The sequence below is a fragment of the Oncorhynchus masou genome, chromosome 22 (genome assembly GCF_036934945.1).
Source record: "Oncorhynchus masou masou isolate Uvic2021 chromosome 22, UVic_Omas_1.1, whole genome shotgun sequence".
In the NCBI taxonomy this organism is placed as follows: domain Eukaryota; kingdom Metazoa; phylum Chordata; class Actinopteri; order Salmoniformes; family Salmonidae; genus Oncorhynchus; species Oncorhynchus masou.
In genome coordinates this window covers 57,954,668-58,098,846 of record NC_088233.1, presented here as the reverse complement: position 1 = coordinate 58,098,846, position 144,179 = coordinate 57,954,668, and the positions used below count along the sequence as shown (strand labels likewise).

Here is a 144,179-nt window from a genome sequence, read left to right as displayed (position 1 = left end):
TTTGGGCATGCAAGAATTTGCTTTTAGAGTATACGACGAGATGGAAAGTTTTTCCGACAAGGGCAACTACAAGGAGCTTGCAGAGGTAATTGCACGTTACGATGCTTTACTGAACATATCAAACTTTCGACTGTCTTTTCTTGGATGTCGAAAACAATTCCGAATGATTTGATAGCTTCCATCCATTTAAAAGATTAAAGAGAGAGTTTGACACAGAGCATTTATTCACATGCACTTAAGTAGGCTTTCCTCTTTCCTCAGATATTTATTTAGCAAAGATGATAACACATAATCCCTCCAGACAGACACAAGCAGAAATGTATGATAGAAATGTTGCAGCAGCTTAGGCTACACCTAAACATTAGAAATCTGACGTGATGTATGGGATGAAAACGAGACGATTTTTTCAGTCTGATCAACTGTCGGCTACTAATAAGAACAGCTGCATACAGCCTATATGCCCTGTCCATCTGATTCAGCAAACTTAACATGTGTAAATATTTGTATGAACATAAGATTCAACAACTCAGATATAGACTGAACAATGTTTCTGACTCATATTATTTTAGAGGGGGCATGAAGTACGTAAGGATGGAGGGGGGTGGTTAGTTGGAGAATTTAGTATTTTTCAAACACCGGAAACAGCTTTTTCCTGCAATCTAGAGTCATAATAATTACACCTAATTACGCCAAAACATAGAAATAGAAAATCATAGAAACACAAAACATAGAATGCCCACCCCAACTCACACCCTGACCAAACCAAAATAGAGACATAAAAAGGATCTCTAAGGTCAGGGCGTGACAGTTCCCCTATAAATGTTTATCTAATTCCTGTATGTAGAGTCAATCACATACACAATCACATTGTTAAACATCAGTGATTTTACTCCTTGCTTGGACTAACTCATTCTTAGCACTTATATCTAACTGTGTAGTGTATTGTGTTATTGTTTTTTGTCTTCCCAGTCAAATTCTGTACTACACTGGTCAAGCCTCTAAACACCTCAACTCATGCCTCATACCCTCATTCAATCACTGCTGTGATCCCTTTCCCACACGGTGTAAGTAGCCCTCATTCCCATTCCCCATAATATTGTACTATAAATGTCTTTTAAACGCTTTAGGTTGAAATAACACACTTTGTTGTCTCCATGCTTTACGGGCCTATACCATGGGTCTCACATCCTCCTCAATTGTTTAAGTCACGAGCCTCCACTGGTCTCCACCAATCTAGGTAAACGTGCTTTTAGTTTTAATGCACAGTATTGCTGGAACAGAATTGTAAATATATATCATCTTAATGTTTAGAGTATTGATTGGGGAATTATTTGTTTTTCTGGGTGATTTGTGGTATTCTACTTGTTCTTCCCATGACTGTGTTTTCATCATTCAATGAGTGTATATATAGAGTACCAGTCAAAAGTTTGGACACGCCTACTCATTCAAGGGTTTTTCTTTATTTTGACTATTTTCTACATTGTAGAATAATAGTGAAGACATCAAAACTATGAAATAACACATATGGAATCATGTAGTAACCAAAAACGTGTTAAACAAATCAAAATATATGGTATATTTTAGATTCTTCAAAGTAGCCACCCTTTGCCTTGATGACAGCTTTGCACACTCTTGGCATTCTCTCAACCAGCTTGATGAAGAATGCTTTTCAAACAGTCTGGAAGGAGTTCCCACATACAGTGCCTTGCGAAAGTATTCACCCCCCTTGAACTTTGCGACCTTTTGCCACATTTCAGGCTTCAAACATAAAGATATAAAACTGTATTTTTTTGTGAAGAATCAACAACAAGTGGGACACAATCATGAAGTGGAACGACATTTATTGGATATTTCAAACTTTTTTAACAAATCAAAAACTGAAAAATTGGGCGTGCAAAACGCAACGTCATTTTTTTAAATTAAAAAAGTTGACGATAAACTTTCACAAAACACTTCAAAATACTTTTGTAATCCAACTTTAGGCATTAGTAAACGTTAATAATCTATCAAATTGATCATGGGGCGATGTGTATTCAATAGCTCCACGTCTTGAACTCATGGTCGAAAATTTCTCCTCCAAAACATCCTGTCGGAGACCGGAAGGAATGGGCTCTCTCTTACTCGTTTGACCAAGAAACAAAGCCCAGGCAATTGACAAGACTGGCGACATTGTGTGGAAGCTGTAGGACTTGCAATCTCAGCCCTATGTAATTTGGTTTCCCATTAACAATACATGCAAGTGGCGCATTGATACTTTTTCGAGTTTTCAGTGATCAGTTTTTCTTGCGCTTTTCGATGAAACACAGGCTCTGTTATAGTCACAGCCGTGATTTAACCAGTTTTAGAAACGTCAGAGTGTTTTCTATGCACACAAACTAATCATATGCATATACTATATTCCTGGCATGAGTAGCAGGACGCTGAAATGTTGCGCGATTTTTAACAGAATGTTCGAAAAAGTAGGGGGTAGGCTTAACAGGTTTAATTCAATTTCACATATTTAATTGTCTCCTATATCATTTTGTATTTGTTACATGTAATCTTTTGGTTCAACCTTAATGCTTAATAAATCCTTTTGTGATTTGGGGGCAGTATTTTCATTTTTGTAAAAATAACGTCCCCTTAGTAAACGGGATATTTTGTCAGGACAAGATGCTAGAATATGCATATAATTGACAGCTTAGGATAGAAAACACTCTAAAGTTTCCAAAACTGTGAAAATATTCTCTGTGAGTATAACACAACTGATGTTGCAGGCGAAAGCCTGAGAAAAATCCAATCCGGAAGTGCCTCATGTTTTGAAAGAGCTGCGTTCCAATGTGTCCCTATTGAGCAGTGAATGGGCTATCAACCAGATTACTTTTTCTCCGTATTCCCCAAGGGGTCTACAGCATTGTGACGTAGTTATACACATTTATGTTGAAGAATACCCGGAAGTGGCTACATTGTGCAAGTGGTCACCTGATGCTCCCAGAGAGATTCTCGCGTAAAATACAGAGGTAGCCATTATTCCAATCGGTCCTACTGAAAAACTAATTGTCCCGGTGGATATATTATCGAATAGATATTTGAAAAACACCTTGAGGATTAATTATAAACAACGTTTGCCATGTTTCTGTCGATATTATGGAGCTAATTTGGAATATTTTTCTGCATTTTCGTGACTGCAATTTCCGGGGGATTTCTCAGCCAAACGTGAAGAACAAATGAAGCTATTTCGCCTACAAAAATAATATTTTTGGAAAAAAGGAACATTGGCTATCTAACTCGGAGTCTCGTGAGTGAAAACATCCGAAGCTCATCAAAGGTAAATGATTTCATTTGATTGCTTTTCTAATTTCCGTGACCAAGTTACCTGCTGCTCGCTGGACAAAATGCTATGCTAGGCTATCGATAAACTTACACAAATGCTTGTCTAGCTTTGGCTGTAAAGCATATTTTGAAAATCTGAGATGACAGGGTGATTAACAAAAGGCTAAGCTGTGTCTCAATATATTTCACTTGTGATTTTCATGAATAGGAATATTTTCTTGGAATATATATGTCCGTTGCGTTATGCTAATTAGTGTCAGTCGATGATTATGCTCCCTCATGCGGGATGGGGAGTCACTAGAGGTTTTAATAAGCATCATCAACAGGGGGAATAGGTGTACGCTAAAAAGATGTAGAAAGAACATGTCGATTTATGAGACTTGTTCATAAAAGAGAGAATTGTTCATAAGGGCCTGAGACCAAAGTTAATATTCAGACCACTAGGGGTCAATGTTTTGAGATAGGATATCCAGTAAGCCTCACTTTGTAGTAGTAGGATCTCGATGTCACCTCCTCTCCTTGGTAGAGCAACATGCTCATTGCCTGTTTATTTGAGGGAGGAGATTGGAGGGTTAGCTTCAACAAAGTGAGCTGCTACTGGATAGTCAATGTTCTTACACCTGATTGAGCTGTGATGTTCAGCTATGCATTGTTTTAATTGGCTTTTCGTTTGTCCTCTGTAGGCTTTTCCACATGAACAGGTGATGAGATAAATGACTCCCTTGGTCATGCATGAGATGATAACCCCTAACAGGGATTTTTCGACCTGTATGTGGGTGCCTGAAGAAGGATGTTTTTATAGTGCTATTGCACTGTGCGCATGAGCCACATTTGTAGTTCCCATGGAATGGGTGTCAAGAGTGTCTGGGTGGACTCAGGGGGCATGTCAGATCTCACCAAGCTATCTCCAATATTGCGACCACACTTATAGACCACCAATGGGGGTTCTTTCAAGAGGTGTGCGATTGTTTTGGTCTGATTGCAGAATATGCCAGTGCTTTATCAGGGTTGTGTTCATTTTCTCCGAACACTTGGTGCAAAAGACTGTTCCGTTGTTTTCTTCTTTGGTTGAGCTTTTAGTAATTCCTCTGTTGGTTTTTGAAGTATTTTCATCATTGCAATATCAAGAGTTTTGTCCTTGTTTTTATTTTACCGTTATTTAACTAGGCAAGTCAGTTAAGAACAAATTCTAATTTTCAATGATGGCCTAGGAACAGTGGGTTAAAACAACAGATTTGTACCTTGTCAGCTCAGGGATTCAATCTTGCAACCTTTCTGTTACTAGTCCAACGCTCTAAACACTAGGCTACTCTGCTGCTGCCGCCCTTGAAGCCTCTCATTTTGAATTTATCTGTCATTCTTTTAGCATTGCTGTCAAAATCTGTCCACAGATTCATTTAACCCTGCATAACTGGTTATATGGTAGACCATTCTTGAGGCGAAGGGGACGCAGTCACGCAGTCACTTAACAAACTGCGTTTTGGACAAGACTGACTTTATGACCCAAATTATCCTATTTACACTTTGAAGTCAATATTGACACTAGAATAAATGCTTCTGATTCATATTATTTTAGAGGAGGCATGAAGTACGTAATGATGGAGGGGGGTGGTTAGTTGGAGAATTTAGTATTTTTCAAACACCTGAAACAGATTTCTTCTACCATCTAGAGCTATAATAATTACACGTAATTCTATTCTAAACCCAGCAAAAAAAAGAAATGTCCTCTCATTGTCAACTGCGTTTATTTTCAGCAAAATTAACATGTGTAAATATTTGTATGAACATAACAATATTCAACAACGGATACATAAACTGAACAAGTTCCACAGACATGTGACTAACAGAAATGGAATAATGTGTCCCTGAACAAAGGGGGGGTCAAAAATCAAAAGTAACAGTCAGTATCTGGTGTGGTCACCAGCTTCATTAAGTATTGCAGTGCATCTCCTCCTCATGGTCTGCACCAGATATGCCAGTTCTTGCTGTGAGATGTTACCCCACTCTTCCACCAAGGCACCTGCAAGCTCCCGGACATTTCTGGGGGGAATGGCCCTAGCCCTCACCCTCTGATCCAAAAGGTCCCAGACGTCCTCAATGGGATTGAGATCCGGGCTCTTCGCTGGCCATGGCAGAACACTGACATTCCTGTCTTGCAGGAAATCACGCACAGAACGAGCGGTATGGCTGGTGGCATTGTCATGCTGGAGGGTCATGTCAGGATGAGTCTGCAGGAAGGGTACCACATGAGGGAGGAGGACGTCTTCCCTGTAATGCACAGTGTTGAGATTTCCTACAATGACAACAAGCTCAGTCCGATGATGCTGTGACAAACCACCCCAGACCATGACGGACCCCCCACCTCCAAATCGATCCCGCTCCAGAGTACAGGCCACAGTGTAACGCTCATTCCTTCAACGATAAATGCGAATCCGACCAAAACCCCTGGTGAGACAAGGAAAGACCTCTTCACTGCCCTAAGTTTTCATAACTGTGACCTTAATTGCCTACCGTCTGTAAGCTGTCAGTGTCTTAATAACCGTTCCACAGGTGCATGTTCATTCATTGTTTATGGTTCATTGAACAAGCATGGGAAACAGTGTTTAAACCCTTTATGATGAAGATCTGTGAAGTTATTTGGATTTTTATGTATTATCTTTGAAAGGCAGCGTCCTGAAAAAGGGAAGGTTATTTTTTTGCTGAATTTATGTCTATTTTTCCGCATAGATTATCTAAGCATACCTCTTTCCCTGTTCATTTGTAATTTTAATGAGGATGTCATCCTGACCATTCTAAATCATACATCTGAATATACTGCACTTACAGTGGGGCAAAAAAGCATTTAGTCAGCCACCAATTGTGCAAGTTCTCCCACTTAAAAAGATGAGAGAGGCCTGTAATTTTCATCATAGGTGTTTTTCTGCAAAGGGACCAGGTCGACTGATCCGTGTAAAGGAAAGAATGAATGGGGCCATGTATCATGAGATTTTGAGTGAAAACCTCCTTCCATCAGCAAGGGCATTGAAGATGAAACATGGCTGGGTCTTTCAGCATGACAATGATCCCAAACACACCGTCCGGGCAACGAAGGAGTGGTTTCGTAAGAAGCATTTCAAGGTCCTGGAGTGGCCTAGCCAGTCTCCAGATCTCAACCCCATAGAAAATCTTTAGAGGGAGTTGAAAGTCCGTGTTGCCCAGCAACAGCCCCAAAACATCACTGCTCTAGAGGAGATCTGCATGGAGGAATGGTCCAAAATACCAGCAACAGTGTGTAAAAACCTTGTGAAGACTTACAGAAAACATTTGACCTCTGTCATTGCCAACAAAGGGTATATAACAAAGTATTGAGATAAACTTTTGTTATTGACCAAATACTTATTTTCCACCATATTTTGCTAATAAATTCATTAAAAACCCTACAATGTGATTTTCTGGGTTTTTTTCTCTCATTTTGTCTGTCATAGATTAAGTGTACCTATGATGAAAATTACAGGCCTCTCTCATCTTTTTAAGTGGGAGAACTTACACAATTGGTGGCTGACTAAATAATTTTTTGCCCCACTGTACATGCCTAGGATATTACATCCAAATTACAACACAGTACATAACACACATCATCAATACAGGCAAATGTCATAGCATTATAATTGAAGCACAAATATCATGATATTATCATAAGGTGCCAGATAACATTTAAGTATTTGTCTGCATATGTAAGCTTACCTCTTGAGCTGTCTGTATGCTCCTTTTTTCTTCTTTCAGAAATGAAATATGCTTCTCTGCATCTCTACTAAAATCTAGGTAAGAGATCAAAAGGAATGTGAGTCTTATTCAGTACATTTCGTAAGGCATGCCAGCTAAGATAGTTAGACAAGCTACTCTAAGTTGATTGATAGCCTGAAATGGCTTGGAACCTATCTAGCTGTCTAGCTAAAGCCAACCTCATAAAATTGCTAGGTGGCTAGTAACAAAACATGTTTGTGCTATTTATTCATCAAGAAGAAATCATAGCTTGATCAAATTAATTTACAAACATACCTCCGGCGAGTCCTGCCCATCACCGGCAGTTAATATCTAACTGAACGTTGTATGTCACTCTACACCAGGGGTGTCAAACTCATTCCATGGAGGGCCTAATGTCTGCAGGTTTTTTTGTTTTTTTGTTTTCAATTAACACCTTGACAACCAGGGAGGAGTGAAAACCCTCAGACACTCGGGCCCTCCATTGAATTAGTTTGACACGTGCTGTACACTCTCTTTCTTCCTTCACAAACGACACTGATTGCATGCACGAGAGCAGGGTATCACAAATTCAGTCCTTTGTCCCCCCCTGGAGGCACATTTTAGTTTTTGGCCTAGCACTACACAACTGATTCAAATAACCAACTCATCAACTAGCTTTGATTGTTTGAATCAGCTGTAAGGCCAAAAACTAAAATACAGAAAAAAAACAAATTATGCACCCGCGGGAGTGAGGCCCAGTACTCTCTGCCCGGTCCAGTCAGTGTGCCCCCTCTGCAAAATATCACTGGCATATATTTTTATAAATAAATATGATAAAATGTCGGCTTAAAAATGAAGTTTAGTCATTCATTTAACATCTGCCCTGTTCTAAACGGGGCATGACGACTCTGATATGCTTAAGATCAAATAAAATTGCAAGTTTAAGATTTATAAATCACACTGTTGTCATGGATTTCGTTATATGCACAATTTACAATCACATTTGTACATACAAATATTTTATAAACGAGGACCCTTGAATCAGAGCTGAATGAGCTACATGGAAGAAGCTTTACCGTAGTAAATAACAAAATAATCATAGAAGAACACTTATGCCTAGACAGACGTCAATGTGTGCATAAATACTTTTGGGACAAAACATCTTCTAAACAAAGGAATTGCATAGCACATTAGACTGCCAAAAAGAAAGTTATAAAAGTTCAAATCAATTTGAGTTATAAGCTAACTGTATTAACCATAAAACAGTCATTAGTGTCACTTGCAATCATTAAAAGATGACAGCCAGTGGTGTTGACTGCTTCTCCTTCCAGCAGAGCACTGTGATCATGGCATAGAGAACCTCTTTATCATGTTGGTCAAAGTTAGCGCTACCTTGGTTCAAAGACCATCGAGGAACCTAGAGTTTCACTTCTCTATTTAGCCCTTCAACTATTGATTGTAATTTGTCTCTGGACCCTGTGTATTACAATTTTTCTGGACAGAATCCAAGTATCTCTTTAACATCAAAAATGGTGTTCCACTGGGATCATGATGATCCTCTATGTCTTGTGATTTAATATGTAAGTTTGCAATGCTATGGGTTACTTTATTAGCTATATAGATGAGATAGATGTAGATTTTACTGGGTGACATTCACTTTTACTTGAGTCATTTTCTATTAAGTTATCTTTACTTTTACTCAAGTATGACAATTGAGTACTTTTCCCACCAAATCAAATTAAATGTATTTATATAGCCCTTCTTACATCAGCTGTTATCTCAATGTGCTGTACAGAAACCCAGCCTAAAACCCCAAACAGCAAGCAATGCAGGTGTAGAAGCACGGTGGCTAGGAAAAACTCCCTAGAAAGGCCAAAACCTAGGAAGAAACCACGCTATGAGGGGTGGCCAGTCCTCTGCTGGCTGTACCGGGTGGAAATTATAACAGAACATGGCCAAGATGTTCAAATACTCATAAATGACCAGCATGGTCAAATAATAATACTCAGTAGTTGTCGAGGTGCAACAGGTCAGCACCTCAGGAGTAAATGTCAGTTGGCTTTTCATAGCCGATCATTGAGAGTATCTCACGACTCCTGCTGTCTCTAGAGATTTGGAAACAGCAGGTCTGGGACAGGTAGTATGTCCAGTGAACAGGTCAGGGTTCCATAGCTGAAGGCAGAACAGTTCAAACTGGAGCAGCAGCACGGCCAGGTGGACTGGGGACAGCAAGGAGTCATCATGCCAGGAAGTCCTGAGGCAAGGTCCTAGGGCTCAGGTCCTCCGAGAGAGAGAAAGAAAGAAAGAATTAGAGAGAGAGCATACTTAAATTCACACAGGACACCGGAGAAGAGGAGAAATACACCAGATATAACAGACTGACCCGAGCCCCCGACACATAAACTACTGCAGCATAAATACTGGAGGCTGAGACAGGAGGGGTCAGGAGACACTGTGGCCCCATCCGATGATACCCCCAGACAGGGCCAAACAGGCAGGATATAACCCCACCCACTTTGCCAAAGCACAGCCCCCACACCACTTATTGATAACTACATAAGGAAATAATTGTATCACATAAGGTAATGGTAAATAGACTAGACAGCTCTCTCTCTGTGTTCTTCTCGTGGTCCGAATCAAACATAGGACTATTGATAAATTATAAACTTCTTCTTAATTATTTGTTTTTACATAGCCCATAAAAAAACTGCTATCTGCTGTCTTCCTCATGAGGGTGATCAGGTCTCACCAGGAAGTCAGAACAGAGGTCAAAGGTCAGTCAGCCCTGTTAAGTGAGTGTTGTACCTCAGACATTATTTAAAGATATTTCAAACATTTTATGTATCAGGTTTACATTAGGTTTTTCAGTACATTTCTTCTAATTTTGATAAGTCCTAAAAATTCTTAATTATTAGTCGAGTTTACTGTATCTTGGGCAGGAAGTATCAATAAACCCATGCATAGACAGAATTATACTTCTGACACATTTATACTTAAAATATACCAGACGATACGGTATCCCGTAAAGCTGAATTGGGCACCTTCTAAAGTAAACATCTCTGTTGTAATCTTAATATCCAAAATTTCCCCACTGTGTCTCTCAAGGCTTGTTTGAGTTCCGTGTGTACTGGTGACTATCTATTGTTCCAGGAGGTTATCTCTAACTCAAACAACAGATGACTTAAACATGTGTGCAGTGGACCAGGCCTTAAAGAGTGAGCAGCCTCTAATTTAATATCAGTCCCAATACTCAATCCCAATCTTATTCCTTCAAATGACTAAAATATAGCATTGTTAGATTGCTATCTGAAAGTCAATTACCATTCAGTTTGTTGCTTTCACTAGTCTCCATAATCTAAAACCCTTCTATTCTTTCGAGTAGGAAAAAACATTCTCAATCACTTCTCCTCATATACACGGATCACTCTCAAACAATGTTCTGCTTTACCCCTATTGCAAAGTTTAAAACAAAACAAACAAACATTATAACTTTCTCCATATTGGAAAGCATTATTTTCATCTTAGTATACCTTCAAAAGGGAATCTATATTTTCATTACCAATCTCTGTTGGATATTCACTTTCTGCTTCAATATTCTATTAAAGGTCTATTGTTTTAAGATTCATACGTAATGCTTTGGAGGGATCAATATGTATTAACTGGGTTGGCACTGCCTCAGTCCCCAGTAGATTTCACTCCCCATTTTACTCACGAATTGTTTTAGAACGTTATCATTTGGGATATCAATGAAAACTCCATGGGGAGTACAATAAATTGTAGCCTTTTAAGTTTAGTTAACAGAAAATCATGTTCAACATTCATTGATTCTATTGGTGGGGAAATCTTCTAAGCTTTCATTAGTTCTATTGGTTGGGGTAAGTCAAGTCTCGTACAATGCTTTAACCTCAAATTATCCATAAAGAGACAACTCTGAACATCTCTCAGAATACTTTTTCACCACTTAAGTACGTCTACGTGTGGGTGAGCTGGTTGTATATTATTATTATTATCAGATAATCATAAGAACACATTATACAAATATTATGTTACTTTATCTCTAGTAACGCATTATGCATTTGTGTTACATCACAAATTCCTCATCTACACTGGTGTTCTATTCATACAGGGGTTTAGATATTTACACTAGCTCTATTTAACAGCATATTCTTCTTTCTTAACTCCGTACATAATAACATTGTACATCAAACTCCACTGATGAGACATGTTATCCTCATATAATCTAAAGTCATGTTAACCTCAGAGACATGTTATCCTCGTTATTAATGAGACATGTTATCCTTGTTACTAACAAGACATGCTATCCTGAGAAATGTTCATATCTGATTTCTGAGACATGTTATCCTCTACCTGTAGATCCAACGGTGGTGATGGACAGACCCCTAGATAACGGTACAGATCAGCTCGCACAGAACTAGAAAACTCAGCTCACACAGAACTGGAATACTCAGCTCACACAGAACTGGAATACTCAGCTCACACAGAACTGGAATAGTCAGCTCACACAGAACTGGAATACTCAGCTCACACATAGCTGGAATACTCAGCTCACACATAGCTGGAATACTTAGCTCACACAGAACTGGAATACTCAGCTCACACAGAACTGGAATAGCCAGCTCACACAGAACTGGAATAGTCAGCTCACACAGAACGGGAATACTTAGCTCACACAGAACTGGAATACTCAGCTCACACAGAACTGGAATAGTCAGCTCACACAGAACTGGAATACTCAGCTCACACAGAACTGGAATACTCAGCTCACACAGAACTGGAATACTCAGCTCACACAGAACTGGAATACTCAGCTCACACAGAACTGGAATACTCAATACACAGATTCATTTAAATTGACTTACTGAAATCAGTTGCCATTCCTCCATTGTTTTGTGGATGATGTGTCTCCTCCTGGGCAGCTCACAATAAGGGTCTGTTCTGGGTGGACCTCCGTCCTCTTTTGTATTGCAGGAATTTCCCTTGTGCTTCATGAATGCGCCACTGGTTTTCCTCACAGAAAGCTCTGCAGGCAGAATCAATCATCCTCTTTTTGACGCCAATTGTTATGGAAATTCTTACACGGGACACTCAAAGTCAATATTAAATTAATCTGGAGCACAGTCAAACTTAAATGCATAAGTACCGGTCTGAAGTGAACTCTCCTTGGGCAGTCCCAGCAGTTGACTTATATACGGCGATACACAGACAAGTTATATTTGCATGATTTAGCATAATTAATTCATCATTACCGTGTTGTTTCATTCACGTGACTGACCAACACCTCATGAGGCTTCTTCGCTCTAAGCTGAGAACTTCCAACTGAGATATATTTTGTTCATTCTCAAAAGAAGGTCTGAGCGTACTGCCAAATTGCAGATACTAATAAATGAGGACTCGTTAAATCAGTCACTTGCATGAACACAGAAATTGGTTATTAGAACAGCACATGAATAGAACACAGAAATTAGTTATAAGAAAAGCACAAACATTAAAATTCCCATTACAAGTTGGTGTACAAAACCGAAAGTAAAAGACGCAAAAACAAAACAAGAAAGGCAAGCATAGATAGGGCACACATACTGTATAACAGATCTACCGCTTCTTAGACTTGCTTTCAATGAGAATGACAGCTCTATAACTCACATGTTTTGTGAATTTGGTCAGTGTCCAAAAGGTTACATAATTGTTTTGCAGATTTAAGATAACAAAGTATATAAAACTTCAGCTACCTAAGCACCAAATTTATCACATGATTTACCTAACAAAAGGTGCATTTCAATAGGTGGAGCAGGTTTCCACATGTTCCAAAATTGCTGGGTCTTGGGTGATCAACTTCACATTACTCCTGCTTAAATAAAAGTTAAATACTACTATTTGTATTGCAAAGGCAAACTTCAATACACACACAATATTATTATTATTTTTCCAATTCAACTCACAGTAGAAGTTGTTGGGTCAATTGAGAATTCAATGTCAGTTCAACAATTTCTCAATTTTTTTGTCACATTTTTTACAGGTTAGGTCTACCTCCTCGATCATCCTCAGTTTTCCTTTACTTAATCTCTCTTCCTTTCTCCATTTTCAATTGTATCGCTCTCCTTTTCTCTCTTTTTCACTGTCTCCCCCTTCCTCGCTCTCCCCATACCTCTCACTCCTCCCCCTCCCTGATTCCTATCTGACTCATCTCTTTCCTCTCTTAGCAACACCATTCTCTTTTTAAAAAGTCTCATTTGTTCTACACATCAGCCTCCTTCCGCTTACCAGACACCCTACCAGAAATGTAGAGTTCCTTCCCTAACAGAGGACTGCCAGTCTCTCTCTGTGCCGACGTCATTGGGCTGCTGGCTCCAACACGCTGGCCAACCTCTACCGAATTGAACTCCAACTACCCGGTCAACATTCCGCGTCGTTCCACAGGTAGTATCACATTTTCATTTCACTTCATTACAGTACAACGGTTTGATTTGTTTGATCGTAGCTAGCCAGCTACATAGCCGTCTTTGTATCTAAGACAATTGTGTAGTCTAGAGCGATTTTCTAGGTTAGCTTTCTAGGTTAGCTGGCCAGCTATTGTCGTTCTTCTACTGTTTGAATAGCAGCACCGTAGTAACTATTACAGTACAACGGTTTGTTTTGTTTGATCGTAGCTAGCTAGATACATAGCCGTCTTTGTATCTAAGACAATTGTGTAGCCTAGAGCGATTTTCTAGGTTAGCCAGCCAGCTATTGTCGTTCTTTTAAGTAACGGAACGCAATCAACCTTGCTAGCTAGCCAGCTAGCCCCGAATAGCACCACTGTAGAAACTATTACACTCGACGGAACGACTTGATTAGTGTAGTGTCAACATCGCAGCCACTACCAGCCAGCCTACTCCAGCAGTACTGTTTCATTTCAATCATTTTAGTCAATAAGATTCTTGCTACGTAAGCTTAACTTTCTGAACATTCGAGACGTGTAGTCCACTTGTCATTCTAATCTCCTTTGCATTAGCGTAGCCTCTTCTGTACCCTGTTAACTATGTGTCTATCTATCCCTGTTCTCTCCTCTCTGCACAGACCATACAAACGCTCCACACCGCGTGGCCGCGCCACCCTAATCTGGTGGTCCCAGCGCGCACGACCCACGTGGAGTTCCTGGTCTCCGGTAGCCTCTGGAACTGCCGATCTGCGGCCAACAAGGCAGAGTTCATCTCAGCCTATGCCTCCCTCCAGTCCCTCGACTTCCTGGCACTGACGGAAACATGGATCACCACAGATAACACTGCTACTCCTACTGCTCTCTCTTCGTCCACCCACGTGTCTCGCACACCCCGAGAGCTTCTGGTCAGCGGGGTGGTGGCACCGGGATCCTCATCTCTCCCAAGTGGTCATTCTCTCTCTCCCCCTTACCCATCTATCTATCGCCTCCTTTGAATTCCATGCTGTCACAGTTACCAGCCCTTTCAAGCTTAACATTCTTATCATTTATCGCCCTCCAGGTTCCTCGGAGAGTTCATCAATGAGCTTGATGCCTTGATAAGCTCCTTTCCTGAGGACGGCTCACCTCTCACAGTCCTGGGCGACTTTAACCTCCCCACGTCTACCTTTGACTCATTCCTCTCTGCCTCCTTCTTTCCACTCCTCTCCTCTTTTGACCTCACCCTCTCACCTTCCCCCTACTCACAAGGCAGGCAATACGCTCGACCTCATCTTTACTAGATGCTGTTCTTCCACTAACCTCACTGCAACTCCCTCCAAGTCTCCGACCACTACCTTGTATCCTTTTCCCTCTCGCTCTCATCCAACACTTCCCACACTGCCCCTACTCGGATGGTATCGCGCCGTCCCAACCTTCGCTCTCTCCCCCGCTACTCTTTCCTCTTCCATCCTTTCATCTCTTCCCTCTGCTCATACCTTCTCCAACCTTTCTCCTGACTCTGCCTCCTCAACCCTCCTCTCTTCCCTTTCTGCATCCTTTGACTCTCTATGTCCCCTATCCTCCAGGCCGGCTCGGTCCTCCCCTCCCGCTCCGTGGCTCGATGACTCATTGCGAGCTCACAGAACAGAGCTCCGGGCAGCCGAGCGGAAATGGAGGAAAACCCGCCTCCCTGCGGACCTGGCATCCTTTCACTCCCTCCTCTCTACATTTTCCTCCTCTGTCTCTGCTGCTAAAGCCACCTTCTACCACTCTAAATTCCAAGCATCTGCCTCTAACCCTAGGAAGCTCTTTGCCACCTTCTCCTCCCTTCTGAATCCTCCTCCCCCTCCCCCCCTCCTCCCTCTCTGCAGATGACTTCGTCAACCATTTTGAAAAGAAGGTCGACGACATCCGATCCTCGTTTTGCTAAGTCAAACGACACCGCTGGTTCTGCTCACACTGCCCTACCCTGTGCTCTGACCTCTTTCTCCCCTCTCTCTCCAGATGAAATCTCGCTTCTTGTGACGGCCGGCCGCCCAACAACCTGCCCGCCGACCCTATCCCCTCCTCTCTCCTCCAGACCATTTCCGGGGACCTTCTCCCTTACCTCACCTCGCTCATCAACTCATCCCTGACCGCTGGCTACGTCCCTTCCATCTTCAAGAGAGCGAGAGTTGCACCCCTTCTGAAGAAACCTACACTCGATCCCTCCGATGTCAACAACTACAGACCAGTATCCCTTCTTTCTTTTCTCTCCAAAACTCTTGAACGTGCCGTCCTTGGCCAGCTCTCCCTCTATCTCTCTCAGAATGACCTTCTTGATCCAAATCAGTCAGGTTTCAAGACTAGTCATTCAACTGAGACTGCTCTTCTCTGCATCACGGAGGCGCTCCGCACTGCTAAAGCTAACTCTCTCTCCTCTGCTCTCATCCTTCTAGACCTATCGGCTGCCTTCGACACTGTGAACCATCAGATCCTCCTCTCCACCCTCTCCGAGTTGGGCATCTCCGGCGCGGCCCACGCTTGATTGCGTCCTACCTGACAGGTCGCTCCTACCAGGTGGCGTGGCGAGAATCTGTCTCCTCGCCACGCGCTCTCACCACTGGTGTCCCCAGGGCTCTGTTCTAGGCCCTCTCCTATTCTCGCTATACACCAAGTCACTTGGCTCTGTCATAACCTCACATGGTCTCTCCTATCATTGCTATGCAGACGACACACAATTAATCTTCTCCTTTCCCCCTTCTGATGACCAGGTGGCGAATCGCATCTCTGCATGTCTGGCAGACATATCAGTGTGGATGACGGATCACCACCTCAAGCTGAACCTCGGCAAGACGGAGCTGCTCTTCCTCCCGGGGAAGGACTGCCCGTTCCATGATCTCGCCATCACGGTTGACAACTCCACTGTGTCCTCCTCCCAGAGCGCTAAGAACCTTGGCGTGATCCTGGACAACACCCTGTCGTTCTCAACCAACATCATGGCGGTGGCCCGTTCCTGTAGGTTCATGCTCTACAACATCCGCAGAGTACGACCCTGCCTCACCCAGGAAGCGGCGCAGGTCCTAATCCAGGCACTTGTCATCTCCCGTCTGGATTACTGCAACTCGCTGTTGGCTGGGCTCCCTGCCTGTGCCATTAAACCCTACAACTCATCCAGAACGCCGCAGCCCGTCTGGTGTTCAACCTTCCCAAGTTTCTCTCACGTCACCCCGCTCCTCCGCTCTCTCCACTGGCTTCCAGTTGAAGCTCGCATCCGCTACAAGACCATGGTGCTTGCCTACGGAGCTGTGAGGGGAACGGCACCGCAGTACCTCCAGGCTCTGATCAGGCCCTACACCCAAGCAAGGGCACTGCGTTCATCCTCCTCTGGCCTGCTCGCCTCTCCCTGCCATTGAGGAAGTACAGTTCCCGCTCAGCCCAGTCAAAACTGTTCGCTGCTCTGGCCCCCAATGGTGGAACAAACTCCCTCACGACGCCAGGACAGCGGAGTCAATCACCACCTTCCGGAGACACCTGAAACCCCACCTCTTCAAGGAATACCTAGGATAGGATAAGTAATCCTTCTCACCCCCCCCTTAATGACTTAGATGCACTATTGTAAAGTGGCTGTTCCACTGGATGTCAGAAGGTGAATTCACCAATTTGTAAGTCGCTCTGGATAAGAGCGTCTGCTAAATGACTTAAATGTAAATGTAATGTATGTCCTAATGGCACCCTATTCCCTAAATAGTGCAGTACCTTTGACCTGGACCCATAGGGCTCTAGACAAAAGTAGTGCACTACATAGGAATTAGGTGTCATTTGGGATGCAGCCAGTCTTTATTTCTATACAGCCACCTCTTGACCAAGCAACAAACTCTTTAGCACAACACATGGACTGCCAGGGTAAAACTAATTAAGGAGCATTGGACTAAACCCCCACGTCATTTACTTTCTCTTCTCTTCTCCTCTGTGCTCCTTTCCTTTCCCCCTTTCTTCTCTCCTCCATCCCTCCTCTCCTTCGTTCTCCTCTCTACTTCTCTCTCACTCCTACTTACTGTCAGGTCACTTCACCTGTTGCTTATCATTGAATTGAGGATTTTTAAGCAATGGGCTATAGGATTTTCCCCCTCTCTTTCATCCTCTCTTTCTTCTTTATTTCTTCTCTCTCGCATTCCACCAAATCTCTGGAAGTCTCATCATGCAGTGATGGACATAAAGATCTACTGAAGCGACCTCAATAACATCCAATACAATACAATATAATCTATATAGTCATCTATTTGATTCATGCATTCACAGACACTTTATTGAAGGGGAAGAGTGGGATCCGTTGATGTGAAATCTTGGCTGTGTTTGAATGAGCTTCTTGCCAGAGGACTGGTCGAGTTCCAACAGGAGTAAACCCCCTGTGTGTGTGCGTGCGTGTTTACCACAGCAATAAGCCCCTTTTCAAGGAGATTTTCCACCACAGCCTGAGAGTGTAATAGACCAGCCACTAGAACAAAACTCATCATTGTTCTCTGCTAGTGGCTGCAGTTATGGCCTTCCAGCACTTTAAGGTTTGAACTTTACGAATGAAGAATTGCAATTAGTCAGGATCATTATGAGATGATAATTAGACATTACAAGGGGGTCATGCATGCACATTACACCCGCAGGCTTTAAGGAAGTGTTACCAAAATGCTCCCCTTTACCAAAACATTATATGGTTATGAACCATTGTCTTTGGAAAGGTGGTGTAAGATAATGGTGTTGAAGATGAAAAAAGATGTAATCCTGTGTGAGATGCATGCTGTGTTTAATCAGCTAGAGTTCAGTCAGTAAACTACAGGTGCATGGAGCGCTGTGGAATTATTTAAGATACTCTTTGCAGAGGTAGGGTTTCAGATGTTTTCAGAAGATGGACAGGTACTCTGCTGTCCTAGCTTCAGGGGGAAGTTGGTTCTACCATTGGGGTGCCAGGACAGAGAAGAGCTTGGACTGGGCTGAGCGGGAGCTGCACTCAAGTAGGAGTGGGAGAGCCAAGAGACCAGAGGTGGCTAGAACAGAGTCTTTGGGTTGGGATGTTGGGTTTGAGCCTGAAGGTAGGGAGGGGCAGTTCCTCTAACTGCTCCGTAGTCAAGTACCATGGTCTTGTGGTGGATGCGAGCTTCGACTGGAAGCAAGTGGAGTGTGCAGAGGAGCGGGGTAATATAGGAGAACATAGGAAGGTTGAACACCAGGCAGGCTGCAACGTTCTATATCATTTGCAGGGGTTTGATAGCACAAGCGGTGAGAGCAGCCAACAGGGAGTTGCAGTAGTCCAGAAAAGGAGATGACAAGTGCCTGGGTTAGGACCTGTGCCACTTCCTGTGTGAGGTAGGGTCGTTCTCTATGGATGTTGTTGAGCATGAACCTGCAAGAGAAAGTGCCTGCTTTGATGTTTTGCAGAGAACGACAGGTTGTTGTCCAGGGTCATGCCAAGATTCTTTGCACTCTGGGAGGGGGATACCGTGGAGTTGTCAATCTTGATCGAGAGGTCTTGGAGCGGGCAGGCCTTCCCTGGGAGGAAAAGCATCTCTGTCTTGTCGGGGTTGAGCTTAAAGTGGTGGGCCGACCATCCCATGCCACAGAGTAGTCATTTGAGCATCTAGGTGGTAAAATGCTTTATAAATCAAAACAATTATTTATTTGTATCATTTATTATAAAAGTCACCACAAAGAAGAAGAGACTGTTATGAGGTTGCATTGTACTTGCATTTATTTCTCATTTAGATATAGTCACAGTTCAACTACAGGAAGGAACAATATAGTCCTTTATCTCTACATATCATTAAAATAAATCAATACTCATTATACACAAAATGAGTATAAAATTAGTACAAAATATTGCAAATAGAATCAAAACCCCTTTCATCGAAGGTAAAAAGACAACAACAAACCAACTCTGCATTCATTCACAGCAAAACGTCAGCTTAAAGGAGAAGTTTACTTTTTACAACCAAATCTGTATTTTCGATGTAAATGGCATGTTATAAAAGTGTCCAGACAGTTTTTTAAATTTAAGCCCCTATACCGTCACACCCTGATCTGTTTCACCTGTCTTGTGCTGGTCTCCACCACCACCAGGTGTCTCCCATTATCCCCTCTGCATTTATACCTGTGTTTTCTGTGTGTCTGTTGCCAGTTTGTCTTGTCTCGTCAAGCCTACCAGCATGTTTGTTTCCGCCGTACTCCTGTTTGCTTTCGTGCCTGTTCTTCTGGTTTTTACCTTTCCTCCTGCCCTGACCCTGAGCCTGCCTGCCGTTCTGTACTGTACTTACTCTGCCCTGGATGACTGACCTCTGCCTGCCCTGGACCTGCCTTTGACCTACCCATGTGTACTCAATAAATCTCTGAGACTTGAACCATCTGCCTCACTTGTCTGCATCTGGGTCTCACCCTGAGTCATGATAGATACTGCAGAACAAGGATGAGGAGGTTTATCACTGGTTGAAGTTAGTTTCTCAAAAACACCAAACAAAAAATAAGTGTCTGGACACTTCTATAATGTGCCATTAACATCCAAAATACAGATTTAGTTGTAAAAAAAGTAAACTTCTCCTTTAACTCTTGAAACTCCCCATCCCGGATCCGGGATTGTGACTAAGCCTCAGGCTCATTAGCATAACGCAACGTTAACGATTTCTGAAAATCGCAAATAAAATTAAAATAATGCGTTTGCTCTCAAGCTTAGCCTTTTCTTAACAACACTGTCATATCAGATTTTCAAAATATGCTTTTGAACCATAGAAATTGACTAATTTGTGTAAGAGTATGCAAAGCTAGCATAGCATTTTGTGTAGCATGTAGCACGCAACATTTTCACAAAAGCCAGATAACCAAATAAATAAAATCATTTACCTTTGAAGAGCTTCTGATGTTTTCAATGAGGAGACTCCCAGCCACATACCAGATGCGCAGTGTTTCCTGAAAGTGTCTGTGTGTAGGAGAAATCGTTCCGTTTTCTACATTGCGCCTGGCTACCGAAACGAACCGAAATGCAGTCACCTACAACGTGAAACTTTTTCCGGATTAACTACATAATATCGACCGAAACATGGCAAACGTTGTTTGGAATCAATCCTCAAGGTGTTTTTTCACATATCTCTTCATTGACATGCAGTTCGTGGAAGCTTGCTTCTCTCTCTGTGCCCCATGGAAAAATACTGGCAGGTGACTTTTGCGCACCAATTTCGGCGCAGGACACCGGGCGGACACGTGGTAAATGTGGTCTATTATGGTCAATCTTCCAACGATCTGCCTACAAATACGTCACAATGCTGCAGACACCTTGGGGAAACGACAGAAAGGGCAGACTCATTCCTCTTGCGTTCACAGCCATATAAGGAGATCATGAAAGACAGAGCCTCAAAAATCCTTGTCATTTCCTGGATGCCAAGTCATCTTGGTTTTGCCTGAAGCTCACGTTAAAGGGCACGCACAGAGAAGATATTTGTATTTCTGGACACGTCAGAGTGTTTTCTTTCGAACAGTAGCAATTATATGCATAGTCGAGCATCTTTTTGTGACAAAATATCTTGTTTAAAACGGGAACGTTTTTCTTCCAAAAATGAAATAGCGCCACCATAAGTGTAAGAGGTTAAAGAATATACAGCCTATCTTTAAAATGAAAAAAGTGAATTCTCAAAATTTAACATATCTCAATAAAAGCCTGAATTTACGCATGCCAGCCAATTTTCTCTTGATAGAAGGACAACACTTCCGGCACCGACAGAGATGGCTGCCTCGCTTCGCATTCTTAGGAAACTATGCAGTATTTAGTTTTTTGTATGTATTATTTCTTACACTGTTACCCCAGGAAATCTTAAGTCTTATTACATACAGCCGGGAAGAACGATTGGATATAAGAGCAACTTCAACTTACCAATATTATGACCAGGAATACAACTTTCCCGAAGCGGATGCTATGTTTGTTCCACCACCAAGGACAATGGATCGGATCCCAGCAGGCGACCCAAAACAACGGCGCCGCAGAAGGGGCTCCGTAGACGGGCACATCGCCCACCACTCCCGAGTATACTACTCGCCAATGTCCAGTCTCTTGACAAGAAGGTAGACGAAATCTGAACAAGGGTTGCCTTCCAGAGAGACATCAGAGATTGTAACATTCTCTGTTTCACGGAAACATGGCTCACTTGGGATACGTTATCAGAGTCGGTACAGCAACCTGGTTTCTTCACGCATCGTGCCGAACAGAAACAAACATCTCTCTGGTAAGAAGAAGGGCGGGGTTGTATGCCTCACGATTAATGAGTCATGGTGTAATCATAACAACATACAGGAACTCAAGTCCTTTTGTACACCGGACCTAGAATCCCCGCCCCCCAGACCCCTCGACGGCCCTGAAAGAACTTCATTGGACCCTATGTAAACTGGAAACCACATATCCCATATCCTGAGGCTGCATTTATTGTAGCTGGGGATTTTAACAAGGCTAATCTGAAAACAAGGCTCCCTAAATTTTATCAGCATATCAAATGTGCGACCCGGGCTGGCAAAATCCTGGATCATTGTTACTCTAACTTCAGCGACATACAAAGCCCTCCCTCACCCCCATTCGGCAAATTTGACCACAACTTCATTTTGTTGCTCCCAGCCTATAGACAGAAACTAAAACAGGAAACGCCTCAGGTCTGTTCAACGCTGGTCCGACCAATCTGATTCCACGCTTCAATATTGCGTCGATCACGTGGACTGGGATATGTTCCGGATGGCATCGAATAACAACATTGATGTATACACTGATTCAGTGAGTGAATTTATTAGCAAGTGCATCAGTGATGTTGTACCCACGGCGACTATTAAAACCTTCCCTAACCAGAAACCGTGGATTGATGGCAGCATTCGCGCAAAACTGAAAGTGCCAACCACTGCTTTTAATCAGGGCAAGGCGACCGGAAACATGACTGAATACAAACAGTGTAGCTATTCCCTTCACAAGGCAATCAAACAAGTTAAGAGTCGCAATTCAACGGCTCAGACATGGGAGGTATGTGGCAGGGTCTACAGTCAATCACGGACTACAAAAAGAAAACCAGCCCCGTCGCGCACCCCGATGTCTTGCTCCCAGACAAACTAAACAGCTTATTTGCTCGCTTTGAGAACAACACAGTGCCACCGACACGGCCCGCTACCAAAACCTGCTGTCTCTCCTTTACCGCAGCCAACGTCAGTAAAATATTTAAAAGTGTTAACCCTCGCAAGTCTGCCAACCCAGACGGCATCCCTAGCCGCATCCTCAGAGCATGCGCAAACCAGCTGGCTTCTGTGTTTACGGACATATTCAATCAATCCCTATCCCAGTCTGCTATTCCCACATGCCTCAAGAGGGCCACCACTGTTCCTCTTCCCAAGAAAGCTACTCACTTCCATCATCATGAAGTGCTTTGAGAGACTAGTCAAGGATCATATCACCTCCACCCTACCTGACACCCTAGACCCACTCCAATTTGCTTACCTCCCCAATAGGTCCACAGACAACGCAATCACAATCACACTGCCCTAACCCATCTGGACAAGAGGAATACCTATGTAAGAATGCTGTTCATCGACTACAGCTCAGCATATAACGCCATAGTACACGCCGAACTTGTCTCGACCCCGCCCTGTGCAACTGAGTCCTGGACTTTCTGACGGACGACTCCGGGTGCTGAGGGTAGGAAACAATATCTCCACCCCGCTGATCCTCAACACTGGGGCCCCACAAGGGTGTGTTCTCAGCCCTCTCCTGTACTCCCTGTTCACCCATGACTGCATGGCCCTGCACGCCTCCAACTCAATCATCAAGCAGACAACACTACAGTGGTAGGCTTGATTACCAACAACGACGAGATGGCCTACAGGGAGAAGGTGAGGGCCCTCGGAGTGTGGTGTCAGGAAAATAACCTCACACTCAATGTCAACAAAACAAAGGAGATGATTGTGGACTTCAGGAAACAGCAGAGGGAGCACCCCCCCTATCCCCAACAATGGGACAGTAGTGGAGAAGGTGGAAAGTTATAAGTTCCTCGGCCTCACACCACAGACAAACTGAAATGGTCCACCCACACAGACAGTGTGGTGAAGAAAGCGCAACAGCACCTCTTCAACCTCAGGAGGCTGAAGAAATTTGGCATGTCACCAAAAACACTCACAAACTTTTACAGATGCACAATCGAGAGCATCCTGTCAGGCTGTATCACTGCCTGGTACGGCAACTGCTCCGCCCACAACCATAAGGCTCTCCAGAGGGTAGTGAGGTCTGCACAACGCATCACCGGGGGCAAACTACCTGCCCCCCAGGACACCTACATCACCCAAAGTCACAGGCTAAAAAGATCATCAAGGACAACAACCACCCGAGCCACTGCCTGTTCCACCCTCTATCATCCAGAAGGCAAGGTCAGTACAGGTGCATCAAAGCTGGGACAGAGAGACTGAAAAACAGCTTCTATCTCAAAGCCATCAGACTGTTAAACAGAACATCACTACATTGAGAGGCTGCTGCAAACATACTGACTCAAATCTCTAGCCACTTTAAGAATTAAAAATCAGATGTAATAAATGTATCACTAGTCACTTTAAACAATGCCACTTTATATAATGTTTACATACCCTACATTACTCATCTCATATGTATATACTGTACTCTATACCATCTACTGCATCTTGCCTATGCCGTTCGGCCATCGCTCATCCATATATTTATATGTACATATTCTTATTTATTCCTTTACACTTGTGTGTAAAAGCTAGTTGTTGTGAAATTGTTAGATTACGTGATAGATATTACTGCATGGTCTGAACTAGAAGCACAAGCATTTCACTACACTCAGATTAACATCTGCTAACCATGTTCATGTGACCAATAAAATTTGATTTGATTTGATTTCGGATAACACTTTCTCAGAACAGCTCTACTATGGGCTAAGTAACACCTTCAGAATCAATGGAATAATGCCATCAAAAGAAACACAAAGACACTTTGTAAATATACAGTGCCTTGCGAAAGTATTCGGCCCCCTTGAACTTTGCGACCTTTTGCCACATTTCAGGCTTCAAACATAAAGATATAAAACTGTATTTTTTTGTGAAGAATCAACAACAAGTGGGACACAATCATGAAGTGGAACGACATTTATTGGATATTTCAAACTTTTTTAACAAATCAAAAACTGAAAAATTGGGCGTGCAAAATTATTCAGCCCCTTTATTTTCAGTGCAGCAAACTCTCTCCAGAAGTTCAGTGAGGATCTCTGAATGATCCAATGTTGACCTAAATGACTAATGATGATAAATACAATCCACCTGTGTGTAATCAAGTCTCTGTATAAATGCACCTGCACTGTGATAGTCTCAGAGGTCCGTTAAAAGCGCAGAGAGCATCATGAAGAACAAGGAACACACCAGGCAGGTCCGAGATACTGTTGTGAAGAAGTTTAAAGCCGGATTTGGATACAAAAAGATTTCCCAAGCTTTAAACATCCCAAGGAGCACTGTGCAAGCGATAATATTGAAATGGAAGGAGTATCAGACCACTGCAAATCTACCAAGACCTGGCCGTCCCTCTAAACTTTCAGCTCATACAAGGAGAAGACTGATCAGAGATGCAGCCAAGAGGCCCATGATCACTCTGGATGAACTACAGAGATCTACAGCTGAGGTGGGAGACTCTGTCCATAGGACAACAATCAGTCGTATATTGCACAAATCTGGCCTTTATGGAAGAGTGGCAAGAAGAAAGCCATTTCTTAAAGATATCCATAAAAAGTGTCGTTTAAAGTTTGCCACAAGCCACCTGGGAGACACACCAAACATGTGGAAGAAGGTGCTCTGGTCAGATGAAACCAAAATTGAACTTTTTGGCAACAATGCAAAACGTTATGTTTGGCGTAAAAGCAACACAGCTCATCACAATGAACACACCATCCTCACTGTCAAACATGGTGGTGGCAGCATCATGGTTTGGGCCTGATTTTCTTCAGCAGGGACAGGGAAGATGGTTAAAATTGATGGGAAGATGGATGGAGCCAAATACAGGACCATTCTGGAAGAAAACCTGATGGAGTCTGCAAAAGACCTGAGACTGGGATGGAGATTTGTCTTCCAACAAGACAATGATCCAAAACATAAAGCAAAATCTACAATGGAATGGTTCAAAAATAAACATATCCAGGTGTTAGAATGGCCAAGTCAAAGTCCAGACCTGAATCCAATCAAGAATCTGTGGAAAGAACTGAAAACTGCTGTTCACAAATGCTCTCCATCCAACCTCACTGAGCTCGAGCTGTTTTGCAAGGAGGAATGGGAGAAAAAATTCAGTCTCTCGATGTGCAAAACTGATAGAGACATACCCAAGCGACTTACAGCTGTAATCGCAGCAAAAGGTGGCGCTACAAAGTATAAACTTAAGGGGGCTGAATAATTTTGCACGCCCAATTTTTCAGTTTTTGATTTGTTAAAAAAGTTTGAAATATCCAATAAATGTCGTTCCACTTCATGATTGTGTCCCACTTGTTGTTGATTCTTCACAAAAAAATACAGTTTTATATCTTTATGTTTGAAGCCTGAAATGTGGCAAAAGGTCGCAAAGTTCAAGGGGGCCGAATACTTTCGCAAGGCACTGTATCTCAGAGAATAAGCATATGTTGGGTATCAAAGTGGGATTGAAATATATTTCATAGCGATTTTTTTTGGGGGGGGGGGATTGATCTACACGAAATACTCCATAATGTCAAAGTGAAAAGAATTCTACAAATGTTTTTTTTAAATAATTATACGTATTAACCACCTTTGTTTCGGGAAGACTAAATTAATTCAGGAGTAAAATGTAGCTTAACAAATCACATTATACTGTAACTTACATGGACCCTAGAATAATAATTATCGAATTTGACATGATTTTTTAATGACGAACCCTTCCTCTTTCCCCCATGCATAAAACATAGGTAAGGTACCTCAGTGAAGTGTTGTATTTCAAACCTTTCAACTGCAAAGACCAGGGAACTTTTTGAAAGCCTCATAAAGAAGGGCAAGTGATCGGTTGCAACAATAACAAATAAGACATTGAATAACTCTTGAAACATGGTCAACGTTAATTATTATGCTATGCTGTAGCTGATGTATTATTAATGGGTTAAATCACCCAGACACATCAAATACACAGTCATCCTTCTGAACTAATCTGCAGCACAGGAAGGAAACTGCTTAGGGATGTCACCATGAGGCTATTTTTATTGGTGATTTTAAAACAGCTACAGAGTTCAATGACTGTGATGGGAGAAAACTGAGGATGGATCATGACTCTACAAGAATGACCTAAATGACAATGAGAAAAGAAGAATAAAAGTATACAGAATAAAACATTTCCAAAACATACATACTGTATGCAACAAGGCACTAAATGAATACTTAAAAAGAAACATGGCAAAGGAATACACTTTTTGGCCTAAATACAAAGTCTTGTGTTTGGGCCAAATCCAACACAACACATCACTGAGTACCAGTCTCCTTATTTACAAGCATGGTGGTGGCTGCATCCTGATAAGCTTACTTTTAACATCGGCCAAGACTGGGCAGTTTCTTGGATAAAAAGAAATGGGATGGAGCTACCCACATGAAAAATACTACAGTTTACTATAGAATAGTATTTAGTATATAATTCTGTAGTATACTGTAGAATCCTATACCGCACAGAGCAGTATCCCTTGATTGTGTAGTACTGACTATAGAATGTTGTAGTATACTGTAGAATACTATACTACACACTGTAGTATCCATTGATCATGTAGTGCGTACTTTAGAATGTTGGGGTATACTGTGTAGAATACTATACTACAGACTGTAGTATCCCTCGATCATGTTAAGCTTACTTTAGAATGTTTTTATGAAATCAAATCAAATTCATTTATATAGCCCTTAAGTACATCAGCTCATATCTCGAAGTGCTGAACAGAAACCCAGGCTAAAACCCCAAACAGCAAGCAATGCAGGTGTAGAAGCATGGTGACTAGGAAAAAGTCCCTAGAAAGGCCAAAACCTAGAAAGAAACCTAGAGAGGAACCAGGCTATGAGGGGTGGCCAGTCCTCTTCTGGCTGTGCCGGGTGGAGATTATAACAGAACATGGCCAAAATATTCAAATGTTCATAAATGACCAGCATGGTCAAATAATAATAATCACAGGCAGAACAGTTGAAACTGGAGCAGCAGCACAGCCAGGTGGACTGGGGACAGCAAAGGAGTCATCATGCCAGGTAGTCCTGAGGCATGGTCCTAGGGCTCAGGTCCTCCGAGAGAGAGAAAGAAAGAGAGAAAGAGAGAATTAGAGAGAGCATACTTAAATTCACACAGGACACCGGATAAGACAGGAGAAGTACTCCAGATATAACAAACTGACCCTAGCCCCCCGACACATAAACTACTGCAGCATAAATACTGGAGGCTGAGACAGGAGGGGTCAGGAGACACTGTGGCCCCATCCGATGATACCCCCGGACAGGGCCAAACAGGAAGGATATAACCCTACCCACTTTGCCAAAGCACAGCCCCCACACCACTAGAGGGATATCTTCAAACACCAACTTACCATCCTGAGACAAGGCCGAGTATAGCCCACAAAGATCTCCACCACGGCACAAACCAAGGGGGGCGCCAACCCAGACAGGAAGATCACATCAGTGACTCAACCCACTCAAGTGACGCACCCCTCCTAGAGACAGCATGAAAGAGTACCAGTAAGCCAATGACTCAACCCCTGTAATAGGGTTAGAGGCAGAGAATCCCAGTGGAAAGAGGGGAACCGGCCAGGCAGAGACAGCAAGGGCGGTTCGTTGCTCCAGAGCCTTTCTGTTCACCTTCACACTCCTGGGCAAGACTACACTCAATCATAGGACCCACTGAAGAGATTAGTCTTCAGTAAAGACTTAAAGGTTGAGACCGAGTTTGCGTCTCTCACATGGGTAGGCAGATTATTCCATAAAAATGGAGCTCTATAGGAGAAAGCCCTGCCTCCAGCTGTTTGCTTAGAAATGCTAGGGAAATTATTGATTGGACTGCTATCTAGCTTTACAGCTAACTGATAGCTTTTGGTGATGTTTTGATTTGAACGCGCTGTCCTCGCGGAGCTCATGCCGAGGATTTCTTCTAAGGTTCCCCCTATGTTGTGTCGTGCTTACTATAGAATTTTGTAGTATACTGTAGAATACTGTACTCCACACTATATAGTATCTCTTGATTTATATATTTGATTTGACTATTTAAAAACACAATACAACCATAAATGTGGATACAATGCATTTCAACATTCCTATTGTGATCCTGATTCAAAAATCAAACATGTTACACATTTACAGCTAACCCACATCAAAAAATACTATAGTATACTATGGTCTAAATACTGTAGTATTACTATATTTATATACTATAGTATTCATTGTAGTTTTTGTGGACTTTACTGTAGTATTTACTGTAGTGTTTTGTGGAAATGACTAATATACTGCAGTGTTTTTGCGGACATGGCTATAGTATATTGTAGCAACAACTGCCGACTAGGGTTAGCTAAAATGGCACAACTACCAGACTACACCAGTTATGTTTAATGAGGGGAACACCTCAACCAGAACATACAGTAAGACACACAGGTTTGTGGCAGGCCACCTACAGTTAGTTAAATAGTTAACCAATAGTTACCAGGACTACAATGCCTTCAGGAAATATTCACATCCCCTTGACTTTTTACAAATGTTGTTGTGTTAAAATGTATTAAATTGATATTGTTTTGGTCACTGGCTGACACACAATGCCCCATAATAAAAAAATATGTAATGTCTTGAGTCAATAAATATTCAACCCCTTTATTATGGCAAACCTAAATAAGTTCAGGAGTAAAAATGTGCTTACCCCCTAGTCGATGTCCGCGCCCATGCGGAAATCTAATTTGCACAATAAAAAAATCCCCAGAAAAATCCATCAGTTTAAGCTAGATATATCTATTTTTGCATTGGATGCATCTTATCCACCGCATCCATCAACTTCCGCTTCTGCGGTGAAAGGTGGTAGAGCTAGAGCGATGTTTGTCAGACCATGAGACATCCCAAAAATCGGTCTTCTCACAAAAGTGTCTGTAGCACTCAAACAGTTTGGCCTACAAACTATTATGACTCCTCTATGGAAAGATGAGACTCTCACGAACACGATCATGTCAGATTTTTCAGAAAAGACTCATCTTAAGATCCAAGGTACCAGTTGAAAAATGGAATGGAAGTACTGTATATATGGAGACTGTTGCCAAAAATAAGAGGTTAAATACATGTAAAAAAAAAAAAAACAACAACATTTTTTTCGATTAAATCCATTTTAATCTCACTTTGTAACACAACAAAATGTGGAAAAGGTAAAAGGTTATGAATAATTTCTGAAGGCACTGTATCTGCATTGACCTTTTTTGCACTAACTCTTTTGACTCATCACATATACTGCCGCTACTGTTTATCTATCCTGTTTCCTAGTCAATTTACCCCTACCTACAGTGCCTTCGGGAAGTACTCAGACCCCTTGACTTTTTCCACATTTTGTTACTCTACAGCCTTATTCAAAAATGGATTTAATTGTTTCCCCCCTCATCAATACCACATGATGACAAAGCAAAAACAGGTTTTTAGACATTTTTGCAAATATATAAAAAATAAACAACTAAATCACATTTACATAAGTATTCAGACCCTTTACTCAGTACTTTGTTAAAGCACCTTTGGCAGCGATTACAGCCTTGAGTCTTCTTGGGTATGATGCTACCAGCTTTGCACACCTGTATTTTGGAAGTTTCTCCCATTCTTCTATGCAGATCCTCTCAAGCTCTGTCGGATTGGATGAGGAGAGCTGCACAAATATTTTCAGGTCTCTTCAGAGATGTTCGATCGGGTTCTGGCTTGGCCACTCAAGGACATTCAGAGACTGGTCCCGAAGCCCCTCCTGCGGTGTCTTGGCTGTGTGCTTAGGGTTGTTGTTCTGTTGGAAGGTGAACTTTCACCCCCAGTCTGAGGTCCTGAGCGCTCTGGAACAGGTTTTCATCAAGGATCTCTCTGTACTTTGCTCCGTTCATCTTTGCTTCGATCCGGACTAGTTTCCCAGTCTCTGCCGGTGAAAAATATCCCCACGGCATGATGCTGCCACCACCATGCTTCACCGTAAGGATGGTGCCAGGTTTCCTCCAGATGTGACGTTTGGCATTCAGGCCAAAGAGTTCAATTTTGGTTTCATCAAACAAGAGAATCTTGTTTCTCATGGTCTGACAGTCTTTAGGTGCCTTTTGGCAAACTCCAAGCAGGCTGTCATGTGCCTTTTACTGAGGAGTGGCTTCCGTCTGGCCACTCTACCTTAAAGGCCTGATTAGTGGAGTGCTGCAGAGATGGTTGTCCTTCTGGAAGGCCCTTCTCCCCGATTGCTCAGTTTGGCCGGGCGGACAGCTCTAGGAAGAGTCTTGGTGGTTCCAAGCTTCTTCCATTTAAGAATGATGAATGAGGCCTCTGTGTTCTTGGGGACTTTCAATGCTGCAGAATTCTTTTGGTACCTTTCCCCAGACCTGTGCCTCGACACAATCCTGTCTCTGAGCTCTACGGACAATTCCTTTGACCTCATGGCTTGTTTTTTTTTCTCTGACATGCACTGTCAACTTTGGGACCTTATATAGACAGGTGTGTGCATTTCCAAATCATGTCCAATTCATTTAATTTACCACAGGTGGACTCCAATCAAGTTGTAGAAACATCTCAAGGACGATCATTGGAAACAGGATGCACCTGAGCTCAATTTCGAGTCTCATAGCCAAGGGTCTGAACACTTATGTGAATAAGGTATTTCTGTTTTATGTTTAATAAATTAACAAACATTTCTAAACCTGTTTTCAATTTGTCATTATGGGTTATTGTGTAAGAATTTCTAAACCTGTTTTCGTTTTGTCATTATGGGGTATTGTGTAGATTGCTGAGGACATTTTTTTATTTAATCAATTTTGGAAATTGACTGTAATCTAACAAAATGTGGAAAAAGTCAAGCAGTCTGAATACTTTCCGAAGGCGCTGTATATGTAAATCACTTCCTCAATTACCTCGTACCCCTGCACATTGACTTGGTACTCTCTGTATTTAGCCAGGTTATCGTTACTCCTTGGGTCTTGTCATGTGTTATTGTTATTCTATTATTTCTCTTTTTTTTCTCTCTGCATTGTTGGGAAGGACCCCTAAATAAGCATTTGACATATCGTCTACACCTGTCCACAAAGCATGTGACAAATAAAATGAGGTTGATTGAGTTCTGAGCAATGCAACAGACCATAATTGCAATTGTTACATCTAAACATTAAACAGGTTCTAGGCCATTTATATGGAAACAGTACAGAGACAGATATGAAGAACAAGCAATATTTATTAAAGCTTAAAAGATTAGGTTTGCTTGTTTGATGCAGATAAGTAACACACATTAACAAGAGTACAACAAAATTATTTCTTAGATCTGTTACTTCCACTAGGTAGCTTTCTGAAATAGTGCTTTCACAGAGATTCGGCTGACCATGTTCACATTTACATAAACAATAGATATTTTAGAAATACAAATTACTTTACTTAGACAGTCACCATATCGGAGGGACGATGCAAATAAAATGTCTGGACCTCAAACCAGCAAAGCCTCTCCAAACAAACCAACTGAAAACAAAAGGACATTATTGCAGTGACTTTACATAATGAACATCTTGAATATTGTCAGAAGTGAATAAATTCACTGATGGTCAAACTCAACACATACCATTCAGAACAACTGACCACACCGCAAACATTTCTTCAAGACAGCTTGGACACAAAATGGTTGCTCACAGAAATAATCCAATAGCACCAACACAGTACAGCCTATACACACAAAGGACCTTCCAGGTACAAAGCTCTCACCTGAACATGACCAAAGGGTGCCTTTATACATTTCCTGCATGTCCTCCCCTAATAAGGCTGCCCAAGGAAAACTACAGGCATGTCAACAAAAACAAAAACACTACAGTGAATACTACAGTATACTATAGACAAGTCTGCAAAAAACACTACAGAGAATACTACAGTAAAGACAGCAAAAATACTAAAATCAATATCAATCAATCAATCATCCAATCAAATGTATTTATAAAGCACTTTTTTACATCAGCCGATGTCACAAAGTGTTATACAGAAACTCAGCCTAAAACCCCAAACAGCAAGCAATGCAGATGTAGAAGCACGAATACTATAGTCTATAAATGTACTAACACAACGGTATTTAGACCATAGCATACTATTGTATTTTTCTCATGTGGATAAGCACTGGCAAAATCATAGAGGAAAATCAGCTTCAGTCTGCTTCACACTAGCCACAGAGAGGAAATTATTTTTCAGCAAGACAATAAACTACAACACATGGCCAAATCTAACTGTTGATTACCAAGAAGACAGTGAATGTTCCTGAGTAGCCAAGTTACAGCGTTGACATAATTCTGCTTTAAAATCTGTGGCAAGACTTGAAAATGTGTTTGTGTGTCACAGGAGGTTGGTGGCACCTTAATTGGGGAGGCCGGGCTCAATTAAGGTATAAATACATCAAACACATGGTTTCCATGTGTTTGATTCCATTTGCGCAGTTCCAGCCATTATTATGAGTCGTCCTCCCTTCAGCAGCCTCCACTGGTGTGTGTTTCAGTCATCAAATCTCAACCAGTTGAACACTTATGGGAGGTTGGAGCAGCGCCTGAGACAGCGTTTTCCCCCACCATCACCATAATCTAACGTAACAGGCGTAGAAGACACGCCTGAAACTAGATCTCCTACATACTGGCCTTGGCCCAACGCCCTATTAAGACATTTTATGTTGGTGTATAATTTATCTGGGCAGTTACTTGTACCCATGCATTGTTTAATCATGACAATTGTCCATAGTAGAAGATACATGTTTATATTTGAAGCAGAACACACACTGGTTGAATCAAAATTGTTTCTAAGTAATTTCAATAAAATTGTGTTAGACAACCTTGGAATAGATGTTCAATTGATGTCTGTGACCAGTGGGAAGCCTTTTATCATCCAACATAACGCCACTGGTCAGAGTGGTGCATTATTGGCATTGAAGTTAAGTGGAGAACAGAAAATTCATTAGGCACCAAATGGAATAAAACTGACTCAAACAGGGAGGGACTACCTGGACTTATCCAGGTAAAATGTTTTGCTGTTTAACCCAAGATCCTGTTCTGAACATGTGAGTTTGTGGTTCCCTTATTAAAGGAGTCACATTGTGTTAGTGTATAGAGTCAATGAACAAATGTGCATACAGCCGAATGATTTGAGGCAGCCATTGAGAGATCATCAAAATTTAGAGGTGACACTAAATATTATGATCAGGTCAATGTGCATTCTATCTCCACTCAGACACAAACCAAACAAAGATAATGTTTGCTTCAATAGACAGCAAGTGAATGACAAAGTGATAAAGGAACTGTAAACAAAAGTAGAAAAGTGCTTAGTAGGGAATAGCATTTTCATAGACCTCTCCTCTCTCCAACGCCTACTCACTCATTCCACCTCATCACTCACACATCACAGCCCAAACATTGTCTGTCTCTACTACCTCCCAGATGACTCTCACCTACCTTTGTCTAATTCTCACATAGACAGAGAACAACAGGGTTGTTGATGGGGAAGGTAAAGTGGTGCTCCACAGCCTGCCATCTGTGGTGCGCTGGGTAGTAGTAGCTAGCTACTGTAGCAGGCAATTTTACCCATGTGTCATATTTCACCACCTAACCTGCTTGGAGATACTGTATATCTCATGTAGGGTGACCAGATGTTCTGAATTGTGCGAGACTATCCCACATTTTGGCCCATTGTCCCGCAACCAAACAATCATGTCCCGCATTTTATCAACAAATTCAAATTTTGAAAAAAAGGTTGATTTGTCAGTCACAATTCTGACCAGTGGAGGAAGGGGAAGACCATCCTCCTCAGTACATTTTTAAAGTTTTTTTTATAGTGAAACATTTCAAAGTTGTACTTTTTAGATACGACTATACTAAATATATTCATACAGTGTATGTCATCAAATAATTGTGCAGAAGTTGTTTGTCGTTCTCCCGTGTACATTTAGTCTTTTTTGTCTTTTTTGTATATATTTCAATTCATTTTCAATGTCTTTTTTTTCATTTTTAGATTAAATATGCCTTCCAGCAACCCACCTCACCCAATGTGATACGGATCTGGTATTTTTAGACCTGATAGCCAGAACCTCCAACAGAAGCTAGCCATTAGAAGCTAAACAGCTAATTAGCTACTAGCTATTTAGTCATTGTTTGCCACTGCTAGAAGCCTTTACCTTTTGCACAGACACCAGACGCTTTTAGCCTGGATAATACTTGCCAGTCTGCCTGTATATGACTGTTTTCTCCACTATAACACTGGATTCCTCCCGTAAGCCCTGGACCATTACCCGTGATCATCACAGCTAGCTAGCTGCCACCGAGTGGCCAAGCTCCGAAGCTAGCTTTGAGCCAGGCCCACCTCCCGGCCTGCTCAGTAATCACTTGGCTATACAGCTGATGCCTCCTGGACTCTTCACTAACACGACTAGAATCCACTACTCCACTGAATTCTGAATTCTTCAACCTCTCTTATCGTAACTCATCACTGCTAGCTAGCTGCTACCGAGTGGCTATAGTGGCTAACACTCTTGTCCCAAAGCTAGCACCAGTTAGCCGCGAGCCAGGCGCATCTCCCGGCTAGCAAACTAAATTACTCCAGCTACAATAGCTCTTTTGCCAACTGGCCCGGACCCTTTGTCGACACGGAGCCCTGCCGTTCCATCACGACCGGTCTGCCGACGTAATCTATCCGGCCTTTGGCGGACATCGGAGCAGACGCTTCTACTAGCCCTGGCCTGCTAACTCTTTATTTTTTTAAACGCCGTGTCTGCCGCTTGCTAGCGTAGTAACAACTACCCAGCAACTTCCATGTCTCGTCTATTGTCGTTCACTGTACCCTATGACCACTTGGCTACATAGCTGATGTCTGCTGGACTGTTCATTAATCACGGAACTCCATTTTGTTTATTTTTGTTTATCTGTCGGCCCCAGCCTCAAACTCGGGCCCTGTGTGTAGTTAACTGACCCTCTCTGCCCATTCATCGCCATTTTACCTGTTGTTGTTTTCTTAGCTGATTAGCTGTTGTTGTCTTACCCGTTGTTGTCTTAGCTAGCTCTCCCAATCAACACCTGTGATTGCTTTATGCCTCACTTTATGTCTCTCTCTAATGTCAATATGCCTTGTATACTGTTGTGTAGGATAGTTATTATTGTTTTAGTTTACTGTGGAGCCCCTAGTCCTACTCAACATGCCTCAGATACCTCTTTTGTCCATCCTCCCACACATGCAGTGACCTCACCCACCATAACTAGTGCATCCAGAGATGCAACCTCTCTTATCGTAACTCAATGCCTAGGTTTTCCTCCACTGTACCCACACCCCTGTCTGTACACTATGCCCTGAAGCTATCCTGCCACGCCCAGAAATCTTCTCCTTTTATTCTCTGTCCCCAACACATTCGACGACCAGTTTTGATAGCCTTTAGCCGTACCCTCATCCTACTCTTCCTCTGTTCCTCGGGTGATATGGAGGTTAACCCAGGCCCTGTGTGTCCCCTTGCGCTCTTATTTGTTCACTTCTGTAACCGTAAAAGCCTTGGTTTCATGCATGTTAACATCAGAAGCCTCCTCGCTAAGTTTTTTACTCACTGCTTTAGCACACTCCGCCAACCCTGATGTTCTAGCCGTGTCTGAATTCTGGCTTAGGAAGGCCACCAAATTTTTTTAGATATCCATCCCAAACTTCAACATTTTCCGTCAAGATAGAACTGCCAAAGGGGGAGGAGTTGCAATCTACTGCAGAGATAGCCTGCAAAGTTCTGTCATACTTTCCAGGTTATGCCCAAACAGTTAGAACTTCTAATTTAAAAAATGTATCTCTCCAGAAATAAGTCTCTCACTGTTGCCGCCTGTTATAGACACCCCTCAGCTCCCAGCTGTGCACTGGACACCATATGTGAATTGATTGCCCCCCATCTATCTTCAGAGTTCCTTCTAGTTAGGTGACCTAAACTGGAATATGCTTAACACCCCGGCAGTCCTACAATCTAAGCTAGATGCCCTCAATCTCACACAAATTATCAAGGAACCCACCAGGTACAGCCCTAAATCCGTAAACATGGGCATCCTCATAGATATTATCCTGACCAACTTGCCTTCCAAATTCAACTCTGCTGTTTTCAATCAGGATCTCAGGGATCACTGCCTCATTGCCTGCATCCACTATGGATCCGCGTTCAAACGGCCACCCCTCAACATTATCAAACGCTCTCTAAAACACTTCTGCGAGCAGGCCTTTCTAATTGACCTGGCCCGGGTATCCTGGAAGGATATTGACCTCATCCCGTCAGTCGAGGATGCCTGGTCATTCTTTAAAAGTAATTTCCTCACCATCTTAAGTAAGCATGTCCCTTTCAAAAAATGTAGAACTAAGAACAGATTTTGCCCTTGGTTCACTCTAGACCTGATTGCCCTCGACCAGCACAAAAACATCCTATGGCAGACTGCACTAGCATCGAATAGTCCCCGCGATATGCAACTTTTCAGGGAAGTCAGGAACCAATACACGCAGTCAGTCAGGAAAGCAAAGGCTAGCTTTTTCAAACAGAAATTTGCATCCTGTAGCTAATTCCAAAACGTTTTGGGACACTGTAAAGTCCATGGAGAATAAGAGCACCTCCTTCCAGCTGCCCAATGCACTGAGGCTAGGAAACACTGTCACCACCGATAAATCCACAATAATCGAGAATTTCAATAAGCGTTTCTCTACAGCTGGCCATGACTTCCTACTGGCTACCCCAACCCCGCCCAACAGCTCTGCACCCCCCGCAGCTACTTGCCCAAGCCTCCCCAGCTTCTCCTTCACCAAAATCCTGATAGCAGATGTTCTGAAAGAGCTGCATAACCTGGACCCTAACAAATCAGCTGGGCCCTCTCTTTCTAAATTGATCTGCCGTCATTGTTGCAACCCCTATTCCCAGTCTGTTCAACCTCTCTTTTGCATCATCCGAGATCCCTAAAGATCGGAAAGCTGCTGCGGTCATCCCCCTTTTCAAAGGGGGTGACACTCTAGACCAAAACAGTTAAAGACCTATATCCATCCTGCTCTGCATTTCTAAAATCTTTGAAAGCCAAGTTAATCAACATATCACTAACCCTTTCGAATCCCACTGTACCTTCTCCGCTGTACAATCTGGTCTCCAAGCTGGTCACAGGTGCACCTCAGCCACGCTCAACGTGTTAAACGATATCATAACCGCCATCGATAAAAGACAGTACTGTGCAGCCGTCTTCATCAATCTGGCCAAGGCTTTCGACTCTGTCAATCACCGTATTCTTATCGGCAGACTCAACACCCTTGGTTTCTCAAATGACTGCCTCGCCTGGTTCACCAAGTACCTCTCAGATAGAGTTCAGTGTGTCAAATCAGAGGGCCTATTGTCCGGACCTCTGGCAGTCTCTATGAGGGTACCACAGGGTTCAATTCTCGGGCTGACTCTTTTCTCTGTATATATCAACGAGGTCGCTCTAGCTGCGGGTGATTCCCTGATCCACCTCTATGCAGACGACACCATTCTGTACACATCTGGCCCTTCTTTGGACACTGTGTTAACTTCTTCGATATAGGGGGCGCTCTTTTAATTTTTAGATAAAAAAACGCTCCCGTTTTAAACAAGATATTTTGTCACGAAAAGATGCTCGACTATGCATATAATTGACAGCTTTGGAAAGAAAACACTCTGACGTTTCCAAAACTGCAAAGATATTATCTGTGAGTGCCACAGAACTGATGCTACAGGCGAAACCAAGATGAAATTTCAAATAGGAAATGGCCCAGATTTTGAGGGCACTGTGTTCCAATGTCTCCTTATATGGCTGTGAATGCGCCAGGAATGAGCCTACACTTTCTGTCGTTTCCCCAATGTGTCTGCAGCATTGTGACGTATTTGTAGGCATATCATTGGAAGATTGACCATAAGAGACTACATTTACCAGGTGCCCGCTTGGTGTCCTCCGTCGAAATTATTGCGTAATCTCCAGCTGCGTGCATTTTACCATTTGCTTCAGAGGAGAATGAAACTCACGAATGATTTATCATCGAATAGATATGTGAAAAACACCTTGAGGATTGATTCTAAACAATGTTTGCCATGTTTCTGTCGATATTATGGAGTTAATTTGGAAAAAAGTTTGGCGTTTGTAATGACTGAATTTTCATCAAACGTGATGAACAAAATGGAGCGATTTCTCCTACACAAATAATATTTTTGGAAAAACTGAACATTTGCTATCTAACTGAGAGTCTCCTCATTGAAAACATCCGAAGTTCTTCAAAGGTAAATGATTTTATTTGAATGCTTTTCTTGTTTTTGTGAAAATGTTGCCTGCTGAATGCTAGGCTTAATGCTATGCTAGCTATCAATACTCTTACACAAATGCTTTTGTAGCTATGGTTGAAAAGCATATTTTGAAAATTTGAGATGACAGTGTTGTTAACAAAAGGCTAAGCTTGTGAGTGAATATATTTCTTTCATTTCATTTGCGATTTTCATGAATAGTTAACGTTGCGTTATCCTAATGAGCTTGAGGCTATGATTACGCTCCCGGATACGGGATTGCTCAACGCAAGAAGTTAACAAACCTCCGAACGAGTTGAATGCCATACAACACTCCTTCCGTGGCCTCCAATTGCTCTTAAACGCTAGTAAAACTAAATGCATGCTTTTCAACCGATCACTGCCCGCACCCGCCTGCCCGACTAGCATCACTACTCTGGACGGTTCTGACTTAGAATATGTGGACAACTACAAATACCTAGGTGTCTGGCTAGACTGTAAACTCTCCTTCCAGACTCACATTAAGCATCTCCAATACAAAATTAAATCTAGAATCGGCTTCCTATTTCACAACAAAACTCGTCAACACACGGCGCCAAACATACCCTCGTAAAACTGACTATCCTACCGATCCTCGACTTCAGCGATGTCATTTACAAAATAGCCTCCAACACTCTACTCAGCAATCTGAATGCAGTCTATCACAGTGCCATCCGTTTTGTCACCAAAGCCACATACACCACCCACCACTGCGACCTGTATGCTCTCGTCAGCTGGCCCTCGCTACATATTCGTCGCCAGACCCACTGACCCCAGGTCATCTATAAGTCTTTGCTAGGTAAAGCTCTGCCTTATCTAAGCTCACTGGTCACGATAACAACACCCACCTGTGGCACGTGCTCCAGCAGGTATATCTCACTGGTCATCCCTAAAGCCAATACCTCCTTTGGACACCATTCCTTCCAGTTCTCTGCTGCCAATGACTTGAACGAATTCCCAAAATTGCTGAAGTTGGAGACTTATATCTCCCTCACTAACTTTAAACATCAGCTATCTGAGAAGCTAACCGATCGCTGCAGCTTTACACAGCCCATCTGTAAATAGCCCATCCAATCTACCTACCTCATCCCCATATTGTTTTTATTTACGTTTTGCTCTTTTGCACCCCAGTATTCTACTTGCACATCATCATCTGCACATCTAGCACTCCAGTGTTAATTTGATAAATTGTAATTACTTCGCTATTATGGCCTATTTATTGCCTTACCTCCTCACGCCATTTGCACACACTGTATATCAACTTTTTTTCTATTGTGTTATTGACTGTACGTTTGTTTATTCCATGTGTAACTCTGTGTTGTTGTTTGTGTAGCGGTTCTTTGCTTTATCTTGGCCAGGTTGCAGTTGAGAATGAGAACTTGTTCTCAACTGGCCTACCTGGATAAATAAAGGTGAAAGAATTTTATTTTAAATCAGATTCAAGCATCTGGGAAAAAAATGCATCGATCATGTAATGGACGACGGTCTGTGTATTCAAACTGTGTAACAACGAGAAAGTAAAAAGAAACAGGGATGTTATGAAGCAGCTTATCGACACCACCACATTTTTGGGCATGCACAAATTGTCTTTTAGAGAACACGAAGAGAGATGAAGTTCCACTAATTGCGCGTTGCGATGCTTTACTTGCTTAACATATTGAACTTTCGACTGTCTTTTCTGGCATGTTGAAATCAATTCAGAATGTTTTGATGGCTTCCTTCAGATCATCCATTAAAAGTGAGATTTAAAGAGAGGTTGACGCAGAGCATTTTGCGCTCGCTGAAGTAGGCTTTCCACTTTCCTTCTGTATTTATTTAGCAAAGGTCATCAATAACACAATCACTCCGGACAGACACAAGCAAAAACTCATGACATAAATGTTGCAGCAGCCTAGGTTACACCTAAACATTAGAGATTGGACATGCTGTATCGGATGAAATGAGACGATTTTTCAGTCTAATGAACTGTAGGCACCTAATAATAGCAGCTGCCAATGCGCCCTGTCCATCTGGTCAGGGTAAACAAATTGGTAATGTTTTGTCAGGTGAAAATGTGAATGTGATCCAATTTTGTTTATATTCAAACTTGGGCTGGCTACATATTCAGTTCAAAACAATTAACTGGAATTAAATCAATCAACATAATAGTGATGACAAATGTGAGATAATGTTTTATTAGGCCTACACTTGCATATGCCTGCATGATGCAAACATTCAAAAAGCAAACATGCATAAAGCAAGCTCAGCCTTGTGAGTTCGGTTGTCTCTGTGTCTGGGTAGAGGAAATCCCCTCTGAATCTAGTCTAAATATAATTAATATGAACAATTATAAGGTTGCTGCAGTCTGACAGGGTTTTCCATGGCCTGGAGTTTTTTCAGGAGTTTTTTTAAAAACCGTGTGACCTAATTAGGACAACTGGTCCCATCATAGCCCATATAAAACCATTAATCACAGGTGATTAATGTCTGTCATACCTTATAGGGTCCAGAGTTTTCCTGGTTAGGTTAACCGATAAGGAAAAACTCCAGGCCCCACGGGGTAAAAATTGCCCCACCGCTCTGGGACCTATGGTGGCACCAGTCTGTTGCAGTTGTCAGTTATCGTCAGGTATGTGGATGATCAGGGCTTTATTCAGGAACGTTTCTTGGGCTACTTTGTGTCAAGTTGGCTAGATAAGCAGTCTGTGTTTGACTTTTGAATTCTGAGATGTCTAAAATTAACTTAAGCTTTTTGGGATAGGGGCAGCATTTTCACTTTTGGATGACTCGCGTGCCCAGACTGAACTGCCTCCTACTCTGTCCCAGATGCACTCTAAAGTTTCCAAAACTGTCAAAATATTGTCTGTGAGTATAACAGAACTGATATTGCAGGCGAAACCCTGAGAAAAATCTTACCAGGAAGTGGCTTCTATTTTGAAAACTGTTCCATAGCCTCCCATTGCTCCATTTAAAGGGATATCAACCAGATTCATTTCCCTATTGCTTCCTCAAGGTGTAAACAGTCTTCAGACATAGTTTCAGGCTTTTATTTTGAAAAATGAGCGAGAACGATAACATCGCGTCAAGTGGTCACATGAGTGTTGCTCGCGCAACAGAATATGGACATCTATTGTTTTTCCCTCTCCTACTGTGAAAGACATTTGCGGTTGATATATTATCGATTATACATTTTAAAAACAACCTGAGGTATGATTATAAAAAACATTTGACATGTTTCTGTGGACATTATGGAAACTATTTGGAATTTCCGTCTGTTATCGCTTGCACAGTGCTCCTTGGGATGTTTAAATCTTGGGAAATCTTTTCGTATCCAAATCCGGCTTTAAACTTCTTCACAACAGTATCTCGGACCTGCCTGGTGTGTTCCTTGTTCTTCATGATGCTCTCTCGCTTTTAACGGACCTCTGAGAATATCACAGTGCAGGTGCATTTATACGGAGACTTGATTACACACAGGTGGATTGTATTTATCATCATTAGTCATTTAGGTCAACATTGGATCATTCAGAGATCCTCACTGAACTTCTGGAGAGAGTTTGCTGCACTGAAAGTAAAGGGGCTGAATAATTTTGCACGCCCAATTTTTCAGTTTTTGATTTGTTAAAAAGTTTGAAATATCCAATAAATGTCGTTCCACTTCATGATTGTGTCCCACTTGTTGTTGATTCTTCACAAAAAATATAGTTTTATATCTTTATGTTTGAAGCCTGAAATGTGGCAAAAGGTCGCAAAGTTCAAGGGGCCGAATACTTTCGCAAGGCACTGTATGTCCTTGGCCAAATATTCCCAGATTTTCATAAAAGAGCCACACATGTTGTCTCTCATTTCTGCATCACTAAATTTAGCATGAGGCAACAGAGTAGGATAGGTGCGCTTTAATTGCTCATTCGGTGCTGCGGACTGCAGGGATGGATCGCTCCTCCACTGAATCAATGTCTTGGAAGATCACATAATGATTCATTAGTATTCTACATAAGATATTCTCAAATGATATTCAATAGGCTATCTATCTGTAGGCTATCTATCGGTACAAACTTTGAGAAATGATGGTGTCATTTACATTGTGTGGCTGCCAAATGTTTTTATTCATGTAGGCTACTGTCCCGCGAATATCCTGCAAAATCATCTCGTTGTCCCTCATCTCATGATTGTTTTGAAGTGGAAATCCCATAGAATACTTATTGTGTGGGGCCACCATGGCCGCATCTGAAATGGCATCCTATTCCCTATATGGTACAATAAATTTCCAGACGCATCCTGTGTAGTGCACTACAACAAAGGGCTGACTGTACAAAGAGAGGTTTTCCCGATGTCTAGAACTCTAGAGAATTTTCTACACATAGACTTAGAACTCCAATTATGTGGTTCCACAGCTGTATGCCTATTTTAACAGGAAACATGTACTACCTTTTAATGTGGCATAAACACAACCAGTCATGACGTTGTCATTAGGCTTACACTCTTATAGCCTGAATTAATTGATATATCTTGCTGGCAAATGGACCTTTTGGAACGAAGTGGCTGAAATAAGGGACGTAAAAACCAACAAGCTAACACAGTGACACATCAGAGTTAGACGTTCATCCATGTTTCTCAAACTTCAAATTTCGAAGTTGTTCCAAGAGTCAAATTTCTAAATGTTTGGTTACTTCTCTATCATGCCTAGGTTAAGTTTAGGCATGAACTCCAAATGGTTAAGGTAAGGGTTAAGGATTGGGATAGGCTTTAAACAAAAATATAAAAAACTACTTTATATCACTGGATTTGAACATGAAACCAGAGGCAGATGCTTGTGCCCATCCACCATCCCTGTCCACAACACCTACTTGAAGGTAACAGCACTCACTGTTGCCCGTAGTGGCCAGTTTTTATGTCATCAACCAACATCCTCAGACATGGATGGACATCGAATACTGACTTGTAACATGGTTGACCTGCCTGTCATTGCCGTGGGAAACTGAGGGCTCAGTTGAAACAATGTTGCAAGTTTGATAGCTGGCTGGACCCAGTCGATACAATGTTGCAAGTTTGCGAGCAAGCTCAAGACAGACAGAGAGAGCGGCAGACAGGCGGAGTAGTATGAATGCGGTTGAAAGAACCTGAACTGTCACTGGTTTAAACAATGACAGAGATCGTTCGTTTAAGCTTTTATTTAAAAATGTACAACTGTAACAGTACAAAATTGCATTTTAAACAAATAGGAGAATGGTTTAATTAAAGTTTGACTTTTGTTGCATTAAGGGGAGCTCATGCTTCCCCTCATTTAGAATCTTGATCTATCAGTAATCCCTTCTGCAGCTTAGACTGTCATTTTATTTAGGTTAAAAGTTGGTTGACAAAAAAATCCAAAATTCCTGTACGTTGATGAGTTTTTGCAAATCCAATTAATCTTCTACACTGATTCAACATCATCAAAAGGAAAAACATTGCATTTCTTTGTGGAAATGTTGTAGAAACAACGTTGATTCAACCAGTTGGTGCCCAGTGGGACAGAGCAGTACGATATATTTGGATACTCTATCTGTGTATCCACAAGTATTCAAATACTCCCTATACACAATATTTAAAACTATTAAAGGTCAAATAAATATATGTTACAATATACTGTTTGTATGCATCTTTAAGTAGTTCCTCTACTTATTCCAGTAAACTGTCAGTTAGTATCATATAATGTAGCTGAATAGATATCAATAAACAACAATAGCCAACAGACGGATGTCTTCAATACCAATAGAACACATCAATTGTTAGCATCCTTCTTCATGCTACATTAGACTCTGTGGGCGCTATACAACAACCACTCTCTACAGAAAAGTGTAATCAAACAAACATCCCTTAGCGGGATGCAGGGCTGAAAAAAGTAGTGCCTACACACTCATGAGCTATACCATGTACCTTTAATAACCACACAATGTTTATGTTTGAGAAGAGACCCCAGCTAGTACATTTGGTTCCTTGGAAGTTGTGGTAAAGTATGTTTTTGGTTTCACATTTGTTGTGGGAATTAAGTCATACGTTTCCTGACCAGTAAACGTTATGAGAACAGAAGTGAAGTGAAGGTTTATTTTGGGGATTCAGGAGGTTCTGGGAATGTTTTACTCTGGTTCCTTGTAAGTATTCCTGGGAAGTTTCTTTAACGCTCTGAGAATGGAAATTATAGGTTATTTCAAGGTTTTTTAATAACTTCCTTAAAACGTTCACTGGATGTGACTTTTCCTACTGGGCAGAAACTTGTTGAATCAATGATGTTTCCAAGTCATTACAAAAAAATGTCTATGTGATGATGTTGAATCAACGTGGGAAACCAATTGGATTTTCAAAAAGTCAACAGAAGGGAATTTCGTTTTTTTCCCCACCAAACTTTTAACCTAAATCCAATGACATTGTGAATTGTTTTGTTGATTTTGCGATAGTGGGTTACTTGCACAGATAGGACACATGGAAATACATTTCCTTATGCATTAATCATGCAAACACATTTATTTTTCATTGTGACAAGGCATCAGTGAGATTCGAACCTATAATCTATCAATGGAATTAGTCCACCACACCACCAGGATGGAGCTAGCATGCCATATTTTTTACGCTTACAAATCTGTTCATTTTAGTTTATTCAAACAGACCCCATTTCATTTGAAACGAACGCTCATTAAGACCAGGTGTGGCCAATTAGTGGGTGCAGGCAACGCACCTGAATACACTTAACAAGATTGAGGATAGAGATCATTTTGGTGATGCTGAGAATGGAATGTATGTTATTAAATAACATTCCTAGAACGTTCTCTGAACATTACAACAGTTTTGTGGTTTCTATGAAAAGTTTTTTTAATGTTCTCGGAACAATTTGAGAACATGACTTTAAATGGAACCAGGAGGAAACCTGTAGTAAAATGTTATGCCTGATGTACTGAAATTCCCAACGAAGAACGTTGTTTCTTAACGAAGTTGAACCATTTTGAACATTTCCAATGTCGAACCAGTTGGAGAACATTCCTAGAACATGACCAAAATTGAAATGAAATGTAACCATGTTTGAACTTTTAGGAAACATTCTGTAAAAGTAATGAAGTACCCAGAAAATATAATTTTCTTGTCAAGTTCCTTAAAGGTGCTGAGAATGTTCCAAACTATCCTGCACCATTCCCAGAAAGTTGTGGAAAAGTTGTATGCAAAATAAACATAGGACAATCACTCTCTCACCAAGCTCTAAGAAACATATGGTTCTCAGAACATTATGTGCTAGTTGGGAAAACCTTACATAAAAATGGCCTGGCATTAATCAGTCATCCCTGATTATGGGGTCATAGAAAGGAAAGAGACAGCAAGGGAAAAGGTGAAAATACTATAGACAATATCCATTAATAGGAAGAGGGGGGACTGAAGAGAAAATGCCAAAGGATTTTGAGAAAATATCACAAAATAGGAATACGCCGGTATGATGTACATTTAGCCAATGTTCAAGCAAAATGATAGTTCACAGCAATTCTGCCACGGCCCTAGAAGGAGCTCGACACACACCTACACACACGCACACACATACAGTACACACACACTAAAATAACATGCAACAAGTATAACAATATATCTGTTTTCCTAAATTTCACAATAACTCAGCAAAGATGGCCCTATAGCTGGTGCAACAGAGAAAAATACTATGCCAGATAAGTGTCATAGCTGCATATCTATCTAGGGGGATATAACCAATCGGGATTGAGTGGTATAATTGTTCCCTTGTGCTAATGAAACCATTGGCCAGTCTTCTCTCTCTTTTTTGGCTGTGTTTGGACCCTAAGGGACCAGGGTGTCCTAGGGCTGTGTTCTTCTCTGAAGGCCCAAGCACTGCAGACAAAACAAGGACTGGCTTCAGCCAACATGTCCTTTTCGTAACACTTTATATGGCCATAGGCACACAGTTGGTAGCTGAAAATGTTCCAGCAATAAGGGCACCACCAGCCTTCTTCTAATAACCAAACCAGCAGGAGCTGGGGGTATGAAGTGTGACCTGAAGGAAGCGTGTATATTTGTGTGTGTTTGTGCGTGTTCAGGGTAACATAAACAGTAAAGGAGGAACACTGTGAGATGCCTCAGGTACAGAGGGTACACACACACACACACACACACACACACACACACACACACACACACACACACACACACACACACACACACACACACACACACACACACACACACACACACACACACACACACAGATCTAAGAAAAATGTTCCCCTTAGGGACCAGCCTTTTGAGTGATCAGTATGACTGTGGTAAAATACTAGAGCAGGTGCTCTCAAATGATCTCTCTCACATGCTGACCAAATCGGCCAGGTAGCGTGCGCGAGTGTTGAAAAAAATAAATGTAGACATACATGTTCTTCAATAATGTCATCGAAACTGCTCACGCACGTCACCTGCATAGCCAGGCACTAAAATAGAACTTGGTTTTATTTGGCGCGGCAAGTCATGCCTCTCCCATCTCCGCCTTGGTTTTTAGGATCATACAAACCCACGTGAGTGATTGAAAGATGAAGCAGGTCCACACTCCAGCCTATTTGATTGAGGTCATGAGCCTTAATGCCAGTTGCCAACAGTCATATAAAATCCAAAGAGGAATGAATGAGGAGAGATGAATCAAAGAAAACATACTAGGTTTTCCCTTTTACCTTTCGATTCATTGTCGGAGTAGAGAACACATGATTTTGTGGGACTCAAAATGGGTACAAAATTCTACAAAGATCCAGCAGATAGAAGGACCATATGGATTTCAGTTACAATAGCAACCCAATGTTCATATCCCAGGACAAATTATTTAGCAACAGCTAGCTAGGTAAAAGTCCACAAATTCTCTCTCTCTCTCTGTGTGGGTGCGTAGACATTCACAGCCATTTTCATAGGCTCATAGACACAGGCGAGAGGATGTATTCTAATAGGAGTGTGGCGAGCAGAAGTACAAAAGGCAGTTTGTCTTAAGTGAAAGTGAAGAGACTAAAATCAGTAAAAAAGGAGGGTGGATGTGCTCCAGACTTTGAGAACAGCACCTAAATACATGAGAACAGACAGCAGTTATGGGACACAACCTCCCCCATAACAAGTCGAGATGTGCAAACTTATTCACTATAGCAACTCCCTTTTCAGAGATAAATTAAATAATGGTGATAAAATAGTTGCAAAGACAATATGCCACAGGAAACACATCCATTTGAATTTGCAATATTGGACCACATTATAATGTAAATGAGGTGGAGAGGGCAGCCAATGACTGGGGGGCAGAAGGAAGTTAAGAAGGAAGTGCTATTATTGTAGCGGGCCATGAGAATTCACACTCATCTGTAGGTTATATAGTATCAATCCTCTAACCTAATACGCACGCACACGCACCCACACCCACACACAAACCTTGACATGGTGATCTGTATGGTCATCTGTACCAACATCCTAGGCAGTGAGGTGGGGAAGTTGTCGTGCACTACTCTCTAGTAACTAGGACGTATCTACGAGAACTGTAGGGCAGTAGTTGAGGGTTAAAAGTAGTGCACTTGTCTCCATGGTAACTAGGGTCTTTGACTGTCCCACTAGCCATGGGACAGGCTGGTGGTAGTACACTAGTTTCCATGGTAACAAGGGTGTGTGAATGCCACGCTACAACCAAAGTCTGGGGTTTGGGGGTAACTGTCTCGGGAATATATCCATGACAAAAACAAGGGGGATTGGCTGCCCCTATCACATCTTCTTGATCACGTGACGCAACCTCGCTCTCTCCTCTTCATGCCATCTTCCTTGCCGTTTCCACATCCTGGCACTCGACGGCGGAGAGCGCGATCAGCATCTGCGCGGCGTAGTAGGTGGCCATGATAACGGCGCGTGAGTGCGGCACAGGGAAGCAGAACTTGTTAACGGCAATAGTGAGGTCGGAGACCATGAAGAGTACAGCGCCCAGACATGCCGACATCTTGGTCCAGGTCCACAGGTCATTGGCCAACTGGAGGCCGGCCACGGCCCGCCAGCCCATGAAGCCGATCAGGGCGATATAGACCCCCACCAGGTAGGTGAAGGGGCCTGAGAGGTAGGGGTAGAGCAGGGCGTAGCTCACGGCCGAAATGCCGCCGATCACCAGGCCGGCAAGCGGGTTCAGGGGCTTCATACCGAAGGCCGAGGAGTAGAGGATGTGGGAGATGGCAAACATCAGCAAACCTGTGGGATACAGAAAATAGTATATATAACTTACTGTTATATTGCCTTTTTTGTTATAAAATCTGAGCTTGGAGCTCCAGAGTACTGATGGTTTTCTGTTATACATGACAATTAATTGCAATCACCTGGTGTCCAAGGTATAAATCAGTCCTTGATTAGAGGGAAATAATGTGGATCAGGCTTCAAGGCCCAGATTAGAATTTGCCTGATATAGTATATACACACACATTCAGGTACACACAGGAGGTAGAAAAATCACAAGTAGGGAAGACATTAAGCATGGGGCATGCCTAAATTGTCTAAAGTACCTTCCTCTCCTCCATCTGCGCTGATCTAAACAAACTGGATAGCTGAGAGTAGCAAGAGTGAAAGGAGACCCTATATCTGCTTCTGAAATGGCACCCTTTTCTCTGTATAATGTACTATTACAAGGGAATAGGGTGCCATTTTATATGCAACCCAGTAGAGGAAGCCACCTTCAATTGCTGAAAAGGACTGTAGACATCAGTGATCGAGTTCCTGCCCGACTGACTACATTGCAGTCAGGGACGGCTCTAGAATTTCATAATTGACTCAGGGGGTGTGAATACTTATGTAAATTAGATATTTCTGTATTTCATTTCCAATATATTTGCAAAAATGTCAACAACAAAAAAAAGTAATTTGTCATCATGGGGTATTTATTGTGTTTAGATGGGTGAGAAAAGGTATACATTTAATCAATTTGGAATTCAGGCTATAACACAACATTTTTTGGAATAAGTCAAGGGGTATGAAAACTTTCTGAAGGCATTGAACATGCTGGCAAATGTTCTGATCAGTGCTAATAAATTAGACACTTGACAAGATGATCATGAGCAGCACTCACCTCAACGTAGCTAACATGTCCACAGCCTAATTGTAGCCTAACCAATATCCAAATGGAGATTCAGTGAAAAGAAAAATTAGACATTGATTGAGTCCCCATGCTTGTCTCAAAGCAGGGAGAAACAGCACTGAAATAGTTGAACAGGCTATTACTTCAAATGTATTAAAACAATTAGATGACTTTGGGAGTTTCAGTAAGCAACAAATTGATGCTTTCAATTACATTAGCCTAGTTTATTCCAATATTTTCATCATTCGGTGATATTTATTCCCACAGTAATTCTTTATGGATCCATCCAGTTGTGTTTAAGAAAACAGTGCATGTGGTGGAATATGCAAAGACATGGGTGAAGTGACATGCCTCGCAAAGTTTCTAACTGTCAGGAATGGTAATGGTAGTTGTAATGGGCACTGCCTAGCAACCATCAAGAGCTTAAGAGCGTAGTGCGTGCCAATGCCGCCTCAGCATCATGGCTACATTTCATACTAAGCCGTAGGCAGAACTTTACCATAAACATGACTAAGTCATGACTAAGTCGGTTGGCGGAAATGTAGAGGCTTTGTCACCGGCAATACATTTCATATAAAGAAAAGCCTGCAAAAAGTTGGAGGAATGCTAAAGTTGGCAGAAAAACATCTTGGTTTGAAAGGTGTAGATGTAAGGCTAAAACTTCCTCCCACCAAAACAGGCAGAAATTTCAGGCTGTCTTTTCAAATAGCTGTGACAATAAAAGGGCATTATCATAATTTTCACAATTTCACAGTATTATTCCAAATTCATAGTGTGGAAATATATATAAAACACAGGGAAAAAAAACACATTTGACTGTACTGGGCCTTTAAATAAGTGCATGGGACATATGAAAATTTCACATGCTCCCAAATATTCAAATTGAGCCCCTGCTGGGCCTGGTCTGGGCTAGCCTATGTTGGGCTGGCGTGGGATTAGTGTGGGCTAGCCTGTGCCCACCTTGCCCACTGAATACCTACATGGGGCCAATTGGGGTCCTGTTTGCTGGGTCTTTACCCTATTTGTTAAATTTGTAACTTTGAAACAAAGTCAGATATACAACGTTATATCCACCATCGGAAAAGACAATAGGCTGGCCAGTACCTCCCGCTGGAAAGTACACTGAACAAAAATATAAATGCAACATGCAACAATTTCAAAGATTTTCCTGAGTTACAGTTCATATAAGGAAATCAGTCAATTTAATTTAAATGTAAATGTATACATTCATTAGGCCCTAAACTATGGATTTCACATGACTGGAAATACTTTATTTTTTTAAAGATGGGGGCATGGATCAGAAAACCAGTCAGTATCTGGTGTGACCACCATTTGCCTCATGCTGTGCGACACATCTCCTTCACATAGAGTTGATCAGGCTGTTGATTGTCGCCTGTGGAATGTTGTCCCACTCCTCCTCATTATCTGTCTTCGCAGCTGACATATGGAACTGTTTTAAGATGGTCATACCATGGATCATTTAGCTATTTGTTTTTTAATTTTAGGAACCCTTCATCTGTCCCAAACTTGTTTTATAAAATGTATTTGACAAAATAATGAATTTGGCCTTTACTACTATAGCCCATAGAAACGCATTGAATAACACATTCATGAAATGGCAAAAAAGAGAGTGAAAAAACCCATAAGGAATAAGGTTTTGAAGTGTCTGTCCTATATCTAGAAGATACAGTGCATTCGGAAAGTATTCAGACCCCTTCACTATTTCCACATTTTGTTATATTACAGACTTATTCTAAAATTGATTTAAGTAAAACATTTTCCTCATCAATATCCCAAAATGACAAAACGAAAACATTTTTGTACATTTCGTAATAAAAAATGTAAAAGATAAATATCTTATTTAAGTATTCAGACCCTTTGCTATGTGACTTGAAAGGGAGCTCAAGTGCATCCTGTTCCCATTGATCAATTGATTTGAAATTATTTGGAAAGACACACACCTGTCTATATAAAGGTCTCACAGATGATAGTGCATGTCAGAGCAAAGACCAAGCCATGAGGTCGAAGGAATTGTCCCTAGAGCTCTGAGACAGGATTGTGTCAAGGCATAGAACTGGGGAAGGGTACCAAAACATTTCTGCAGCATTGAAGGTGCCCAAGAACACAGTGGCCTCCATCATTCTCAAATGGAAGAAGTTTGGAACCACCAAGACTCTTTCGAGAGCTGGCAGCCTGGCCAAATTGAGCAATTGGGGGTGAAGGGCTCTGGTCAGGGAGCAAACCAAGAACCTAATGGTTACTCTGACAGAGCTCCAGAGTTCCTCTGTGGAGATGGGAGAACCTTCCAGAAGGACAACCATCTCTGCAGCACTCTACCAATCGGGCCTTGATGGTAGAGTGGCCAGACAGAAGCCACTCTTTAGTAAAAGGCAAATGACAGCCCGCTTGGAATTTGCCAGAAGGCACCTAAAGGAGAAACAAAATGCTCTGGCCTGATTAAACCAAGATTGAACTCTTTGGCCTGAATGCCAAGCGTCACATTTGGAGGAAACCAAGCACCACTCATCACCTGGCCAATAACATCCCTACGGTGAAGCATGGTGACAGCATCATGATATGGGGATGTTTTTCAGGGGCAGGGACTGGGAGACTAGTCAGGATTGAGGGAAAGATGAACACAGCAAGTACAGAGAGATCATTTATGAAAACCTGTTCCAGAGCGCTCAGGTCCTCAAACTGGGGAGAAGGTTCACCTTCCAACAGGACAACAACCCTAGGCACACAGCCAAGACAACGCAGGAGTGGCTTCAGGACAAGTCTTTGAAAGTCCTAATCACTGCAAAAGGTGCTTCAACAAAGTACTGAGTAAAGGGTCTGAATACTTATGTTCATGTAATATTTGATATAATAAATGAGCAAAAATGTCTAAAAACCTGTTTTTGCTTTGTCATTATGGGGTATTGTGTGTAGATTGATGAGGGGGAAAAAATGGAATCAATTTTAGAATAAGGCTGTAATGTAACAAAATGGAAAAAAGTGAAGCGGTCTGAATAGTTTCCAAATGCACTGTATAAGAAAGCTCAGGAAATTATTATTTTCTAAAAAAACATTACACATATTGAACCACTTTATTGGGTAGGCACAAAACTTCCTCCATACTTCCATTCATTTTTTAAACCGGTACCGGTTACCTTCAGATGAGTCCAGGGACACTTGTGGGAAGTCATAGACCCAAACGGAGAACACCATGGTGTTCGTGAGACTCTCCCCTTTCCTCAGTGGGTCCACATTAGTTTGTAACCCAAATCCTTCGGATGCTACAAAACACAAGTTGGCACACTGAGGGTAGGTAACCAACTTTGGACGAGTCCCCTGACACTTGTGGTGGTCGTAGAGCAAAATGGAGACCAATCTTGATGTTTGTGAGAGTGGTCATGGTTTTTTGTAGGCCAAACGGTTCAGACGCTACAGACGTTTTGGTGAGAAGGCCAAAGTACAGGATGTCTCATGGTTTGACAAACACCACTCCAGCTCTGCAACCTTCCACCCTAGATGCAGAAGTGTGTTGGATTGAGACGCATCCAATTAAGAAAAACTGATATCTCTAGTTTAAACTGACTGATTTTGATGGGGATGTTTTTATATGTTACTTAGATTGTCGCATCGGTGCGCCAATTGACTTCTTGATATGCCACACACACCTGTCAGGTGGATGGATAATTTTGGCAAAGGAGAAATGCTTACTAACAGAGATGTAAACACATTTTTGTGTGTACGGAAAATTTCTAATTACAGCTCATGAAAATGGGACCAACATTTCACGTTGTGTAAAGATAGGTGAGATTTAGTTTTTTTAAAGAAAGTTGGTAACTCAAACTAAACGTTGAGATGACGTACAGCTATGTGCCCAGGGGGTAATGTGCTATCTTAAGAATTATTATTGAGGGATCTCCACTTTAAAACTAAATGGGTTAACTATTGCAATTTTTATTCCAAAGGGTAGGTTTAACACAGCAAATTTGACCACATTTGTATCAATGTAATCCTATTTCATCAATGATGCTATTTAGACCTAAAGTTGAAGTCTGAAGTTTACATACACCTTAGCCAAATACATTTAAACTCACAATTTTTCACAATTCCTGACATTTAATACAAGTAAAAATTCCCTGTCTTAGGTCAGTTAGGATCACCACTTTATTTTAAGAATGTGAAATGTCAGAATAATGATTTATTTCAGCTTTTATTTCATTCATCACATTCCCAGTGGGTCAGAAGTTTACATACACTCAATTAGCATTTGGTAGCATTGCCTCTAAATTGTTTAAATTGGGTCAAATGTTTCGGGTAGCCTTCCACAAGCTTCCCACAATAAGTTGGGTGAATTTTGGCCCATTCCTCCTGACAGAGCTGGTGTAACTGAGTCAGGTTTGTAGGCCTCCTTGCTTGCGCACACTTTTTCAGTTCTGCCCACAAATGTTCTACAGGATTGAGGTCAGGGCTTTGTGATGGCTACTCCAATACCTTGACTTTGTTGTCCTTAAGCCATTTTGCTACAACTTTGGAAGTATGCTTGAGGTCATTGTCCATTTGGAAGATCCATTTGGGACCAAGCTTTAAATTCCTAACTGATGTCTTGAGATGTTGCTTCAATATATCCACATAATTTTCTTTCCTCATGATGCCATCTATTTTGTGAGGTGCACCAGTCCCTCCTGCAGCAAAGCACCCCAACAACATGATTCTGCCACCCCCGTGCTTCACGGTTGGGATGGTGTTCTTCGGCTTGCAAGCCTCCCCCTTTTTCCTCCAAACATAACGATGGTCATTATGGCTGAATAGTTCAATTTTGTTTCATCAGACCAGAGGACATTTCTCCAAAAAGTACGATCTTTGTCCCCATGTGCAGTTGCAAACCGTAGTCTGGCTTTTTATGGCGGTTTTGGAGCAGTGGCTTCTTCTTTGCTGAGCAGCCTTTTAGGTTATGTCAATATAGAACTCGCTTTAATGTGGATATAGATACTTTTGTACCTGTTTCCTCCAGCATCTTCGCAAGGTGCTTTGCTGGTGTTCTAAGATTGATTTGCACTTTTCGCACCAAAGTACATTAATCTCTAGGATACAGAATGCATCTCCTTCCTGAGCAGTGTTCCCATGGTGTTTATACGTGCGTACTATTGTTTGTACAGATGAACGTGGTACCTTCAGGCATTTGGAAATTGCTCCCAAGGATGAACCAGACTTGTGGAGGTCTATAATTTTCTTTCAGAGGTCTTGGCTGATTTCTTTTGAATTTCCCATGATGTCAAGCAAAGACGCACTGAGTGTATGTAAACTTCCGGCTTCCACTTTATATAGGAGTTGCAAAAAGTAATCAACAGCTATTGTTTCAATTTAACCAAGGATTCAACTAAAAAGAGACAATACTTATAGGCTTCGGTTCATTTCAAATTTAATTCCAGTATGTCTGCAAGTTAATGAGATACTTCAGGAATGTGGCCATAATGCCCTTTATCTACTTCCCCCAGGGCCAGATGAACTTGTGGATACCATTTTTATCCCTCTATGTCCAGTATGAAGGCAGTTAGAGGTAGTGTTACCTCCTTTCCTTGGTAGAGCAACATGCTCAATGCCTGTTTATTTGAGGGAGGAGATTGGAGGGTTAGCTTCAACAAAGTGAGCTGCTACTGGATAGTCAATGTTCTTACACCTGATTGAGCTGCGATGTTCAGCTATGCGTTGTTTTAATTGTCTTTTGTTTGTCCTACATAGGCTTTTCCACATGAACAGGTGATGAGATAGGTGATCATCAGGTGATCATCTCCCTTGGTGTTGCATGAGATGATACCCCTAACAGGGATTTTTTGACCTGTATGTGGATGCCGGAAGAAAGATGTTTTTATAGTGCTATTGCACTGTGCGCATGAGCCACATTTGTAGTTCCCATTTGGGATAGGTGTCAAGAGTGTCTGAGTGGGCTCAGGGGGCAGGTCAGGTCTCAAAAAGCTATCTCTCCAATATTGCGACCACGCATATAGAACACCAGTGGGAGTTCCTTGAAGAGTTGTGCAATTTTTGTCTGATTGCAGAATATGCCAGTGCTTTTTCAGGATTGCTTTAATTTTCTCCGAACCCTTGGTGTACTTGGTGCGAAAGACAGTTGCGTTGTTTTTCTTCTTAGGTTGAGTTTTTAGTAATTCCTCTCTTGGTTTTTTAGCATTGCTGTCAAAATCTGTCTGGTGGCCACAGATTCATTTAACCCTGCATAACTGGCTATATGGTAGACCATTCTTGAGGGGAAGGGGATGCATACTATCCGTACATAGCAAGGTATTGCATGCTAGTGTCACGCCTTGGTCTTAGTATTTTGTGTTTTAGTTTATTAGTTAGTCAGGCCAGGGTGTGACATGGGTTTATTGTTTGTTGTATTCGTAGTGGGGTTTTTTAGTTATTGGGATTGTAGCTGATTAGGGGTGTGTGTTACTTAGGTTTGGCTGCCTGAGGCGGTTCTCAATCAGAGTCAGGTGATTCTCGTTGTCTCTGATTGGGAACCGTATTTAGGTAACCTGGGTTTCGCTTTGTATTTCTTGGGTGATTGTTCCTGTCTCTGTGTTAGTTTCACCAGTCAGGCTGTAATAGGTTTCACGTTCCGTTTGTTGTTTTGTATTTATTAGTTATTCATGTATAGTTCGTTTGTTTGTTTCACTAAATAAACATGAGTAACCTACACGCTGCATTTCGGTCCGACTTTCTTGCGACAAACGAAGAACGCCGTTACAGAATCACCCACCACACTCGGACCGAGCAGCGTGTTAACAGGCAGGAGCTACACGAGAGGAAACAGAAGCAGCTTCAGTGGGAGAGGCTACACCATTTGGAGAATTGGACATGGGAGGAGGAACTGGACGGAAAAGGACCCTGGGCTCAGCCTGGTGAATATCGCCGCCCCAAGGAGGAATTAGAAGCGGCTAAAGCGGAGAGGCGCTGGTATGAGGAGGCAGCACGGCGACGTGGATGGAAGCCCGAAAAGCAGCCCCAAAAATGTATTGGAGGGGGCTATCAGGGAGTATGGCTGCGTCAGGTAGGAGACCTGCGCAATCTTCCTGTGCTTACCGGGGGTCTAGAGAGACCGGGCAGGCACCGTGTTATGCAGTGGTGCGCACTGTGTCCCCAGTGCGGGTGCATAGCCCGGTGCGGTATATTTCAGCTCCGCGTATCGGCCGGGCTAGATTGAGCCTCGAGCCAAATGCCATGAAGCCGGCTCTACGCATCCGGTCCCCAGTGCGTCTCCTTGGGCCGGCTTACATGGCACCAGCCTTGCGCTCGGTGTCTCCGGTTCGCCTACATAGCCCAGTGCGGGCTATTTCTCCTCACAGCACTGGCAGGGCAACCGAGAGTATTCAACCAGGTAAGGTTGGGCAGGCTCGGTGCTCAAGAGCTCCAGTGCGCCTGCACGGTCCGGTCTATCCAGTACCACCTCCACACCCCAGCCCTCCAGTAGCAGCTCCCCGCACTAGGCTTCCTGTGCGTGTCCTCGGCCAAATACCACCAGTACCAGCACCACGCATCAGGCCTTCAGTGCGCCTCGCCTGTTCAGCGCAGCCAGCGCTTTCTCCCTCTCCTGCGCTGTCGGAGTCTCCCGCCTGTTCAGCGGTTATAGAGCCTTCCTCCTCTACAGCGCTGCCGGAGCCTCCTGCCTGTATGGAGCAGCCAGAGCTGTCAGTCTGCATAGAGCAGCCAGAGCTGTCAGTCTGCATAGAGCAGCTAGAGCTGCCAGTCTACATGGAGCATCCAGTGTTGCCAGCCTGCATGGAGCAGCTAGAGCTGCCAGTCTGCATGGGGCACCCAGAGCTGTCAGTCTGCATGGAGCAGCCAGAGTTTCCAGTCTGCATGGAGTTGCCAGTCTGCATGGAGTTGCCAGTCTGCATGGAGCTGCCAGTCTGCATGGAGCAGCTAGAGCTGCCAGTCTGCATGGAGCAGCTAGAGCTGCCAGTCTGCAAGGAGCTGCCAATCTGCAAGGAGCTGCCAGTCTGCATGGAGCAGCTAGAGCTGCCAGTCTGCAAGGAGCTGCCAGTCTGCATGAAGCAGCCAGAGCTGCCAGTCTGCATGGAGCAGCCAGAGCCGCCAGTCAGCATGGAGCCGCCAGAGCCGTCAGTCAGCATGAAGCATCCAGAGCCGTCAGTCTGCCAGGATCTGCCAGTCAGCCAGACTCTTCCAGATCTGCCAGTCAACCAGACTCTTCCAGATCTGCCAGTCAACCAGACTCTTCCAGATCTGCCAGTCAACCAGACTCTTCCAGATCTGCCAGTCAACCAGACTCTTCCAGATCTGCCAGTCAGCCAGACTCTTCCAGATCTGCCAGTCAGCCAGACTCTTCCAGATCTGCCAGTCAGCCAGACTCTTCCAGATCTGCCAGTCAGACTCCAGACTCTTCCAGATCTGCCAGTCAACCAGACTCTTCCAGATCTGCCAGTCAACCAGACTCTTCCAGATCTGCCAGTCAACCAGACTCTTCCAGATCCGCCAGTCAGCCAGGATCTGCCAGATCTGCTAGTCAGCCAGGATCCGCCAGTCGGCCAGGATCTGCCAGTCAGCCAGGATCCGCCAGTCAGCCAGGATCCGCCAGTCAGCCAGGATCCGTCAGTCAGTCAGGATCTGCCAGATCTGCTAGTCAGCCAGGATCCGCCAGTCGGCCAGGATCCGCCAGTCAGCCAGGATCCGCCAGTCAGCCAGGATCTGCCAGATCTGCTAGTCAGCCAGGATCCGCCAGTCGGCCAGGATCTGCCAGTCCGCCAGGATCCGCCAGTCAGCCAGGATCTGCTAGTCAGCCAGGATCCGCCAGTCGGCCAGGATCCGCCAGTCAGTCAGGATCCGCCAGTCAGCCAGGATCCGCCAGTCAGCCAGGATCTTCCGGATTCAACTGTCTGGCTGGGCTTCATCTCAGTACTGGGCTTCTTCTCAGTACTGGGCTTCTTCTCATTACTGGGCTTCTTCTCAGTCCCGAGCTGCCCCTCAGTCCCGAGCTGCCCCTCAGTCACGAGCTGCCCCTCAGTCACGAGCTGCTCCTCTGTTATGTAGGGTTCTGGGTGAGGACTATTCGGCCATGGTCGGCGGTGAGGGTGGATTATCCCAGGACGCGAAGTGGAGGAACAATGACATTTATGAAGTGGGGTCCACGTCCGGAGCCGGAACCGCCACCATGGACAGACGCCCACCCGGACCCTCCCTATGGTTTTGAGGTGCGTTCGGGAGTCCGCACCTTAGGGGGGGTTCTGTCACGCCTTGGTCTTAGTATTTTGTGTTTTAGTTTATTAGTTAGTCAGGCCAGGGTGTGACATGGGTTTATTGTTTGTTGTATTCGTAGTGGGGTTTTTTAGTTATTGGGATTGTAGCTGATTAGGGGTGTGTGTTACTTAGGTTTGGCTGCCTGAGGCGGTTCTCAATCAGAGTCAGGTGATTCTCGTTGTCTCTGATTGGGAACCGTATTTAGGTAGCCTGGGTTTCGCTTTGTATTTCGTGGGTGATTGTTCCTGTCTCTGTGTTAGTTTCACCAGTCAGGCTGTAATAGGTTTCACGTTCCGTTTGTTGTTTTGTATTTATTAGTTATTCATGTATAGTTCGTTTGTTTGTTTCACAAATAAACATGAGTAACCTACACGCTGCATTTCGGTCCGACTTTCTTGCGACAAACGAAGAACGGCGTTACAGCTAGCAGATACTATAGACTTCCAGTCATTATGCTAACGCTATAATGCACTAGCTACCAACTTCCTTCAAACTGCACGCAGGCATAAAAATGGTATCCACGATTGCCAAAATCCCAGTCTCCCTTTAGTAATTCATATGTTGTGTTGACGTCTCCATCTGAACCAAAATCTAACTTAAAAAATAGGACTAAGCCAGTGTCACAAATGGAACTATCCAGGTAGTTGATATATCTCCTTTCAATGCTGATATAGGTTGTGTTGAAAATGTTGTATTGAAATTTCAATACAACAATACAACATTCAATACAACATTTTATTACAGTAAATAGCCTATTAACTATTATTTTATTACAGTAAATAGCCTATTAACTTGTTTACCGCCAGTATTTATGCTGCAGTAGTTTAGGTGTCGGGGGGCTAGGGTCAGTTTGTTATATCTGGAGTACTTCTCCTGTCCTACCCGGTGTCCTGTGTGAATTTAAGTATGCTCTCTCTAATTCTCTCTTTCTCTCTTTCTTTCTCTCTCTCGGAGGACCTGAGCCCTAGGACCATGCCTCAGGACTACCTGACATTATGACTCCTTGCTGTCCCCAGTCCACCTGGCCGTGCTGCTGCTCCAGTTTCAACTGTTCTGCCTTATTATTATTTGACCATGCTGGTGATTTATGAACATTTGAACATCTTGGCCATATTCTGTTATAATCTCCATCCAGCACAGCCAGAAGAGGACTGGCCACCCCTCATAGCCTGGTTCCTCTCTAGGTTTCTTCCTAGGTTTTGGCCTTTCTCGGGAGTTTTTCCTAGCCACTGTGCTTCTACACCTGCATTGCTTGCTGTTTGGGATTTTAGGCTGGGTATCTGTACAGCACTTTGAGATATCAGCTGATGTAAGAAGGGCTATATAAATTGATTTGATTTGACCAATTAAATGTTGGATTCACATCTCCAAGTCAACCAGAATTAAAAAAAAGTTAAAGTTAAAGAATAGGACTAAGCCAGTGGCACAGTCAGAACTATCTAAGCATCTCCTTCAAATGTTGAAAACACAATTCAATATTATTTCAATAAAGTGAAGGTTATCTTACAAAATTAATATAACATTATTTATTCAACCCTGAAATGAGTGGCCACAATTTGAGGTTACACTTACTATAAAGTTATATGTATTCATAGAACGTGCGCATGCTAAGGACAGCAATTCAGGCCATTTGATTGTGCTATTAGATGAAGCACAGTTGTATAAATAAACACAAATCTGACATTGTTTTTCCATTGGAATTTGGTTGTGCTTTTAGATGGTTGAAAGCATAGTGATAACATTGATCAACTGCTCAACCAAATATGACCAAATTGTCCACGTTGAAATGACGTGGTGTGTCTAGTAGGGTATCATAATGTCAGGTACGCATTCGGCTGTCTCAACCGTCCCTCTCAACTTTCCCCCTCGCCTCCAGTGAGTTTCTGCTATGTAGGTCCATATCCACTTTTAGATGATTATGTTGTACGGAAAATTGTGTCTTGTCAGTATATCAGATATTGATTAATTACCATCTGTTTTTTTTGTTTTGCTCAGGGCCCCCTAGCGGCTGTTCGCTTATTGGCTACTTGCATTATCAACCAATGGTTGTGTGCCAACTGGACGGCAGTCGGGCATATTGCTTTATCATGTGATGTGGTTAGCTGGTAAGTTGAACATCTATCCAAGGGTTGTGAGATCTGGCAGGTGTCTGAAATCTAGTCAGGCAGGAGTGCCACCAGTATCACTCACCGTGGCTAAAGTAGCCATCCTCCTGCCAGATGAGAAAGGCATCTCCCAGGCTAGAGAAGATGAGACCGGCCAGGATCTTGCGAGCATTGGAGTGGGCACCTAAGAAGCTGAAGCCGTGGGCCAGCATGAAAAGCCACAGGCAGAAGATGGGTAGACACTTGATGAGGGCGCTGAACCAAGAAGGGCTTGAGGTTGGTAGCCACAGGACGAAGTAGACACAGGTAGACTTGAAGAAGGGCACCAGTTTAGGGCCTTCGCTCTTCACCTGGAACACAATGTAAAACCCAAGTGAATGAGTGAATGAGCAGGAGAAGCTATAGCATTCCCTCGTGAGTGAGTGAGTGAGTGATTGGCTATATCTGGTTCTCTACCCTTGTCCCGAAGTGTGCGTCTGTACTGTACACTCCCCCTCATGGATTTAAAAGGAATGGGGAGATTCTCCCATAGACTGGTGTAAGGAATAAGGTGGAAACTTTTTTTTTTCAGCCATGCCTGCACCAATCCAATGCTTTTAAATGCATGGGGAGTGAACGACTGAACACTTCTGGAGAAAGGTATTGGAATGCAGCCAGTAAGTGAGTGAGTGAGTGAGTGAGTGAGTGAGTGTGAGTGAGTGAGTGAGTGAGTGAGTGAGTGAGTGAGTGTTCACAGTTTGTTACACATTAATCAATCAGTTAATCAGTTGTTGTGAAGACAAATTCAACATAATCATAGCAAAAGCAGACAATTGGGAGTAATTTCAATGAAACGCTATTCATACCCTCAGGGGGAATTAAGAAAGGCAAGTCAGGTACAAGTATCATCATGACATTCTATTACAAGGAACTGGGAATAAGGAATTCCTCTAAACAACAGAATTCATAGAGAAGATCAACAACAAATGTAGGGCCATTTTTTGGCAGAATAATAACGACTCTCCTGAACAATAACATCACATTTGAAGGGATCAGTTTAAGCAAGGCAAAGCACACGATTGCTAATCTTTATCACATAATGAGTAGTTATTTGGTATGGAAGTTCATGTAGATCAGTGATTCTGCACAGTCCAACAGCAATGTAGTCAATCTAGTATAACATTACAACAGACTATAGACTGTGTGTATAGTCTCCTTGTCTGAAGTGCCCTCTTCTCTCTCTCTTTTCTTCTATGGCTCGCTGATAACTGGTAAACACTTCCTACAGGTCAAAGGTCATGTGGTCATGCTTTGTTATGAATCTGGTGTAGTGTGTCGTACATTTGCAGGGGTCAAAATCTAAACTGCAGAGGTGAGGGGGTGAGGGCAACTGCAGGGTAGGGCTGTTACTGTGACCGTATATAACCGCAACACCTGCAGTCACGAGTCATGAAGGCAGTCAAATTCCACGTAGCCTTGTAGTCATGGTATTTAGTCTTCTCCAAGCTCTGATGCTAATGATGGTCATTAGTAGCCTACCAAACGTTCTAACTGCCTGGTATTCAGCACTCTACTGTCCATCTAAACACTCTGACATTAATGCAAATGTTATCGAAAATCAAACACTACATGAGGCCATGAGCTCATGTTGCGCAACATCTCTATAGGCTATGCAATTGCGTGAGTAAAGAGGGTGATGGCCTCTATTAAAAAGAGGAGGATCCCATCAGCTTTCTAGGCCTACTATATTTATTTCTCAACTTTACTAATATTAAGCACATTACTTCTCTTTACAACAGGCGTATTGCCTACCTGGCTGGCATGAAAATTAACCACGGGCAAAGTGTCTCCCATTCGCTATTTAAGTGCATAGATGACGTGTATTTTTTACCCTGCCCCTGTTTCGAAACAGGTGTATGATAATAGAACATTCTAAATCAAAAACAATTTCACACATTTATTATATCTAAGGCAAGATTAAATCAAGAATAGTCTGATGGGTGTGCTATTTTGTTCGTTTTTTTTGCGTAACTTATTTTTTACTTACTGTGTACTTAATGTTGCTGCTACAGTCTCTTATGACCGAAAATAACTTCTGGAAATCAGAACAGCGATTACTCACCGTGGACTGTAAGAAACTTTTTCCTTTAACGAATCCAACGAGAAGGATATCCTGCTTTCACTGGAGCAGGCCCAGACCCCCGCCATTTGCGTGAAGAAAAGATGCAGAAAAAGGGGCCACAGATCGGGCAGCCTTCTGAGAATCTGTAGGCAAGCGAGTAAACTCTCACTGCCATCCGTTTGTCTTGCTAACGTGCAATCATTGGAAAATAAAGTTGATGACCTACGATTAAGATTATCCTACCAACGGGACATTAAAAACTGTAACATCTTATGTTTCACCAAGATGTGGCTTAACAACGATACGGACAATATTGAGCTAGCTTGACTTTCCATGCACCGGCAGAACAGAGACGCTACCTCTGGTAAGACGAGGGAGTGTGTGTCTATTTGTCAATAACTGCTGGTGCGCAATGTTTAATATTAAAGAAGTCTCAAGGTATTGCTCACCTGAGGTAGAGTACCTTATGATAAGCTGTAGCCCACACTATATATAGTGTTCACATCTATATTATTCACAGCCGTCTATTTACCACCACAGAACAAAGCTGGCACTAAGACCACTCTCAACCAACTTTATAAAGGCCATAAGTAAAGAAGAAAATGCTCACCCAGAAGCAGCACTCCTAGTGGTCGGAGACTTTAATGCAGGCAAACTTAAATCAGTTTTACCTAATTATTACCAGCAAGTCACATGTATAAGCAGAGAAAACAATCCTAGACCACCTTTACTGCACACAGAGATGCATATAAATCTCTCTCCCGCCCTCCATTTGGCAAATCTGACCATAATTCTATCCTCCTGATTCTGCTTACAAGCAGAAACGAAAGCAGGAAGTATCAGTGACTCGCTCAATACGGAAGTGGACAGATGACGCGGATGCTACACCACCTGGTATGGAAACTGCTTGGCATCTGACCGTAAGGCACAACAGAGGGTAGTGCAAACGGCCCAGTACTTCACTGGGGCCAAGCTTCCTGCCATCCAGAACCTATATAATATGCGGTGTCAGAGGAAAGCCCATAAAATTGTCAGACACTCCAGTCACCCAAGTTATAGACTGTTTTCTCTGCTACCGCATGGCAAGCGGTACCAGAGTGCCAAGTCTAGGACCAAAAAGCTCCTCAACAGCTTCTACCCCCCAAGCCATAAGACTGCAGAACAATTAATAACCGGACAATTTACACTGACCCCCCCCCCCCCCACCCCTCCTCCCTTTTGTACACTGCTGCTACTCGCCGTTAATTATCTATGCATAGTCACTACATGTACAGATTACCTCAACTAACCTGTACCCCCGCACACTGACTTGGTACCGGTGCCCCCTGTATATAGCCTCGTTATTGTTATTGTGTTACTTTTTATGATTACTTTTTATTTTAGCCTACTTGGTAAATATTTTCTTAACTCTTCTTGAAGTGCACTGATGGTTAAGGGCTTGTAAGTAAGCATTTCACTGTAAATTCTACACTTGTATTTGGCGCATGTGACAAATTAAGTTTAATTTGATTTGAAAACAAATTTCACACAATTATATGGCATGATTAAATCAATAACAGTCTGATGGTGACAGTATTAGCCTATCACTTGTGAATTATATATTAGCACTTGTGAATGGTGCAAGCCAAGAAACAATGCCTTTTTTGCGACTTTTTCTAATCATAGTGTCACACCTCATGTAGCCTAGCCCATAGGCCTATATGTTTTGATAAGGTTTGTATTACAACTAAGGTGGCCAAATAACTTCTCAAAATGAAGCATATTAATCCACTTTACAAGGGGTGTAGAGCCTAACTTGCATACATAAGCAGCGCATGAGTTTCAAGTTTGGGGAAGATCATTTTCACTATCAAAATGCAAAATGCATATTTACAATAAAAGCATTACATGCATAATTGCATTTGCGGTCACTTTTGATACTGGTGTTTTCGAGCAAATGGAACATTTGCGCTTATAGCCTACTGCCTTGTGCACATTGCTGTGCTTATAATGTGAATAAATAGCCTTATATACAAAAAGTAAAATGTGGACAGTTCTTCCAATATCTTCAATTTACACATCGGAAGCCTGTGAAAAAACCAGATCACATGATGGAGAGCCATGTGAGTGAGAGGTGCTTCGGAGCACACAGCACTCAGGGAGAGGGGAATTATAATTATTATATTTAGCCCAAACGCAAAACTGTCACTGGCCGCAAAAGGCATGGCTGTTTTTTAAGGAGCATTATGGCCACACAAAGGAGATGCCGTTGGGAAATTTGAGGCATTATCAATTGCTTGTCAAATTGTGAATGAGAGACTGATGAAGTGTGTACAGCCTGAGCAAAAAAACAAAGCAGAGCTCATGCCTTTCAAGTTACTTTTTTCAAATGATCATTAGAGTTGCATCATGCAGCCTGACAATGTATGAACCTTTTCACATGTACCAACAAACATTCTACAGTGGTCCCTGCAGCTTACACTGAAACCGGTGTGTACTCTCAAACCGGTGTGATTAGAATGCTTATTTAAAAAGTGTAGTTTTGATTGATGCAACAATCGGCATTTGAGACAGCCACACTTTTTATTTACAGAAACATTTTGCACAAACACAGCCCTTACAAAGTTATGTCCAGAATGTGACCAGTTTATTTTTGGATGCAATGTTCAGGCTTTCACAGAAGTAGCCACAGCATAACATAGTCATCCAAACCAGAAAATGTAGGCTACAGTAGTTCTAACGCTAACTGAGGAGAGATTGACGTAACACAAGCAATCATATTTTTAGAACTCTCGGCTGACAGAAACTACAATATGAATTAGCTAATAGATATTACTATTTATAATTAATCACATCATGGGTAAGCTCACCATTGATCAAAATAATTGAGTAAAACACTTTCTAGAAATCGAAAGTAATCCGACGATAGGTAGGTGGTGCGTGCCACCATGTTTGTTTTTTCGCATCAACGAAAGATAATAAGATGAGACAAGATGAGTTTGTGTCGTCTACGATCATTCACTTCCCTTCATTCACTTCCAGAAGTTTACCCAAAAAGTTTACCCAAAAGATGAGTGAACCATTCCTTCACCTCATTATAACATCAAGTGCTTGTCAAATTGTGAATGAGATACTGATGAAGTGTGTACACATACACATAGCTGGCAAATAGCTTAGCATTAGCTCATTATAATCAGTACAAACTTCAAAAAAGTATTATACACACATCATATGTGTCCATTACAATCTATGCAATAATCCGAATGCATTATTTGTCACCAGTACTTGAAAACATGTGAATAAAACTAAATACATTATGCTCCATACTGTATGCGCCTACAGTAGAAACGACAACACAATATACAGAAAATAAGGAACTTACTTTGATAGGAATGCACAAAGTTATTATTTATAAGGAAAACAACAAGACAATGCGAGTGCCAGCCAGAAGATTTTCCAATTCGTGCAAGACAGCGCAAATATCTGCATACTTGATCTGCGCAAACATTGGTGAAGTGTGTGGGCTCTCCTCGAAGAGAGAAGTTTGTCCGGCTCAGTAAAGCCTCAAACTTAAATTGTCAGCAATGCTAAAATGGCCTCCTATGTGAATTAGAATTCAAACTGTTGCTTGAAAATACTTGTTAGAAAATCATTTGAAATTGACACGTTGAAACATAGCCTATAGATAATTAGCAGGCAGCAAGTGTTAACTGTCCTGTGCGTAATAATCACATTTTGGAACAGTGAGTGCAATCTGACATCACATGCATAAAACAACTCACACTGGTAGAGATATTTGGAACTCAAGTATGAAAAGCTTAAAAATCGAAACATATAGCCCGATTTTTGTAGAACAACTAAAGTTACATTAATAACTCTAAATTAAGCATATAGGAGTACCTGTTTCTTTGTTAACCGCTCAACTCAGAACAGCCACATGTGTGCACTCCCTCAGATCGCTTGGAGAAAATACCCTTTCTATTTTATTCAGCTTTGTTCAATTGTATTCTTAATAATATAAAATAATGCCACAGAATTCTAAGCATATCTTGTCTGCTAAATGAACTAGCCATAAGCCATAGCCAGATCAGGACCTAACGTAAGGACAACTCAGAGTATGCTATTCTGTTCTTCTGAAATAGACGACATGTTTCTTTAGACCGGTCTAAATAATGGATTTATTGTGAAGGTGTAAGCTATATTACATGGATTTATTAGACTTTTTTAAACGTATATGTCCCAATGCTCTGCATCAGTGGCTTGTAGGCTATGTGTTGAAGCCAGGAGATGCTAAATGTTTTTATGTTAATGAACGCCCAATTACCGTGAGACCGGCAGTTATTTGCTTGACAATCACCGGCTGACAAAATTTTGTGACTGCCACAGCCCCTACTGCAGGAATAAGGATGGAGGAGGGGTGAGGCTGGAGGGGTGAGGGAGGAGAATGGGTGAGGAAGAAGGGTTATCTGTAAAGTCAGAACACTGTAGTCTTATTTCAGGTCAAATGTATGTCAATGTTCTCCTTTCTACTTTGGGGTCTTTTTTTATGTTGCATTGCATTTCTGGTCTTCCTCTAGTCCTGACAAAGCAAAAAAGCGGAACCGTCAGCAGTTTTGGCAGCTGAGGTTTTTGTACATCAATCAATTAAATCTTTCATAAAAAATGGATGTGCATTTTCTCTGTAGATTCTATCAATTGGCATGAGAATAAGGTGAATTAGTGCCACGGACAGTTTTGACAGGTGGACCAAACGATAGTAAAAGAATAGGGAAGAAATGTGCTGTGTGCTGTTAACCCTGATGTTCACGTGCTCTCTGACCCATATGAAAGTCAGACGGACACAAACCACTTGTGCTTGCACGGAACATGAAAGCAGAAGTGGGGAAGATGCTTCCAAACAATGGTGCCGTCTCTCTCACACTTCTCCCCCAACCTTCAGTCAGTCTGTCACCCCTCTCACAGAAAGAGAGAGGGGGGTAGAAAATAAGGACAATAGAAAGGTCAGTTTTGGTATATGAAAAAATCTGGAAAGATATCTATACAGTACCAGTCAAAGGTTTTTCTTTATTTTTGCTAAACAGTTTTAAACAAATCCAAATAAATGTAATATTTGAGATACTTCAAAGTAGCCACCCTTTGCCTTGATGACGGCTTTGCACACTCTTGGCATTCTCTCAGCCAGTTTCATTAGGTAGTGTCACGACGACGATGCCTCTACTTGTTCGGTCGGTGCTCGGTGGTGAACGTCACCAATCTTCTAGCCGTCCTTGATCCATTTTTCATTTTCTTTTTTTAATTTAAAGTTTTATTAAGTTTTCTTGTTTTTCAATCAAACAACAAAACACATTCCACATTCACAGATGTGACAGGCTTAAAAAAATAAAAATAAAAAGTCAAAAAATATAATAGTTCATTTGAAAAAAATTAAATACAATTAAAATGAAAGATTAAGAAAAATAAGTGTTTTTATTTTTATTTTACTTTATCTATTTATTCTCCTTGGTGCATATATATATATATATATATATATATATATATATATATATATATACATACATACATACATACATACATACATACATACATACATACATACATACATACATACATACATACATACATACATACATACATGCATACATACATACATACGCACACGTACTCAAAAACAAAATTAAAATAAAAACAAAAAAAAAACATATATAACACTTGCAGCAGCACTATCAAGGTTCTTATCAGCTATTTCTAGCATTCGCTGAGATGACGGGCCAATAATTAGTTTTTAGGTTTTACAGTACCTTACACAACATGTATCTGCGCATTTCCCTAGTCACCCCATTCACTCTGTCCAGTTTGAAATATAGTTGAGTAGTGGAGACCAGAGTCTATCAAACTTGGGCTGTCTCTTTGGGAGGTCATAAGTGAGCTTTTCAAGAGGGAGAAAGTCAACAATCTGGTCAATCCACATTTTAAATGTAGGAGGGGTATTAGAGGCCCACAATAGAAGAATACATTTCTTAGCAAAGTATGTAATAGTCATAAGCAAATTTTCTCTGTCAGGATCAAGAACAAAGTCCTGCTGGGCATTAAGAAGATAGATACACGGGGTCATATCAAACTGTACCTCTAGTATTTTACCTCTCTACAGCTCCAAAATACATGCATATAGGTTCCACTTTCATAGGTACATCTTTTACAGTTAGGAGACATATCTGTTTTCATTCTATGGAGTCTCAAAGGAGTATAATAAAATTTGTACAAACATTTGTAATTAGATTCTTTCATTTTTACATTGGTAGAGGAGCAGTATACCCTGTCGCAAACCTCCGCTCATAACTAATCACTGATAGTCAGACCAAGGTCCTTTTCCCAGATTATTTTCAAAGGAGTAAAGGAGGAGCATCCTTTCTCAGAAAGGAGTCTATAGATGTAAGATATTTTGCCTTTAATGGATTGTGCTGTGACAAGAAGGGTTTCAACTTCATTCAACTGAGTTCTAAACCTCCTCTTGGAGTTAAATGAGGAAATTACATGTCTAATTTGAAGATATTTAAAAAAAATAGATCTTGGCACATTGAATTCACTGCAGAGCTCTTGAAAGGATTTCAGTGTAGTGGTTTTCTGATGAAATAGGTCTGAAAAGTTCCTGATTCCTAGAGTATGCCAAAGATTAAAGTTGGCATCCCTCAGGGCTTTTGGCAAGTCTGGGTTGCCTACTATAGGCGAGTGAGAACATATTTGGGAGGAAATGTCCAGGTATTTTTTACAGTCCCTCTACGCTAGTAGGGTGCAGTAAATCACAAAGGTTTTGGTTATGTTGCCCACTTCACTAAAGTTATTAATGAATATAATTGAGCTTAAGGGCAATGGGCTTCTATCCGAATCCACGTTGACTCTTGTCTGTTTGTGATCCATGTTAGCATGTTGCGGATTTGGGCAGACCAGTAGTACAATTGAAGGGAGGGAAGGGCAAGACCACCCTTAGATTCAGGTTTCGAAAGTGGAAAACTTGATCCTAGGTTTTTTATTGCCCCATATAAATTTGGTGATGCTTGCTTAGTTGTTTTGAAGAAGGAAACTGGGAGATAGCATGGGAGCATCTGAAATAAGTAGTTCAGTCGAGGGAGGACGTTCATACGGATGACATTAATTCTTCCTACTAAGCTAATTGGGAGGGAGATCCAAGTTTGGAGATCGTTCTTGATTCGATGCAGGAGTGGAAGATAATTTTCCTTAAAAAGGCTATTCAGATCTGGTGTTATGAAGATCCCAAGGTATTGAAACCCCTGTGTTTTCCATTGGAAAGGACATAGAGTCTTCATAGAGCTGGTGAGTATAATATTGAGAGGGCAGACAGTTGATTTGTTAAAATTGATCTTATAACCTGAAAACTTGCCATACTGAGCAATTGTGTCTAAAATGAGAGGGAGGGATTTCTCAGGGTTGGATATGTAGAGCAGGACATCATCCGCGTAAAGCGAAATCTTGTGCTGCAGGCCGCCTGCAGAAACACCCATAATACTTGGATTGCTCTGCCAGAGGCTCCGTCCCCAACAAGTAGAGCAGGGGGGACAGAGAGCACCCCTGTCTTGTGCCCCGTTCCAGAGGGAATCTGTCAGAGTTCAGTCCATTAGTAGTCACCATGGCATTTGGATGAGAGTATTGTGATTTGATCCATTAAAAAAAATGGGGCCAAAAAGCTTTGTAGAACTCTCTGGGGAATCCATCTGGGCCTGGGGACTTATTAGGTGGCATGGAGGTAATTGCCTCCAGGATCTCGTCAGGAGTGAAGGGGGAGTTGAGATCTTCTTGGTCGGTCTCTGATAGTTTAGGTAGCGAGATTCCCTCTAGGAAAGAGTGAAGTTCTGCCTCCGTGTGTTTTCTCTCAGAGGTGTATAGTTTGCAGTAAATATCATGAAAAGTTCAATTGATATTTTTTGGGTCGTATGTGACCTCGTCCTCTGCTGTTCGGATAGCCATGATTGTAAGCTCTGACTGCTCCTTTTTTAATTGGTAAGCAAGCAATCTACTGGGCCTATTGCTATACTCATGGTATTCCTGTTTAGTAAAGAAAACCTTTTTTATCTCCCGAGTGTAGTCCAAATTCAGTTTGGCTTTGGCTGCTTTAAGATGACTCCAGGAGGTGCTGTCTGGGGATTGTTTATGTATTCTTTCACAGCATTCCAGCTCCCTCTCAAGATCTAGCCTGTGTGCTTCCATTGCTTTTTTCTTAGAGGAAGCATATGCGATTAGATGGCCTCTTAGTGTGGCTTTAGCAGCGTCCCACATTGTGGCCGGTGAAATAGGAGACTCTTTGTCGTCTTGTGTGTAGTTGTCTATCCATGTAGTTACCAATGTATGGAATGCTTCATTTGATAGCATGGAGGTGTTGAATTTCCAGCTCTTTGACCTCGGGATGTTTTTGCAGAGGTCAAAGCGGAGGTGGACAAAGGCGTGATCTGAAAGTGCTATGAGTCCGATTGTACATGTGGCTGAATTTATGAAACTCTTTGGGATAAAAATGTAATCTATACGGGAGTAGGTGTTATGGACATTAGAGTAGTATGTATAGTCCATAGATGAGCTATTAGTCTCTCTCCAGATATCTATCAGTCCCATCTCTTTAGTAAGAGAGTTCAACATCTTTGCAGATCTAGGATTTGTGGTGGGGACTTGAGATGATTTGTCTAGGGTTGGGTTAAGGGTACAATTAAAATCTCCGGCCACCACGCCAAAGGAGACACAATGCTCATTGAACAGGGTTATCATTTTTGACATGAAGGCAGGAGTATCTGTGTTAGGGGCGTAAATGTTTAATATAGTAATTGGTTGACCATATAGTGACCCTGTTAAATAAATAAATCTCCATTCCGGATCAGTTATGTTTTTGTCAATTATGAATGGAACATTTTTATGGATAAGTATGGCTGTGCCTCTACTGTTTGATTTTGATTTGAAAGATGAGAAATACACCTGTCCCACCCAAGCTCTGCGGAGTTTGGCATGTTCAGCATCACAGAGGTGTGTCTCCTGTAATAGCGCAATGTCTGCTTTTTCTTTTTTTAGAGCACATAGTATCTTTTTCCATTTTATTGCATGCCCTAGACCATGGCAGTTCCATGTCAATAGATTTAAGGTACTAGTCATCGTCATCGAACAGTAATCAAACTTTAGTGCAAGTCATCGCTGGGTAAAAGTGGATAGTAGTTACAGCTGCGTTCACATAAAAGGAAAATAAATGGTGTACATAAAATAATAATCTCTGAACACCCCAGCCACGTTCCCGTTCCCAAACAACTCGACACATCCCGTTGGATCTATTACCCCCCCGCTCAGTCTCAATTCTGTGTTCCGAATAAAACAAAAACCAGGAACAGTTAGCACCGCACAACGTCTCCCTCTCCCCACCAAAGAAATGCCTCATCCTCTCCACCCCGCATTGAGTAAATGACACAGTTGCCCCTCGTCCAAACCACAGTACAAGAGGGGAGAAAATAAAATCAATAGCCCAGCCTACATATACCTCCCCCAAGGGACATAGGGAAGCCCAAGTAATAAATGCAACAAAAAACCAGGGAAATAAAAGTAGGCTGAAACATTAGTAGGCCTAGGTTAGGCTATACAGCCCATCCCTCTCAGTTAAAGGAAAATAAATATAAATTGGACGACTGTAATGACATTTAGGGGGTGGGTCTCTGGATATCGGCTATATGTTGTCTTACCTCCTTTAGTAATGGCATTAATCGCATTTAGTCATTGGTCTGTTTCTCATTGACCAGGATTGTCTTTCAAAAAACGTTTGGCCTATTCAGGAGATTTGAAGTATCGCAAGGCTCCTTGGTGAAGTATCCTGAGCTCGTTTGGGTATTTGAATCCCCTGAAGATGCCTCGGTCAATTGAGTATTTCTTCACTTCGTCAAACTCTCGGCACTTTCGGCGTATTCCAGCTGACAGGTCCTGGTGTAAAGCGAGTTTGGCATTTCCCACTGTGATGGTGTTGTTTTTCGCCGCCTGTAGGACTCGTTCGTTGTCGCTGAATCTCAGTAAACGTATGGTGATTGGGCGCGGTGTTTCTCTGGCTGCTTGTGGGGGCCTCAGTGCTCGGTGAGCTCTCTCGAGTTCTATGGGCCTGTCGGTGGACAGGTGGAGCCACTCGGGAAGTTTGTCCTGCAGGTAGCGGATGAGTGGCATGTTTCCCTCTTCTTTTTCGCCCAGATTGAATAGAACACAATTATTCCTTCGCCCCCTGTTTTCCAGGTCCTCTGTTTTCTCTTCCAGATGCTCAATTTTCTTTTTAGCATATGCTATTGTTTCCATGGCATCTGTCAATAAGTTTTCCATGGATAGGATTCGCCCCTCTGCCTCGTCCAGGCGCCCCGCGTTTATGGTTATCTTGTTGTTGATGTCAGGCAAAGCGTTTTCCAGGATTGTCACCTTGCCCCCTATCGCACTGAGCTGAGAGTTAATGGCATCTAATTTGGTGTTTAGTTCTGTACGTTGGGATCTCAACTCAGAAAGGATGTCTTCGACAGAGTGTGAGGTTGGCATTCGTTGTGCCTCGGGGGGGAGCGGGTTCTCTTGCTCCTTGCTAATGGTGCTAGTTTTTTGTGAAGCTAGCTTCTTCTTGGAGGCGTTTTCCGTCGCTAATACTCGAGTCCGGGTAAAAATGTCACCTGTAGTGTCGCCTTTTGTAGCCGCCATGACTTTTTCTTACTAAAGCTAAATGAGTTTGAACTTGGAGTGGAGGTAAGATTAGGAATTGGAAACTACTTGTGATCCCCCTCCATTTTTCATTTTCCATTGGTTTTGTTTTGTCTTCCTACACACTTGGTTTCAATCCCTTTCATTACCTGTTATGTATTTAACCCTCTGTTTCCCCTCATGTCTTTGTCAGAGATTGTTTGTTGTTCAGATTTCGTGTTTGTATTGGTGCGCGACGGGTCCTCGTACCCACTTTGTTTTATATTATTCATAGTTTTGGAGTTATGTTTTGTTTAAAATCATTAAACAACTCGATTCAACTAAGTTTGATTCTTCTGCGCCTGACTTCCCTGCCATACACACAAGTCTGACAGAATCTCTGACCCAACATGAAGTCAGCAGGAGAAGGTACCCCGGCCATGGAGGTGGAGGAGAGCGTCATGGAACATACAGAGATGATTTACAATTAAGTGCCACCATGGATCGCATTGTAAAGAATATGGACCGCTGGGAGACACAAGGAGTTTTTCCAGTGCTTCCACCAGCACAACCGGGGTGTCCCCTGAGCGCCCCTATCCCGCCTGAATCCAGCAGGATCCGTCTATCCATGCCACAGGGGTACGGCGGAGATGCTGCCGGCTGCCAGAGTTTCCTCCTCAAACTAAGCCTGTATCTGGCCACGGTCCACCCAGTTCCATCGGACCGTGAGAGGAGTTACGCCCTCGTCTCATGCCTCATGCCCTGGAATGGGCCAGCGCTGTGTATGGAGAAGAGGATGCGGCGTTGGACCATTTTGAGGAGTTCACCCACCATTTCCGGGCAGTATTCGACCACCCACCCGAAGGCAGAGCGGCGGGTGAGCGCCTCTACCATCTGAGGCCGGAGACGAGGAGCGCCCAGGAGTTTGCTCTGGAGTTTAGGACCATGGCTGCCGGCGCTGGATGGAGCGACAAGGACCTGATCGACCATTACCGCTGTAGTCTACGCGAGGACGTCCGTCGGGAGCTGGCCTGCAGAGACACCACCCTCACCTTCAACCAGCTGGTGGACCTGTCCATAAGGCTGGACAACACGTCTAGATCGGGGTCTGGTTGTTCCATCCTCCCGCACCCTCTCTCCTGTACCTATGGAGTTGGGAGGGACGGTGCGTAGGGAGACCTGAGGGGGTTCCCGCTCGTGCACCATATGAAGTCACAGAGGACAAACTGCTGGTCGGTGCTGGGTTGGTTCCTCTGGAAATCGAGGCAGCAGGCAGGGCACTTTGGCGTCACCCCAGGTGAGTAGGCACCATTCTCATATAGAGCCCTCTGTTGCACATATGTTAGTCTCGGTCACTTTGCATGAATTTTTCCCGCGTTCCCAGTATAAGGCGCTAGTAGATTCAGGCGCGGCTGGGAATCTCATTAATAAAGTGTTGCTCATAGTTTAGGGATCCCCATTGTTACTGTGGATGTGCCTTTCCCTGTTCACGCCTTAGATAGTCGACCATTAGGGTCAGGGTTTATCAGGGAGGTCACCGCTCCTTTGAGTATGGTGACGCAGGGGGGTCACAGGGAAAAGATTTGTCTTTTTATTAATGATTCTCCTGCGTATTCCGTGGTGCTACCTACCCTGGTAAGCTTGTCATAACTCCACTGTTTCTTGGCCACAGAGGGCTCTCACGGGGTGGTCGTGAGAGTGCTCAGGTAGGTGTTTAGGGGTTTCCGTTGGTGCTACTACGGTGGAGAGTCCAGACCTGGTCTCCACCGTGCGCATCCCCCCAGAATATGCCAATTTGGCTCTTGCTTTCTGTAAAAAGGTGACTCAATTACCACCCCATCGACGGGGGGATTGTGCGATAAATCTCCTGGTAGACGCAGCACTTCCCAGGAGTCACGTGTATCCCCTGTCGCAAGTGGAGACGGTGGATATGGAGGCATATGTCTCCGAATCCCTGCGTCAGGGGTACATTCGGCCCTCCATTTCACCCGTATCCTCGGGTTTCTTTTTTGTGAAGAAGGATGGAGGTTTGCGCCCGTGCATTGATTATCGAGGTCTCAATAAAATCACAGTGAGGTACAGTTACCTGCTACCTCTTATCGCTACGGCGATTGAGTCAATGCACGGGGCGCGCTTTTCACTAAACTGGATCTCAGGAGTGCGTACAACCTGGTGCGTATCCGGAAGGAAGACGAGTGAAAGACGCCATTTAGTACCACCTCAGGGCATGATGAGTACCTCATCATGCCGTATGGGTTGATGAATGCTCCATCAGTCTTCCAATAATTTGTAGATGAGATTTTCAGAGACCTGCATGGGCAGGGTGTAGTGGTGTATATTGATGACATTCTGATATACTCCGCTACACGCGCCGAGAATGTGTCCTGGGTGCGCAGAGTGCTTTGTCACCTGTTGGCGCATGACCTATACGTCAAGGCTGAGAAATGCTTGTTCTTCCAACAGTCCGTCTCCTTCCTAGGGCATCGGATTTCCACGTCAGGAGTGGAGATGGAGAGTGACCGCATTGCAGCCGTGCGTAATTGGCCGACTCCCACCACGGTAAAGGAGGTGCAGCGATTCTTAGGGTTTGCCAAATACTACCGGAGGTTAATCTGGGGTTTTGGGCAGGTTGCTGCTCCCATTACCTCACTGCTAAAGGGGGGCCCGGTGCGCTTGCAGTGGTCAGCTGAGGCGAACAGGGCTTTTAGGCACCTGAAGGCTCTGTTTACCTCGGTTCCTGTGTTGGCTCATCCGGATCCCTCTTTGCCGTTCATAGTGGAGGTGGACACATCCGAAGCTGGGATAGGAGCTGTGCTCTCTCAGTGCTCGGGTGCGCCACTGAAGCTCCGCCCCTGTGTCTTCTTTTCGAAGAAGCTCAGCCCGGCGGAGTGAAACTATGATGTGGGGGACCGGGAGCTGTTGGCTGTCATCAAGGCTTTGAAGGCGTGGAGACATTGGCTTGAGGGGGCTAAACACCCTTTTCTCATCTGGACTGACCATCGCAATCTGGAGTACATCCGGGAAGCGAGGACACTGAATCCTCGCCAGGCAAGGTGGGCCATGTTTTTCACCCGTTTTGTGTTTACCCTCTCTTACAGACCAGGCTCCAAGAACGTGAAGGCAGACGCACTGTCCCGGCTGTATGACACAGAGGAGCGGTCCATGGATCCCACTCCCATACTCTCAGCCTCTTGTTTGGTGGCGCCGGTAGTGTGGGAGCTAGACGCGGACATTGAGCAGACGTCACATGCAGACCCTCTCCCCCTCAGTGTCCAGCTGGGCATCTGTATGTTCCGTCTGCCCTCCGCGACCGACTGATCTATTGGGCCCACGCGTCACCCTCCTCTGGTCATCCTGGGATAGGTCGGACTGCGCTGTCTTGATGGGAGGGTTTGTATCCTCCTGCTCAGTGTGTGCTCAGTGCAAGGCTCCTAGACACCTACCCAGAGGTAAGTTACAAACATTACCTGTTCCACAACGGCCGTGGTCGCACCTGTCGGTGGATTTCCTAACCGATCTTCCACCTTCACAGGGTAACACCACGATCCTGGTCATTGTGGATGTTTTTCTAAGTCCTGTCCTCTACTTCCTTTGCCTGGTCTCCCTACGACCTTACAAACTGCGGAGGCCCTGTTTACACAAGTCTTCCAGCACTATGTGGTGCCTGAGGATAGTGTCTGATCGGGGTTCCCAGTTCATGTCAAGGATTTGGAAGGCATTCATGGAACGTCTGGGAGTCTCGGTCAGCCTCACCTCAGGTTTTCACCCCAAGAGTAATGGGCAGGTGGAGAGTTAACCAGGCTATGGGTAGGTTAGTTAACCAGGCTATTTATGCTGTCTTATTGCCAGGACCGGCCGGGGGAGTGTGCGAAGTTCGTGCCCTGGGCAGAGATGGCACAGAACTCGCCCCGCCACTCCTCCACTAACCTTTCTCCCTTTCAATGTGTATTAGGGTATCAGCCGGTTCTGGCCCCTTTGTATCAGAGTCAGACCGAGGCTCCTTGGGTGGACAATTGGTTCCGGCGCGCGGAGGAAACGACTTCTCCCAAAGTCGATGCCTCTCCTCGTTCGAGCGGTGCTCGGCGGTCGACGTCACTGGGCTTCCAGCCAACAGTGATCCATTTTTAATTTTCCATTGGTTTTGTCTTGTCTTCCTACATACCTGGTTTTAATCCCGTTCATTACCTGTTATGTATTTAACCCTCTGTTTCCCCTCATGTCTTTGTCAGAGATTGTTTGTTGTTCAGATTTCGTGTTTGTATTGGTGCGCGACGGGTCCTCGTACCCACTTTGTATTATATTATTCATAGTTTTGGAGTTATGTTTTGTTTAAAATCATTAAACAACTCCATTCAACTAAGTTTGATTCTCCTGCGCCTGACTTCCCTGCCACCTATACACACATCTCTGACAGATAGTCACCTGGAATGCATTTCAATTAACAGGTGTGCCTTGGTAAAAGTTATTTTGTGGAATTTCTTTCCTTCTTAATGCGTGTGAGCCAATCAGTTGTGTTGTGACAAGGTAGGGGTGGTATACAGAAGATTACCCTATTGGTAAAAGTCCATATTATGGCAAGAACAGCTCAAATAAGCAAAGAGAAACAACGGTCAGATCAAATCAAATTGTATTGGTCACATACACATGGTTAGCAGATGTTATCGCTAGTGTAGCGAAATGCTTACGTGTCTAGATCCGATAGTGCAGCAGTATCTAACAGGTAATATCTAACAATTCCACAACAAACCCTAATAAACACAATCTAGTAAAGGAATGGGATGAGAATATATAAGTATAACACATATGGATGAGCAGTGACAGAGCGGCTTAGATGCAATAGATAGTGAAGGATACAGTATATAAACTACCGTTCAAAAGTTTGGGGTCACTTAGAAATCTTCTTGAAAGAAAAGCACATTTTTTGCCCATTGAAATAACATCATATTGATCAGAAATACAGTGTAGACAATACTGTTAATGATGTAAATTACTATTGTGGCTGAAATAGCTTATTGAAGGTCGACCGATTAATCGGAATGGCCGATTAATGCAGTGAGCCAAGGTAAGTTGCTAGCTAGCATTAAACTTATCTTATAAAAAAACTATCAATCAATCATAATCACTAGTTAACTACACATGGTTGATGATATTACTAGTTTATCTAGCGTGTCCTGCATTGCATATAATCGACGCTGTGCGTGTCGTTGCTCCAATAACCATAAACAGCAATGCCTTTCTTAAAATCAATACACAGAAGTATATATTTTTAAACCTGCATATTTAGCTAAAATAAATCCAGGTTAGCAGGCAATATTAACCAGGTGAAATTGTGTCACTTCTCTTGCGTTCATTGCACGCAGAGTCAGTGTATATGCAACAGTTTGGGCCGCCTAAATTGCCAGAATTTTACGCAATTATGACATAACATTGAAGGTTGTGCAATGTAACAGGAATATTTAGACTGATGGATGCCTCCCATTAGATAAAATACGGAACGGTTCCTTATTTCACTGAAAGTATAAACATTTGTTTTCGAGATGATAGTTTCCGAATTCGACCATATAAATGACCTAAGGCTCATATTTCTGTGTGTTATCATGTTATAACTAGGTCTATGATTTGATAGAGCAGTCTGACTGAGCGATGGTAGGCACCAGCAGGCTCGTAAGCATTCCTTCAAACAGCACTTTCGTGTGTTTACCAACAGCTATTTATGACTTCAAGCCCATCAACTCCCGAGATTAGGCTTGTGTAACTGATGTGAAATGGCTAGCTAGTTAGTGGGGTGCGCGCTAATAGCGTTTCAAACGTCACTCGCTCTGAGACTTGGAGTAGTTGTTCCCCTTGTTCTGCAAGGGCCGCGGCTTTTGTGGAGCAACAGGGTGGCTGTTGTCGATGTGTTCCTGGTTCGAGCCCAGGTAGGAGCGAGGAAAGGGACGGATGCTATACTGTTACACTGGCAATACTAAAGTGCCTATAAGAACATCCAATAGTCAAAGGTTAATGAAATACAAATGGTATAGAGAGAAATAGTCCTATAATTCCTTAAATAACTACAACCTAAAACGTCTTAACTGGGAATATTGAAGACTCATGTTAAAAGGAACCACCAGCTTTCATATGTTCTCATGTTCTGAGCAAGGAAGTTAAACGTTAGCTTTCTTACATGGCACATATTGCACTTTTACTTTCTTCTCCAACACTTTGTTTTTGCATTATTTAAACCAAATAGAACATGTTTCATTATTTATTTGAGGCTAAATTGATTTTATTGATGTATTATATTAAGTTAAAATAAGTGTTCATTCAGTATTGTTGTAATTGTCATTATTACAAATAAATTAAAATAGTCCGATTAATCGGTATCTGCTTTTTTTGGTCTTCCAATAATCGGTATAGTTGTTGAAAAATCATAAACGGTCGACCTCCAGTACAGAGGCCGATTATCAGCAACCATCACCCCTGTGTTCGAATGGCATGTTGTGTTAATTATGTTTTAAAAGGCTAATTGATCATTAGAAAACCCTTTTGCAATTATGTTAGCACAGCTGAAAACTGTTATGCAGATTAAAGAAGCAATAAACTGGCCTTCTTTAGACTAGTTGAGCATCAGCATTTGTGGGTTCGACTACAGGCTCAAAATGGCCAAAAACCAAGACCTTTCTTCTGAAACTCGACAATCAAGTCTTGTTCTGAGAAATGAAGGCTATTCCATGCGAGAAATTGCCAAGAAACTGAAGATCTGGTACGCTGTGTACTAACAGCGCAAACTGTCTCTAACCAGAAAATAAAGAGGAGTGGGAGGCCACAAAGCACAACTGAGCAAGAGGACAAGAACATTAGAGTGTCTAGTTTGAGAAACAGATGCCTCACAAGTCCTCAGCTGGCACCTTCATTAAATAGTACCTGCAAAACAACAGTCTCAACGTCAACAGTGAAGAGGCGACTCTGGGATGCTGGCCTTCTAGGCAGAGTTCCTCTGTCCAGTGTCTGTGTTCTTTTGCCCATATTAATCTTTTATTTTTATTGGCCAGTCCAAAATATGGCTTTTTCTTTGCAACTCTGCCTAGAAGGCCAGCATCCCGGAGTCGCCTCTTAACTGTAGCCTTTTAAGATGATAAACTTGGATTAGCTAACACAATGTGCCATTGGAACACAGGAGTGAGGGTTGCTGATTATGGGCCTATGTACGCCTTTGTAGATATTCCATAAAACTCATCCGTTTCCAGCGACAATAGTCATTTACAACATTAAACAATGTCTACACTGTATTTCTAATCAATGTTATGTTATTTTAATGGACAAAAAATTTGTTTTTCTTTCAAAAGCCAGGACATCTCTAAGTGACCCCAAACTTTTGAACAGTAGTGTATATATGAGATGAGTAATGCGAGATATGTAAACATTCTTAGAGGCATTATTAAAGTGACTAGTGTTCCATTTATTAAAGTGACAAATGATATCAAGTCTGTATGTAGGCAGCCTGTGCTAGTGGTGGCTGTTTAACAATCTGATGGCCTTGCGAGAGAAAGTCCATCTCCGGGGTGGCAGGGTAACCTAGTGGTTAGAGCGTTGGACTAGTAACCGGAAGGTTGCAAGTTCAAACCTCCGAACTGACAAGGTCGTTCTGCCCCTGAACAGGCAGTTAACCCACTGTTCCTAGGCCGACATTGAAAATAAGAATTTGTTCTTAACTGACTTGCCTAGTTAAATAAAGGTAAAATAAATTTAAAAAATACTTTAAGACATGAAGGTCTTAAAAATTTCAAGAAAAAAACCATGAAGCGCCTTGATGAAACTGCCTCTCATGAGGACAGTCACAGGAAAGGAACACCCAGAGTTACCTCTGCTGCAGAGAATAAGTTCATTAAAGTTACCAGTCTCAGAAATTGCAGTTACAGACCTCTCAACATCAACTATTGAGAGGAGACTGTGTGAATCAGACCATCATGGTGGAATTGCTGCAAAGAAACCACCAATAAGAATAAGAGATTTGCTTGGGTCAAGAAACACGAGTCCAAATTGGCACCATCCCTCATTAAAATGCAAATCAATTTATAGAATTTTTGACATGCGTATTTCTGAATTTTTTTGTTGTTGTTATTCTGGTCTCTCACTGTTCAAATAAACCTACCATTAAAATTATAGACTGATCATTTCTTTGTCCGTGGGCAAACGTACAAAATCTGCAGGGGATCAAATACTTTTTTCCCTCAATGTGTATATATATATATATATATATAGTGGGGCAAAAAAGTATTTAGTCGGCCACCAATTGTGCAAGTTCTCCCACTTAAAAAGATGAGAGAGGCCTGTAATTTTCATCATAGGTACACTTCAACTATGACAGACAAAATGAAAAGAAAAAAAAATCACATTGTAGGATTTTTAATTAATTTATTTGCAAATTATGGTAGAAAATAAACTTTTGTTATTGACTTATCTCAATACTTTGTTATATACCCTTTGTTGGCAATGACAGAGGTCAAACGTTTTCTGTAAGTCTTCACAAGGTTTTCACACTCTGTTGCTGGTATTTCGGCCCATTCCTCCATGCAGATCTCCTCTAGAGCAGTGATGTTTTTGGGCTGTTGCTGGGCAACACGGACTTTCATCTCCCTCCAAAGATTTTCTATGGGGTTGAGATCTGGAGACTGGCTAGGCCACTCCAGGACCTTGAAATGCTTCTTACGAAGCCACTCCTTCGTTGCCCGGGCGGTGTGTTTGGGATCATTGTCATGCTGCCATTTCCTAATAATTGCTCTCACAGTTGAGTTCTTCAAACCAAGCTGCTTAGATTCAGTCTTCCCAGTTTGGTGCAGGTCTACAATTTTGTTTCTGGTGTCCTTTGACAGGTCTTTGGTCTTGGCCATAGTGGAGTTTGGAGTGTGACTGTTTGAGGTTGTGGACAGGTGTCTTTTATACTGATAACAAGTTCAAACATTTGCCATTAATACAGGTAATGAGTGGAGGACAGAGGAGCCTCTTAAAGAAGAAGTTACAGGTCTGTGAGAGCCAGAAATCTTGACGTAGGTGACCAAATACTTATTTTCCACCATCATTTGCAAATAAATTCATTAAAAATCCTACAATGTGATTTTCTGGAGAAAAAAAATCTAATTTTGTCTGTCATAGTTGAAGTGTACCTATGATGAAAAGAGTCCCATGACAGTTATGGGGGTCGTAAAGCATAATGGGGAACACCATCGTATTATTAAGACGATACATACGACACAGACGTTTCGGGATGCCTCATGTTCTGACAAACACTGCTCTAGCCCTGCCACCCATCCCCGCAGATGTGGAAGTGCAACACTGGCATATGCGGTGGACGCATCCAATGCTAAAAAACTGATATCTCTAACTTACACTGACACATTTTGATGGGGATTTCTTTATGCAACTTATATTGACACACCGGTGCGCCAATCGACTCTACGGGGTTAAAAACAAACTGAAACAACAAAGCCTTGCTTAATCAACCCCAGACCTGTGCTGCAGCTAGCAAAGATATCCGTAAGAAATAAAAGGTGAGGCGAACATACACTACATGACCAAAAGTATGTCAACACCTTCTCTTCGAACACCTCATTCCGAAATCATGGGCATTAATATAGAGTTGGTGCCCCCTTTGCTGCTATAACAGCCTCCACTCTTCTGGGAAGGCTTTCCACTAGATGTTGGAACATTGCTGCGGGGACTTGCTTCCATTCAGCCACGAGAGCATTAGTGAGGTCGGGCACTGATGTTGGGTGATTAGGCCTGGCTTGCAGTCTACGTTCAAATGTTTTATTTATTTTTTATTTAACTTTTATTTAACAGTGTTCCAATTCATCACAAAGGTGTTCGATGGGGTTGAGGTCAGGGTTCTGTGCAGGCCAGTCAAGTTCTTCCACACCGATCTCGACAAACCATTTTTGTATGGATCTCGTTTTGTGCATGTTGAAACAGGAAAGCGCCTTTCCCAAACTGTTGAAAGTATAGAATCGTCTAGAATGTCAATGTATGCTGTAAGTGTTAATATTTCCCTTCACTGGAAATAAGGGGCCTAGCCCAAATGAAAAACAGCCCGAGAGCATTATTCCTCCACCAAACTTTACAGTTGGAACTATGCATTTGGCCAGGTAGCATTTTCTTGGCATCTGCCAAACCCAGAATAGTCTTTCGGAATCCCAGATGGTGAAGTGTGATTCATCACTCCAGAGAACGCGTTTCCACTGTCCAGAGTCCAATGGCGGCGAGCTTTACACCAATCCAACCGACACTTGGCATTGCGCATGGGGATCTTAGGCTTCTGTGCGGCTGCTCAGCCATGGAAACCCATTTCATTAAGCTCCCGACGAACAGTTATTTTGCTGACGTTGCTTCCAGAAGCAGTTTGGAACTTGGTAGTGAGTGTGGCAACCGAGGACAGGCGATTTTTACACACTACACGCTTCAGCATTCGCCGGTCCCATTCTGTGAGCTTGTGTGGCATACCACTTCACTGCAGAGCCATTGTTGCTCGTAGACATTTCCACTTTACAATAACAGCACCAGTTGACCAGGGCAGTTCCAGTAGGGCAGAAATTTGACGCACTGACTTGTTCGAAAGATGGCATCCTATGACGGTGCCACGTTGAAAGTCACAGAGCTCTTCAGTAAGGCCATTATACTGTCAATGTTTTTAGGGAGATTGCATGGCTGTGTGCTCAATTTTATACACCGGTCAGCAACGGGTGAGGCTGAAATAGCCGAATCCACTCATTTGAAGGGGTGTCCACATACTTTTGTATATTTCGTGTAGATAACAGTACAGTGCCCCATGTTCTCATTGTGCTGATATTATGTTTAAACGTGAAGCAACTGAAAGGGAAACTCCCGTCAAACAATTGCTCTGAGAATTATTGCTTAAACACAGCATGAAAAGGGCAGGAGGGTCAACCCTTCAACCACATGGCCTCTGCTTCACACACACACATATATTTTATTTTCTCATCTTTCACCAATCCAACCTTTTGGGTAAGCTGACTAAAAATACTGGGCACAGGGCCGTAACTACATATGAGGACATTGAGGTCCGAAACTCAAAAATGTTTCTAATAATAAAAAATAACATTTTAATACAAATATATATTTTGTACACAATAAAGAACTCAATTACGGTTGAACATCAGCTCAGAACCCTCATATTCATGATCTGACTGAGTTCTAATTGTTATTTTATTGTGTTCCTTTGTATAATTTTTTAAAACTTTAGTTTATTTAGTAAATATTTGATTAACTCTATTACTTGAACTGCATTGTTGGTTAAAGGGTTTGTATGTAAGCATTTCACGGTAAGGTCTACTACACCTGTTGTATTCGGCGCGTGTAACAAATAAAATTGTATTTGATTTTAATGTTTTTTTTGTGAGGAGATGGTATCTACAGTATGTATGCTGTGTCCCATTAATCAAGGAAAGTTATGCTTTTTACACTGACAATTGAGGTTAGGATTTGGGTGGGCTATGTCTTCCTCGTGCTCGAACATCCTCATAACTTGAAAAACAAGGAAGAATGAAGAAACTAAGTTAGGAAAGAATGGTTGGAGGCCTCTGTAATCTGTTATGTCACTGTTATGATAATGTTATGAAGGCCTTTTGATGGAAAGTGTAAGTGACGTACTACTGAATGTTGCATCTACTGAATGCTTACCCTCTCAAGTGTCTACCATCTGGCTATCTGCCTTAACCTCATACATGTCTCCTTTCAAAGCTCAGTTTCTTAGCCTTTTCTTTTTTCTTTTACCTTAATTTAACTAGGCAAGTCAGTTAAGAACAAATTCTTATTTTCAATGACGGCTTAGGAACAGTGGGTTAGCTGCCTGTTCAGGGGCAGAATGACAGATTTGTACCTTGTCAGGTCGGAGGTTTGAACTTGCAACCTTCTGGTTGCTAGTCCAACGCTCTAACCACTAGGCTACCCTGCCGCCCCGAGTGGCTACCAGGGTGGCTTACCAGCCCTGTCAAGTTTATAACGGCATGTCTCAAAATATATCTGTCTCCTTTTTATTTCTCACACTTGGTTGTCTCCAGCCTTACTGTATCATAAGAAGCATTTTATGAATGCATGTCTCCTTTTCAAATGGCCTACTTTCAATGTTTCAATATATCTGTCTTTCTCGTCCAACATTCAGTAGCACGTCACTTAAACTCCATCAAAAGGCCTTCATAACATTATCATAACAGTAACATAACAGATTACAGAGGCCTCCTTCTCTTCCACGCATGGATATTTTCTCTGTCCCATGAAGATTAAAACAGCAGGTGGTGAGATCAACCCAGACAACACTAACAAATTAATCTACATCCTCTTCTTATTTCATGGTTGGCACACTTAGTAGCATCTGACAAAATGTTGAATTGACGGACTCCTTTCAGTATTCTGTTAATCTGTCTTTCTTTCTCAGACGGCTACCGAGCCATACTTGAGAGTTTGAAGCGGAATGTGTCAAAACATTGCATTGATTGTCTCCTTTCCATCAGCCTTTCTTTCTCACAGACAGCTACTGAAGCACGTGTCAAAATGTAGCATGGAATGACTCACTTCATTTTGGCTCTGCCACCAGTGTGTGCCTGAGGGAGACTGAAAGAGATGCAGGAGACCAAATGGCACACTATTCCCTATATAATACATTACTTTTGCCTGGAGCCCTACGTGCCTTGGTTAAAGGTAGTGCACTATATAGGGAGTAGGGTGGCATTTGGGACGCAACCTGAGACTAAGGGAGTCTGAAGATAACATCCGTCAGTAGTGACTAACAGTCCTGTTTGAAAGACAGTTGTTGCCCAGCAGAGTTGACATAGCCTAGCCTATACAAGTATGCATTTTTACATTTTGGTCACTAAGCAGACACTCTTAGAGTGCCTTCAGAAAGTATTCAAACCCTTGACTTTTTCCACATTTTGTTTTGTTAAAACCTGAATTTAAATTGGATTATATTTCAATTTTTTCTGTCACTGGCCTACACAATGTCAAAGTGGAATTATGTTTTTGGACATTTTTACAAATTAATCAATAATGAAAAGCTGAAATGTCTTGAGCAAATAAGTATTCAACCCCTTTGTTATGGCAAGCCTAAATAAGTTCAGGAGTAAATATATGATTAAATCGAATATCGTGATATTTGATTGAAAATATAATGTGAAGTGCAAGACTATATGGTGATGGTCAAGACTATATAATCTATTTGAACTTTACAAATCAAAACTGTGCAGTTTTATCAGATGTATCAATATGTTAAATGAAGTCGCAGAATTTGGAGTAGCATATCGTAGGTCTGCCAAAATGTCACCCAACCCTAACACTGTGTGCAATAATTGTGTTTAACATGATTTTTAAATGACTACCTAATCTCTGTAACCCACACATACAATTATCTGTAAATTCCTGCAGTCAAGCAGTGAATTTCAAACACAGATTCAACCACAAAGACCAGGGTGGTTTTCCAATACCTTGCAAAGAAGGGCAGCTATTGGTAAAACAAAAAAAGCAGATATTGAATATCCCTTTGAGCATGGTGATGTTATTAATTACACTTTGGATGGTGTATTAATATATCCAGTCACTACAAAGATACAGGCGTCCTTCCTAACTCAGTTGCCGGAGAGGAAGGAAACCACTTAGGGATTAACACCATAAGGACAATGGTGACGTTAAAACAGTTACAGAGTTTAACGGCTGTGACAGTTGCCTCCTGAGGATGGATCAACAACTTTGCAACTTTGCAGTTACTCCACAATACTAACCTAATAGACAGAGTGAAAAGAAGGAAGCCTGCACAGAAAACAAATATTCCAAAACATGCATGCTATTTGCAAAAAGGCACTAAAATAATACTGCAAAAAATGTGGCAAAGCAATTAACTTTTTGTCCGGGAATACAAAGTGTTAGGTTTGGGACAAATCCAATACAACACATTACTTAGTACCACTCTCCATATTTTCAAGCATGTTATGGGTATGCTTGTAATCATTTAGGGGAGGTTTTTTTTAGATAAAAAAGAAACGGAATGGAGCTAAGCACAGGCAAAATCCTAGAGAAAAATCTGGTTGTCTGCTTTCCAACAAACACTGTGTCACATGTGCACCCTCTCCGGCCTCTAAGTCACCAGGCTGCTCGTTATGGCGCACGCCTGTCACCATCATTACGCACATCAGCGCAATATGACACTCACCTGGACTCCATCATCTCCTTGATTACCTGCCCTATATATGTCACTCCCTCTGTTTCCCTCCCCAGGCGTCATTTTTTCGGTTTCTTGTCTGTGTGTGGTTTCTTGTTTTGGATTATGTTATATTTATTTATTAAAACACTCACTCCCTTTCACCAGGACAATAACCTAAAACACAAGGCCAAATCTACATTGGAAGACAGTGAATGTTCCTGAGTGGCCAAGTTTTGACTTAAATCTACTTGGAAATCTATAGCAAGACCTGAAAATGGTTGTCTAGCAATGATCAACAACCGATTTGATAGTGCTTGAAGAATTCTGAAAAGAATAATGGTAAATGTTGCAGAATCCAGGTGTGGAAAGTTCTTAAAGACTTATCCAGAAAGGTGCTTATACAAAGTATTGACTATGGTGTGAATACTTTTGTAAATAGATATTTCTGTATATCATTTTCAATACATTTCTAAAACCATGTTTACACTTGGTCATTATGGGGTATTGTGTGTAGATCAACTGGCGTAGCAGCAAGACGTGTTTGTTTTGTCCTGTGTTTTGACCCGTGTAAATATGCAGCTTTTTCATTTTTTTGTATTAATTTCAATCTCTTTTTCTATTTTCTAATTAAATATACCTTCCTGCAACCCGCCTCACCCAATGCGCTACAGATCTGCTATTTTTCTAGACCTTATAACTGGAATCTCCATCAGAAGCTAGCCTTCAGAAGCTAGCCAGCTAATTATCTCAATAATGTATATAGCCTGTTTTTCTACTCTACTAGCTATTTAGTCATTGTAGACACTGCTAGCAGTCTTTACCTTTAGCACAGACACCAGCCGCTGTAGCCCGGAGGGTCCGGATTATATCTGCCAGTCTGCATAGCGCATATCAGCCCTGAGCATATCAGACTGCTTTTTTCCCCCGCTACTTCCTGCTGCAAGCTCTGGATCATTACCCCAGATCATCGCGGCTTGCTAGCTGCTACCGAGTGACTATCATGGCTAATGCCCCTGTCCAGAAGGAACCACCAGTTAGCCTCGAGCTAGGCCCATTCCTCCGGCTAGCAAACAAAATACACCAACTACAACACCTCACTTGTCAATTGGCCTGCATACTTTGTCGACACGGAGCTCCGCTGATCTATCACGACTGGTCTGCTGACGTATTTCGGCCGATGTGCCCTCAACCAGTCTCTGCGTCGTTGATGTCGGTGAGGACCCAGCTACTAGCCCCGGCCCGCTAACTCTCTGAGCACCGTGGCTCCACGTTCCATGCTCCATGTTTCGTCCATTGCTGCTTATTGGACCCTATGATCCCACGGCTCCACAGCTGATGCCTACTGGACTGTTCATTAACACAGGCACATCATTTTGTTTATCTGTCGGCCCCAGCCTCAAACTCAGGCCCTGTGCGTAACTAACTGACCCCTCTCTGCCCATTCATCACCATTTACCCATTGTTGTTGTCTTAGCTGTTTACCCATTGTTGTCTTAGCCCTCCCAATCAACACCTGTGATTGCTTTATGTCTTCTTCAAATGTCAATATGCCTTGTATACTGTTGTTTAGGGTAACTCTCATTGTTTTGTTTTACTGCGGAGCCCCTAGTCCTGTTCTGCATGCCTCGGTTAGCTCCCTTGCCCACCCCCTACACATGCGGCGACCGCACCTAGTTTAACTGCCGTTTCTAGAGATGCAGCCTCTCTCATCATCACTCAATGCCTAGGTATAACTCCACTGTACTCGCACCCTACCACGCCATTGTCTGTGCATTACGCCCTGAATCTATCCTACCATGCCCAGAAGTCCTTTTACTCTCTGTTCTGAAAGCACTAGACGACCAGTTCTTATAGCCTTTAGCCGTACCCTCATCCTACTCCTCCGCTGTTCCTCTGGTGATGTAGAGGTTAACCCAGGCCCTGTGTCCCCCCAGGCGCTTTCATTTGTTGACTTCTGTAACCGTAAAAGCCTTGGGTTCATGCATGTTAACATCAGAAGTCTCCTCCTTAAATTTGCTTTATTCACTGCTTTAGCACACTCTGCTAACCCTGATGTCCTAGCCATGTCTGAATCCTGGCTTAGGAAGGCCACCAAAAGTCTGACATTTCCATCCCCAATTACAAAATTTTCTGTCAAGATAGAACTGCCAAAGGGGGAGGAGTTGCAATCTACTGTAGAGATAGCCTGCAGAGTTCTGTCCTACTATCCAGGTCTATGCCCAAACAGTTTGAGCTTCTACTTTTAAAAATCCATCTCGCCAGAAATAAGTCTCTCACTGTTGCCGCTTGTTATAGACACCCCTCAGCTCCCAGCTGTGCCCTGGACACCATATGTGAATTGATTTTTATTTATTTATTTCACCTTTATTTAACCAGGTGTCTAGTTGAGAACAAGTTCTCATTTACAACTGCGACCTGGCCAAAATAAAGTAAAGCAGTTCGACACATACAACAATGCAGAGTTACAAATGGAATAAACAAACATACAGTCAATAATACAGTAGAAAAGGTCTATATACAGTGTGTGCAAATTGGGTAGGATAGGGGAGGTAAGGCAATAAATAGGCCATGGTGGCGAAGTAATTACAATATAGCAATTAAAACACTGAAATGGTAGATGTGCAGAAGATGAATGTGCAAGTAGAGATACTGGGGTGCAAAGGAGCAAGATAAATAAATAAATAATTACAGTATGGGGATGAGGTAGTTGGAGGGCTATTTACAGATGGGCTATGTACAGGTGCAATGATCTGTGAGCTGCTCTGACAGCTGGTGCTTAAAGCTAGTGAGGGAGATATGGGTCTCCAGCTTCAGTGATGTTTGCAGTTCATTCCAGTCATTGGCAGCAGAGAACTGTAAGGAAAGGAGGCCAAAGGAAGAATTGACTTTGGGGGTGGGTGCTGCTATGGTGACCAGTAAGCTGAGATAAGGCGGGGCTTTACCTAGCAGAGACGTGTAGATGACCTGGAGCCAGTGGGTTTGGTGACGAGTATTAAGCGGTGGCCAGCCAATGAGAGCGTACAGGTCGCAGTGGTGGGTAGTATATGATGCTTTGGTGACAGCATTGTGATAGACTGCATCCAATTTGCTGAGTAGAGTGTTGGAGGCTATTTTGTCAATTACATCGCCGAAGTCGAGAATCGGTAGGATGGTCAGTTTTACAAGGATATGTTTGGCAGCATGAGTGAAAAAACACCCACGCGTAGCACGCACTCCAGCAGGTATATTTCACTGGTCATCCCCAAAGCCAACATCTCTTTGGCCGCCTTTCCTTCCAGTTCTCTGCTGCCAATGAACCGAACAAATTGCAAAAATCACTGGAAGTTGGAGACATATCTCCCTCGCTAACTTCAAGCATCGGCTGTTAGAGCAGCTTACCGAACGCTGCACCTGTACACAGCCCATCTGTAAATAGCCCATCCAACCAACTACCTAACTCGTTCCCATATTTGTTTTTTGTTTTTTCTGCTCTTTTGCACATCAGAATTTCTACACGCACATCCTCATCTGCACATCTATCACTCCAGTGTAAATTGCTAAATTGTAATTACTTCGACACTATGGCCTATTTATTGCCTTACCACCTTACTTAATTTGCACACACAGTATACAGATTTTCTATTGTGTTATTAACTATACGTTTGTTTATCCCATGTGTAACTCTGTGTTGTTGTTTTTGTTGCACTGCTTTGCTTTATCTTGGTCAGGTCGCAGTTGTAAATGAGAACTTGTTCTCAACTGGCCTACCTGCTTAAATAAAGGTGAAATTTAAAAAAAAACTATTTTGAAGTCAAGGGGTATGAATACTTTCTGAAGGCATTGTGTCCAGAGCGACTTACAGACATTCAACTAAGGTAGAGAAGACAAACACAATAAACATATTTCTTCATTTGGGATGCAAATGATGTGAACCATCGTACCATCATCCCCCCCGTTTTCATGATCGAAATGCAAACAAAAGCCGTTTCCCGATACAACATTGAAAGCATCTTACTGCATGGTTTATTGGTAATCTAGACTAGCTCTTGTTTCCCATTGAAGAATCATACGGTTAATGAAAAACAGGAATAGGCTTGAGATTTGAGATACAGTATTTATGCCGCATGAAAGTGTAGTGGCACATCTGTTGTGCTGGGAGACCCATCTAAAGCTCTTCAAATGTTCTTGTGACCAACCAAATTAACACCAAAACCAATGTCTCTACCTTCAGACTTCAACCTAAGAGTAAGCTTGCGGAAACCCACCATTTGGGAAAACACAATACTTTTGTGATGTGAAAGCAATGTTTCAAGCTCAGCAAGATAGTACAAACTAATCTGGGTCTAGTTTACCACTTTTACACCGCGACCCAAAAGGAATCAGCATTGGCTCCGGATCCATTATTGGGAAATACTACAACAGCGTGCATGTTGGTGCAGTCGTAATAAAGTCCCATCATGCCATCTTAGCATTCTGGTTCATCTGGCACTATGGTGATGAGTATCAGAAACATGACACACACACAGACACACAGACACACACACACTCTCTTTCTTTCATCATACTCATCTTGGCAAAGGGACAACAGAGGTACAAATATGGCCAGTGGGTCATATTACTACCATGTTTATTATGATATCCTATACTGCATTAGATCTTTCCATAACACAGTGCACACCCAGGGGTCATATTAGCATGAGAGCAGGGGGACAACACTACAATATAAAATGCTCTGCTTTCAGCAACCAAAAGACAAAAACTTTGACAGTGATTCCAAAGAAAACACTGTATATGTAATTAAAATAAGTTACTTGTAGCATTGTGTAGCCTAACAACACTATTAAATACTTGTAATACACATAATATAACTTGTTACCGTATTAACACTTGACTAGTATTGCACTGTTCATAGGTGCAAAGAAAAGAGAGGGATGGTGCTGCATGGCACCGGAGGAGATGGCTGCCGTTTTACCAATTATTTTGTACATAATGTTTCTGTCACTGTCTCTTATGACCGAAAAGAGCTTCTGGATATCAGGACAGCGATTACTCACTTCGTACTGGATTTTTTTCTTGAATGAGTCGGACACAAAGGATTTACTTCAGACACCCGACAAGGCCCAAATCCCCATCATTCGCATGAAGAAGAAACAGAGATATTGGGGACGTAGGTCGGGGTGCCTTGTAAGGATCTGACGGCGAGTGCGTAATCCACCTCTACCATCAGTTCTATTAGCCAACGTGCAATCATTGGATAATAAAATGGATGTCCTCCGATCAAGAATATCCTACCAACAGGACTGTCACGAATCCCGCTTCCTGAGTCTGTGTTTGCCTGTGTTTCTGTCCTGGAGTGTGTTTCCGGTGTCCTGGAACGCACCCTGTCTGGTTGGATAGAATTTGTTTTGTTGTTTTTTTTTACGTATTGCTTGCCTTAAACTTACCTCCGTTTGTTCTGTCTTCAGTTACTCACCCGGATCATTTACCCCATTCCCGCCTGGTCGTCGGAGAATTCCGCTACCCCATTGGATCCACCTATTTACTCCCATCAACTCACCACCGCTGCCCGCTACGCCACCTGGATATATCTACCCATTCACATTCACTTGTAAATAAATACTCACCTTCTGCCTACTCTCCTTGTCCTGGTCTGCTTCTGGGTTCGATTTTGAAAGAACGTGACAGGGACATTAAAAAACTGTAATATCTTATGTTTCACCGAGTCGTGGCTGAACGACAACATGGATAACATACAGCTGGCTGGGTTTTCGGTGCATCGGCAAGACAGAACAGCTGCCTCCGGTAAGACAAGGGGTGGTGGTCTGTGTCTATTTGTAAATAACAGCTGGTGCACAAAATCTAATATTAAGGAAGTTTCAAGGTTTTGCTCACCTGAGGTAGAGTATCTCATGAAAAGCTGTAGACCACACTATTTGCCAAGAGTTTTCATCTATATTTTTCGTAACAGTCTATTTACCACCATGAACCGACGCTGGCACTAAGAAAGCACTCAATAAGCTGTTAAAGGCCATAAACAAACAAGGAAATGCTCATGGCCGGGGACTTTAATGCATGGAAACTTAAATCCGTTTTACCTCATTTCTACCAGCATGGTACATTTGCAGCCAGAGGGGAAAAAAACTCTAGATCATCTTTACTCCATACACAGAGACACATACAAAGCTATGCCTCACCATTCATTTGGAAAATAACCAGAACTCTATCCTCCTGATTCCTCTTTACAAGCAAAAACTAAAGCAGGAAGTACCAGTGACTCGCTCAGTACAGAACGTCAGATGGCGCAGATGCTAAACTACAGGACAGTTTTGCTAGCACAGACTGTAATATGTTCTGGGATTCTTCCGATGGTATTGAGGAGTACACCACCTCAGCCACTGGCTTCATCAATAAGTGCATCGAGGACGTCGCCCACGCAGTGACCGTACATACCCCAACAAGAAGCCATGGATTACAGGCAACATCAGCACTGAGCTAAATTGTAAAGTTGCCGCTTTCGAAGAGCAGGACTCGAAACCGGACGCTTATAAGAAATCCCGCTTCAGACAAACCATCAAACAGGCAAAGCGTCAATACAGGACTCGTACTACACCGGCTCCAACGCTCGTCGGATGTGGCAGGGCTTGCAAACAAAATACAGATTACAAAGGAAAACACATCCGCGAGCTGCCCAGTGACACGAGCCTACCAGACGAGCTGAATTACCTCTATGCTCGCTTCGAGGCAAGCAACACTGAAGCATGCATGAGATCATCAGCTGTTCCAAACGACTGTTTGATCACACTCTCCGTAGCTGATGTAAAATAGACCTTTAAACATGTCAACATTTACACGGCCACAGGGCCAGACGGATTACAAGGACGTGTACTCCGAGCATGAGCTGACTAACTGGCAAGTGTCTTCACTGACATTTTCAACTTGTCCCTGACCGAGTCTGTAATACCAACATGTGTCAAGCAGACCACCATAGTGCCTGTGCCCATGAACACCAAGGTAACCTGCCTAAATGACTACCAACCCGTAGTTCTCACGTTTGTAGCCATGAAGTGCTTTGAAAGGCTGGTCATGGCTCACATCATTATCCCAGAAACCCTTGAACCACTCCAATTTGCATACCGCCCAAATAGATGATGCAATCTCTATTACACTCTACACTTCCCTTTCCCACCTGGACAAAAGGAACACCTACTGAGAATGCTATTCATTGACTACAGCTCAGTGTTCAACACCATAGTATCCTCAAAGCTCATTACTAAGCTAAGGACACTGGGACTAAACACCTCCCTCTGCCACTGGATCCTGGACTTCCTGACGGCCGCCCCCAGGTGGTAAGAGTAGGTAACAACACATCTGACACACTGATCCTCAACATGGGGGCACCTCAGGAGTGTCTGCTCAGTCCCCTCCTGTACTCCCACGACTGCGTGGCCAAGCACAACTCCACCCTTTCCCACCTGGACAAAAGGAACACCTACTGAGAATGCTATTCATTGACTACAGCTCAGCGTTCAACACCATAGTATCCTCAAAGCTCATTACTAAGCTAAGGACACTGGGACTAAACACCTCCCTCTGCCACTGGATCCTGGACTTCCTGACGACCGCCCCCAGGTGGTAAGAGTAGGTAACAACACATCTGACACACTGATCCTCAACATGGGGGCACCTCGGGGTGTCTGCTCAGTCCCCTCCTGTACTCCCTGTTCACCCACGACTGCATGGCCTAGCACAACTCCAACACCATCATTAAGTTTGCAGATAACACAACAGTGGTAGGCCTGATCACTGACAACGATGAGACAGCCTATAGGGAGGAGGTCAGAAACGTGGCAGTGTGGTGCTAGGATAACAAGCTCTCCCTCATCGTGATCAAGACAAAGGAGATGATTGTGGATTAAAGGAAAAGGAGGACCGAGCACTCCCCCATTCTCATTGACAGGGCTGTAGTGGAGCAGGTTGAGAGCTTCAAGTTCCTTGGTGTCCACATAACCAATGAACTATCATGGTCCAAACACACCAAGACTGTCGTGAAGAGGGCATGACAACGCCTATTTCTCCTCAGGAGACTGAAAAGATTTGGCATGGGTCCTCAGATCCTGAAAAAGTTCTACAGCTGCACCATTGAGAGCATGGTTACATCAACGCCTGGTATGGCAACTGCTCTGCACTACAGAGGGTTGTGCGTACGGCCCAGTACATCACTGGGGCCAAGCTTCCTGCCATCCAAGACCTCTATACCAAGCGGTGTCAGAGGAAAGCCCTAAAAATTGTCAAAGACTCCAGCCACCCTAGTCATAGACCGTTTCTCTGCTACTGCACGGCAAGCGGTACCGGAGCGCCAAGTCTAGGTCCAAGAGGCTTCTAAACAGCTTCAACCCCCAAGTCATAAGACTCATGAACAGCTAATCAAACGGCTACCCGGACTTTTTGCATTGTCCCTCCCCCCATTTTTACACTGCTGCTACTCTCTGTTTATTATCTCTGCATAGTCACTTTACCTCGACCTACATGTACATATTACCTCAATTACCTCAACTAAACTGTGGCCCCGCACATTGACTCTGTACCAGTACCCACTGTATATAACCTTGTTCCTGTTTTTTTTATTGTTGCTCTTTAATTATAGATTTTTATTTTTTCTTCTTTTATACTTCAGTTTATTTTAGTAAATACTTTCTTAAAAACGTTTTCTTAACTGCATTGTTGGCTGCGGTACCTGTACAGGCATCAAAATCAGCAAAATTCCAGAGCGCCAACTAATAGTACTCCATACAACTCAAACTTTCATTAAAACACACATGCCGGGTACTCTATTAAAGTTACACTCGTTGTGAATCGAGCCAACATGTCAGATTTTTAAAATTCTTTTCGGCGAAAGCATGAGAAGCTATTATCTGATAGCATGCAGCCCCCAGAAACACACGAAGGGGACGTAAACAAAAACATTATCGTAGCCGGCGCTACACAAAACGCAAAAAATAAAATATAAAACATTCATTACCTTTGACGAGCTTCTTTGTTGGCACTCCTATATGTCCCATAAACATCACAATTGGGTCTTTTTTTCGATTAAATCGGTCCATGTATGCCCAAAATGTCCATTTATGAACAACGTCAAATCCAGGAAAAACTCTGTTTCAAAACGCAACGTCACTTTTTTTAAATTACAAAAGTTGCCTATAAAGTTTGACAAAACACTTCAAACTACTTTTGTAATCCAACTTTAGGTGTTAGTAAACGTTAATAAACGATCAAATTGATCACGGGGCGATCTGTATTCAATAGCAGCAAGTTTTGAAATCGTTGTCCATTTTCTCCCTTTCATAACTTCCTCTGGGAGACTCGACGACAGGATGTGCCTTTACTCATTTGACCAAGGATTAACCAATACATTTCCGGTTCCGGGTTGGAGCGAGCGGTCGCATCTACACTTCGGTCCGCAGGTAGTATAACTTTTCATTACATTTTCATTACATTTCATTATAGTACAACGGTTTGATTTGTCTAATCTTAGCAATTTCTTCTTAGCTAGCTACATAGCCGTCTTTGTATCTAAGATAATTGCGTAATTATCGTATTTCGTCGTCCTAACGTAGTCTACACTGCTATCTGCCCAGCAGCTAGCTAACGTCCACTAGCACTGTAGAAACTATTACACTCAACTGAACGACTCGATTAGTGTAGTGTTAGCTAGCTACATAGTTGTCTTTGCTGTCTTCGTATCCAAGATAATTGTGTAGTTTAGAGTGTGTAGACTTAGAGTGATTATCTTAATTCACCGAGGTTAGCTAGCCAGCTATTTGTCGTCCTTAACGTAGGAGATACTGCTAGCTAGCTAGCCAACAGCTAGCCAACGCCTACTGAATAGAACGTCAACAACCCGGTCAACATTCCGCTTCGCTCCACAGGTAGTATCACATTTTCATTTCACTTCATTACAGTACAACGGTTTGATTTGTTTGGTCGTAGCTAGCTAGCTACATAGCCGTCTTTGTATCTAAGACAATTGTGTAGTCTAGAGCGATTTTCTAGGTTAGCTAGCCAGCTATTGTCGTTCTTTTAACGTAACGTAACGTAATCAACACTGCTAGCTAGCCAGCTAGCCCCCGAATAGCAGCACTGTAGAAACTATTACACTCGACGGAACGACTTGATTAGTGTAGTGTCAACAACGCAGCCACTGCCAGCTAGCGTACAAAGTCAACAACGCAGCCACTACCAGCTAGCCTACTCCAGCAGTACTGTATCATTTCAATCATTTTAGTCAATAAGATTCTTGCTACGTAAGCTTAACTTTCTGAACATTCGAGAGGTGTAGTCCACTTGTCATTCCAATCTCCTTTGCATTAGCGTAGCCTCTTCTGTAGCCTGTCAACTATGTGTCTATCTCTCCCTGTTCTCTCCTCTCTGCACAGACCATACAAACGCTCCACACCGCGTGGCCGCGGCCACCCTAATCTGGTGGTCCCAGCGCGCACGACCCACGTGGAGTTCCAGGTCTCCGGTAGAATCTGGAACTGCCGATCTGCGGCCAACAAGGCAGAGTTCATCTCAGCCTATGCCTCCCTCCAGTCCCTCGACTTCTTGGCACTGACGGAAACATGGATCACCACAGATAACACTGCTACTCCTACTGCTCTCTCTTCGTCCGCCCACGTGTTCTCGCACACCCGAGAGCTTCTGGTCAGCGGGGTGGTGGCACCGGGATCCTCATCTCTCCCAAGTGGTCATTCTCTCTTTCTCCCCTTACCCATCTGTCTATCACCTCCTTTGAATTCCATGCTGTCACAGTTACCAGCCCTTTCAAGCTTAACATCCTTATCATTTAACGCCCTCCAGGTTCCTCGGAGAGTTCATCAATGAGCTTGATGCCTTGATAAGCTCCTTTCCTGAGGACGGCTCACCTCTCACAGTCCTGGGCGACTTTAACCTCCCCACGTCTACCTTTGACTCATTCCTCTCTGCCTCCTTCTTTCCACTCCTCTCCTCTTTTGACCTCACCCTCTCACCTTCCCCCTACTCACAAGGCAGGCAATACGCTCGACCTCATCTTTACTAGATGCTGTTCTTCCACTAACCTCATTGCAACTCCCCTCCAAGTCTCCGACCACTACCTTGTATCCTTTTCCCTCTCGCTCTCATCCAACACTTCCCACACTGCCCCTACTCGGATGGTATCGCGCCGTCCCAACCTTCGCTCTCTCTCCCCACTACTCTCTCCTCTTCCATCCTATCATCTCTTCCCTCTGCTCATACCTTCTCCAACCTGTCTCCTGATTCTGCCTCCTCAACCCTCCTCTCTTCCCTTTCTGCATCCTTTGACTCTCTATGTCCCCTATCCTCCAGGCCGGCTCGGTCCTCCCCTCCCGCTCCGTGGCTCGACGACTCACTGCGAGCTCACAGAACAGTGCTCCGGGCAGCCGAGCGGAAATGGAGGAAAACTCACCTCCCTGCGGACCTGGCATCCTTTCACTCCCTCCTCTCTACATTTTCCTCCTCTGTCTCTGCTGCTAAAGCCACTTTCTACCACTCTAAATTCCAAGCATCTGCCTCTAACCCTAGGAAGCTCTTTGCCACCTTCTCCTCCCTCCTGAACCCTCCTCCCCCCTCCTCCCTCTCTGCAGATGACTTCGTTAACCATTTTGAAAAGAAGGTCGACGACATCCGATCCTCGTTTGCTCACACTAAGTCAAAACCTCTTTCTCCCCTCTCTCTCCAGATGAAATCTCGCTTCTTGTGACGGCAGGCCGCCCAACAACCTGCCCGCTTGACCCTATCCTCCTCTCTTCTCCAGACCATTTCCGGAGACCTTCTCCCTTACCGCACCTCGCTCATCAACTCATCCCTGACCGCTGGCTACGTCCCTTCCGTCTTCAAGAGAGCGAGAGTTGCACCCCTTCTGAAAAACCTACACTCGATCCCTCCGATGTCAACAACTACAGACCAGTATCCCTTCTTTCTTTTCTCTCCAAAACTCTTGAATGTGCCGTCCTTGGCCAGCTCTCCCGCTATCTCTCTAGAATGACCTTCTTGATCCAAATCAGTCAGGTTTCAAGACTAGTCATTCAACTGAGACTGCTCTTCTCTGTATCACGGAGGCACTCCGCACTGCTAAAGCTAACTCCCTCTCCTCTGCTCTCATCCTTCTAGAACTATCGGCTGCCTTCGATACGTGAACCATCAGATCCTCCTCTCCACCCTCTCCGAGTTGTGAACCATCAGATCCTCCTCTCCACCCTCTCCGAGTTGGGCATCTCCGTGCGCGGCCCACGCTTGATTGCGTCCTACCTGACAGGTCAGGCACTTGTCATCTCCCTCCTACCAGGTGGCGTGGCGAGAATCTGTCTCCTCGCCACGCGCTCTCACCACTGGTGTCCCCCAGGGCTCTGTTCTAGGCCCTCTCCTATTCTCGCTATACACCAAGTCACTTGGCTCTGTCATAACCTCACATGGTCTCTCCTATCAATGCTATGCAGACGACACACAATTAATCTTTCCTTTCCCCCTTCTGATGACCAGGTGGCGAATCGCATCTCTGCATGTCTGGCAGACATATCAGTGTGGATGACGGATCACCACCTCAAGCTGAACCTCGGCAAGACGGAGCTGCTCTTCCTCCCGGGGAAGGACTGCCCGTTCCATGATCTCGCCATCACGGTTGACAACTCCATTGTGTCCTCCTCCCAGAGCGCTAAGAACCTTGGCGTGATCCTGGACAACACCCTGTCGTTCTCAACTAACATCAAGGCGGTGGCCCGTTCCTGTAGGTTTATGCTCTACAACATCCGCAGAGTACGACCCTGCCTCACACAGGAAGCGGCGCAGGTCCTAATCCAGGCACTTGTCATCTCCCGTCTGGATTACTGCAACTCGCTGTTGGCTGGGCTCCCTGCCTGTGCCATTAAACCCCTACAACTCATCCAGAACGCCGCAGCCTGTCTGGTGTTCAACCTTCCCAAGTTCTCTCACGTCACCCCGCTCCTCCGCTCTCTCCACTGGCTTCCAGTTGAAGCTAACGCATCCGCTACAAGACCATGGTGCTTGCCTACGGAGCTGTGAGGGGAACGGCACCGCAGTACCTCCAGGCTCTGATCAGGCCCTACACCCAAACAAGGGCACTGCGTTCATCCACCTCTGGCCTGCTCGCCTCCCTACCACTGAGGAAGTACAGTTCCCGCTCAGCCCAGTCAAAACTGTTCGCTGCTCTGGCCCCCCAATGGTGGAACAAACTCCCTCACGATGCCAGGACAGCGGAGTCAATCACCACCTTCCGGAGACACCTGAAACCCCACCTCTTCAAGGAATACCTAGGATAGGATAAAGTAATCCTTCTCACCCCCCCTTAAATGATTTAGATGCACTATTGTAAAGTGGCTGTTCCACTGATGTCAGAAGGTGAATTCACCAATTTGTAAGTCGCTCTGGATAAGAGCGTCTGCTAAATGACTTAAATGTAAAATGTAAATGCAATACAATTCACAACACTGGCGACATCGTGTGGAAGCTGTAGGAACTGTAAACCGGTCGCTATGTATTTTACCTTGCCATAGACAATACAGAGACTGGCGGATTTATATTTTTTTCGTGGATTTTGTGAACAGGTTTCCTTGGGATTTTGACTCCGACACACGTTCTGTTATAGTCACAGACATCATTTAACCAGTTTTAGAAACTTCAGAGTGTCTTCTATCCACACATACTAATCATATGCATATACTATATTCCTGGCATGACTAGCAGGACGTTGAAATTTTGCGCGATTTTTAACAAAAAGCTGCGAAAATTCGCAGCATCCTTAACAGTAAGTAAGTAAGCATTTCATTAAGGTCAACAACTGTTGTATTCGGCACATGTGACAAATACAATTTTATTTGTATTGCTGTTACAATAATGTGTAATAACACTTTACACACTTGTAATACACTTCATGTAATATGTTACTGTTTTAACACTTACAGACTAGTATAGCACAGTTAATAGGTTCACAGAAAGGGGTATTCACTTAAACCACTTAAACCGTTGGACTCGTCAAGACAAATAACATTTTGACAAGAGGATGATCTCACCCGTATGCCAAATGGCCACGGGGAAAAGGGCAGCGATACACTATCTCTCCTGGTAACTTAAGGCATAACAACAGGTTCACAATCAGTGCCAGCTTTGGTGCTTGGCCCGTAATTTATAGGCGTTAGGACAACATGAGGTAAGGGTAGCTGATCCTAGATCATTCATAAAGGGCAAGATGAGCAGAAGCATTGGTTTCCTTCTTTGACAGAGTTGTTTTTGTTCAGGGAAAGTATACAGCCTCGGCCAGAGACCAATCAGAGACCAATCAAGGTGTATTAATTGAGGAATAAACTGAATGCACAAGAAACAGCTGCCATTTGAGGAAAATGGAAGTTCAACAACAAGGCTTTAATGCCAAATGAAGCACTATCAGGGTCCTTCAGTAAGACTTTAAGTCTGTTCATCTAGTCATCGTATACGCTAAAGCAGGTAATGCTATTCTATCTGCCCACCACCCCAAGCTGTCACCAGCTGAGACTGGGAGTGGGGGAGTAGGCCTAACCACACACACACTGCTAATACAATGATACTGTACATGAGGAGTGCAGCAGTAGCATGGCAGTATAGCATGTAGTGATTAAATATTTTAAAATTAAACTTAGGGGTTTGGGAATATTGGTGTTTAATTAATTCTCTACAATAACAATCATATAAAATCATATGTTATTGGTCACATACACATGGTTAGCAGATGTTATTGAAAGTGTAGTGAAATGCTTGTTCTTTTTGTTCCGACAGTGCAGCAATATCTAACAAGTAATCTAACAATTCCACAACAACATTTACATTTTACATTTAAGTCATTTAGCAGACGCTCTTATCCAGAGCGACTTACAACTACCTAATACACACAAATCCAAGTAAAGGATGGAATAAGAATATGTACATATAAATAAATGGAAGAGCAATGACCAACCGGCATAGGCAAGATGCAATAGATGGTATAAAATACAGTATATACAGTGGGGCAAAAAAGTATTTAGTCAGCCACCAATTGTGCAAGTTCTCCCACTTAAAAAGATGAGAGAGGCCTGTAATTTTCATCATAGGTACACTTCAACTACGACAGACAAAATGAGAAAAAAAATCCAGAAAATCACATTGTAGGATTTTTAATTTATTTATTTGCACATTATGGTGGAAAATAAGTATTTGGTCACTTACAAACAAGCAAGATTTCTGGCTCTCACAGAATGGTAACTTCTTCTTTAAGAGGCTCCTCTGTCGTTCACTTGTTACCTGTATTAATGGCACCTGTTTGAACTTGTTATCAGTATAAAAGACACCTGTCCAAAACCTCAAACAGTCACACTCCAAGCTCCACTATGGTCAAGACCAAAGAGCTGTCAAAGGACACCAGAAACAAAACTGTAGACCTGCACCAGGCTGGGAAGACTGAATCTGCAATAGGTAATCAGCTTGGTTTGAAGAAATCAACTGTGGGAGCAATTATTAGGAAATGGAAGACATACAAGACCACTGATAGTCTCCCTCGATCTGGGGCTCCACACAAGATCTCACCCCGTGGGGTCAAAATGATCACAAGAACGGTGAGCAAAAATCCCAGAACCACACGGGGGGACATAGTGAATGACCTGCAGAGAGCCGGGACCAAAGTAACAAAGCCTACCATCAGTAACACACTACGCCGCTAGGGACTCAAATCCTGCAGTGCCAGACGTGTCCCCCTGCTTAAGCCAGTACATGTCCAGGCCCGTCTGAAGTTTGCTTTGAGAGCATTTGGATGATCCAGAAGAAGATTGGGAGAATGTCATATGGTCAGATGAAACCAAAATAGAACTTTTTGGTAAAAACTCAACTCGTCGTGTTTGGAGGACAAAGAATGCTGAGTTGCATCCAAAGAACACCATACCTACTGTGAAGCATGGGGGTGGATACATCATGCTTTGGGGCTGTTTTTCTGCACAGGGACCAGGACGACTGATCAGTGTAAAGGAAAGAATGAATGGGGCTATGTATCGTGAGATTTTGAGTGAAAACTTCCATCCATCAGCAAGGGCATTGAAGATGAAACGTGGCTGGGTCTTTCAGCATGACAATGATCCCAAACACACCGCCGGGCAACGAAGGAGTGGCTTCGTAAGAAGCATTTCAAGGTCCTGGAGTGGCCTTAGCCAGTCTCCAGATCTCAACCCCATAGAAAATCTTTGGAGGGAGTTGAAAGTCCGTGTTGCCCAGCAACAGCCCCAAAACATCACTGCTCTAGAGGAGATCTGCATGGAGGAATGGGCCAAAATACCAGCAACAGTGTGTGAAAACCTTGTGAAGACTTACAGAAAACGTTTGACCTCTGTCCTTGCCAACAAAGGGTATATAACAAAGTATTGAGATAAACTTTTGTTATTGACCAAATACTTATTTTCCACCATAATTTGCAAATAAATTCATTAAAAATCCTACAATGTGATTTTCTGGAAAATGTTTTCTCTCATTTTGTCTTGTACTAGTTGAAGTGTACTACCTATGATGAAAATTACAGGCCTCTCTCATCTTTTTAAGTGGGAGAACTTGCACAATTGGTGGCTGACTAAATACTTTTTTGCCCCACTGTACATATGGGATGAGTAATGCAAGATGTGTAAACATCATCATTAAAGTGGCATTAATCAAGTGACTAGTGATCCATTGTATGTCGTCTTTATGTAGGCAGCAGCCTCTCTGTGTTAGTGATGGCTCAATATCAATTATATGAAATCAGCTTGTTCCTTTCAACTGTTTTTAAATGCAGACGATTCAGCTCTTTTGGTCTCTCACAAAGTATGGTTGAGAGCCAGCTTAGTGCAGAACTGACAAGTATCAGTAACTGGCTGTCAGACAACATGCTGTTTCTTCATTTGGGGAAAATAGATTCCATTTTATTTGGATCTAAGATCAGGCTAGATAGATCACCAGGCTTTAGAGTCGCGGTTGGTGACAGAGGTTACAGCCAAGAACTGTGTTAAATACTTAGGCTGTGAACTAGACAGGTTCCTCACAGGGGAGATAATGGGGCAGAAAGTGATTGCCAAAGTCAACTAGGAAGTGAAATTTCTGGCCAGAAAAGCCACATTTGTACATAAAGGAACTTGAAAACACTTGCAGCAGTTAGTGCAACCTCACTTTGACAGTTTGCATTACCTGGTACAGTAGTTCTCCAAGTTCATCAAGAACAAGCTACAGACATCTCAAAATACAATGTCATGGGTCATTCTGAATCTTAGCCCTCTGGGTCATGTTGGAAAAGGGGGAAACCTAGTCAGGTGTCCAACTGAATGTATTCAACTGAAATGTATCTTCCGCATTTAACCCAACCCCTCTGAAACTGTGAGGTGTGGGAGGCTGCCTCAAATCGACATCCACAAGTTCAGCGCCCAGGGAAAAATAGGTTAACTGCCTTGCTCAAGGGCAGAACAACAGATTTGTACCTTTTCAGCTCGGCCCTTCTCAGTTCAGTGATCTACAGTGACTATCAGTTAATAAAAGGGTAATTTAGCTGAAGCTGGGAGCTGGGATTAGCCCATAAAATCGTGTATGTTACAGTCCCCCAGTATCTAAAGAACTATCTTACTACTGTCCTTCCTACCGCCATGAGAGGTGGTGCCAGAGATTTTGAGCCACCTCGATTCAAGAGCGGTACTGGCCAGAGCACGTTTTTATATACGGCAGTGGTGGAGTGGAACAAACTCCCGGCTGAGATAAAAGCTGTTTTTGCAAGTCTTAGGTTCAAACACTCCTGCAAGGCTTGGTTAATGTTGAGATAGTCTCCTAGCCAAGTATAAATACACTCTGCACCAGTGGAGTGATTTGTTAGATGTGTATATATATATCTTAATATGTGGACATTTTATATTATTGAATGTATGACACAGAGTGCCCAGGTCCATTGTTTTGCCCTGCTGCCACTTGCCTCCATTGTGGATGTCCCCATTGAAATGCATGACTTAATTTTCAATGGAGCAGTCCAACAACACTACGTTGGGGGTGCAGCATTAGGCTGCAGTGCATTCTCTTTACCGCATGTGTTCAATATTTTCTAATTGTGTGTTGCTTTACCATGCGGTGGTACAAACGGAAGTACACACACAGATTCAATCTAGCTAGCTTTTAGCAAGTTGGAAAGCAAATTACACACGCGTCAAATACGGAAAACGCAGGCTAGACATGCGGCAAAAAAAAACTCATATGCATCTGGTGGACCTCGGACAGGATGTGAACGAGGCTTGAGCCAGCTAAAGATAGCCGTTAAACTAATAGTGACCAGTATAGGCTTGACCCGCTAGCGATTGCAGTTAGCTTAGCGTTAGCGTATACCGTTTTACTCTAAAAAATAATACTCTGTAATATATAACACTTGGGTTGGGATATGGACCTTAGACCATATAAACAGAGTAGAAAATAAACCACATTATTACCTTAGAGGAGATATAAATCAATAAATTTAAACCAGAATATTAGCTGGTACCTTTTTGTCTTATATTATTCCATGGGCTAGCCTGTTTAAGCAGCAAACCCAGGCATCTCCAAGGCAAGATTGCTAACAGTTTTCACTCAATCAATTTACACATTTTAACTGTAAAATTTCAACATAAAAGGTACTCAGATATCAACTAAAATTGTCTATAGATAATGTGGTTCTGTAAAAGGCATACTTGTTTTAACAGAATAATGAAAAAGGAGGCAGGAGGAAATGTTTAACGTTCACAGTTTCTCCTTTGAGTGTTGAGGGGAGACACAAAACGCTGTTCTCGCGCCCCTACAACGCCCACTGCTGGTGGCAACAGGCATAAACAGTTCCCAATTGAAATCCTTGGGAGGACTCAGCCCAAATAAGTGTATTACAACAATATCAAAATATCAAAAACGTGTGAGATTTATGTATGGTTTTAAAATTACATTTTCATTTTAGTGATTGAGCAGATTGACTTACATTATTGCATTCCTCTTAAAATAGCTAGGTGAGACAACAGCATATCACCATCGTAGAAGGCATCTTTTACCTCGACAAAGTAGGTATCGGTAAAGCCAGTGATAGTAGGAAAAAAGACAAGCACATTTAAAAAAAAGTATATATATATATATATATGCCATGCAAAACAAATAATAATTCTGTAATACATTTTGAAAGCAATACATGCATTGAACAAAACAAATATGTTCCGAACACATTTTGCATGATGAAAATACATAGGCCTATCAATATACTATGTAATTTTTATAATTTTTGGTATGGAGCTGTGACATTTATATAGGTTATTAAAATATATGACAATATTATTTCAAATGTATGTCACTTTATATGAGTTAAAAATGTATATATATGTTTTTTTCGTATGGGCACACGAGCCCTTGTCAACAGAATATATTTATGTCTCTATTTTAAATATATTTACAGTAATTATAAGGTTTACTGAAATAGGGATTTAGAAGGAAAGCTGAGAGGCTCGGTAGAGTGGTGAAAAGTTAGAGCAAAGCCACAGCGGGACAGCGCTTCAGTGCATCCGTCACTGGAGGGTACAGGAAAAAAAGACAAAAAGTTCAGTCACATGATAGGTTTCGGTTTTGGAATAGTTTAGAAAGGACCAAGACAAAGGAAAATTCGAGACAAAAAAAATACGATCGCACATGTCTGTCGAAAAATATTCATGGGCTTATTAGAGGCTATTTAACTTTATGCTTAGAAAAATTATGATTTGCCTCTTGAATCAAGGCAGATTTGTTTTGAAGTGGTAGCTACTACAACAACTGATCATCACATCGTCAAAGAGATACCGCATAGCATCAATAGACCACCTACAATGAATTGCGTCTGGTCTAGTATTACCGAAACCCTAAAATGCATGCCGAGTTCATTGTATGGATCATTATCAACCTCTGCACATCCATAGAGGCAGAATGAATAACGAACGTTTTGTGGGTGACGATCGCGAAATAAACACGGACATGCTTTCATGATCACGTGCTGTACTGTAGGCCTATTTAGGGTAAACTCGGTCCTATGTGCGCCTGTGGTATTATAATGCCCGTCATTGGAGGAAAAACGAAATTGACAAGACAGGCCTATAGCCTACCCGTCACACCGACAAGCAAGACATACAGTCCCTGTAGAGCGAACGAGCCTTCCTTTATCTCTATTGGCCCTTCAAATCAACGCTGTGACAATGATAAAACCTGAATATATTCTTAATGGCACATTTTGATTTAAATGTCCATATTTCTACGTGTGACGTCAAATAGCCAAACTTACCACTGTCACTGGCGAAACCATCTCTCAATCGATCACTGTAGTATATATTCGCAAAGCAACTGGAGATTGCGACACTGATTTGCGGCCGTTTTCGCGCACTGTACGGTTCACTAAAAGTGCTGTAGTCTTTGTGATGCGTATTGTTTTGGTCCCTTTCGGGGCAGACTGGCATAAGGGGAGGAGGCCAACCGACCATAATTGTAGGTGGAGATAGACTTTAGGCACCGATAGGGTGCCGTTAAAATATCCGACCAATTAACAGACAGGAACAAAAAAGAGGCAAGGTTAAGAGAATATAACGCCCCTTTTAATACGAGGTCTTTTGACTGCTGTTTACCTATCGAAGCAGATGGCCTGTATTTACATCTAGTATAATTACACATTTCACTTTGTGACACTGTATCTCTGTACATTTACATTGTGGTAACATTGTTCCATTGTAGACAATGATGAACAACACACTCGTCCTTTTGCCTCGCGCGCTGTGCATCAAACTATTTTTAAACAGTCTTTTCTGCATTTGTAACCAAGTGGGAACTGGGACTTTACCACCATTGTAGCGCCATTGAGACCACCTGTATTTTGAAGTAGTCAATTTTATTTTTCTACTATTTCTATGAGTTGGCGGACAAATTGAAAGGGTGCATAGCTAGTGACAGCTAGTGTGTTGTTTGAACAGGTTTAAAGCCAAGTGGTTGGTGATTTACTGCCATCTACGTTATTCAGTGTTTGCTCACGAGTATAATTCATTGGCTGATACCCCTGATAAAAATGGTGCAAGCCCTCAATGTCCATGCCGTAACGTGTTTTCTCCATCCTCTATTTAACTCTAAGGTGGTAAATTCCCACTTCACACATGGTTACCAACGCAGCATATGGGCACGTTCCTATGCCCAGACGTTGCTGACGCATGCTAGATTTTATGTGCATGGATAGGTATTTTACATATCAGCTAACGACATCATATGTTATAGCAACCCGGTGCCGGGCATTGAACCCGTATTACACGAATTCAAGCTTTTCTGTTTTACGGAAATTGTGTTCTGAAATCTGTTGACTATGGTCATACACGAGCTAGCTAGCTACACCGCACCTCTTAGAAGCCAGCAACAATAAGCAAGACCTAGCAATAATTAAGGTCGTGAGTGCGGAAATATTCCTTCAGAATAAAAGTCCTGTAATGAATATGGTGAAAATTATACACTCGGGATTTTCCTTCCGAATAAAAGTATTGTAATGAATATGGTAAAAATTATACAAATGGCAATGTTCAAAATTCGTAAGATTTTATGAAGCAATGTTAGCGGACTTAGAATTTTGTTTAACAACATCAAAAAAGGAAATAAGTTAAAAGGCTTGATAATATTATAGCATTGACAATATTGTTAACAGCATAAAAGGGAAACTTCACCGCTAGACATTATTTGTGTTGTGTTTTTCCAGTTTGCCTACATAATTATGAGTAATGAGAGGGTGTTTCAGACATAATTATGCAGTGTAGCAGTATTGTTTTTATTTTTGGGCTGGGAGAGTTCAACCAATGGCGTCATTGGTTGATTGAGCCTGCTGTCTGATCTTAAAAGGAATGGAGTTATGTTTTCTAGCAATTATTGGGGCCTTTGTGTTTTGCATATTGCACACTCACTTGAGTAGATATGGTTGTCCTTGTTCAATAAAGCTATTGGACTTTACTTTATTCAACGATGTTCCTATCTGTCACGACATTGCAGGATATCTAGGTTGACTCATTTTCCCTTGCTTTCTAAAGACAACAGCCTGATGAGAGCCATACTTCCTTGTTCCCACCCTCGAACACAGGTGTTTCAAAACGGGGGTGGTACAAGTTTACAGGTTCACTGTCTATCCAAGACTGCTAAATAATTAGCTACAATGGCTGTTTATGATGATTCCTGTTTCCAAGAAGAGCTGGGTGACATTTTTTATTTATTTATGTTATTTTAGATAGGAAAATAAAGCCATATTTATTTGAGCTGGAATACACTGAAGAGGAGGTGAGACAGCGAGAAAAATTATTTGCGAGACCAGCAAGCAGCAGTGGCAGCCGAGACCAGCTGGGCCAGGCCTCAGGGGGATAAATGACAAACGAGTAAGTTGTTTTGCTGTCAGCAGCTAGCTAGCAAGATAATCTCTCTTTTAATCGAGACAGTGTTGTTCAGTACAGTACAATTTGGGGATCGATTCCGGCATAACGGGGCTTGCAAGAACCCCTACAAGCCAAGTTTAGATAACTGTGTTGTTTGCTATACCTAAAAGTTACTTTAGTATAACGTTATAGCTAGCTAACTAGCCTAGCTAGCCTCAGTGCTTCTCATTATGAGCAAAACTGTATAAATGTTTTGATGATGATGGTGGATAGTAAAGGAATTACTTTGGCTTGATGACTCATATTAGTCTTAGAGTAACTATACCCGTGTGTTGTAGTTAGCTAGCTAGGGAGCGGTCGAAATTGACTCAATTGTTTACCCAGAGGAAAATGGGGGAGGATCATGTTTTTTCAATTTCAGTCAGGGAGGGTTTAGTATTTAAAAATGTAGTCCAGGGGAGGGTCATGTAATTTTGTTTATCCATTAAATGTAATATTGCTCAGTGTTTCAGAATTAGTTATTATTATGTCTCATCTGTGCCCGATGCTCCCCCTCATACCTGATTCTCTGCTGGACGCGCAAAATATCAACTGCATCTAGTGTGGTCTTAATCAAATGATCCATGGCCTATACTATTGGCTATAGACCTAGGATATACAAAGAGCATGCTTGGAGAAGCACAAGGCAAAGTTACTCCCCCCCAAAAAAGGTCATATCTGTGCACGCGATCTAGGCCTACTGATGTCCTCTTTGTCATTATGGGGTATTGTGTGTAGATTGCTGAGATGTAATGTTTATTCATTTTAGAATAAGGCTATAACATAACAACACGTGGAAAGAGTCAAGGGGTCTGAATACTTTCTGAAGGCACTTTATAGCTGAGGAGACAAAACATTTACTTTGTTTGGGAAGTAATGTGTAATTCTGTCACTATCAATTGATGTTCAATATTTCAACAGGCTATTAAATAACATAGTAACTCTAAATCAATCAGGAGCTAGCCAGATACCCGAAGAAGGAATAAATTATTTGGTCTTTATCATTATAATTATTTCAAGGCTATAGCCTGTCATTTTAAGAATTATGTTATGAAGCATTTGTGACGCGCTACAGGCTGGCAGGAGCGCCCAAATGAAGAAAAGCGCATATAAGTCTAACTGATAATATGTGGCTTCTGTGTTGAAAAACAAATGTATTTTTCTCGAATTCATTGATGATCAGATACTACAGTTGTAACTGGTTCTGATGCGGTACATATTTACTGTTGATAGACAGCACTGTTCCAAACTTAGACTATCCTATTTTTGAGCAATGGCCTGTATAGAAATCAAAACATCTCCAGTGCAACAGTATGCGCTCATTCGTTGTCATGCTCTGTTGTGGTTTTAAAAAATATTCTGCTTTTCTCCAGTCATGTAAAATTACATAGAATTGCATGAAATGTGTTTATAAAATACTTTTTTTTTTCTCAGACCTGCAAATAAGATGATAGATTTCATGCAGTGCGTTTACTATCATGGAGATCTTTTTAGCCCTACCCTTAATAATAAAAATAATACATAGGACTTATATAGCTCTTTTCAATGACCCAAAGTCGCTTTACAATTTGTAGAAAAGAAAAACAAACAAAACATCAGACAAAAGAAAAACGTGAATAGAGAAGGGAAAGAGTGTGATGTATCAGTATATGGGTAGGGTTGGGATTTGGATACGAACCCGGTTGAGGGGAAGGGGTATTGTAAGAGTTTGTAGTGTATTTCTTTCTGTGTGTGTGGTGGTAGGCCACGTCAAAGAGGAGGGGGTTTAGGAGGGACTGAAAGTTAGTGATGACTCCGAGTCATGAATGGCTGGAGGGAGGGACTTCAAGAGCAACCCTGGAGAAGATCCTGTTGCCGAAGCTCTGAAGCTTCGACCTGGGGATGACAATGTGGCCTGATGTGGCAAAACGAAGTGCACGTGTTGGTTGGTAACGAAGAAGGTCTCTGAGGGAAGGGAGGGCAAGGTGGTGAAGGGTGTTATAGGTCAGTAGGAGGATCTTGTAATTAATGCATTGGGAGACAGAAAGCCAGTGGAGTTCACGTAGGACGGTGTGATGTGCTGCAAAGACTTAGTGTGGGTTAGAAGTCAGGCTGCATAGTTTTGAACCATTTGGAGTTTATGGAGGGAGCTTGAGTTGATGTCGGTGAGTAGTGCATTGCAGTAGTCAAGATGGGAGGAGATGAATGTATGAATGAGGGTTTCAACGGCAGGCCCGGAGAGGGAAGAATGAGGATTTGACAATATGTCTTAAGTGGTGGTTAAAGGAGAGGGTGCAGTCCAGGATGATTCCAAAGTTGCGTGCATGGAGGGAGGGACAGACAGTGGTGTTGTCAATGGTCAGGGTGAGGTTGCCAGCTTTGGTGAGGGTGGATTTGGTGCAGATGAGGAGGAGTTCCGTTTTATCACTGTTGAGCTTGAGGATGTTTTGTTGCATCCATGTTTTTATTGCAGAGCGGCAGAATTCAATGCGCATCAGAGGTGGGTTGAGGAGGGTTTTGGTGCCGAGGGAGAACTGGGTGTCATCGGTGGAAGTCAAGGTTGAAGTGAATGAGGAGCTGACCAAGGTGGAAGATGTAGATTATGAAGAGTAAGGGACCCAGCACTCCCTGGGGGACACTCTTTTGGGGTGGCAGGTAGCCTAGTGGTTAGAGCGTTGGTCCAGTAACCAAAAGGTTGCTGGATCGAATCCCCAGGCTGACAAGGTAAAAATCAGTCGTTCTACCCCTGAACAAGGCAGTTAACCCACTGTTCCTCGGTAGGCCGTCATTGTAAAGTAAGAATTTCTTCTTAACTGACTTGCCTAATTTAAAAAAAAAGATATATATAACTTCCGCTGAGACTGAGGTGTGGCCATTGAGCCAGATGTAGTGGATCAGATGTGAGGTATGATTGTAGCCAGGACAGTATGGTACACCCAAACCCTCATGCCTGATGAGGAGAATCTGATGGCTTACTGTGTCAAAAGTGGCACTTGGGTCAAGGAGAATCAGGATGTTGACAGCATCAGCAGAAGTGAGGAGATCTAACTTTGTGGGGTGCAGTTTCAGTGCTATCAAGGGTGCGGAAACCAGACTGAAGGGGCTCGAACAGGTTGTTGATTAACAACTGGGCATCTAATTGGGATGCAACAGTACGTTCCAGAGTCTTGGCAAGGAAGAGAAGGTTTGAAATGGGGTGGAAGTTATAGAGGATGGTGGTGTCCAGTCCTGGCTTTTTTAAGATGGGATGACGAGAGCTGTTTTGTAATTGGAGGGGACAGTTCCGTGGGAGAGGTTGAGAATTTGTGTGATACTGTATATGGACAGAGAGTAGGCAGGCAAACTTTGATAAGAACAGTGGGGAGAGGATCCAGGGAGCAATTTGTAGTCTTGGATGACATGATAAGATAGGGAGAGTCATTGGAGGCAAATTTGGAGAGCCGGGTTACATTTGACTGGGAGGAGTGGCTGAGATAGATTGATCAGTCAGTAATTACTTTATTTTGGTGAACTTGTCCTTGAAAAACTGAAGGATGGAGTTGCAGAGTTCAGTGGAGGGAATAGAGTAGGTGTTATCCTCCTTTCTCAGCCTCCAGTATTTATGCTGCAGTAGTTTATGTGTCGGGGGGCTAGGGTCAGTTTGTTATATCTGGAGTACTTCTCCTGTCCTATTCGGTGTCCTGTGTGAATTTAAGTGTGCTTTCTCTAATTCTCTCTTTCTTTCTCTCTCTCGGAGGACCTGAGCCCGAGGACCATGCCCCAGGACTACCTGACATGATGACTCCTCGCTGTCCCCAGTCCACCTGGCTGTGCTGCTGCTCCAGTTTCAACTGTTCTGCCTTATTATTATTCAACCATGCTGGTCATTTATGAACATTTGAACATCTTGGCCATGTTCTGTTATAATCTCCACCCGGCACAGCCAGAAGAGGACTGGCCACCCCACATAGCCTGGGTCCTCTCTAAGTTTCTTCCTAGGTTTTAGCCTTTCTAGGGAGTTTTTCCTAGCCACCGTGCTTCTACACCTGCATTGCTTGCTGTTTGGGGTTTTAGGCTGGGTTTCTGTACAGCACTTTGATATATCAGCTGATGTACAAAGAGCTATATAAATAAATTTGATTTGATTTGATTATCAAGGGGCTGAAGTAGTTTGCTGACAGTGGAGAACATTGTCTGGGATTTCTTATTAGAGCTGTTGGTGATGTTGGAGAAGTAAGTGGACCTGGCAGCACCGAGGGCATCTCTGTAGATGGAGAGTTGGAGTTTGTAGGCCTCAGCGTGGACAGTGGGGTGAGTATGAGGTAAGAGAGAAATGAAGGATCTTGTGGTCAGTCAATGGGAACAGGGAGGAGGTGGAAATACCGTTAGGTTGAGGACAACAGAGCAGACAAGGTCAAGTATGTGTTCCTTGATGTGAGTGGGAAAATGTACATGTTGGGTAATATTGAAACAGTCCAGAACAGCAATGAAATCATAGGCAAGTTTTGAGTCTGAGTCCATGTGAATATTCATATCGCCAAGCAACTTTAAGCGAGGGGAGAGTGGAACTGCAAAGCTGAGTAGTTCAGATAGTTCAGACGGGAATGATTCATTAGCTTCAGGAGGATGGTACACAAGGATAGTGGTCATGGAGTAAGATGATTTGTAGGTGTAACAGTGTTGCTTCCGTCCCTCTCCTCGCCTCAACCTGGTTTTGAACCAGAGACACTCTGAACACATCGACAACAGTCACCCTTGAAGCATCGTTACCTATCGCTCCACAAAAGCTGTGGCCCTTGCAGAGCGAGGAAAACAACTACTTCAAGGTCTCGGGGCCAATGACATCACCAATTGAAACTGTTGTGTCTTTGGCGTCATTAAAATGAATACTTTTTTTATCAAATAACTCTCAGTAATTATTATTACGAGATTAAACTGATTAATCATGTAACTGTAATTGACTAGTAAGTCGGGGCACCAAGGAAAATTTTCAGATAATAAAGTTATAATTTTCCTAACATAACTTTCAGATATTTGAATATGTGATCACTTAGTCTTCAAATGAATTAGTCTCATTCCAAACATTGTAAATCGTTGGTTATCTGCAGGAACCCAGTCTTCACTATGAGTTTTTTATTTAACTAGGCAAGTCAGTTAAGAACAAATTCTTATTTTCAATGATGGCCTATGAACAGTGGGTTAACTGCCTGTTCAGGGTCAGAATGACAGATTTGGACCTTGTCAGCTCGGGGATTTGAACTTGCAACCTTCTGGTTACTAGCCCAACGCTATAACCACTAGGCTAACCACTAGGCTACCCTGACGCCCCAGGCATGGGTGAGTCATCCATACATCAATTGTCTTACTTACTCAGTAATTCACAGAAATGCATAACAAACAGTAGATAGTTACAAGGAAATGATGGTGGAGTTTCCCTAGTGGGATAAACCGGCATGGCGGCTTGGTGTACAAAAGGGAAGTGGGGGTCGACTGAGATAAGACAACACACAGTTGATAATTATAACAATTGAAATGCAAATCCTTTGCACATGAACTCTCACTCATTCGGGAATAACTGCAATCAATATATATATTTACGCTCAGTGTGTCGTCGGGATCTCTGCTGAAAAGTTTGTTTCTGTTGGAGAGTCTGTCCGCCCTCTCTTTCTCTCTCCGTCGTGCTTAGAATGGATAGTTCAGAGTGACATTCATTCATGTCGTTATAGATAGATGTTTCGGCAGTTGTCAGTCTTCGCGTTCAATGATACCGAATTCCTAGCTGCAGACTAGTAATTAATATCAAAGACTTGTTCTTATTCTGTCGGTATCGATAGTCTAAGAGTTTAACCACGTGGAATGGTTAAAAGATTCAGCAATCGTCTGCAACCTTTGTCCTCTCGTATTTGAGAGAAACATGGTCTGTTGAGAAATTCTCACGGTGGTGGTTTTATTCGGAAGAGCCAGCAGGTCCTAGCTGTGTTCATGGGGGCGTGCCAATGACTTCAGTGAAACTTTACACAGAAATACAATTCTCTCACATTACATCATTACATAGCATGCCATAATTTCACAAATAGTTTAATCTTTCCTCATTCATCCTGTACAGCAATTAGATGTAAGCCTCATATCTGAGGCTATTATATAAACAGCGTTATGGTAATGTGGCCGTATTGTCTCCCATGAGTTTCACAAAATTGTACCAAACGGACCAGTTCGTAGCTGGATTCTTCACCAATCCTTTATACCTTCTCCAGAACATAAATGTTGTTTGGACCTCAAGTTCTGTGAGGTGGAAGAAATTCCTTTGTTCTCTCTATGAAAACTCACTCTGTCTCTATACTGTGGCCATGAGGAGATAATCTCCTTGAGGAATTTACAACCTGAGGTTGCAGCAGCCTCTGTAGGAGACAGAGAGAGGGGATGGGGCTTGCTGTACCCAAAGAGGGCAACGTCATGACAAAACGCTGCTAGCGCTCATCGCTTACGACCTAGCCACATTTCACACCAGTTACATAGGAAATGTATTCAAATGAGGAGACAATAGGGAGAGACAGTTCAGTTATTTTGATTTTGGAGTTGTACAGTACAACGAGGCCACCAACACGGCCGCTGGAGGAGGGGTGACACAGGTAACCATAACCAACAGGAGTAGCATGGTTAAGAGAAAAGAAATTGTGCTTCCCAAGTGGCACAGCGGTTTAATGCACTGTGATGAGTCAAGATCGAAAAAGGGGGGTAATATACAACTTTTAAAAATTAAGACAATAAATCACCAGGTTGTTGCCAAGTTTCAGTTGGAAGGAGGAAGGCTTTGTTATTCATTGATCCAGTGTTGAGAAGAGCAGTTAGTATTGTGAGGCTGAGAGTTGAGTTTATGGATAGTTGAAGGGAGCACTTTCGTCATGGTTTACAATACGAAAGGATGGATTGGGAGCAGGACGCTAGTGAATGCAGAGAGACTTAATGTTTCTACCAGTAGCATAGTAGACGACCAGTTGTGAAGTGAGCCAAATGCAGGTAGCGGTGTCTACATAGGATGCATGATGAGCAGGCAATCAACAAGGGTAATCCGATAGGATTTCCAGAGAGAGGTATGGCGAGGGAAATCCAAAATAGATAAATTCCCAAAGTGATAATCCAGGGAACCAGGAGGCCAGCTATCAGAGGAAGAATCCAGGCAGATGAAGGTGACCAGAGCAGCACAGTCCAGACTCAGATATAGTTAGCACTCATAAGCCATGGTTGTAAAAGTCACACCTGTAGTAGGCCTAAAAGTGGACAAAAACAACAGGCCGAAAAGTAGAGAAAAACAAACACAACTTTGATGTGTTCGTTTTTCGTTAAAGAGTCAACACTAAACAGATACCAGGGAGAAGTGGCAGTCAAGCATAGTGCCAGCAGATACTCTTACCCAGAAATGACACCACTGACTCACGAATGACGTACCACATGCACTTTCCTGCAGTAGTCTGGGAATCCACAACCTTCTGGCTACTTTGCAATGTAATTTTTAGGCTACAAAACAAAGTTTCTAAAACACCATATCGAAGGATCTTGTCTGTCCTAGGAGTGAGGGTAAATTATGACTGTATGTGTAGTTCCCACCGTGAAGCATGGAGGAGGAGGTGTGATGGTGTGGGGGTGCTTTGCTGGTGACACTGTCAGTGATCTATTTAGAATTCAAGGCACACTTAACCAGCATGGCTACCACAGCATTCTGCAGCGATAAGCCATCCCATCTGGTTTGGGCTTAGTGGGACTATCATTTGTTTTTCAACAGGACAATGACCTAACACACCTCCAGGCTGTGTGAGGGCTATTTGACCAAGAAGGAGAGCAATTTAGTGCTGCCTCAGATGACCTGGCCTCCACAATCCCCCCGACCTCAACCCAATTGAGATGGTTTGGGTTGAGTTGGACCACAGAGTGAAGGAAAAGCAGCCAACAGGTGCTCAGCATATGTGGGAACTCCTTCAAGACTGTTGGAAAATAAAATGGTCTGACAGGGATGTGGACATACTCGGTACACAAATCCCACAAGAAAGAAAAATGATCTCACTCCAATAAATCTTTATAGAAAGTTAGCAAAAATAGATAAGATCTTGCTACCATGGAAAGGAAAATACCTGTCTATTTGTGGAATGTCACGTTCTGACCTTTATTTCCTTTGTTTTGTCTTTATTTAGTATGGTCAGGGCGTGAGTTGGGGTGGGCAGTCTATGTTTGTGTTTCTATGTTTTTTCTATTTCTGTGCTTGGCCTGATATGGTTCTCAATCAAGAGGCAGCTGTTTATCGTTGTCTCTGATTGAGAACCATATTTATGTAGCCTGGGTTTCACTGTTGGTTTGTGGGTGTTTGTTTCCGTGTGTGTGTTTGTCGCCACACGGTACTGTTTCGGTTTGGTTAATGGTAACATTTACTGTTTTGTGTCTCATAGTGTTCAGTGTTTTTTTATTAAATTCGCCATGAACACTTACCACGCCACATCTTGGTCCGATCCTTACTTCTATTCAGACGAAGAGGAGATCTGCCGTTACATGGAAAAATCACCCTGATTATATTTTTAGTCATTTCACAGTTTACCTATTTGCTTATGGTTTTGCCTACACCTAGTGACCTGCTTTTGAAATTATATGAACAAAAAATATTCAATTTTATTTGGAATGGCAAGCCAGACAAAATTAAAGGGCCTATTTATATAACGAATATGAATTCGGAGGGCAGAAATTATTAAATATTAAAGCATTAGACCTCTCACTAAAGGCATCAGTCATACAAAAGTTATACTTAAATCCAAACGGGTTCTCTAGTAAATTGGTAAGAATGTCTCATCCTATGTTCAAGAAAGGCCTTTTACCCTTTATTCAGGTTACAAATGCTTACTTTTGGGTTGTTTGAAAGGGAAATAATCTCCAAAATATCATTATTTTTTTTAAACAAGCCTAAGAGAGTTGTTTGCAATTTCAGTTTAAACGACCTGAAAAGAAAGAACAAATAATACAACAAATATTGTGGTTTAACTCCAAATATACTAATTGAAAAAAAAAATGGATGAAATGTTTAAAAAAGGTATAATTTTATGGAATGATATCACAAATAGGACTGGTGGAGTTATATCACACCCACATATGGAAATGTCTGCTCTACCCAAAATTACAACCAACTAATTGCAGCATTACCACAAAAATGGAAGAGGCAAGTAGAAGGGGGAAAAAGTAAGGAACTTGTCTGTCGGCCCTGCATTAAAGAAAAGTGTGATAAATTAAAATTTCATTTGAGGACCAAAAAATTGACAGCTGTGCCATATAAATTGCAAAATAGTTGGGAAGAGATTTTCAAAGTACCCATTCCATGGCACATAGTTTATGAATTGACACGCAAAACAACGCCGGATTCAAAACTTCAAATGTTTCTATTTAAATGACTATACCAAATTCTTGCAACCAATAGAATATTATATGTATATGGGGGATACCATCTTCCCAGCTCTGCAGATTTTGCTGTGAGGAGGCAGAGTCATTAGATTTTTTATTTTGGTACTGTCCAAATGTAGCTTGTTTTTGGTCACAGATCGAGGAATGGCTGAAGACTTGCAACATTTGCCTAAAACTGACTCTGCAGTAGCAATACTGGGTGATTTGAAAAGCCATAGTCAATCAATCAATAATATAATAATTATTTTAGCAAAAATGTTTATAGAAGGATTACTTATCTTATCCTAGGTATTCCTTGAAGAGGTGGGGTTTCAGGTGTCTCCGGAAGGTGGTGATTGACTCCGCTGTCCTGGCGTCGTGAGGGAGTTTGTTCCACCATTGGGGGCCAGAGCAGCGAACAGTTTTGACTGGGCTGAGCGGGAACTGTACTTCCTCAATGGTAGGGAGGCGAGCAGGCCAGAGGTGGATGAACGCAGTGCCCTTGCTTGGGTGTAGGGCCTGATCAGAGCCTGGAGGTACTGCGGTGCCGTTCCCCTCACAGCTCCGTAGGCAAGCACCATGGTCTTGTAGCGGATGCGAGCTTCAACTGGAAGCCAGTGGAGAGAGCGGAGGAGCGGGGTGACGTGAGAGAACTTGGGAAGGTTGAACACCAGACGGGCTGCGGCGTTCTGGATGAGTTGTAGGGGTTTAATGGCACAGGCAGGAGCCCAGCCAACAGCGAGTTGCAGTAATCCAGACGGGAGATGACAAGTGCCTGGATTAGGACCTGCGCCGCTTCCTGTGTGAGGCAGGGTCGTACTCTGCGGATGTTGTAGAGCATGAACCTACAGGAACGGGCCACCGCCATGATGTTGGTTGAGAACGACAGGGTGTTGTCCAGGATCACGCCAAGGTTCTTAGCGCTCTGGGAGGAGGACACAATGGAGTTGTCAACCGTGATGGCGAGATCATGGAACGGGCAGTCCTTCCCCGGGAGGAAGAGCAGCTTCGTCTTGCCGAGGTTCAGCTTGAGGTGGTGATCCGTCATCCACACTGATATGTCTGCCAGACATGCAGAGATGCGATTCGCCACCTGGTCATCAGAAGGGGGAAAGGAGAAGATTAATTGTGTGTCGTCTGCATAGCAATGATAGGAGAGACCATGTGAGGTTATGACAGAGCCAAGTGACTTGGTGTATAGCGAGAATAGGAGAGGGCCTAGAACAGAGCCCTGGGGGACACCAGTGGTGAGAGCGCGTGGCGAGGAGACAGAGTCTCGCCACGCCACCTGGTAGGAGCGACCTGTCAGGTAGGACGCAATCCAAGCGTGGGCCGCGCCGGAGATGCCCAACTCGGAGAGGGTGGAGAGGAGGATCTGATGGTTCACAGTATCGAAGGCAGCCGATAGGTCTAGAAGGATGAGAGCAGAGGAGAGAGAGTTAGCTTTAGCAGTGCGGAGCGCCTCCGTGATACAGAGAAGAGCAGTCTCAGTTGAATGACTAGTCTTGAAACCTGACTGATTTGGATCAAGAAGGTCATTCTGAGAGAGATAGTGGGAGAGCTGGCCAAGGACGGCACGTTCAAGAGTTTTGGAGAGAAAAGAAAGAAGGGATACTGGTCTGTAGTTGTTGACATCGGAGGGATCGAGTGTAGGTTTTTTCAGAAGGGGTGCAACTCTCGCTCTCTTGAAGACGGAAGGGACGTAGCCAGCGGTCAGGGATGAGTTGATGAGCGAGGTGAGGTAAGGGAGAAGGTCCCCGGAAATGGTCTGGAGAAGAGAGGAGGGGATAGGGTCAAGCGGGCAGGTTGTTGGGCGGCCGGCCGTCACAAGAAGCGTGATTTCATCTGGAGAGAGAGGGGAGAAAGAGGTCAGAGCACAGGGTAGGGCAGTGTGAGCAGAACCAGCGGTGTCGTTTGACTTAGCAAACGAGGATCGGATGTCGTCGACCTTCTTTTCAAAATGGTTGACGAAGTCATCTGCAGAGAGGAGGAGGGGGAGGGGGAGGAGGGTTCAGGAGGGAGGAGAAGGTGGCAAAGAGCTTCCTAGGGTTAGAGGCAGATGCTTGGAATTTAGAGTGGTAGAAAGTGGCTTTAGCAGCAGAGACAGAGGAGGAAAATGTAGAGAGGAGGGAGTGAAAGGATGCCAGGTCCGCAGGGAGGCGAGTTTTCCTCCATTTCCGCTCGGCTGCCCGGAGCTCTGTTCTGTGAGCTCGCAATGAGTCATCGAGCCACGGAGCGGGAGGGGAGGACCGAGCCGGCCTGGAGGATAGGGGACATAGAGAGTCAAAGGATGCAGAAAGGGAAGAGAGGAGGGTTGAGGAGGCAGACTCAGGAGAAAGGTTGGAGAAGGTATGAGCAGAGGGAAGAGATGATAGGATGGAAGAGGAGAGAGTAGCGGGGGAGAGAGAGCGAAGGTTGGGACGGCGCGATACCATCCGAGTAGGGGCAGTGTGGGAAGTGTTGGATGAGAGCGAGAGGGAAAAGGATACAAGTTTATCTTTAATTTACAATCTGTAGAAGCTATGAGAATAGAAAGGTTCAGTCCTCTTGTGAAGCATCACAGCACAGTTGAAAAATATATGGCAAATAGAAATCCAAAATGGATGGGATGGGATAGATGGGATGGGTTGAATGGAGCTGAAGGGTGGGACTAATATCAAGATAACCAATGTAAAACATATGGGGTCTGTAAAATGTATATAGTTTCAGAAATGTTGTGAAATAGCACAGTTATAAATATAAATCAAACTGGATGGACATCAGAAAGAGAGGAAGGACTAATCTCTAATTCTCTCGAATCCTCTTTCTTTTTCTCTCTCGGAGGACCTGAGCCCTATGACCATGCCTCAGGACTACCTGACATGATGACTCCTTGCTGTCCCCAGTCCACCTGGCCGTGCTGCTGCTCCAGTTTCAACTGTTCTGCCTGTGATTATTATTATTTGACCATGCTAGTCATTTATGAACATTTGAACATCTTGGCCATGTTCTGTTATAATCTCCACCCGGCAGAGCCAGAAGAGGACTGGCCACCCCACATAGCCTCGTTCTTCTCTAGGTTTCTTCCTGGTTCCTCTCTAGGTTTCTTCCTTTTGGCCTTTCTAGGGAGTTTTTCCTAGCCACCGTGCTTCTACACCTGCATTGCTTGCTGTTTGGGGTTTTAGGCTGGGTTTCTGTACAGCACTTTGAGATATCAGCTGATGTACGAAGGGCTATATAAATACATTTGATTTGATTTTGATTTGGTAGGTTTTGTGGGAAATAATAAGGGTACATTCTGAAAAAAGTATGTATGTATGTATGTATGTATGTATGTATGTATGTATGTATGTATGTATGTATGTATGTATGTATGTATGTATGTATGTATGTATGTACAGTTGAAGTCGGAAGTTTACATAAACTTAGGTTGAAGTAATTTAAAACTCGTTTTTCAACCACTCCACAAATTTCTTGTTAATAACTATAGTTTTGGCAAGTCGGTTAGGACGTCTACTTTGTGCATGACACAAGTAATTTTTCCAACAATTGTTTACAGGCAGATTATTTAACTTTTCACATTTGAGTCAATTGGAGGTGTACCTGTGGCCGACCTTCAAGGCCTACCTTCAAACTCAGTGCCTCTTTGCTTGACAAAGAGGCACTTTCTTCAATGGAAGAAGTTTGAGACCACCAAGACTCTTCCTAGACCTGGCCATCCAGCCAAACTGAGCAATCGGGGGAGATAGGGCCTTGGTCAGGGTGGTGATCAAGAATCCGATGGTCACTCTGATAGACCTCCAGAGTTCCTCTGTGGTGGACAACCATTTCTGCAGCACTCCACCAATCAGGCCTTTATTATGGGAGAGTGGCCAGACGGAAGCTACTCCTAAGTAAAGGGCACTGGACAGCCTGCTTGGAGTTTGCCAAAAGGCACCTAAAGGAGTCTTAGACCATGAGAAACAAGATTCTCTGGTCTGATGAAACCAAGATTGAACTCTTTGGCTTGAATGTGAAGCGTCATGTTTGGGGGAAACCTGGCACCGTCCCTACGGTGAAGCATGGTAGTGGCAGCATCATGCTGAGGGGATGATTTTCAGCGGCAGGGACTGGGAGACTAGTCAGGATTGAGGGAAATATAAATGGAGCAAAGCACAGAGAGATCCTTGATGAAAACTTGCTCCAGATCGCTCAGGACCTCAGACTGGTGATTTACCTTCCAACAGGAAAACGCCCTAAGCACACAGCCAAGACAACACAGTAGTGACTTCGGGACAAGTCAAAAAAGACGTCATCCATTTTAGAGTAAGCCTGTAATGTAGCAAAATGTGGAAAAATTCAAGAGGTCTGAAGATTTTCCGAATGGACTGTACATATTTCACCTTACACAATGTCCTGCACATTGTATCGCAGTAAAATGGGTGCCCATTTTACTCAGGAGCACTTCTAACCCCAAGGTCATCTTTGCCATTATTGTGGACCTTTAAGAGTGGGAAATCAGCTTTTTATCCAAATATTTGCATAATAGATAGATTATATTTACATGTGCATAGGTAATCCATATGACATGCATTGACTCCAACTGAGCATATATTTTAGGAGGCTCAAAAATAGAGAACACAATACGGTGGAACTGCAACCAGGATCCGTGCGACTGTCACTCCAAAGATTTGGCTTCTACGCAAAGAACGGAACCACTTAATGCAGTCATAGGTTGTATGTGCAGTGCCTTGCGAAAGTATTCGGCCCCCTTGAACTTTGCGACCTTTTGCCACATTTCAGGCTTCAAACATAAAGATATTAAACTGTATTTTTTTGTGAAGAATCAACAACAGGTGGGACACAATCATGAAGTGGAATGACATTTATTGGATATTTCAAACTTTTTTAACAAATCAAAAACTGAAAAATTGGGCGTGCAAAATTATTCAGCCCCTTTACTTTCGGTGCAGAAAACTCTCTCCAGAAGTTCAGTGAGGATCTCTGAATGATCCAATGTTGACCTAAATGACTAATGATGATAAATACAATCCACCTGTGTGTAATCAAGTCTCCGTATAAATGCACCTGCACTGTGATAGTCTCAGAGGTCCGTTAAAAGCGCAGAGAGCATCATGAAGAACAAGGAACACACCAGGCAGGTCCGAGATACTGTTGTGAAGAAGTTTAAAGCCGGATTTGGATACAAAAATATTTCCCAAGCTTTAAACATCCCAAGGAGCACTGTGCAAGGGATAATATTGAAATGGAAGGAGTATCAGACCACTGCAAATCTACCAAGACCTGGTCGTCCCTCTAAATTTTCAGCTCATACAAGGAGAAGACTGATCAGAGATGCAGCCAAGAGGCTCATGATCACTCTTGATGAACTGCAGAGATCTACAGCTGAGGTGGGAGACTCTGTCCATAGGACAACAATCAGTCGTATATTGCACAAATCTGGCCTTTATGGAAGAGTGGCAAGAAGAAAGCCATTTCTTAAAGATATCCATAAAAAGTGTTGTTTAAAGTTTGCCACAAGCCACCTGGGAGACACACCAAACATGTGGAAGAAGGTGCTCTGGTCAGATGAAACCAAAATTGAACTTTTTGGCAACAATGCAAAACGTTATGTTTGGCGTAAAAGCAACACAGCTCATCACACCATCCCCACTGTCAAACATGGTGGTGGCAGCATCATGGTTTGGGCCTGCTTTTCTTCAGCAGGGACAGGGAAGATGGTTAAAATTGATGGAGCCAAATACAGGACCATTCTGGAAGAAAACCTGATGGAGTCTGCAAAAGACCTGAGACTGGGACGGAGATTTGTCTTCCAACAAGACAATGATCCAAAACATAAAGCAAAATCTACAATGGAATGGTTCGAAAATAAACATATCCAGGTGTTAGAATGGCCAAGTCAAAGTCCAGACCTGAATCCAATCGAATCTGTGGAAAGAACTGAAAACTGCTGTTCACAAATGCTCTCCATCCAACCTCACTGAGCTCGAGCTGTTTTGCAAGGAGGAATGGGAAAAATTTTCAGTCTCTCGATGTGCAAAACTGATAGAGACATACCCCAAGCGACTTACAGCTGTAATCGCAGCAAAAGGTGGCGCTACAAAGTATTAACTTAAGGGGGCTGAATAATTTTGCACGCCCAATTTTTCAGTTTTTGATTTGTTAAAAAAGTTTGAAAATAATAAATGTTGTTCCACTTCATGATTGTGTACCACTTGTTGTTGATTCTTCACAAAAAAATACAGTTTTATATCTTTATGTTTGAAGCCTGAAATGTGGCAAAAGGTCGCAAAGTTCAAGGGGGCCGAATACTTTCGCAAGGCACTGTATGTCTATGTACAGCCTTGTACGGATATGATTGAAGCCTAGGCTATAATAGTCTACATAATTCATTTTTGTTTGGAACGCAAGCAGTTTTTGGCAAGCAAGCTGTTGGAATTGTTGAAGCCCAACCTTTCTAATCATCAACAAGATAATCAAGGAATTAGACAGGCAAGACAGTCTGATAGTGCTTCATCAAACACTACACCATTGCATCGGTCGTTATTTGTTGATGGTCGGAATTTGGCACTATTAAAGATGCACTTTGCAGAAATCGCTCAGCCATCTCCTGGTTGCTAAAATTTGAATAGTTTGCCTAATTTCAGTTTGTGACAAAACAAGCAGGTATAGTGTCGAGAATCATAACCATCGGCAAAAAAAGCAGAAACTGGATCAGCAGCACAACCAGGTGGACTGGGGAGAAGGGGAAGGTAGGAATTATCAAATCACATTGTATTGGTCACATACACATGGTTAGCAGATGTTATTGCGAGTGTAGCGAAATGCTTGTGCTTCTAGTTCAGACAGCGCAGCAATATCTAACAAGTAATCCTACAATTCCACAACAACTACCTAATACACACAAATCTAAGTAAAGGAATGGATTAAGAATATATAAATATATGGATGAGCAATGACAGAGCAGCATAGGCAAGATTCAATAGATGGTATAAAATACAGTATATGCATATGAGATGAGTAATGCAAGATGTGTAAACATTATAAAAGTGGCATTACTAAAGTGACTAGTGATCTATTTATTAAAGTGGCCAATGATTTCAAGTCTGTATGTAGGCAGCAGCCTCTCTGTGTTAGTGACGGCTGTTTACCAGTCTGATGGCCTTGAGATAGAAGCTTTTTTTCAGTCTCTCGGGCCCAGCTTTGATGCACCTGTACTAACCTCGTCTTCTGGATGGTAGCGGGGTGAACAGGCAGTGGCTCGGGTGGTTGTTGTCCTTGGTGATCTTTTTGACCTTCCTGTGACGTCTGATGCTGTAGGTGTCCTGGGGGGCAGGTAGTTTGCCCCCGGTGATGCGTTGTGCAGACCGCACCACCCTCTGCAGAGCCCTGCAGTTGTGGGCGGTACAGTTGCCGTACCTACCGGTGATACAGCCCGACAGAATACTCTCAATTGTGCATCTGTAAAAGTTTTTCTGAGGGTTTCAGGTTGAAAGCCAAATTTCTTCAGCCTCCTGAGGTTGGATGAGGCACTCTTGCACCTTCTTCACCACACTGTCTGTGTGGGTGGACCATTTCAGTTTGTCCGTGATGTGTACACCGAGGAACTTAACATTCCACCTTCTCCACTGCTGTCCCATCGATGTGGATAGGGGGGTACTCTCTCTGCTGTTTCCTGAAGTCCACGATCATCTCCTTTGTTTTGTTGACATTGAGTGAGAGGTTGTTTTCCTGACACCACAATTCGAGGGCCCTCATCTCCGCCCTATAGGCTGTCTCATCATTGTTGGTAATCAAGCCTACTACTGTTGTGTCGTCTACAAACTTGATGATTGAGTTGGAGTCATGCATGGCCACGCAGGGTGTACAGGGAGTACATGAGGGGGGCTGAGCGCGCACCCTTGTGGGGCCCCAGTGTTGAGGATCTGCAAAGTGGAGATGTTGTTTCCTACCTTCACCACCTGGGGTCGGCCTGTCAGGAAGTCCAGGAACCAATTGCACAGGGCGGGGAACCAATTGGCAGTTTTGCGCGAATGCCGCCATCTATCCACGTTTTTTGGTTAATCCCAGAACATATCACAGTCTACGTGATCAAAACAGTCTTGAAGCATGGATTCCGATTGGTCAGATCAGCGTTGAATAGTAATTAGCATGGGTACATCCTGTTTGAGTTTCTGCCTATTGGAAAGGAATAGCAAATTTGAGTCATGGTCAGATTTGTCGAAATGAGGGCGGAGAAGTGCCTTGTATGCATCGGGGCAGTTAGAGTAGCAGTTAGAGAGAGAGAGAGAGACTCACCACCCCCACCTAAAAACAATACATATCCTGTACTGCATACTTGTACCATACTCACCTTGCCCTGTACCCCACAAAACAACACATCACAATAACCAAAACCTCACCACTTCTACAACTGTATATCCAAAACATCTTCCCTAGCTTTACAGACAGCCCCCCCTCTAAAATATCTCCACACTTATCATTTCATAGAACTCAAATTCCACCCTAAGGCACACAGAGACCATCCCATTAAATAATAGCAAATGTTCTGTTATCCCCCCATATTTGACCCTGTTTCTCCTTGTTAAGCCAAATAGTAAACTTTACCTGAGCAAAATTCAACAACACACATTTGGCCTTCTCCTTATTTGAATACCTGTACCCCATTATAAACATTCCAACAGTAAGACCCACCCCCAACCTCTCACACAGACATTCCAACAGAGACATTTATGGTATTAACCTGTCGCCCACAGAAAACACATGAATCACAGTTTCACTCATAACACAGAAAGGACACCCCTGCCCGACTCCTGGTTCTACCCGTGCCAAACAGCTGTTAGTAGCCAGGGTTCCAAGTAGAACCCGCCACTGGAGGTCCCCTGACCTCTTTGATACCGGGGGTTGGTAGAGCCCCCTCCATCTAAAACCCACCATACTCTCTGCCTATCAGGTATGAAAGTAAGACCCAGATGCAGTCACGTCGAATTAACAATGGTTTAATAATCCAACAGGGGCAGGCAATAGTCAGGTCAAGAAAGGCAAGGGTCAGTAAACCAGGGGTGGAGCAACTGTACCGGGCAGCAGGCATGCTCAGCGCAAGGGTAATCAATTCAATAATCCAGAGGTAGGGCAAAGGTACAGGTCGGCAGACAGGCTCAGGGTCAGGGGCAGACAGAGTGGTTAGGCAGGCGGGCTCAGAGTCAGGACAGGCAAGGGTCAAAACCAGGAGGGCGAGAAAGAGAGAGACTGGGTAAAGCAGGAGCTGAGAACAAAAACACTGGTTGACTTGACAAACAAGACAAACTGGCAACAAACAAACAGAGAACACAGGTATAAATACACAGGGGATTATGGGGAAGATGGGCGACACTGAAGGTTGGTGGAGACAATCACAAAGACAGGTGAAACAGATCAGGGTGTGACACCGCCCCACATACCCACTGCCACTGATGTGCCTTCACTCCTGTTAGGCTCCTAATGTTTCTTTTCTTAATGCAGAGGATGTAGAGGGCTTTACCTCCCACCCTCTCAAACACCCCCAGGCTTGGAGTGTTAAAATCAAAAGTCCTCCAGACCCCCTTGCTAGTTCCCAGTCTCTGCCGTCATCTGCGGTGGAGGAAAAATTGGTGGCCCCTCCCCCTTTGGCCACTCAAACACCCCCCTTTACCGGCTCAGACAATGCCTTTTGGACCTCTTCCAGGAATCTCTCCAGCAGCCTAACACATGTTATTCCTGTTTGTTGTGCCAGGACTTCCGGGGTTTTCCACCCCTCCTCTCCCAGCAGTCGCAGATCACCCAGCCTTAGTAACCCGCTGCCATCAGTCGCCTCTGCAGGGTGGCCAACTGAACCGATCTCAAAGGGATGGCTGTGGTTGTGGAAGATAGGCTCCTCCCACACCCACAGCCCAGGCTCCACACCCTTTTCTGGTGTGGGCCTTAATAGCTGCCAGGTCCTCAGCACCGCAAAGTAAACGTCTGAGATAACCTGCTGTACTCAGCCTCTCCAGCTTCATGAGGAACAGCTGCCGGTCCAACCCTAATCCACCAGCTCTCTTCAGCAGCGAGCATGCTGGCTCTCTCCAGCCGACATCAGTATGCTACAGCAGTCTCTGCGCCGCCTTTTAGGCCCTGTCCTCCTTCGTGGACGGACATGTACAACACAGCTGCCCTCAGCCAGTGATGGCCCGACCAGAAAAAAAGTTTGCGTTGCAAGACAGATAGTTTATGCCACAGGGAAGATACCACCAGGTTGTTGATTATCAGCACCCTCCCTCTATATGACACTTGTGACAGGAGCCACCTACACCTGGCCAGTCTTGACACAAACTGCCTGTGAGAGCCCCTCCCAGTTCTTCCTGACCCACCTCTCCGAGCCCAGGCCCCCCCCCCCAAAATGTTAAGCTCTTCACAACCCCACTTGCAAACCCCCTGCTTGCAAACTCCCTGGAAGAAGAGGGGGATGGAGAAGGGAGGGGGGAAGAGCTTTGCTCTTGTCCCAGTTCACCTTAGCTGACGAAGGGGCAGTAGGTAGCCTAGTTGTTAGAGCAATGGGCCAGTAACCGAAAGGTTTCTGGATCGAATACTGGAGCTCACAAGGTAAACATCTGTTGTTCTGCCCCTGAATAAGGTTGCTATCCCACTGTTCCCCAGTAGGCCATCATTGTAAATAAGAATTTGTTCTTAACTGACTTACCTAGTTAAATAATAAGTAAAATATATTTTTTTAAATGTGTAAAAAGACTATTCTGTAGTGCCTGCATATCCTGCCCATCACAGAAACGTCCTCAGCATCAGTATACGATGAGCCTTTTACGCCTGTCAACATACCCATTCCTGTCCAGCACTCTCCCTGCAGTCTCCTGCATAGCAGGCCCAAAAAAGGCTAATTAGCTAGTGTATATAACTGCCCTGATAGAGGGCATCGTTGTCTAATGCCCCATCTCTCCCAGACTGGCTTACTGAGCCCTCCACCCACCTTGACCATACATGACGCTTCAGCATTCAACATCCTCACACAGGCCAAAAACCTTTCCCCAAACACAGACATCACATTAAACAGATACTCATGGCCCACTCTATCAAAAGCCACCTCTTGATCTAGAGTGCCCAGTCGAAAGTTCACATTAGAACCTCTCTGATCAAAAAAAATGTTTTTGTAAAGATTGTGAATTTAGTTGTCTAAACTAGATCAGAGTCAAATCCGTACCTTGCCTTGTAACTAGATACGCCCCAAAGAACTTGCCATGAAAACGGAAACGTCCCTTTGTGAGCCGGGGGTATAAAACATGTGAGTTAAGAATTTGGCTTTGACTGAGTAGCTGTATCTGTATCTAAGAAGTTGAATTCAAGCAGGACCACCTGGTTATTCTCTCCAAGGAATCGTGTGTCTACACTGCTTTCATTCCTATGCTGGAACCATCTACACTGCTGATTAGCCATCCTCAGAAGACCCCTCTTACAGAACAAGGCCAGGGAAACAGACAACTAAGGTGGACAATCAGAGACGAAGTAGATGACCACCCAGAGAACGGGACCTCGGCCGGACATCTCTTACTAAGTGGAACTCGGCCCATGAAGCCCTGGGCCCAACAGAGATACCCAACAGAGATAGACCTTCAACAAGTAATTACATCATTATAATTCTGACCCATAAGAGCAGCAGTTCGGGCAAGGTGTTAGGGCTAAACTAAGCATAGCTTACAAATGTATCCAAGTGCGATTTCCTCTCATGCACTCTCTCTCTCTCTTTCTCTCTTTCTCTCTCTCTCTTTCTAAATTCCCATCTTGTGTAATACGTGTCATATTGTGTTGGTCCACTAGGGACCTGTTTCATTGTATGAAGTTCTAATCATAAGCCTAGACTGTGTGTTTGTGTATGTGTATGTTATATTATCATTTAGCTAGTTAGTAAATAAATAATCAACTCAACTGGTGTAGTACAGTATGATTTAGTATGACCCGGGTTTGTGCAGGTTTAAGAATTATGCAACGTTTAGGATGAGACTGTAGCGGAAATGTATTAATTAGCGATAAAATCGATATTCTGATATTCCTTTAGTTAATTTGGGAAATGGAAACTAATTAAACAAACTTTTCCCATGGTGCCCCAGGTTACTGAGTTAATGATTTACCTGATTAATTTAATCACTTAATTATAAACATGGTTAATTTTTCTCTGAATAGCATTCATCACATTAATGGTACAATGTTATGACAAAAAGAAAGAGCAAATGGGATACAAACCTTTTGCAAATTAAGTTCTACAACAAGACTCACATTCAACATAGTTATTTGTTCTTTGGTCCATGGCCCTGTCAAAGACATTCCACAGGGCAGGCGGAAAGGTAGACCCAAGTTTGATCCAGGTGTTCCTGATATAGGCGAGGAAGTCTTCCACCTCAGGATAGAGTCTCACAACTCGCCTGGTACATCTGCCATTAACAAGCGTGTTAAAGTTCATCTGAACCAGAGGCAGGTAACCCAGGGCCATGATCTTGCGGATGACAGCCAGGTGACGAAAGGAAACAGTCCTTCACTGTTTCCAACCATTAAACTTCCTTGCATGGCTGCCATTTTGGCTGAGATTGGAAAGAGTTATAAGACAATGACTAAGTTATATGTAGAGAATGTTTGAACAAACTTTTATTCGCACCATTTTAACATTAATGGTAATTTATTTGATCAGACAACTTTGCGTGATGTGCTGTGACACATCCACAAAGTCAACATGAGTTTAGAACAGGAGTAGTTTTGAAAGTTTGTGAAACAAGGAAAACCAAAATGTAAAGGTAAAAATAAACACTTATTAAGCACGCTTGGTATTATTCTAATGAGCTCTGCCCCAAATAATTTGTATTGTAATACAATTTTGCCTTGTTTGAGGACAGAGATCATTTGAATAATACCCAGTTTGCTTTGCAAGTGTTAATTTTCACATAACATTTGGTAATTTAGCAGATGCTTTTATCACACCATAGTGCCATCACACTTCTGATCAGAGGTGAAAGTAAATGTAATTTCTTGCCGGTAGGGGGACCTAATCATAGTTGTAGAACTTAAGATTTTTATTAGTCTACCTTTTTAATGTCGGGTAAACACAACTAGTTATGATGTTTTCATCTGATTGTCAAACAATTACTTCAAAAGGCTCATGTAAGCTACTGGCACACGTTACTCAGGGCCGGCTGAACTACAGAGGGTGCAGCAACAACAAAAAAATCAAGCCTCATTTAGATATTTTTCTGCTTCTAATTTCCGATATTTGGTCAACTATTTATTAGTAAACTTGTCTGGTTTACCACAAATTTCATAAAATAATAGAATGGTCAATGCATCATTCATAATCTCGTTGACATCAGTAAAATTTTCTCTTTCATTTCTGCTTCTCTCGCAGAGCAAGGACTTTTAGGGACCAGGGAGATTTCCAAATAACATCAGTTTGACCTGTTTAAAGAAAATGAAAAGCTGTGAAAATGATCCAACATGTTTCTGGTAGTACTTCAGTTTGTTTTGGATGGATATTTGATGTGGTTAAAAATTAAATACTGTCAGCGTTTATGTTGCTGAAAGCAATGTCATGTTTAGGCTACACAACAGGTTCCTAAGGACATTCTCTCAAGTTGCTGAATGAAAGAAATCATATTTCTACACTCCTGTTCCCGAGACAAAATAAAAATTTGATCTATCATTTTACTTTGAGGAACACTTCATTCTGCAGGTGTTCATATTATAATAGGCTACATGTGAGGCCTACAGTCAGTTTCCAGACATTAGTTACTATTTCAACTATTAGGCTAGCATCCATATAGTGCCAGTTGACAAATGCAAAAGAGACATCACTTACAAAAACATACAAAAAAAGTGTTATGAATGACATTCAGTATAAGGGCACAAGGCGAGACCCAAATGCAGACACAGGAGGCAGATGGTTGAGTTCCGATATTTATTACACCAAAATGGGAAGGCAAAAGGCAGGTAGACAAATAAAAATGTTAAGTTCAGTTGATAGGCAGTTCCAGTTGATAGGCAGGCTTGTGGACAGGACAGGCAGGGGTTCAGTGAACAGGTCCGGTGTTCAGACAGGCAGATTCGGCGTCAGGACAGTCAAGGGTCAAAACCAGGAAGGGCCATGGGAAAAACAGAGACTGGGAAAAAATAGGAGCTAGGAGAAACACTGGTTGACTTGGCAAAACAAGACAAACTGGCACAGAGAGACAGGAAACACAGACATAAATACACCAGGGATTTATGGGGAAAACAGGAGACACCAGGAGGTGGGTGGGGACAATCACCAAGACTGGTGAAACAGATCACGGCGTGACATTCAGTGATTTATTATTCATTAGCCCTACACAAGTCTTATAACCTTAACTGATGCGTACACTGCTGCGCGCATCTCGCCACTCATCTTTGACTTGGCAAATTGTCAGTGTTATCATCAAACCATACTGCAGTTTGGAGCATATTCCACAAGTTTTCAAGTCTTTTCGCAAAATTTGATTGTGGTAGTGATAATGTGTAACAGCCTATAGTTTTCTTGGAATCTGTGTTTTAATTATTGTGATAAGTTCATGTTGATGGTTTGGATTGGTTGAGGGAACATTGGTTGAGGGAACATAGGTCTGAGGGAACATACAGTGCATTCGGAAAGTAGGTGGTGCCCCGTTTACTGTAGAATATAGATAAATCCATTGTTTATATTTCACAATTAATTCCACAATTAGACATTTTTATAACTTTAGGCCACTCCGCCACAGATGGCCATATTGCCTTTACTGTTACTAGCAAAGTCAAAAATAGCTAGCAATGCTACTGTAGACATTGTCTGTTTTAGCTAGCTAACATTAGCATTGCTAGCTATTTTTGACTTTACTAGTAACAGTAATGGCAACATTGCCATCTACTGTATAGCGGAGTGGCCTAAAGGTATGATAATGTCTATCATTGGGTAATTAATTATGGAATATAAACTATGTATGTATCTATATTCTACAGTAAACAGGGAACCACCTATCACTTAAGTCGATAGGAAACGTTCTTAGCAAGTAGGGATAAACCTTACTTATCACAATTATATAATCTGATTGGTCTGTAGAGTTCTTTTAATGACTAGATTCAGATTCAAAATCTCAGAGACAATGATAAAATTTTATAAAACAAAGATTAATTATAAAAACATGGTGTCGTGACTTGACTTTAACATTCATCTGAAGACTGTTATTTATCTAATTACCTAACTATGTTACTCAATTCAATTAATCAATTAATCAACAACTAACTCTTTAGTATCTGGGGCACCATGAGAGCGGTTCTTTAATTAAACTATTAAAGGTCTTTACCTATCACATCTATAAACAGTCAACTTATTAATCATAACCTCGTATAATGTCATCATTCTGAACAGTCGTAACCTCCTTGCATGTGCAAAAACTTGAGCCTTACTTATGATTCAGTACTACACAAATTGTTTAATTATTTATTTACTAGCTAATTAAATGGGAACAAAGGATAAACATACACACTTTGCATCGGTTATCAACTGGAAATCTAATACGCTGAAAACAGGCCCCTAGCGGAATGACAACAACATTAAGACTTGTTAAAGAAGAGATGGAGAAAGGGACAGAGACACTTAACATTGGTACATTTAGAAACTACTCTCACTTACAGTAACCATATACGTTGCACAAGAACCACTGCCCTCTTTGAGCAAAAAAATCATGAATGTATTTACATGAAATGCTTGGGTTCGTCGTTTATCTCTCTCGGAAGGGGGCTTGGGCATTTTCGTGGCAACCTTGTAACGCTCTTATTGTCCAAAATAGTTCCAACAAGTCTTATACTGTTGTCCTTCTTTGTAGTTGTCCGGTATCTGGTGACTTGCCGTGTAGTCCTGAATAGAACTACAGAGTTTATTTTCCTTTCATTCTCTCTTGAAGATGCTTCTTTGTCTTTGAAGATAGCTAGCTGTCACGTTCTGACCATAGTTCTTGTGTGTTTTCCTTGTTTTAGTGTTGGTCAGGACGTGAGCTGGGTGGGCATTCTATGTTGTGTGTCTAGTTTGTCTGTTTCTGTGTTTGGCTTGATATAGTTCTCAATCAGAGGCAGGTGTTAGTCATTGTCTCTGATTGGGAACCATATTTAGGTAGCCTGTTTTGTGTTGGGTTTTTGTGGGTGATTATTTCCGTGTCTGTGTTTGTTTCACCACACAGGACTGTTTTCACATTTATTGTTTTGTATATTAGCAGTGTTTTCTCGGTATTCGTCTTTATTAAAGATGTTTAATCCTAACCACGCTGCGTTTGGTCCGCCTCTCCTTCCCAGGAAGAAACCGTTACACTAGCCTGCCGTATCGATGGTTTGAGCAGAGTAACAGAATGGTCCTACTTAAATTAGCTTTCGAAGATACTATACTTAGGACAGCTAATATATATATTTTTTATTTATTTAAATGTATTACTTATATATTTTTTACTTAATACTTATTTTTCTTAACTGGTTGGTTAAGGGCTTATAAACAATTCACTGTTTTATTCAGCGCATGTGACAAGTTAAAATTTGATTTGATTTTTAACCAGCCATACCAGTGATTGTCCGGGAGGTGAGTTTATCGTCTCTACCTTGTGTTGAGATTCAAAGTTCAAACCACTAAATGTGCAGCAGCAACTTCACTCTTTCATGATCTGGTATATTAATTTCTTAACTCATCATTTGTAAGGTTGTTTTTGATTTATTTTTAATTATTAATTGTTATTTTTATCAGGGGAGGGCATGACTTGTCATTGTGCAAAGTTTATGTAAAACAATTACCTCTTATAGCTTCTCAAATTTACATCCCTCTCTTTAACAAAAACAGTTTCATCATTTTTCATGTTACAATTACAAGACATAGTATGGAAACGTTTTATATGTAGTGGGTATACATTCCAAGTTACAGTATTTCCTTAGTGTTCTATAGATTGCCTCTGACCATTCCTCACGTTCTATGATAGAAATATTGTTCCAGGGTCTCCCGAGTGGCGCAATGGTCTAAGGCACTGCATCGCAGTGCAAGATGTGTCACTACAGATCCTTGTTCAATTCCAGGCTGTGTTGCAGCCGGCCGCAACCGGGAGAACAATGAAGCGTCGCACAATTGGGTTAGGTGAGGGTTTGTTCGGCAGGGATGTCGTTATCCTGTCACACTCTCTATGGCGGGCCGTGCGCATGCATGCTGACACAGTCGACAAAAACCCGGGGTCGGGTTTTGGAGGGCGCACGGCTCTCGACTGCCTCTCCTGAGTCTATACGAGAGTTGCAGCGATGGGACAAGACTGTAACTACCAACTGGATACCACAAAATTGGGGAGAAATATATATATATTATTTTTTATAGTAAAAAACAAATAAATAAAATTGTTCCGTTTTTTCACTTTTGAACGTGCTAGTTTCAACGGGTAAAGTCTATTGAAACAAAGGACACTTCTTTGGTGAATCTGGGAGAGGGAGACCTGAATCTTCTTCCATTGATTTACAACAGGACGTGAGTTGTTAATCCCCACAAGTTCTTTCCTCCCACCCCTCTGTGGGTGAGAGGGGGTCTGAATAAAGTTATTCATTGCAAACCTGATCTGATCTATTTGGATTCTCATGGACAGTCATGACAGTCCCTTTCTGGTGGGTTCAATCTTTGAAGGATTCTGCAAGTTGCAACCCATCACAAGAATGACCACGGTATGTCCTGGTTTGTGAATTATTCTGACAGTCCTCTTCTGATAGTTTAACCTGGTAGGATTTCTGCAAGCTGCAGATCCCCACAAGAATGGCCATGGGATGTCCTGGTTGTGGATCGTTGTTCTGTACCCGTCGTTCGGTTGTTCAGGCTGGTGGATTTAGACATTAATAGCGCATCACACTCACACAATACATCATTACATTTCTTCCCCAATGAGCAGCATTGTTGCCCTAACTGGTGATTGTATGGCAATATATCTTCCTTAGTGTCAAAGAAAATGAAATAAACATTAAGAATAAAAACAAACAAAAATATACACAAAATATATATGTCCACAATCTTGGCTATGTGACTATCATGGCATTTTGTCTAATGTCATATCTAGGGCGATCCTACTTAGCAGTGTGTCGCCGGAGCCCAGGATCAACAACCCGCCGTGTTACTCTGGGGAGCCCACTGAGTGCCGCTCATTCCTCACTCAGTGTGATGTGGTGTTGCTTAAGGCACTATCCTACTTTGATAACTACATGATAAAGCTACAGCTGTAAGGCACTAGCTTCGGACAGTCGACAGGGATGACCTATGGACCTCTGTGGAGAAACTGGTGACTAAAGTAATTGATTTTGCACACATACAATTTGTCACATTTTCATATATTCACAGAATCCATATAGAACGTTAGAGATTTTAGGTGCTCACATCCAACACTCCATGTGCGTTTTGTCCCATGATATTCTATGATGGGCAGTGATGGACGGAACCCCAAGACAAGGTTATATCAACACTTAGTATCCAAATTTAAGAGTAATACTTATTTCTACCCTCACACAATACCGTATCACATCCACAGAAACATATATAAGGAACACACAAGGGAATGAGACAAACGAGGAAAACCAGTTGGCGCTGTTTTTAGATTTCAAACCCCTGTCTATATAAACAGGGAAACCCATAACATTGTCAAAATATTACCTAATTAGTTTCCCCAAAACAAAACACACACAGTCACACAGGGCATACCTGGCTAGCACATTTAAAGTAATTGGATTTCACCACTTCTGAGGGTCACATAGACAGTTTTCAGAATGAGGTCATTCTTCCAATAGTGCCTCACACAGAACCCACAGTCACCCTGACCCCTCGCCCCTACAGCAAGCACAAATCCCCACTGTGATCAATTCAGTGTCAGAACGGCTCTAAGCCGCCAGCAACCCACCAGTGGCAGAGTATCTTTGAGTTTACAAATTCTCAGATTACTCTCCTCTGACTCGGCCTTGCTTTACGTCTCTACGGTGTCGCCTCACACAGGACCACACTCAGAGCCTACAGAACCGAGTCTTTTCTTAAAAACCCTACTTCGTGTGGTTCGCACACATCTTTATTTTTTAAACTCTGTGAGGGATGTGGTAACCAATCAGCTCACTTCCTCTCAGATCTTAGGCGGGTCCATCTGATCTGTTCCCGAAGTGTGGTCTCCCTGATATCCCAAGTTTGAGGAATCCCTCGTGCACGATTTACCCAGGTCATCAGGAGAGGTCACCAAGTGAAGACTCACATTCCGTCCTCGTCACCAAATGTGGTGGTTAATTTCTGTATTATCAAATTAGGAAAGACAAAGTCAGAGTTATACTTAAACTGAATCTTTAATAGTGAGATCTCTACAATTACAATGGCTGGTCGACAATACAACCTCAGATGATTCATTAAGAGCTCCGACACAAAGGATACAAAGATCTTTTATAGCAAAGATACACCCCCTTAGTCTACATGACAAACAATAGATGTGTGGAATGGGTCACATTGTGAGACTTGATAAATGAGAAAGGAGTATCACCCAGTCAGATAGCATTTGCTAGGAAGACTGTTCTTTTTGTATAGAGTTTGGCCCCTAAAACAAGGCTCTGATCTCGTCCCTGATTCTTCATAGTATAGAAACACCAACTCATTCTATGGCATAAATCAATTGTCAACTCCAGATACCCCTATCTCAAGTAAAACCCATGTCCTTGACCACACGCCTAGACGTGCTCACTGAGGGGAGTGATGGACATCTGTGGATTAGGCGAAGGAGGGGTTGAGGTCAGGAGGTCAGGTCAGTTACGCTGAAGAGAGAAATAATGGTTTATTATTCTGTTACCCTCTTCCTGTGGAACCATAAGATGTAAGGATTGGAGAGAATGAGGAGTACCTAAAGTGGATATATACACTTGTGATGGTGGGAACATGTCTTTGTCTGAATACAGCTGATCAAATCAAATCAAATCAAATTTTATTTGTCACATACACATGGTTAGCAGATGTTAATGCGAGTGTAGCAATATAATAATATAATATAATAATATAATATATATCCCATTTAGCAGACGCTTTTGTCCAAAGCGACTTACAAGTCGGCTGGGGCCACTACTTTTACATATGGGTGGCCCCAGCGGGAATCGAACCCACGACGCTTGGCATTGCAAGCGCCATGCTCTACCGACTGAGCCACACAGGACCCACAAGCGAAATGCTTGTGCTTCTAGTTCCGACAATGCAGTAATAACCAACAAGTAATCTAACTAACAATTCCTAATCTACTGTCTTATACACAGTGTAAGGGGATAAAGAATATGTACATAAGGATATATGAGTGAGTGATGTTACAGAGCAGCATAGGCAAGATACAGTAGATGGTATCGAGTACAGTATATACATGTGAGATGAATATGTAAACAAAGTGGCATAGTTAAAGTGGCTAGTGATACATGTATTACATAAGGATGCAGTCGATGATATAGAGTACAGTATATAGGTATGCATATGAGATGAATAATGTAGGGTAAGTAACATTATATAAGGTAGCATTGTTTAAAGTGGCTAGTGATATATTTACAACATTTCCCATCAATTCCCATTATTAAAGTGGCTGGAGTTGAGTCAGTGTCAGTGTGTAGGCAGCAGCCACTCAATGTTAGTGGTGGCTGTTTAACAGTCTGATGGCCTTGAGATAGAAGCTGTTTTTCAGTCTCTCGGTCCCAGCTTTGATGCACCTGTACTGACCTCGCCTTCTGGATGATAGCGGGGTGAACAGGCAGTGGCTCGGGTGGTAGATGTCCTTGATGATCTTTATGGCCTTCCTGTAACATCGGGTGGTGTAGGTGTCCTGGAGGGCAGGTAGTTTGCCCCCGATGATGCGTTGTGCAGACCTCACTACCCTCTGGAGAGCCTTACGGTTGAGGGCGGAGCAGTTGCCGTACCAGGCGGTGATACAGCCCGCCAGGATGCTCTCGATTGTGCCTCTGTAGAAGTTTGTGAGTGCTTTTGGTGACAAGCTGAATTTCTTCAGCCTCCTGAGGTTGAAGAGGCGCTGCTGCGCCTTCTTCACGATGCTGTCTGTGTGAGTGGACCAATTCAGTTTGTCTGTGATGTGTATGCCGAGGAACTTAAAACTTGCTACTCTCTCAAACTTTTTGGAAGAATTAAGCTTGGTTAAGCTTCTCTAGAGTCCGTGAGTTATTTACTCTGAAAAATTAGAACCCAACAGATGCAACATCAGAGAGGATGTACAATGATTCCATACACTACCCCAGGCGTCCTGCCTCAGACCTTATCTCCCCAAAGCTGAAGGAGGAATTGATTGGGCACAGACATTGTGGAGACAAGTAATTGGTTCCCCACTAATCACGCCATCCCTTAACATGGTTTGTAATAGGTAAAGATGCATATTCACATATGAAGACAATGTTCCCTCCTGTCCTCTTGTCTTTCTGATATTCTGCATAGCAACAGGGACATGTGATAGACAAGCCTGACTTCTCCCCTCTCTGGGCCCCGGGTGACTGAGGCCCATATGAGGGAGGAAGTGCAACTGCCAACACCAGAGTCCGAAGGGATATACTCTAATAACAAGAGTTCAACCGTTTTAATCATATAAGCCTATTAAGCAGATAAAACATCTGAATTATCTATGTTACCGAGCTAATTCTGATTCTCCCGCCACATACATTTGAGAGCCCATTTGTGAAACCTAATTTATTATGTGTTGCTTATTACATTTGATCATCAAATTGTGAAACATTATTCATTACTTATTTTCTACTTCTTAGTTGCATATAATGTCCAGGGCTTAACCGAGCCTGGTGGAACCAGCCTAATCGCTGGGTTCACCATTCTATTCCAAATGTTATGATATCTGAAGTGAAATATAAAGGAGAATTGCAGCCATCAGGTTGGTTCCACCAAGCAAATTATAATTATCATTGATAATGTAATTAGTGCTTTCTCTCTCTCTCTCTTTGTCTCTGTGTGTGTGACAGACCAGTGTCTTTGATGAGGGGCCAGGCGCTGATATCACCTCCATCCTCAACTCTTGCCTGCTCACCAACAGTCATCGATGGAGAGAACAGAAATACAGTGCCTTGCGAAAGTATTCGGCCCCCTTGAACTTTGCGACCTTTTGCCACATTTCAGGCTTCAAACATAAAGATATAAAACTGTATTTTTTTGTGAAGAATCAACAACAAGTGGGACACAATCATAAAGTGGAACGACATTTATTGGATATTTCAAACTTTTTTAACAAATCAAAAACTGAAAAATTGGGCGTGCAAAATTATTCAGCCCCCTTAAGTTAATACTTTGTAGCGCCACCTTTTGCTGCGATTACAGCTGTAAGTCGCTTGGAGTATGTCTCTATCAGTTTTGCACATCGAGAGACTGAAATTTTTTCCCATTCCTCCTTGCAAAACAGCTCGAGCTCAGTGAGGTTGGATGGAGAGCATTTGTGAACAGCAGTTTTCAGTTCTTTCCACAGATTCAATTGGATTCAGGTCTGGACTTTGACTTGGCCGTTCTAACACCTGGATATGTTTATTTTCGAACCATTCCATTGTAGATTTTGCTTTATGTTTTGGATCATTGTCTTGTTGGAAGACAAATCTCCGTCCCAGTCTCAGGTCTTTTGCAGACTCCATCAGGTTTTCTTCCAGAATGGTCCTGTATTTGGCTCCATCAATTTTAACCATCTTCCCTGTCCCTGCTGAAGAAAAGCAGGCCCAAACCATGATGCTGCCACCACCATGTTTGACAGTGGGGATGGTGTTGATGAGCTGTGTTGCTTTTACGCCAAACATAACGTTTTGCATTGTTGCCAAAAAGTTCAATTTTGGTTTCATCTGACCAGAGCACCTTCTTCCACATGTTTGGTGTGTCTCCCAGGTGGCTTGTGGCAAACTTTAAATGACACTTTTTATGGATATCTTTAAGAAATGGCTTTCTTCTTGCCACTCTTCCATAAAGGCCAGATTTGTGCAATATACAACTGATTGTTGTCCTATGGACAGAGTCTCCCACCTCAGCTGTAGATCTCTGCAGTTCATCAAGAGTGATCATGGACCTCTTGGCTGCATCTCTGATCAGTCTTCTCCTTGTATGAGCTGAAAGTTTAGAGGGACGGCCAGGTCTTGGTAGAATTGCAGTGGTCTGATACTCCTTCCATTTCAATATTATCGCTTGCACAGTGCTCCTTGGGATGTTTAAAGCTTGGGAAATCTTTTTGTATCCAAATCCGGCTTTAAACTTCTTCACAACAGTATCTCAGACCTGCCTGGTGTGTTCCTTGTTCTTCATGATGCTCTCTGCGCTTTTAACGGACCTCTGAGACTATCACAGTGCAGGTGCATTTATACGGAGACTTGATTACACACAGGTGGATTGTATTTATCATCATTAGTCATTTAGGTCAACATTGGATCATTCAGAGATCCTCACTGAACTTCTGGAGAGAGTTTGCTGGACTGAAAGTAAAGGGGCTGAATAATTTTGCACGCCCAATTTTTCAGTTTTTGATTTGTTAAAAAGGTTTGAAATATCCAATAAATGTCGTTCCACTTCATGATTGTGTCCCACTTGTTGTTGATTCTTCACAAAAAAATACAGTTTTATATCTTTATGTTTGAAGCCTGAAATGTGGCAAAAGGTCGCAAAGTTCAAGGGGGCCGAATACTTTCGCAAGGCACTGTAGGTAGGTTTAGTCTGACCTGTTTAAACTTCAACATGGTACCTGTTTGTGGGTCAGATATTACCTATCCAAACTGCCATTGGTAATATAACAGTGACTATGTGTGTGTGTTCACAGAAACATGTATGGAGATAGCACATGGAGGCTTGCTTGATGTGATAAAGTCCAGACTGACAGACGGGCATGATACTGATCTCTCTGAATGGACAGACACACAACTTTTACTTATATTGTCTTTTTTTATGAATTGAGTGATATTAGTCAATATGGGGAGGGAGAAACCCTTTGTATTCTTCACCAGGATCGGGGACCTCCTGTTGTATA

At 42.7% G+C, this 144,179-nt stretch overlaps 1 protein-coding gene across 1 annotated transcript; it reads right to left on the bottom strand.

Moving 5' to 3' along the window:
- Nucleotides 1–44,104: 44,104 nt before the first annotated feature.
- On the bottom strand, nt 44,105–108,800 carry tmem86a (transmembrane protein 86A). Its single transcript, XM_064930636.1, has 3 exons — nt 108,648–108,800; nt 61,477–61,741; nt 44,105–49,163 (listed from the first exon to the last, which is right to left on the bottom strand). The coding sequence occupies exons 1-3, from the start codon at nt 108,666–108,668 to the stop codon at nt 48,736–48,738; spliced, it is 714 nt and encodes a 237-aa protein (XP_064786708.1). The 5' UTR covers nt 108,669–108,800; the 3' UTR covers nt 44,105–48,735.
- Between the last annotated feature and the right edge of the window lie 35,379 nt (nt 108,801–144,179).

Excerpts from the sequence above, each read along its gene's own strand:
- tmem86a (XM_064930636.1), bottom strand. The coding sequence starts at position 108,668 with ATGGTTTCGCCAGTGACAGTG. Across the intron at positions 61,742-108,647 it reads TGGTTTCGCCAGTGACAGTG|GTGAAGAGCGAAGGCCCTAA; the intron begins GTAAGTTTGGCT and ends ATTGTGTTCCAG. Across the intron at positions 49,164-61,476 it reads GGATGGCTACTTTAGCCACG|GTTTGCTGATGTTTGCCATC; the intron begins GTGAGTGATACT and ends TGTATCCCACAG.